Source organism: Lampetra fluviatilis, chromosome 33 (assembly GCF_964198595.1).
Source record: "Lampetra fluviatilis chromosome 33, kcLamFluv1.1, whole genome shotgun sequence".
NCBI classification, from domain to species: Eukaryota; Metazoa; Chordata; class Hyperoartia; order Petromyzontiformes; family Petromyzontidae; genus Lampetra; species Lampetra fluviatilis.
The window spans coordinates 497,932-625,388 of record NC_136307.1 but is presented as its reverse complement, the minus strand read 5'-3'; the positions used below and the strand labels follow the sequence as shown (position 1 = coordinate 625,388).

The 127,457-nt window shown below is 50.8% G+C and overlaps 6 protein-coding genes and 1 long non-coding RNA gene across 18 annotated transcripts; 3 read left to right on the top strand and 4 right to left on the bottom strand.

Annotated features, from left to right (window-relative positions):
• Positions 1 to 7,018: 7,018 nt before the first annotated feature.
• LOC144943916 (uncharacterized) lies at positions 7,019 to 12,725 on the top strand. The gene is made up of 5 exons (XR_013639548.1): positions 7,019 to 7,150; positions 8,522 to 8,620; positions 9,510 to 9,608; positions 10,414 to 10,602; positions 11,032 to 12,725. It is a non-coding gene; the product is annotated as an uncharacterized LOC144943916 (long non-coding RNA).
• An 8,212-nt stretch (positions 12,726 to 20,937) lies between these two features.
• Positions 20,938 to 43,128, bottom strand: COG2 (component of oligomeric golgi complex 2). Of its 3 annotated transcripts, none has more exons than XM_078871760.1 (19): positions 43,014 to 43,128; positions 39,338 to 39,655; positions 38,519 to 38,680; positions 36,988 to 37,053; positions 35,191 to 35,271; positions 34,769 to 34,875; positions 34,519 to 34,627; positions 33,489 to 33,668; positions 32,899 to 33,023; positions 32,069 to 32,198; positions 31,370 to 31,509; positions 29,565 to 29,626; positions 29,084 to 29,235; positions 28,228 to 28,530; positions 26,882 to 26,957; positions 26,110 to 26,252; positions 23,647 to 23,786; positions 22,870 to 23,062; positions 20,938 to 22,098 (listed from the first exon to the last, which is right to left on the bottom strand). In XM_078871760.1, exons 1-19 carry the CDS (start codon positions 43,071 to 43,073, stop codon positions 21,994 to 21,996), a joined length of 2,652 nt encoding a protein of 883 aa, XP_078727886.1. In that variant the 5' UTR covers positions 43,074 to 43,128; the 3' UTR covers positions 20,938 to 21,993. The 3 variants fall into 3 exon arrangements, with proteins under 3 accessions (XP_078727886.1, XP_078727888.1, XP_078727887.1); XM_078871762.1 differs by lacking the exon at positions 43,014 to 43,128 and adding an exon at positions 40,094 to 40,241 and having other exon boundaries at positions 39,338 to 39,495; XM_078871761.1 differs by lacking the exon at positions 43,014 to 43,128 and adding an exon at positions 40,094 to 40,110.
• Positions 43,085 to 66,716, top strand: PGBD5 (piggyBac transposable element derived 5). 5 transcript variants are annotated; one of them, XR_013639546.1, is made up of 10 exons: positions 43,085 to 43,532; positions 50,480 to 50,662; positions 51,362 to 51,630; positions 52,512 to 52,667; positions 54,000 to 54,186; positions 55,056 to 55,253; positions 56,984 to 57,098; positions 57,315 to 61,481; positions 65,651 to 65,706; positions 66,673 to 66,716. XR_013639546.1 is itself a non-coding variant. In XM_078871771.1 (8 exons), the coding sequence occupies exons 1-8, from the start codon at positions 43,085 to 43,087 to the stop codon at positions 57,556 to 57,558; spliced, it is 1,779 nt and encodes a 592-aa protein (XP_078727897.1). In that variant the 3' UTR covers positions 57,559 to 64,296. The 5 variants fall into 5 exon arrangements, 2 of the variants coding, with proteins under 2 accessions (XP_078727897.1, XP_078727896.1); XR_013639547.1 differs by lacking the exons at positions 65,651 to 65,706; positions 66,673 to 66,716 and adding an exon at positions 65,167 to 65,372; XR_013639545.1 differs by lacking the exons at positions 65,651 to 65,706; positions 66,673 to 66,716 and having other exon boundaries at positions 57,315 to 59,846; positions 60,183 to 64,296.
• Positions 66,717 to 66,905: 189 nt separating this feature from the next.
• On the bottom strand, positions 66,906 to 77,659 carry TRIM14 (tripartite motif containing 14). Of its 3 annotated transcripts, none has more exons than XM_078871766.1 (8): positions 77,385 to 77,659; positions 75,244 to 75,881; positions 73,808 to 73,903; positions 72,591 to 72,830; positions 71,889 to 72,057; positions 71,123 to 71,161; positions 70,817 to 70,981; positions 66,906 to 67,925 (listed from the first exon to the last, which is right to left on the bottom strand). In XM_078871766.1, the coding sequence occupies exons 2-8, from the start codon at positions 75,868 to 75,870 to the stop codon at positions 67,390 to 67,392; spliced, it is 1,872 nt and encodes a 623-aa protein (XP_078727892.1). In that variant the 5' UTR covers positions 75,871 to 75,881; positions 77,385 to 77,659; the 3' UTR covers positions 66,906 to 67,389. The 3 variants fall into 3 exon arrangements, with proteins under 3 accessions (XP_078727892.1, XP_078727895.1, XP_078727893.1); XM_078871769.1 differs by lacking the exon at positions 77,385 to 77,659 and adding an exon at positions 76,940 to 77,369; XM_078871767.1 differs by lacking the exon at positions 77,385 to 77,659 and adding an exon at positions 76,845 to 76,867.
• An 8,377-nt stretch (positions 77,660 to 86,036) lies between these two features.
• On the top strand, positions 86,037 to 93,971 carry VPS18 (VPS18 core subunit of CORVET and HOPS complexes). The gene is made up of 6 exons (XM_078871759.1): positions 86,037 to 86,198; positions 87,774 to 87,894; positions 88,788 to 88,929; positions 89,740 to 89,831; positions 90,164 to 92,028; positions 92,656 to 93,971. The coding sequence occupies exons 2-6, from the start codon at positions 87,801 to 87,803 to the stop codon at positions 93,376 to 93,378; spliced, it is 2,916 nt and encodes a 971-aa protein (XP_078727885.1). The 5' UTR covers positions 86,037 to 86,198; positions 87,774 to 87,800; the 3' UTR covers positions 93,379 to 93,971.
• A 947-nt stretch (positions 93,972 to 94,918) lies between these two features.
• ERMARD (ER membrane associated RNA degradation) lies at positions 94,919 to 107,441 on the bottom strand. Of its 4 annotated transcripts, none has more exons than XM_078871763.1 (18): positions 107,129 to 107,441; positions 106,195 to 106,376; positions 104,464 to 104,603; positions 103,433 to 103,534; positions 103,210 to 103,299; positions 102,992 to 103,089; positions 102,521 to 102,660; positions 101,862 to 101,976; positions 101,564 to 101,666; positions 100,626 to 100,655; positions 100,371 to 100,436; positions 99,860 to 100,027; positions 99,176 to 99,259; positions 98,888 to 98,967; positions 98,344 to 98,697; positions 97,202 to 97,393; positions 96,365 to 96,478; positions 94,919 to 95,549 (listed from the first exon to the last, which is right to left on the bottom strand). In XM_078871763.1, exons 2-18 carry the CDS (start codon positions 106,358 to 106,360, stop codon positions 95,375 to 95,377), a joined length of 2,217 nt encoding a protein of 738 aa, XP_078727889.1. In that variant the 5' UTR covers positions 106,361 to 106,376; positions 107,129 to 107,441; the 3' UTR covers positions 94,919 to 95,374. The 4 variants fall into 4 exon arrangements, 3 of the variants coding, with proteins under 3 accessions (XP_078727889.1, XP_078727890.1, XP_078727891.1); XR_013639544.1 differs by having other exon boundaries at positions 95,529 to 95,549; positions 97,202 to 97,368; XM_078871764.1 differs by lacking the exon at positions 100,371 to 100,436 and having other exon boundaries at positions 99,860 to 99,997.
• A 10,043-nt stretch (positions 107,442 to 117,484) lies between these two features.
• Positions 117,485 to 121,883, bottom strand: LOC144944101 (delta-like protein 1). The gene is made up of 10 exons (XM_078872176.1): positions 121,633 to 121,883; positions 121,003 to 121,290; positions 120,786 to 120,843; positions 120,390 to 120,647; positions 119,864 to 119,924; positions 119,589 to 119,719; positions 119,061 to 119,230; positions 118,732 to 118,948; positions 117,673 to 118,520; positions 117,485 to 117,554 (listed from the first exon to the last, which is right to left on the bottom strand). Exons 1-10 carry the CDS (start codon positions 121,687 to 121,689, stop codon positions 117,549 to 117,551), a joined length of 2,094 nt encoding a protein of 697 aa, XP_078728302.1. The 5' UTR covers positions 121,690 to 121,883; the 3' UTR covers positions 117,485 to 117,548.
• Between the last annotated feature and the right edge of the window lie 5,574 nt (positions 121,884 to 127,457).

Here is a 127,457-nt window from a genome sequence, read left to right as displayed (position 1 = left end):
CACGTGGAGTCTCTCCGCACGTGGAGAGGCTCCGCACGTGGAGTCTCTGCGCACGTGGAGTATCTCCGCACGTGGAGAGGCTCCGCACGTGGAGAGGCTCCGCACGTGGAGTCTCTCCGCACGTGGAGAGACTCCGCACGTGGAGTCTCTCCGCACGTGGAGTCTCTCCGCACGTGGAGAGGCTCCGCACGTGGAGTCTCTCCGCACGTGGAGTCTCTCCGCACGTGGAGAGACTCCGCACGTGGGTCTCTCCGCACGTGGAGTCTCCGCACGTGGAGTCTCTCCGCACGTGGAGAGACTCCGCACGTGGAGTCTCTCCGCACGTGGAGAGGCTCCGCACGTGGAGAGACTCCGCACGTGGAGTCTCTCCGCACGTGGAGAGGCTCCGCACGTGGAGAGGCTCCGCACGTGGAGTCTCTCCGCACGTGGAGAGACTCCGCACGTGGAGAGACTCCGCACGTGGAGAGACGCGCGCATGATAACTGGCATTGACGTGAAGCGTGACACTCTTTAAGTACAGTGCTCTATTTGAACGCAAACATTGCCGACACTTTCCACACGCGGGAAACTGGTGTTGACGAGCTGTGTTGTGAGTTTGTCGCAGCGCTCGCCTTCGGGATGTTATTGTTTCAGTAAAAACACAACGAGCAGAAGTGTTCACAATAAGCGAGCCAGTCACCCGGTCAGCAGCGCAACAATTCCACGAGGCCGTCAGCGCCACCGCCCCCGCCGCGGCGGCAGCAGCGTCACGAACTCGCTGATGGCCACCCTGGCGGCGTCGGACCTGGCGGTGGCACCGCGAACGGCCCCGAGCTGCCGTGGGCCACTTCGCGTGGCACCGCCGCCTGCTGCGCGGCGACACGGAGCGCGCGCCCGCGCCGGGCTGGGCTTCGTGCGCACGGCGGCGCTCTGCGTCTCCACCCACGCGCTGCTCGCCATTGCCGTGCACACACAAACACACACACCGTGCACACACAAACACACACACCGTGCACACACACACACCGTGCACACACACTGCGTGCACACACACACACACACTGCGTGCACACACACTGCGTGCACACACACACACACCGTGCACACACACACATACTGCGTGCACACACACACACCGTGCACACACACACACTGTGCACACACACACACACCGTGCACACACACACAAAGCGTGCACACACGCACTGTGCACACACACACACCGTATACACACACAGCGTGCACACACACGGCGCTACACGCCTCCAGCATCGCTCCTCACCATCGTCATCATATCGCTCCTAATCATCACATCCCTCCTCATCATTATCACATCGCTCATCATCATATCGCTCCTCGTGACATCGTTCATCACACAGCCGGGGAGGGCACGCGCTTGCCCACAGCATGGATCCCATCATGTTATACGTCATAGCGCTCATCGCACTCCACATCACACGCATCCCCACATCTATCATCGCACACCACTCGTCATTGCGTACAGCGCGCAACACACACAACAACAACCGCCATTCGCCACTAAGTGGCGGTGACGTCACCACGACGCTTGTGCCAGGCCATTTGCACCCTGAGGCCACGTGAAGTGTCGAACGCCCGCTGGCAGGAGGTCACGGGGCAGACCCAGCAGGTGCCACGGGTCGACTGACCGAGATGACCGAGATGACTGGCTGATGCACCACCTGTGCCCCCTACTGTGCCAACTTGCTGTGCTTTAGCCACCCGGCGCTCCGCTCGTTGTTGTGAGCGTCGCTCCTCCGCCCTCCGTTGTTGTTGGAGGGCGACTGCCTCCAACTGCCCAGTAGCGTCCTTCACGAGCCTCCTCCACTGAGGCCGATCTTGACACCGCTGGTACCAGTCATCGGCAAGTCCACTCAGCTCCACGTCATCCTGTACCACATCACTCCATCTCTTCTCTAGCCCGTGCCGCGCCCGTTTAGCCCCCTCGATCCGGCCGAACAAAAGCTGTTTAGGCATGCGGTGGCTGGGCATGCGGGCTACATGACCCAGCCAACGCAGCCTTGCCTGCCGGAGGAGCTCACTGATGGGACTTTGCCCAGATCTTTCAAGGACTTGTGAGCTCCTCACACAATCCAGCCTGGTTAAACCCAGGATGGATCGTAGGCAGGCCAGCCTAAATGTTTCCAACCGGCGAAGATGCTCCACTAGGGGGGTCCACGTTTCGCAAGCGTAGAGAAGGGAGGGAATGACCGTGGCCGAGAAGACCTGAAGCTTCGTGCGGAGCGACAGACCAGGTAGCTTCCACACAGCGTTACGCAACCGATGAAAAGATATTGCCGCTCGACTGATTCGGAGTGAGACCTCTGCTGATAAACTGGAGCCGGTCATGAGCACACTGCCCAGGTATGGGAAACTCTCTACTCTCTCCACAACTGCCCCATCACCGATTGGGAGTTGTGGGGGCGGAGTGCCCGATGGTACAAAATACCCAGGCAGGTGCTTAGTTTTGGTGGGGCTGATGGTAAGGCCCCACCTCTTAGTGGCACACTCCAGTCTCAGCAGCAGCGTCTCCAACTCCTCTTCTGAATGAGCAGCTATTACCAAATCATCGGCATACATAACGTGGTTGACCAATAGGGAGCCATCCCTTGATCGCACCCGGGCGTCGATCAGCCTCCCATTATATCTGTACCAAATGGTAATTCCCCCGGTACAGCTATTGAAGGCTTCACGAACTACGCAGTCGAAATAGATGTTAAATAATGTGGGAGCCAGAGGACATCCCTGTCGCACCCCAAGGTGTACAGGGAAAGGCTCCGACTCCCGGCCACGTAGTTTTACCCGGGCCCGCTCACCATCATGAAGGTCCTTAATGATCGTGAGCAGAGGGTCAGGGACTCCGAAAGCACGAAGAACAACCCAGAGCCCAGTCCTACTGATGGTATCATAGGCCTTGACCAGGTCAATAAAGCAGAGATGTAGGTCTTTTTGGAATTCCCTACACCTCTGCTGTAGCAGACGGACAGAAAATATGGCATCTGTGCAGGACCGCCCTTTCCTGAAACCACATTGGGGCTCCGCAAGCCTCTCCTCAGCATGCCTAGCAAGGCGATGTTGAATAATCCTTGCCAGGACCTTACCCGGCACACTGAGGAGTGAGATGCCCCTGTAGTTGTTACAGTCGGTACGGTACCCCTTCTTAAAGAGGGGGACCACCAGGGCATCCTTCCAGTCCTGCGGAACCCGTCCAGTGGTCCAGACTGTTGTTATGATGTCATATAGGGCAGTCTGTGCACAAACGCCACCCTCCCTCAGCATTTCGCCTGGGAGATCATCTCTGCCCGGTGCCTTCCCTGGTCTCAGACTCCGGATCGCCCTCAGTACTTCCTCAACAGCTGGTACCTCAGCCAGCCACTCACAGGGGGTGACCTCTTCCAATATTTGAGGCACCGCAGCCTCAGCAGGGTTATCCCCACTTTGTGCCATGATGTTTTCCTGGCTGAGAGATTTTCCCTCCCCCAGGACCTCACAGAAATGCTCAGCAAATCTGCAAACCTGTTCCTGGGGGTTGGAGATTGGATCACCGTTTTTTCCTCTAATGATGGTAATAGGTGTGGCGCTGCAGGTTACTTTTTTGATGGAGTTAAATAGTGATTTGTGATCGCGGGCTACTGAGGCAGACTCCATCTCCTCAGCAACCCGCGACCACCACCCATCCTTACAGCGCCTCACGGCTCTCCGAACCTCCGAGCGAAGACTGCGGTAAACCTCCTCATTCTCTGACGTGGGATGCTGTAGGCGATGAGAGTGGGCCTGTCGCTTTTTCTCAATTAACCTGAACACCTCCTCCGTCAGCCAGGGTTCCCGGGGAGGTCTGGACCGCGTACCCAAAGCAGCCATTGCAGCTGCATGAGTCACAGTCTTAAACCTCGCCCATTTACCCTCGACATCAGGTGGAGTGGGGGACGATGCCAACCCCAGCTGCAAGCGATGATGAAATTCTCGCTTGCAACTTTCATCAGCTAACTTAGACCAGGCCACTTTTGGTTGGAATGGGATCCTGGGTGTACACCCACCACCGGAGTGGAAGAATGGCAGGCGCATCTTACAGATGACTAGTCGATGGTCAGAGGGCAGATCAGCTCCACGGTAGGTCCTGGTGTCAAGGACATGGGCTCGCATCCGCTGGTCCGTCACTACGTAGTCCAGCAGATGTTCTTGCTTGGACCCGGCATGCATCCATGATGTTGTGTGGATGTGCCGATGCCGGAAGAGCGTGTTGGTAATTACAAGCCCATGGGCTGCACAAAAATCTAGCAGCCTCCTACCGTTATTATTGAGCTGATCTGGCCCATGCCTTCCAATCACTCCAGACCAGGTGCCAGCATCATGACCAACTCGGGCATTGAAGTCACCCAACAAGATGACTCTGTCCCGAGTGGCCACTTTAGCCAGCACCTGTGACAGGAGGTCATAGAAAGCGTCCGACTCATCGGCTTTGCCTGCATCCCTCCACGGATGTTCATCTTCGGTGGGGGCATAAGTAACCACGACCACCACTCCTCGCCTCTGGTTGATGGGAAGGCGAGCCCAAAGTATCATGGGGCTTACAGCTTCCCACACCTCACCGCCACGCTCCCACGCCCCCTTCATTCTTTTGTTCAGAAGAAGAGCCACACCCTGTTGTTTGGCAGTCTCCTGCCCCGAGTAGAGGACTGTCCACCCCTCATGGTGGCAGGAGCCAGAACCGGTCCACCGGACCTCCTGAATGCCACAGAGATCCAGGCGGTACCGGTCCAGCTCCCGACAGAGGAGTGGCAGCCTCTCCTCCGCAGTGAGCGTTCGAACATTCCACGTGGCCATCCGCAATGGTTTTTCGTTGTTTCTGGAGGAGCCCCGAGGGTTAAAATTCAATCTCCTGGCTCCGCCAAGTGGGGTTTGGCCAGGAGACGTCATAAAAGCCTGACCCCCCGGGGCCTCCGGCACAAGCTTATTAATTACAGGTTTATGTTTAATTCGTAGTTTAGTGGTGGTTAATTGAAGGTGGAGGGGTTACCAGCCCCTCGCACCCGTCCAGAGCCCCCGTTTAGCCACTGTGGTGGTCACAGACGCCATGAGGGGAGAGGCCAATGGGCATTGGCCCTCCCCCCACAGCACTGCCCACGACAGTGTTGCCCGTCCGGCACCGCGAGGAGGTAGGAGGTTGTTTTGCCGGACAACACACACACACATCCCATCACACACACCGCGCATCAGACATCACAGCACACAACACACAGCTCACATCACACCAACAATTACACTCCACGGATGTATGTTGAACTTATTTCGCACCGTATGTGGCCACGTATGATGTACGGTAGCTACGACGGTGCGAAATAAGTTCAACATACGACCGTGCTAATCGTCTGGGCGGGGGAACGACAACAACATTGCATGACAGCACACATCACACACCACACAGAGTACACATGACACACACGCACTTCACACGTCACATCATACACGCCACGCATGACACACACCCTTCTGCCGTGTCTCGCCCTGCCCTCTCCGCCCGACTGTGGCGCAAGACGCCGCCAGCCCAACAGACGGACGAAGCTCAGCGCCGGCTGCGATCGCGGCTGCGATCACGGCTCGCTCTTTCGGGCGTGCTGGCCGCCTCCGTGGCCTGCTGGGCCCCCTGCCACGTGCTGCGGGACCTCCACCCGGCGCTGCTGCTCCGCCAGAGGCATTCGCTGAGCATCCACTACCTGGCGGAGTGCGTGGCGATGAGCAACAGCGCCATCAACGCCGTGTTCGTAAAGAGGCTGGCGCGGAGACGCGAGCTGTCCGGCCGGGAGACGAACAGCTCCAACGTTTCAACTTCGACACGAGGACATTGAAGACACCTTCACCTGTTCGAGCTGACAGTTACTTGGGCGGTCGATTGTTCCAGCGAATAGCGGTTGGGTTACTCGACCAATCGGAGAACACCAAAATAGTGGGGGGTGGACGGGGGGATCGTCTCACATCTGATCGCACGTGTGCCGCAGGACGGGAGGTGATAAGGCGGAGCTTGGTGACTCCATCGGCATCATCAGCAGTGTCGCAGCTGTGCGTGGCTTGTAGGGGGTTTCCCGCCTTCAGGAGGCAGCACCAGTTGTATCGGGGCCCGAATAATCGACGTCCCAGTTGAGTAGATGAATCAACTTCATTCACGAACCAGGCCAGCTCTATGTGGAGATGAGAGGGGAGAGGTAGGAGGGTGCGTGGAGGGGAGTAGAGTGGGGAGGGACTGGAAAGGGCGATTATATGGAGAATCGTGAAGATCTTAAAATGTGTCCGGGATGAGACGAGGAGCCAGTGGAGATATTGGCGGATGGGAGGTGATGTGGTCTCCATTACCGGAGCGAGTGAGATGCCGAGTTTCAAATCATGCGGTGTCTCGGGTACTTCATAAACCACTGTTTGTTGAGTTGTGTGCTGGCTAATGTGAGTGCACAGAGAGGTTGACGTCACACATCGTCACAAATATCTGACCATAACCCCACCACCTTGGTGCGTGACGTCATTTATGGACGGCCCCTAACCACATATACTTATACTTGTTTCAAAGACAACGCATACACTATCAGAGCATGTTTATTTAATGTTCACCACAAGTATATGTGGTTAATGTAGACGTGACTCCTTGCAAAAGGTTTCAGTTTGGTGTTTGAACGTCTTAACACAGCTGTTTTATTGCCAGAAAGGGTAAACCCCCCCCAGAATTATTATTGTTATTTGTATTTCACGATATCTGCGGCACGCGAGCTGTGCTGGCACCACGTGCGCGGCGCTGGGCTTTAACCGTGACGTCACGCCCACGGCGCGCCAGCCAATCCGCGCGCGGGACGCGGCCGCCTCCCAGCATCTCTGCCGCCACCGGAAGACGCCTTCCGTCCGTTTTATTTTCTCTGCCGGAAGGGGAAGATCGAGATGGCTCTACCGCCACCGGAAGAGGCGCGCGAGGCGGGCGTTGGCACCGCGTGAAGATCGCTCCGGGGAGCGATAAAACGCGGAGGTCTCTTCCGGAAGACGGCGACGTCACTCGGGGAACTTCCCCGTTCGTGTTTACGTGCGATGGAGTCGGGGTGACGTTCACGGGCATCACGGCGACGTTCACGGCGCCGTTGAGGGGCGAGCGAGGCGAGCGAGGCGAGGCAAGCAGGTAATGGTCACGGGTCTAGGTAACGCGTGACTTATTCGTGACACGGGTGGCTGTCGCGCAGTTTAAAGGGCTGGGGCGTGCGTTCAATGTTGACATGCAGCACTGAACATAGTTGAGTGTGTACACACACACACTGTGTACACTCACGTGTACACACACACTGTGTACACTCACGTGTACACACACACACACTGTACACACTCATCTGCACACACACACTGCGTACACACTCACGTGTACACACACACACTGTACACACTCACGTGTACACACACACACACACTGTACACACGTGCACACACACACTGTATACACTCACGTGTACACACACACACTGTGTACACTCACGTGTACACACACACACTGTGTACACTCACGTGTACACACACACACTGTATACACTCACGTGTACACACACACACTGTGTACACTCACGTGTACACACACACTGTACACACTCACGTACACACACACCCTGCGTACAGGTGCGTGCTGGGATCCTAACACACGTGTAACATGCAGACTAGTCTGACGCTCACATGCGTGTGGAGTTGGTGAGGGGAGTCGTGGCGCTCTGGTTAGCGCAGTGCGCTACGATTACTGACCACGGCTAACGTGAGTGGCGCGTGGCATCTGAACAGATCCGAGCCCTTTGCGAACCCTCCCTTGAGTGCACACTCCGCAGTGTGGTGATGAGTTGCAGAGGTGTGGACTCGAGTCATGTGACTTGGACTCGAGTCAGACTCGAGTCATGAATTTGATGACTTGCGACTCGACTTGGACTTGCATAACAATGACTTTGTCCCACCTATGATGAGTTGTCAGATAGCCCCCTTACCCCGGTGCAGTGCAGGTGCCACCTATTTAAGTGCAAAACATTTCACGGTGTGAACTTGCAAGTGGTGGGCGTGTTCCGCTTTTCCACAGAAATGCATCGGCAATATTAAAATTAACCCTGACAGAGATACCAACCAAAACTCTTCGTAACGTTACGAAGATATTTGGTCGCCGTGCGTAGCTTGTGTTTGTATCTCTCAAATCGAGTAGTGAACACTTTATTGAGACGTGTTGGAGAATAAATGTCACGTGGTACGTCTGCAATGTTTCGAGACAACCAATTGGCGGAAGCTCTAAAACTCTGTCGAGATGAGACAGAGTTTTCGAGAAATGGCAAGTTGTTCCAGTTGCCATCAGAAAAACGCAATGTGTTTTGTATTCCCGGTCTATCATTCCATAGAAAACACTGCATGGGACGGCTCTTATCCAGCAGTGGATTGTGCAATGCATGGTGCACACCAGTTGAAACCTATTTTGGACATAGAATGGCGTGAGGTCTATATTTAACTGAAGCATGTGTTCCCTTTTCTACAGAAAGTTCCCAATGAATGCAGAAGAAAGATTACAATGGAATCTGGAAGAGATATAAACGATAACATTCAGCTGCAAGGAGAACTTTTGGGTTTTACGAAGGTACATCTGGAGGAGGTGCACAGATTGTTTGTACCTGTGTAATCGAGTAGTGAAAGCTCTATTGAGATGTGTTGGAGAATTAAATATCATGTTTTTACAGCTGCAATATTTTAATTCAGCTGATGAAAATCTTCAGAAGTTCCAAAAATCTGTATACAAACATCAGATTCTGAATGCTAAAGCTTTCCAGTTGCACAGCATCATCAAAAAAACGAAAACAGTCTCTAGTGATGCTCATACATCCCAGGGCGCCACGGTGACGAGATGTTAACTACCTCGCCTGGTATACTGAAGGTTGTGGGTTCAATCCAGACCCTGACGCCTGTATATTTGGAGTTTCCACGTTCTCCCCGTGGACGCGTGGATTTTTCTCCTGGTCCTCCGGTTTTTCCCTCCACATTTAGAAACATGCACTGAGAGTATTTGGCTGCGATAAATGTCGACACGATAAGCCACTTTGTTGAGCTCATCATTTGTGGCCAGGCGCTTCTGAAAAAGAGCTGTAAAGCAGCTCAATTCGCCTTACCCAGTTAAGTAAAAACAAATTAGTAGAAGCTAACCAGGGTTGAGCATGGATAGAGTGTTGAACGGTTGTTATAGACTGCAGCAGGGACTGTACGTGGTGGATAGCAGTGTGACAAAATCCATTGGTGTAGTGTATATCTCTCTGCTCCCGCATCTATGCTCCATGCTTTCACTTGACCAGTGCGGTGGGGAATTGTAGAACAGCACCCACGACCTGCACGGTGTGGGGTGGCCCTCATCCACCAGTGGATTGGCAAACGGGGCTGCTCATGTACAATGCTGGGTGTGCACGAAAGACTTGCAACACCCTTTCGGAGATGAATGATGCCATATATCACTGGAGCATGTGTTCCCCTTTCTTCAGAAAAGACCGGATAAAGGCAGCAGAAACTTTCAAATGAAATCTGGAAGAGATGTGAACGATAACATTCAGCTGCAAGAAGAACATTTGGATTTTATGAAGGTATTTGGTGGACGTGTTCGAGAATACAATGTCAAGTGGTACAGCTGCAATGTTTTTATACAACCAATTAAAATGTTCAGGATCTCCAATCATGAATACACATTAGAAAACCTTTCAGATACTGAATATTAAGGCTTTTAATATGCACAGCATCATCAGAATAAACATAGTTTGTACGATGCCTTCATTAATGAATAAATAAGGATGCTCATGATGCAATACCATAATTAAGGATGGATGTTAAAATCCTATGTATGTTGTTTGTGATGGTTCACGTGATGGTTCACGTGACCCCTCGTGCCACGAGAGGCTGCGATATTCACGGTGTTTTAAAAAATCGATTCTCGAATTGTGACCCTTAGTCGAGATGATTTTCTGAATCTCGAGAAAGGGAGAATCGTGCCGCCCCTATGCTCCGAGCTGGGGTCAAGCTCAACATGAGCACCGCACCCCTGTCTGCACATCTCCTTCGACCTGCCCCATCAGATACAGATGCGGTTCAACCACTTTTGTGTGTGATCCGTTGATGTCTGAATCCTGATAACTCCTTACGGCATTGTGGGATGCTGTGGGCATGAACGACGCTGTATAAAATACAGCGTCGTTCATTATTATGAACTCTACACCATGATCTGTCTACTGCTGATGAAAGTCTAAGTCATTAGTGTCGCTCACAGTTGTACAATGCGACAATGGAGCTCTTACACGAACTGATCTCGTCACTCCATCTGTACGGTGGACGTACTCTCAGCGGTGTCGGCCACCAGTTTTTAATTAAAAGTTTTTTTCGTATTTTTTACTGCAGGTGTTGCCCGAGGAGTTGATCCTGAAGATATTGGTGTGCTTGGATCCACAGAGCATTTGCCAGTCTATGCAAGTGTGCCTTTCCTGGAAGGACTTCATCAGTGAGGCTGAGCCTCTGTGGAGAAGCGTCCTGTGTACACATTACATGAAGGAGAAGAGGGCAGTGACGGGAGCTCCAGGGACCTACAGGGTATGCGAGACCTGATCTAACCAAAATCACGGCCTTGAAAGTTGCTGCGCTGTGACATTGATATTGACCTTCAGTTTTTCCTGTAATTTTACTTTATCGGGCAAAGAATAGTGATGTCATCATTCATTTAATACAAATGTGGGCGAGCTGGCATACAGTGATTGCCGCATACAGATAATTGCGAGGCAAGATTGCAGAATAATTTTTTAAAGGTGAATATTTTAAAATATATTGTTAACGGTACACGGCGATGCATACCTTTGTTGAAATGTGCTGATTTATTGACTGAAACGGGGTTTTTATTGTCTTCGTGCACCTCTGTTTCCAAAGCGCGCGGATACATTTACTGGTTATCATCATACACGTATCTTGCTCTTTCCACCGCTAACCATTCCACGCCGGTATGGTTTGTGCTTTCCTCTGCTTTAGGATCTTGTGAAAAAGTACGGACGTTGGTTCAATGGACACAACAGCCACTTGTGCTCAGCTGAAGAGGCCCAAAATATCATGTGTCCCATGGGTGTAAATGAGTGGGGAATGATTTTTGAGAGAGAACTTGGGAGAATTACTGCAAACATCCCTTTCTAATTGCTACTTTTATGAGACAACAGCTTTGAAATATGCAATTGTCATACAATACACTTCAGATTTATGCAGCCTCTACAATCTCCCACAGCTCAATATGCATTATGAAATGCAATATGTGCACATCGACTTAATTATATATTTGTTTTATGATCCTTTAGGATGAAGGGAGTGAGGTGTGTAATGCTACAGAGCAGAGGGGAAAGAGAGCAGATTATGGTAGAGGTTTGATTGAACATATTCCAGAGACATTCAGGTCTATACTTGCATGTACAAAGTAATTTATGGTGTCAATGCTCGCAAGACGATGCAGTGTAATGCACAATGGGATGATCGAGTGCGTGATTTACCTTGCACAGGTATTTTCAAGTCTCTTCAAATGGCAACATAAAAAAGTCTAATTGGTTTTCTGATCAGTCACTGGGCATTAGTCATCTCTTCTTTACAGCCCTGAGATGATGGTGTAAATTCCCCATTCCAACCACTCTTGCTTCTCACAGTGACACTAAGCACAGCATAACCCAGCAGAATTAAAAGTGTATTTTTTTTATAAAGAGCATTACACAAGTAGACTTAGTTGTGCGTGATGGTATCGGCGCTTTGGAGGCGAGGATTGGTAGGGCAGATGGGTTGTGAAATGGCCAAGCCTGCTGGGCTGACCTCCCGTGTAGTGCCTGGCTGTTCTACAGGGTTGCTTCTACGTCAAACAAATTGGTCAAACATGCCGAATCGCGGTCGTTCTGAATAGATACCTGCTTATACAACCATTTTAATGATGAAGGTGGTTGACATTTTACCAACACTTTTTTAAAATCAACTTTGCACTTACTGTTTGGGTCATAATATATGTTTAACTTTTATTTTTGTATTTATTACAGCAACACTTTTGAGACTCCCTGCAATGCTGTTATCAGAGTCCTTGTCATGTGCTACTTATGTTGTGTGTATGTATATTGAACTTCTTTCACATCACACTGAGTAGAAGGATGCACTTATTGTATCTCTTCATGTTCTAGACACGGTGAGGGAAGTATCTATTTCAATAGGCATTGGTAACTATTTTGTTGTTTTTTTTTACATACGACGATATGCAAAACTCTCCTAAATTCACCAATGGCTTATACAAAATAACTTTAATTGGCTGGTTAATTTGATCGAGGGCTTGTGATTTAAAAGGGATTGTGTCAATTGATGCCACTCAATTGTACTTGGCAGCCAACCGTGGGATGAACGCAAGTAGAAACGTCCCGTAGGTGCATTCACAAGTCCTGCAGCTCCTACAGCAATCCACACAAGGACACCATTTCAACGGGTTAATTTACTTGCTCCACATGATTACAACCAAACACAAGCACTTGTATGTGATTAAACATGTAGTACATTGATAACTTTATTCTGTTTTGTAAGAAGATCTGGAATAAAAATGTCCATGCTGTGTGTAATTATGTAAAGCTTCTCATGCATATCGAGAATGCACTGTCCACTCGTGCTCATGGTTGGATATATATTTTTAAATAAATTATATTTTATTGGTCAAACTCTGGAGCATCCAGGGTTTGTTAAGGTCTGTTTAAAGTTCAAAACTGATTTTCGAGATTTTGGTGTGGACAAACATAAACACTGAAAAGGAACCCTGAAGCTATAATCTATTATATGAGGGAGCACTTGCTATCTTGGCACTGCGACCAAGATACAGACCGCAATTTGGGAGGCCATCGTATTTACAATTTGCTCCATTATTGGTTGCAGCCGTGGTGTGATGATAGTGGAACGTGTTCAGTTGAGAATCGAATCGCATTCAAAGAGGAGTGTTGAGAGAAATGCGCAGGTTTGGGTCGGGCGCATGTTTGACGAATACACATTGCTTATCAAATTAATTAATTGATCCATTAATACTCGATTTCTGAACGGCTCTTTATATTAAACTTACCGGCCGATGCCCTCTATGGCTCCATCATGTGCTGCAAAAGCAGTGTGACTGCTGTGGCGATGAACACGTTGAAGGCACGGAATAGCGCGGGGCTCCGGTTTGTATCTGCGGGGAGACATGAGGCAGACACTCGGGCACTGATGGATGTTTGACTTGAGCTGCGAAAAACCCGACGAGCCATGAAGATCAATCTGACAGCTGTCCAGCCCGAGCTGGCGTGGTGGAACATCGGAGAGGAAGAAGTTAAGTAAGTGGTCAGATAAAACACACGTCTTCAGAACCCAAACGTGGTACTCTGGTAAGTCGCGTGGCGTTTTTACCCAAAAGAGCTCTGCTAAGACCTTTTCGAGATCAATTTCACACATTGCCTGTTTGCATTAAATACTTAAAGTTTTGCTTTCAAAGTGGATATAATTTTCAGTTACGTGCAACCGTGTTGCCATCGTTTATATTCTATATTCTATGCCATCGTGTACTTCATGCACATTTCACATGGATCGTTTATGGAAGTGTACGCAATGTTTTTGCGCTGAGTGCATTTCGTATCGGGGCCGTGGTAACTCTGCACGTGGCTGGAATGCGGCGCCGTGGAGGCAGCGGCGGTTTGTGGATCACAACAAATGTCGTGGAACTTCCTTCCCGTGGACATTGCGGTGCCGTGCCCTGGCTTGCCAGGAGATGGCAGAACAGCAAAAATGTGGATTCTACCTGCTCCGTCTGCAGTGGAAAGAGTCCATAATAGAGGTTTTCTTTGGGTTAGATCGCGTAAAAATATAAATGTGTCGTTAAAACCCGCCACCACCAGACACAGCCAACTAGTAAGGGTTGTCACGTAAACAGAACGTGCCAATTCGTCACTAGTACAGCACAGCGGTGTGGTGGAGAGCCAAGCCACAACATTTACAATCTCAGTACGACGTTCGTCAGTAATTACAATTAGCTTCATCAGGCGACAGCCAGATTTGTGGAGAAGTCTAACTGTTGCGTTCCTTATATAGAGGCGTAGATGTGGTGACCACGCTTCTGCGCTCTTTCCTTAAGTTGTGTAATACAAGATTCCTCATGCGATGTTCACACCACTCCATTTCGATGTTTGTTAAACTGCAAGTGGGAAGACATCGATGTGCAGAGAGAACATCCACACCGATGAGAGGAGGTAGAGGTTTCAGAGAAGAACGCGCGATTACAAGGGGGCACAGCAAGTGGCATGAGACGCGCTTTGCTGAGGAAAAGATGCACGCATGGCAAATGTACCGCTCCATCGCCAGGCCGAGAACAACCCCGCGAATGAGAGGCGGGGAGCTCTCAAATGCTTGAGACAATCTCTAACTGATCGCAGTGGTGCTCCTTCTTAAGCTGGGGTGCACGCTGTACCCCCTGGGGTGCGAGACGTGCCAGATTTGTTTTAGAAGGTAAATCATCGAAACACAAATTAAGCACGGGCACATAAGTACAACTACTCTGTTTCATCAAACATATGTATTTATTCACATTATACACTTTTACCGATTGAGACCCAAAGCAGTGCAAGGCTGCAGTAAAGTTGTTGTGCTCATGGTCGACAGGACCGTCAATCTTGTTGTTAGAGTGGTGGTGGTGGTGCTAGATGGTGGTGGTAGCGGTTGTTGTACCTGGATGCACTGTGACGGTGATGGTCGCCGTGCCGAAGCCCACCGAGTTGCCGGCCCGGCAGGAGAAGCGGCCACTATCAGCCGCGGTTAGCGGTGGCCCCACGTGGAGAACTTGCCCCTTCTGGGCATCGAGCATTGCATCATTCCTGAAGCAAACGAGGGGTCTTTTAGACGAACGCGTCGGCACAACCGCAGTCAATCGAATCGAAAGTCAGGTCTCGGGCGTTAGATTGAGAGGAAGCCTTACTTGCTCCACGCGTATTCTGTAACCGCTGGGTTGGCATCAGCTGCACAGGTCAGGGTTCCTTCTTTGCCCACAAACCAATCATCCTGGTAGCCAGTGATCGTCACCTTTGGTTGATCTACGGAGAAAGCGACACATTCACGACGTTGTCAATCAACTGAAACGTTGTGGATTCGAATCTTCGGTTTTAATCTGCGACCCCGGGCCGCCCGGTGAACATGGAGACCGGCAGCAGTGGTTTTCTCAAGGAGACCAAGCTCACAGTCTCGTGCAGTATTATCTGCTGCTCGGGTTGAACATTTACGGTGAGGATTACTGTGACAACAAATTATAATTTTACATTTTAAAGTTCAATTCCAATCACGACCATAATAACATTTTTAAAAGTATAGGTGGCATCGCTGGGGCACGTTTACGGTGGTGAGGATGCAGCAGCACAAGGTGTGTGAACACGAGGTCGAAGGTTAGGCTGTGTGCCATCGGTAGGTTCGTTTGTCAAGCGATGTTTACGGCTTAATTTTGCACCTTGGTAGAATTTTGCAGCCTTTAGTCAATCCACTGCTGGATGATGGCCTCGCCACGACATGTCCCGATAGCCATAGTTGCTGCGAAAGTCGTTGTTGGTTTGCTGACAGGTCAGATGGAACGCTGTTTCGGGGGAATTATATCGGCACACCACATCTATCTCGCCAATGGTGCAGTGGTCATCACATTGTTGGAAATTAGGGTGCAAGGATACTTATTGTACTCTATGCTAATAACCTTTACTTCAAGCCAGCCTAGCAGCGTTCCGGAAAATAACGGAGAAAACTAAACCCCCCAGGACATCACTCACAATTGTCAGCCGTGGCTGGGAATCAAAACTTGGTCCCCCGTGTTCGCTGCGGGGTGCACTGACCCCTGCAGAACCACCGTTTTACCTCCCTTACTACGCCGCTGTGCACTTGTTGAGATGAGACTGACAAGCGATGTTTTGGAAAGGCTTCCCATTGGCTTACAGTGAATGTTAAGGGTGATGGTCATCTCCACGTTGGCTGTCATGGCAGGGTGCCGCACCCTGCAGGTGAGGTTCCTCCCGTGATTCTCGTATGTGGGCACCATCCAGTACTCGCTCTTTAGGGTCTCTGTGTTGTTGGGGTTGACCTCAAAGAGCTGGGAGACGCGCCCTACGTTCGGGTGCTCTGACCAAGTGACGAGGCCTGCGGGTTTCCCGCTCCAGGCCACGCACGTGGCCACCGCCATCTCCGCTGCACCGCCATCCACCAGGTCAGTGCTGCTCATCTCGAGGGTGGCTTTCGGTGAAACTGAGAAACACAGAGGGGGAAGGGGGTGAAGGTGATACCGTGGATGTCAGCGCCACGTCAAGTACAGGAGCGATATTTATTTACTTATCCAGGAAAGCCTCACTGAGTCTCAAAACTCGTTTCAAGAGGGTGCTGCTGCATTGGGGGGATATTTGCCCAATTCCATGTCAGGAGTGCTTGGAATGTGGAAGAAAACCGAAGCGCCCGGAGAAAACCCTCGAATGTGCAGGGAATGACATCAAATGTCCATACGGACCGGTTCGCAAACCCACTTGCTGTACTGTAATCATCTGCCCACTTTTGAGTATGCAAATCTCCCCACACCGCCAGAACGTACAAAGCACAATTCCGTTGGCTCTGAGAAGTTGAGCACGGAGCAAGGAGCAGGGGGCAGGGGGCACGGTCAGCAGGGGGCAGGGAGCAGGGAGCAGGGGGCAGGGGGCACCGCGACGCGTGACCGTGGCGGGCGCAGCGGCCTGGCGCTGAGATCTGTGCAGTCGCCGCTGTGTAGAAGAACTCCACGTTGCATTTATCACTTTTAGATTTAAAATGAAAAGCAATGAATGAAATCCCGTACTGTACTTGGACTCGACACTTGCAAGAGCATGCTGCACAATCACCTGGCCGCTGAGCATCCCGCAGAGATGGAAGCGTCTCGCTCTATTCTACATCCTTCAGCAGAATGGACATAATTGCACCTCCTGCCTCTCACATTACTCCAAGACACTGGTGGAACCAACAACTTCGTCAGAACATCAGCAGGCCGATGCAGACGTATGTGGACAGTTAAAGACACAAGCCACAGTCGTGTGATTGTGGCCATGCATCCCAAACTCTGGACCGTATAGCTAAACCCATAGAGACACCTTGAGAGACCGTGCATGGAGACTCATAGAGATACATGGAGACTCATAGAGATACATGGAAACTAATCGGGATACATGGAGACTCATCGGGATACATGCAAGGCAACACAGTGGTGCATGCGCCTGTGGCCATGCAGCTCCAAACTAAGGACCGCAGAGTAAGCCCACTGTAGTCCTTCAACGGAGAAGGAACATCAACCCGACACGATCTCTCTCTCTCTCCTGAAGCCCTCTCCGTCGTGGCCAGCAGCTGACCTCGACATTGGCATCGAGCTCATACGCGTCTTCATGCTGATGCTGCTGCTGCAGCTGCATTCGCGCGCGAGAAAAGCGAAGGGTGGAGGCCGTCAACCCGCGCTGGGAGGGGAAGTTCCCACGGCTCGCGTCGAGGTGCGTGCCACCCACTGTAGAGTTCGAGGGTGAAGGATATTTCCCGAGCGTCCAGGGCGCTGATGAAGCAGAAGAAGTCTCCGTCATCCTGCAGTTCCAGGTTTTTTATGGCGATGGAGGCGTCTTTAAGTTCGGGGTCCATGTTGGTGAACTCCAGACGCCGGGAGTAGCTGCCGTGGAAGTCGGTGGAGTTGAGTCCGCGTCTGTTCCTGTAGGCAATCTGCACTCGGTCCGCGTACTCTGATTTGAACCAGATGATGCTGTCTGGCGACTCGGAGCCTGGGTAGAGGCAGCGCAGGGTGACGGATCCGCCCAGGTGCCCTTTCACGTTGACCTGCCCGGCCTCGGCCACAGACAGGAGGAGGATTCCTGAGCGTGGCAAGGCGGAGGAGGGTGGCACACAGAGGGAGGGAGATGACAAAGGACACGGGAGAGAGAAGTAGCGAAGGGAAAGGCACGGAGAGAATTGAGACGTCATAATCGGCATCGGCCATGGTCAATCTACTGCTGGATGAAGGCCCCGTGAATCCGTCTCTACCATCGCGATGACTGTTCTGACACGCTACTCTCTACCGAGCACCTGGAGACGAGCTGTTTTAATCGTGAAGTGTTTTCCAAAAAAACAATATTGGAGAAATAAACGCAGACCGTAATTATAAACGTATAACATGTTGACCGTTTCAGATTTGTCAATGGTGAAGTAATGATAACTAAAGGAAATACATTACAGGGAATTGTAATGTTGGGTGTGAACAGCGAATGCAATGCATTCAAACTCCAAGTTCCCCTATTGACTAAACAACGTGAATTCAGAATGTGTCCAGACGTGAACATTCTTACCGTGAATGAAGAGTAGCAGCAGTGGCCCACCACTCGTACCCAGACGCATCATCTTCACCTCGGCCAAAATGTCTCCTTCGCGAACACCCTTCTCGCGTGTAAACGACCAGATTATTGCCCTTGGACTTGAAACTTTATATGTGTCAGTCAATCACGCAATTGAAGAAATGAGAATTTGCCTCGAGCTCAAAAGGGCGAATTCCTTGCGGGTGATTCACAAGGGAGGGGGAGGGAGGGGAGGGGGATGGAGGAGAGGGGCCCCAATCGGCCCGCGGGGTCCACGGAGGCAGGGACCCGAGTCGGGCCCCTGTCGATCAGAAGGCGACACTTGACGGTGATGATGCAGGATTTACAAATCTGCCATTGACGCAAAAAAAATTCTGCGCAAACTTGAGTGCAGACCGGAACACAGATCCACAACACTCACAGATGTACAGCATTGCATGTACAAACCGCCCCCCCCCCCCGCCAGCCTTATCCAGACCACCAACTCGAAAGAACTGAATGTATAGCCATTTTGCTTCCAGAGGAAAATGGTAGACGCGAACCTTGATGTCTGTATTGGACCGATGAGTCCTAACGAGGACGGGACTGCTGCCTGTTGTAGGGACGGCCACACTTTCTCAACTGTATCAGTCGGTGGTCCACTTGAAAAAATGTCCACACGTTCAGTTGCCTCGAGCTGGTGGTCTGAATAAGGCTCAGAGCTTTTGTTCACGCAATGCTGTAACCCCCTCGTGTGTGTTGTGAAATCTATATGGGATCGAGTGCAGCGATGTAGGGGTTATATGATGATGTTAATGCGATATCCATGCTCTTACCAATATAACACACTTTGGACTCCGCTATACGGTAAAGATGGAACTTTATTGAAATGGGAGCGTGGGCTCTAAACACTCACACCCCTCCCCCGCATCTGTCCACACAGCAGTGTGCAATGATACACCGACCCTGACGCCTGCCGTATATTTAGAGATTGCGTGGATTTCTCTCTCTCTCCGTGGTCGAGTGGATTTTTCTCTGGGCCCTTTTGATTTTTCCTTCCACATTTAGAATCATGCGTTTAGATCATTTGGTTGCGATACATTTCCTCGTGATAAACCACTTCGTTGAGCTGTCTGTTGTGGACACGCCGCTTCTGAAAAAGAGCTACATGGCTCATTGAGATGTTCCTGCTAAAATAAGTGTTGGTAGTGTGGTGGGGCAAAGGGTGTGTACTGCTCTTCCAAGATGCCTGACCAGCGTGGATGAGTAGGCCAAATACCCACGAGAAGGGCTCTCGAGAACTCCTTCTTGCGCAGGCCAATCAAGCAGCAGTGGTGTAAGGGAGTAATTGCAGAGCTGCGCATTTCCATTTTATAGGAAGCCATTGGAGCGATGCACTTTTAAATCTAAATTGAAAACAAATGTCTTAATAACCGATTTTTTGTATTTATTTTGTCCTTCCCCCGCACATCCGACTAGCACGGTTGGCTCCGTATGGTGCGAATGAAGTTCAACATACGGTACATGCATATTGCATACATATAAATTGCTCTAATGGGTACCCCGGGACATTATTAAGACACGCGGTCTCGCCTTAACTCGCGTGCCTTGTGGTGGCTCAAGGAATTCAAGCCCATGGAAATGACCATCGTCTCATTGGTGACATTGTATGGCAGCGACACGTTGTGGGCCAGCAGACCTCGACATTGGCATGGAGCCCTTGAACACGTCACTGCCATGCACAATAATGTGTTGCTGTGTTAACTTCACCTGTACAGGTTGCAGTCTCTAAAATAATACACGTCCATTGAACTTCCATAAGGGAACCAGCCTCACTATCTTTGAAATGCCTCCACAATTCTGACTCAAACGTACGGGTTACTGCAGTGGGACCGATCTCCTCCCCACACAGCCCAACACCACACCCATCGCTGATCATTGCCGATTAACGGAGTCGGCCGCAATCCCCACGCTTTCTCCTCAGCATCAGGCAATTTGGCAGAAACACTGAGATCTTTATTTCATCTCCATGCTGGCACAATGGTATATTTTATTTACCCTACATCATTATGCAAATTGAGAGCAATGGAAACTCTACGTTCCAAAAGGAGCCAGAATATTTGCGTTGTGCGTGTTTCTCAGTTTGTCGTGTCTAACACAAGACCTCACCTTCAACGTCAAACATCGGATGTCCCAAATTGGTGACATAAGCTTAAAAAACTATAATAAACATCTTCGTAGTCGGATTTTTTTTACTTTTGCAAAGTCAAATGTGCTCATAGTATCTGCCCCCCCTCTCCCTGATGGGTCGTGTCTATTCAACTCAATAGCGGAGGTGTGAAATTACGGAACGTGCCAACTACGATCGTTGTTTGTAGTAGAAATATCACAACTGTGAAATAACTGGAAATGTCTAAACTTTACAAGATTTTCCCCTGTTCGAACGGCAAGCTTGTTAACACACCCTGGATTGCATTCTTATTTTCTTCCAAGTCAGTATCTACACGAAAAACTTAAAATGTTTGAGCGTGTAAAGCGATTTATTGTCACAAGAGCATTTTCAAAAAAAGATGCATAATAAAGGCCAAACTGTTTCGTTTCCACTTTGTAGTGCATAGGAAGGATGTGTAGTCGAACACATTTGTATAACACCATGCATATGCTTAATTCCCATACCCATTCTACTATTTCTACAAACACAACTATCTTTTGTTTGAAAAAAGAATTACTCTAAATCATATATCCATTATTTAGAAACCAAATTATAGATCACTCCAGCCATGATTAGCCAACATCGTATATTGTTCAACACAGTTATTTAAAAGAGTAAGTTAAAAGCAACGTTAACCAGCACGAATTTATAAGTGCTGCGTACAGGTGAGGGTCGCGAACGCGAGTGTACAAATAGCAATTAGGAATCGGATACGCAGCGCGCTGTTTTATCACCAAAATAAACATCACGGAGCACAATGAGCAGCATGAGGTCGCTTGCGCAGAGCCTGCGTGTGCCGGTTATAAGGGCACTCAGAGTTTGAGTGAAAGAGACATTAAATATTGCCACCAACAGCACTGCAAGTGAAATGATCACGGGGCGCGCAGCCTGTGGTGTGGTGGGTAGCATTCAGCGAATGAATAAACCCGCACTTACATCAAAACCACTCACGAAATAATATTTAACAGCAAATAATAAACACATTTGCCGTAAGTTGATACATGTGTTTGTGATCTTAGATTTTTTGTTGTATGATTGCATCAAGTTCAAAATAAATGTAAATTATGCTTGTCACAACTCTCAGCATATTCCCTTCTCTGCCACGAAGCTTCAACTCGCACAGCACAAAGTGCACACGCACTTCGGTTAAAACCCAGAAAGTGGAGAATTTAATTCAGAATCCATAAGAACAATCACCAATACTAACTATACAGTATTACACAATTTTTTAATTTACAATTATTTTACACCTGTAAAAAGCACCATACCCCCCCCCCCATGGTGGTACAATGCCCCATTTTTTGACAAAAATCCACACTATATCCGTAACTTGTACCGTCTTTATTTCAGTAACTTATAAACAGAGAATTATTCTCCAGTGCCTCTTAAGAACAAAACATAAGGTCATGATATACTTTCTGTAGTGACGAGCGCTTTGGCTGTTTGTACAGTATCTATGAGTGATTGGAGTGTTGGAATTTCCGATGCTTCGACACCAAGCTTCTCAATCTGCCATGAAAAAAACACACGCCGTGTGGGCAAAGGGAAGGAGAGAAAACATCATCAATATTTACTTTCTACAACACTTTTTGTACATATTAACATTTTATAAATCCCGTTACCATACTTCTAACACAACTGCGTTCAGCATGAACGTTCAACACAAAATCTGTTTGTCATTGTGAAATAGAATCTTTACCGACGCGAACACTTTCTCCGAGTGCTGGATAAAATATTTCAGGTATGCGCAGGCAAACCCACGTCAACCAACACAACGGAGACACAGCTGTGGCTCCCGCACAATAGACCTGCCCCCCTCACGCCCCCCACTCCCCTGCAGAGAGAGGCGAGACTTGGACCGTGCTCTACGACCAAAGCCACCTTGTGATCTACAAATCTTAATTCTCTACAAGCCTAAGTGGAATAGCTTGATTGCCCTGCACACACGTGTTCTGGTTCAATGGGATTATTCTATAATGGACAAAATGCTCTCCATCACGCTGTTATGCCAAGGGCAGCTCTACACATACATGTAGAGCACCACAACAGTAGATGTGCGTGCATCAAGTGCCCTTCACAATAAAAAATGCCTGCGATGGCTCTGTCCACAGTTTCAACTTGTTTTAATTTCACAAGTCACACACAATTTCCACATTCACTGAGTTAAAAACAAGGCCCGCTGTTTGTCTGCGCTGTCTTAAGACGCGGTCACACTCACACGCTGTACAAATCCACACTGCACAAGCGCTGACGAGACTTTCTCTGCCCTTCCGCCGTTACCTGGTGGCGGAAGGCCTGCGTATCCAGGTAGAGCTGTAATCGGATTTTGTCATCGTCCGTCAGCCCTGTGCCGCTTGCTGCTGCTGCCGCCGCTGTCGCCCCTGACCCCGTTTTTCTCGCCTGCTTCAGCCTCTTCAGGCTCTCTTCCATCTTGCGCACGGACGTGAGTACGTCGGAGACCGTCTCGTGGTACCTGCGCGCATTGCGGCAAAGGAAACACACCGATGCATTCTAACGCGTGAGGTGGTAACGATGGCGTTGTGTGGCTGCACCACTGGCGTTGGGTGGCTTCTGAAACCGGTCCCCTCCCGTTCCCAGGGAGGGTGCGCGCCTCCAAGGCCATGATGAAGCTGTGCTCCCATGCAACCAGAGTTGATTGCAACCCCATTGGTGGTCAAGATGAGATAATTCGAGGATAAATCGAATGTAAAACTGTAACAATGGTAACTATCCTATCTCCACCTACACACATATTTTATCACCCACTAGTCCAGACGAGTCTGTTTTCTCTTTACTCTGGAATGTGTGACCCAAATTAAAACATGCGTGTATCTAGCCTACAAAACAGTATCTAGTTCCATTGAACAATTATATATTCCACACAATGACGGCTTACTTCATTGTTCCAGTCCAGGCTCAAGACCTTACTCTTTTTCTCTGCATATGACCAACTGGCGATAAAATAAAAAATTTCAACCGTTTCCGTACGGCGTCTTGGAACTCCCGTCGCGTCTAGACGCTCGGTGAGTCCGCGCTGCGTTGGTCTCGATGCGTCACCTCTCCGTGCTTTTCCGCAACGAGTCGAGGATCCAGGCGTGCAGGCGAGCGTGCTCCACGGCGCCCGTGTGCTCGCTCAGCATCTGCTCCAAGGGTCGGAGCGCATTCTCCACGTAGGGCGAGGGCCTGCTAGGGGCATCCTGCAAAGAGACAGACGCAGATCCCCAGTATAGCCTTAACAGACTGTTGGGGCAAGATAGTGAGCACCTATGAAGGCCGGCACGGCACACGAGGTGGCAGGCCAGCACCATGCCCGACCGTCTTTGTCTCCCTAGTGGCGATGTTTTACACACCACACCAGGTACTCATTTGAGGCTGAGTCGACCTAGGGGAGGCCCAGGGCCAGTTGAAATAATCGGCACTGGTGTTGGCACATGAACGGGAATCGAACTCGGGTTGCCGGATTCGTAGCCCAGCGTGCTAACCGCGACGCCGCCACTCCCCAAACCGTACACACACAAGCTTATCAAGAGCACGTGCATTTGCGGTGTACACACAAACAGTTCTGTAAAGGTGCACCAATACAATTGTTTTCTCCAGAGCCTCTCCCTCTCTCGAGGGTAACTTGGTTGGCTCGCCCACACAGAGTACCCACCACGACTCCACCGGACACAACCTGCTCATCAACTGTGGTGCAGCCCTTTACACTGCTGCGTGGGCACAGGCGGGCAGGGTACTGAAGAAACCTGTCCTTCGTTTCAACTGCTGCGCCGGGAGATTGAACCTGCGAACTTCAGTGCTCGCCCCGAGCTATGAACGCTATGATACATGTGGCATTGCCTTTGTACTGTCCACCTTTTGGTGTTCTCTGGTCTCACAATGGCGAGACTATGGCATCAAGAAGGCGGTCTCTGGTGGAGGCCAATCAGTTTAGAAGACAATGCATATTTTATCAGAGAACTTTCGTTTGCATGTTCACCACAAGTACGTTTTGTTAATGCAGACATGACTCCTTGCAAAAGCTATCTACTTGGTGTTTGAACATCTTAACACCTCCTGGTTTATTGCCAGAAAGGGTAAAAACCTATTCTTATTTTTCATAACTTCAGTGTGCTCATCATTGCAACATCCGCCCCGATATAGGAACTTATGGTAATTCATGCGTGAATAGGGTTTCTATAAACACACAGCCTTAATTGTCTTTTGCTTCCTCGCAGAGCACAGTTAAGGTCATTTAAATGTGTATCAGATAGTTCCATAGGGGCATCAGAAAGGTTTTGTTCAATATTGTGCAATCTATATTGGAAGACACAATCCTAAACCTAAAGTCGCTTTGCTCTTGTAAATACCAAAACAGTGACTGTCTAACGTACATTTCAAGTTTTGTTGCCGTTAAAAACAGACTGAAAAGTGATGGCCCAGTAGAAGGCTGTAGAGAGATTGTAGCTGTAAGGGAGGGTACCGTGACATCACGAAGGTGATAAAAACAAACAACTAACCATGAATGTAAGGTTTAGGGCTAATAAAGAGACCCATGTGTGTGGGGTGGCCCATGGATATTTTGTTTGTTTTGGGTGGGGTTCTCCTTTGGGGAGCGGTGGTTCAGCAGTTAGCGTGCAATGCTAAAAACCCGGCAACCCGAGTTCGATTCCTGCTCACAATCAACGCCAGTGACAATTATCCGAACCAGTCCTGAGCCTCCCCTATGTAGACTTAGCCTCAAATGCGATGTGTAAACATCGTCACTCACCCCCTCATGTGCCGTGCCGACCTTCATAGGTGCTCGCTAACAGCGCTTGCCCAAAGAGTCTTACAGCTACACGAGGGATCTTTGCCCTTCTCCATGACGATCGTACTACGACTTACGTCGCTTCCCAGCCCTCTGGTGAAGGGCGGAGGGCTCAGATATTATTTAAAGCCGATGTTAGCTGTAACCAATAATCCCAGGTCGCCAGGATCACAGCAGTGCTGTAACCTCGACATGGCCACCTCCTCCTTGATTAAATGTTGCACATTGAACAACCATGACACTGCCACGTTAGGGACTAAAATCAAACAAAGTCCTCCTTCACAGCCATGACCAGGCCACTGCTGGAAGCATGCTCCCACAAGCCATCTCCGCCTATCGCAGTCGTCCTTCCTAGCGGCCTGCATCTCACCCTCAAAGTTGCGCTACCTTGCTGACCAACTGCCTGTTTCGCCATGCTGAGAAACTCCTCTGGCACTCATTACCAACCTGTTCTCCACTAAATTACAGTTTGCAGCCAAGTCGAAAGTCACCACTTGCCATTCTTATTCTGGATTACTTATGGTGATGAGGTTCACAGTAGGCATTGACATATCGTCAAAATCATCCAGTCTCACAATCAGTGATCCATGTGTATGTTGAACTTCTTTAGCACCGTGCATAGACAATCGTGCTAATCGGAGGTATAATTACGATGCTCGTGCGGGGCGTCGTGGTGCGTGCGGGGCATCGTGGTGCGTGCGGGGCGTCGTGGTGCGTGGGGCGCGCCTGCTCGCCTTGTTGGTGCGGCGGTAGAGCCGCGGCACCTCCTGGGCACCACGCAGGCAGCCCGAGCACAGCTCGGCGAGCTCCCCCGTGATGCGCGTGCCGCACGCCGGTACGGCCCCCTCCAGGGCCGCTCGCGACTCCGCCAGCGCGCCTACAGCAGAGGAAAGCACACCGCCTGCACGTGACGCTGCAGTGCGGGGGCACCTCGCGCGTGCCACTGCAACGTGACGGGAGCCGAGGGGGTCATGTTCTGGGGCGCATTCCACGAGACGATCACGACTACGGTAACTTTCACAAATGTTGCAAACTATTTCATTCCTATGTTTAAAACAATGTTTTCAATGAATACTGATTTTCTTTCTGTTTAACCGAAAGAAAATAATTTTTGCAGAACAAGCTGCGGTGATTGTATTTTTAATGCACCATTTACAACTGTGTAGGTTTTCGCAGTTTTGCTGGAGGGCTCTCCGGGATCACTCGCCATCGACGTTAGCCGTGCCTGCCAATCAAACCGAGGTCACCGGGTTCATAGTGCAGGGCGCGCCAACCACTGTGCAAACACGCAGCCCTGCCCGAGTGGTGATTGTGGTTACGTGGTAGACGAGGCAAATAAAGTCACATGTTGGAGTACACAGCATCAGTACTTTCATGAGCGCTAGCATGGCGGCACCTAGAAATGTGTAGACATGGACCACCACTACGTCTCTAATCCGCAGCACCCTCCGCCCACGCGAGGTCCTGTGAGTGCGGTATTGAGCGTGCCGGAGCGATGGAGCCTACCGGAGAGGCTGTCGTAGTCTTTGAACCCCAAGAGGTCCAACCGGGGCTTGATCACAGTCTGCAAAAAGTCTTCAAGCTGAAAAAGAACAAGGCATTTGGGCCCATACAATGTAGCACGACATAATAATTGCATTACACATCATCACTTTATAAAACAAAGCTATTCTGCTCAAACTAAACATTTTTAATCCCATTAGGTTTCGGTGTTGTCAACGTCAATATTTTACATTGGTAACCATGACAAACAACAGATTTCCCATTGTATGTTCATAGTACTCACTAGCAGACCATTACTAGGCTGCACACTTGCCATGGCGTATGAATGGATGTTATAAATGATAACAGCCAACGTGAATACGGTTGATTCCCACTTTAAAAGTATGATGCATCACTGGTTGGGTGTATGATCAATATGCTACTGTCTTGGCAGGCAAGTTACATCACAACGTAGCGTTGTTCAATACGATGTAATACTACACAGTCATACACTATTCTCAGTGTAAGATATCACTTTCAGGAGATTAGCATTGTGATGACGCACCCAAATTAACTGCACTCATTCGAGGCTATTCATAGTTTCAAAGTTTTTGTGGAGGTAAAACTATTCTAGAGACCCTACATCGACACACGTATTCCCTGCCATATTATGTGCATCCAATTTCAATTGCTTACGATATTAGCTTACAATTCAAACATTTTTAAGTTTCAATCATTGTGGCGGTTGGGTGTGTCCACTTAGCCATAGCAGAGGTCTAGCAAATGTAAATGTGTGATGGTGGGGTGTGGGAACATCAGAATTGCCCGTGATGACGTCTTGACCTTTGTATACAAAAAACCTCTGTTTTAGTTTACAGCCCTTTTGTCCAGCCATATCACGTGGGCCGAGTGGGTGTTTGATCATTGTGGGTGCATGAGTGGGTGTGTGATCACTGTGGGGTGTAAATGGGTGTGTAACCACTATGGGTGTGTAACCGCTGTGGGTGTGATCATTCTTTGACCATTCTGGCACAAGCGTCAGGTGACGTCACCGCCACTTAGTGGCGAATGGCGGTTGATGTTGTTGTTGTGACCATTCTACACAACGCTGCTCGGTGTGCGCGCTGGTGAAGGGCGAGGTGTGGAACTGGTTCAGATATCACTCGCCACCGACGTCAGCCGTGGCTGGGAAACAAACTAATCAGAGCGCAGTGCACAAACCACTCACTGCGCCACGCACAAAACCTACCAAACGTAAATTTTGATTTAGCTTTAAAATATATAAACAAACCCTGTACAATACAAAATATAGCTACACACAAAGTATGGACTAATTTTTTTTTACGAAAATATATCAACAACTGACGTACCTTTTTCTGTATCCTGTCACTATCGCCAACGACTGATGCCAGCTGGCCACATGACGGGGCTTTGGAGCTCGACACATCAGAGGCGGTCCTGCCCGTGTGATTCTCCTCGCCACCCAGGGACTGCACCGAGGGCGACCGCTTCACCCCCGCGCCACCGTAGGCGTTGACCGCACCGTGCAGTTCGTGCTGATGTTGATGCTGCTGAAGCATGGAGCCAAACCCGGGGGTGGACTGCGACGGCTTGAGCCCTCCACCCTCCCGTCGTGGATGGTCGTGCGGGTCGGGGGCCGGAGGCTCCAGCAGCTGCATGAAAGTCACAGCGAGTAATGCAGAGGGGCAATCAAGTATCGCACCACCTGAGTGTCCGTCAGAACACTGAGCCTGTACCACAAAAATACTCGGTTTGAAACCAGGGCAGCCCCTCAATCATCAAACCAGGATGCCAATGCCGACACAAACTAAGCGATAGGTTTAGTTATTCACTCAATTAAGATGAGATTAAACATGTAACCAGACATGAGATGAATAACCTTTGTGTTTGTGCACCACTTCCCCTCGGCAGTATCACCAATAATTATTGGTAATATATCTATAATTAGCATTGCAATACATGACAGCACATTACAGATCGCCACCTAGTGTTGGCTCAGACTCGAGCAGTATTGCTGTGGCCTGATGTGAGAGACGCTCTGATGCTACTGGAATCCAAAGGTAAGATAGACAAAACTAATTAATCCAATCAAACAAGATGAAAAACACAATTTAAGTCAACAATGCCACTTCTAAGTGAAATTGCCAGGTTTGGTTGATTTCTGCTCTGCACTCTGAGGACCCACACGTGGTCTCACATTCTGACCTCTTGCATCCAGATGGCATAACGAGCCAGCATCTGCAGCGTGACCTTCCAAAAGCGATGAGCCAGGGGCGGCAGGTACACGGGGTCGGCCCAGCACCTCTGCAGACACATCCACAGCCCGTGGGTAGCGTGGAGCCGGAACTCACTGTCAGCTGCACAGGGGACACGGCAGGGAGCCGCATATTACATGCAACAACATTGTTGCGTGCAAATAGACATTACATTTAAATGCTGTAAGTCATTCATATTTTCAATGCATAAAAAGGCAAGCATGCAGCTTTTTTCATACATAATTCTGTAGAAATATTTAAATAGAAAATAAAGCACAGCATATACCACCCAGCATGAGCTCTACAATGTATGAAGCTTGAGAAATACAGCATCAAAAGGCATGACCCTCGCGATACAGAGGGCCAAGCCGGATGCACCGTAAAACCTTTGCGGTGTTGTGTGTGGGTAATGTCAGGTGGAGACGACTGACCTGGTGCCGGCTGGAGCCCCGAATGCAGCGCACTCTCCAGGTTTTCAACCAATTCCTTGAACCTGTATAGCCGAGACAAAAATCCAATCCCTAAGGTTGTGTCAGCATCACTAACAGTCCAATCCCCATCATCAAGCATCGCCGCAAGTGGGCTTGGGCAGGACATGATGCTAGAAGGGATGAGGGCCGATGGTCAACAATAATCATGGGTAAGCAGCTTGGGGAAAAAAGTGTCAGAGAGAGCATCCACCAAAGAGGAGCGGGGAATCAGCTCGTGTGCGGGTGCTGGGTGGATTTTACGTATATCTATTGAACTTCTTTCGTACCGTACGTAGCCAACCGTGCTAATCGGAGGTGCAGGGGAAGGAAAAGAAACTAAACACAAAAAACAGAACTGTGAGGGATGGAGGTGGCTTGGGGGCCTTCATCTAACAGTGGATCGATCGTGGCAAACATTAAATTACTCTCATTTGATCACAACATTAACGATGTAGTTTCCTTCATTACAGTTAAAGTTTGTACATAGGGGCATGTGTCAGAGGGAAATGTAGGTGGGAGTAAGTCATATTTATACATGACTTAATCTGATAATTGCATCTTTAAATATAATCCACCTACAAAAAGCGATTACATACACATTCTGTAAAACAGGCAAGACCAAGCGTGTATATGTGTAAGCTATGGAAAAAGTCTGTACATGATAGCTACATTCGTCAGCCGAACACAAGACACTACAGGCCATAGACAGCACGTGCAATCGTGGTGCATGAAACCCACACACAATGGGGCTGCTCTGGTCGGTAATGTTGCTGAATGATGGGATGTTATTCATGCTTGCATTATCCCTTCACGGCAAGCAGAAAGGAAAATGAGCCTCCTCTGGTTAATTTGTTAATTTCAGTGATTTCCCCCTAGTGATACTCCTGCAGTGGAGCCATGCAGTGTACAAAGTCTTATGGAAGATCTTGCAGCCACCACAAGATCACGTCGTACAAGGAAGTGGACCCAGAAGATGGGCAAAATAAGCAACCACACTTTGAATATTTTAAACAAAATTATTTTATTTTCATTAATTTTGATGTTTTACCTACGTGACTTTACCGAAAAAACCTAAGAATATGATTCCTTGCAGTCACGAAAGCTTCAAATCTAGAAATATACATGAGGTGTAATTTTGAAGGTAATTACCTATAATTTTGGAAAATATGGCTTTATAGGGATAGCCTTCACGTGGGAATAGCTTTAAAGGGATAGCCTTTAGACATTCCATGGGCAAGGTAAGATAGCACTGAAGACAGCTCAGCAACCCACATGGACCTTGTCCTGATTATGGTTAACAAAGTTAAACAAAACGTTGCACCTAATCGCTTAATTTGGTTGTGAGAATTGTTCTGAAACTCACCGGTGAGCGACCTGAAACAATAAACATTTGTGCGTTTCACATTTGTATTTGTGGCTATTAATTTGCTTTGTCATGTCGGGTGGTAAAGTGTTCTTAGCACAGACTTGGTGAGATCATTACACGGGCCTTGGTCAAAAATCAATTACGAATATTTGAATAATTAGAATCCCAAACTTAAGATTGATGAAAAATCAATCCACATGATCAATTGTTTTGCATAACATGCATGGGATTTACAAATTTGTGTTAATCTTGGGGTAATGTGATTTGCTATCAGGGACTGTGGTGTACACATATTGGACCAGCATAACGACAAACGATCATGCCAATGCACCATATAAAAAGTCAAAGTAATTTTCTCCTCAATTAAGCACTGAGGCAGAATCCTGCGGGGTCCACTTACCGTATCTGAAAGAACACGGACAGGCTCCACTTGTTTGAGAAGCTCTCGTAGGCCGCGTGTGCACGCAGCCGGCGCACACTGGCCTGGGATGCGCACTGCCTCTCAAAGGCAGACACAAACTCCATGCTCACGTTGTATTTCTGGTTTCAGCAAGGGCATTGTGGTCAGGAATAAAAACAAAACAAAAATTCCATTGTCATCATCAGCCAAGATCTATCAAATGCTGGACAAAGACCTCCCACATAATGTCCCCATCCTTCACGGTCTCACAATGCCCTAAAGATATTTTTACTCAGGATCTCTGAGTTCCACATCAATACAATCACACTGAGTAAGATGTGGTAAAGATGCAACTCTGCAATTGCGTACTCACAACCACTGCTGGTGGAAGGGCCTCGCCACGAGAGGGAGATCTAGAGGGCTCCCCTCGAGGGTATTTTGCCTACTCTTTCACACTGGCGAGTCCCCACATTTACCACACCACACAGGACCTGCCGATCGACTGTGCTTGGACCCATTTAAACTGCTGGGTCTGCAAAGGAACAGGGATTTATGCAACTTGCACCAAAGTTTCGACTGCAGTGACGGGAGATCGAACATCCAACCTCTGGATTGCAAGTCTAGTGCGTCAACCATTCCACCACGGCAGCGTCCTGTCAGTGTAACTCTGAGATGCGAATGAAGGGTGAATAGGCCCACCTCGTGGAAGACATCGGGATTCCCCGCATTGAAGATGGAAGAGAGACGTTGCTCCAAACACCGCACCATCTCGGGCCACACGGAGTTCACAGGGAAGTCGTAGCCATGCACAACCTCCGTTCTCTCCCCGCTGCACACAACAGTCTCACGTCAGTTTATATCCACGCAACCGCTTAACCAGTGTCGAGACTAGGCATGATGAACGAGGTATTGCACTCTTCATCATTTCACTGCCACCTCTTTGCGAGTTTAATAACAAAGTTCATTTTAATACAAAACATGTGCAATTGCTGATACAATATAGTATTCAAGTAACCTCACACCCGACTCCAAACACATGTACAGACATTATTGACTGTTCATCCTATGATGGACAGCAAATGAGCAGTACAACTGCTCTATAATCTGATTAGACAACTCCTCATAGGTGATGCCCAACTGATAAGTTCTTGCAATTGAACAGCAAAACCGTTCACCATGCTGGACTAAATAACATTGAACTAAAGCTACCGGTACTCAAAAATGAGTCAAAGGGATCTCATGCTCAAATGAGCATTGAGGCAGTGGTGCCCGATCTCCTGTTGACAAGACTGAGCCAGTGGTGGAAGTTCCATGTCTCTAGCACAGAAGTCAGTATATCCGTAGGACTACCTCACTGTTCACTTCCCCATTGGTACTCGCTTTATCGACCCTAGAGGAATGATGGGCTGAGTCAACCCCCAACCAAGACATGAAATTGAAACTTCCTGATTGCGGGCCGCTTGCTCTACCGCTGAGCCACCTAGCCAGGGAGTACCGAATTAAACATAACGTCTATATAGTAGGTGTACCTGACAAGTGTTCCCATAGTGACTTCCTTGAGCAGACGGCAGTGGTGTGGTACAAACTCTAGCAGCTTGCTGTACATGCCCTTGAGACCCTGGGGGTGGCTCTGTACGTACTGCTCCGAGACGACCTGTAAGAACAGCAGCGACGGCAGCAGCAGCAGCACATGACACCGCATTAGTTTTAAGATGTACCGCCAAAGTCATCGTTACACAGTCATAACATGGGACATCATAAATGCAGAAATTCTGGTATAAAAGTTATCACTCACCCAAACAAAAATTTTGCTGTGTTTTCCAATTAAGTAATTTCCAAGTTATTTTTTAAATTTTGCAAATTGGACCACGACTCCTATACACAATGCCCTATTATTCAAATTCCGTCACATCGTCTTTAGTATCCACTGTGAAGCATAAAATGCACATCAATGGTATGAATTAGTTTTAACCAGGCCCGCCTCCTGCTATTGTGCTACTGCTGGGCCATATCACTGCTCCATGATGATCATGATTTAAATTGTGCTCGTCCACCTTAACCGTTCCTAATGTACCACCCATCTGACTCTCCGACACGGTGGTGGCTGTGCGCGGTCTACCTCCTCAACAAACGGCCTGACGAGGATCTGCGAGACGAGAGCCTCTGCGTCGCGTGTCTTGTCGATGGTGGCGTACGTGCGCAGGCACTGCCGCACTACGCCACCGTCGCCCGCCTGCAGCCCCTCCAGCAGCAGCCCCTCCAGCGAGTGCTGCAGCGTGGCCGTGATGCCCGCGATGCGCTGCAAAGATAAAGATCTCCCGTATAGCCTAAACATACTATGAAAGCCGGCATGGCACAAAAGGGAGTGGGTGGCCAAGACCACGCCCGGCCTCCTTTGCCTCCCAAGTGGAAATGTTTTTACACAGTGCCAGGTACTCATTTGAGGCTGAGTCGACCTAGAGAAGGCCCAGGACCGGTTCAGATAATCGTCACTGGTGTTGGCGGTGAGCGGGAATCGAACTTGGGTCACCGGATTAGTTAAGCAGCGCACTGGCCGCTATTCTACACACACACAATATAAATAACGGACCGAATTCAACACTAGTTTCCCGACATGATATTTACTGCCACATATCCATGCAAAGAAGTTTCCAGCAAAATGTCGATTGAGGTTCAACATGTTTGGACACCATGTATCACACTAATATGAAGACATACAGAACACATGTGGGCAGTTCCATGATGTCAGAGATACAAGTCAGATACTTTAAAGATTTAGGTCATCATTAGTATAATCACAAAGTCGTGTTTTACTGCGGCATAGTATGTGTCCACCTTTCTTGATTAAGGGGAAATGATCACAAAATATCATGGCATTGGACTTACACGGACAAACTGTTTCATCTGTGCTGCGATGATGACATATTTGAGATATATTTTCTAAAACTACAGATAATGATGTTAACAATGGCAACCCGTATGTATTATTAGGACAATTTAGAAACATGTTCTGGGTTTCCCCAATGAATGGAACTGCCCATACAGTTGACCATATGTTCAAACATTTTAAAGAGGATTAACGGCTCTCTACCAACTCTGACGCCGCTCTTGATTGTCGAGGACCTTGTCAGTTGTGCACTCATTCTTACCGGGCGGATATTGTCCAGTAGGGGCATGCCTTTGCTCTGAACAGCGTAAAACTGCAGCTGGTTAAACTCGGTGGCGATTCTTTCCAGGGTCTGCCCAGCCAGTGGAACGCTATTGGAAACAAGGATACAAAAAACACAGACACCTAATATTGAGTCCATTTTAAGCTCAACATTTTACACCATATTAGAAAAAAGGTTCGCTGCCTGGCTGGCGTTTGGGCAAGTGTGTGGTGATATCACCATTGGTTACCTGTTGGTCTCAGAAGCAGATAGGCCGTCCCTGGAGCCTTGCGTTTGAAGGATTTTCTCTATTTTTTCCACTGAGCGGATCACGTGCATTAACCTCTGCAGGCAAGCCTGGGAAATGAAGACAATGCACACTTAGCAGTGATTTGAAGTCATGAAGAATGTGAAAGGTCCTTTAGTGAAAGACGTGAATAATTAGGTGTGCAATGATTAATACACAACCAAACTTGTCCCTGGCGTCATGAAATGTATATAAATCTGGATGCACACACACCGACTGGATTATAAGGCACACTCACACATTTCGCTTTATATGCAGGGGGAAAATATGCACCTTTTAATCCAGAGAATACAGAAATAACAATATTCTAACATATATACAACCGTATTTAGGGTAGAATTTTGGTTGGTTTGTCAACACCTCACCTTTTTCTTACGAATATCTGTCCTCTTGGCCAGCCTGTCATCGAAGGCTTGAATGACTTCGTTTAGTGCAGACCTCACACACTACAGCAAAGAAAACATGGTTTACCTTATGTACCAATACATGCTTAATGAAACATTATTTCTTAACAATGAGTGGAAAAAAACACAAATCGACTCTCAGCCTTTCAGCAACCTACGAGAGAACCGATGTTAATTTGTCCGCAACCGAACTAAATTTGCCACGTGTGCTTTACAAGCTTAAGATCCTGCAAAGTGGAAGTTAATCTTGTGGTGTTGATCCATGTATTCCTCTTTCAGGTCTCTCAATGTGATTCCCATAATGCATCTCTCTTTCCTTCCTATAGCCACTGTTCTCACATTGCTATGGGGCTGGCTGCCCAGTCTCCCCCCTCCCACTTGTCTGTGGACGGCTTCCCTTGTCACCCAGCCACTTTCATTTCCCTATTCACGTTATCATTGCACCTTCTTCTCCTTCCTGCATGACGTTTCCTTTCTCACTCCTTACCTCATGGACATACCATCTCAGTCTTGCTTCCCTTGCTTTGTCAACATTAACCAGCATTGCATCTCTGCTTGTATACTAAAAGTGAATTTAACAGACTGCTTCTTAAACAATGCCTTTTGAATCAAGAGGACCTGCTAATGTGAAACCCTTTTTAACCAAAATCAATTATGCATGCCTTAACTATTGCTTTCTTGAAAGCTACTGGCAACCTAGGGTGTAACTTTGATAATTTAATGTTCCGAGAGACTGTTCATTTTGTACTTTAACATTCAAAGGCCTTTTTAAACCAATGGTTACCTTTTTGATAACGCCACCTGTCATATTTTGCAGCTTTCTTTTATTTGGAAAATTGTCTAGGATTTCCTGTGGTTAATTTCCATTTGTTATTATAACCATGTTATGAATATGATCTTGATTTGTTTATTTATTTCTCCAACCTAATTTTCAAATTGTATCTTCTAATTCAACTTTTAGTAGCCTTCGACAGAGGGTATCTCCTGACTGCTCTTTCATAATGTGTATTTTATTCCATTCAATTTCATAAAACCAGGAAAAAAATGATACAACAGTGCAATCATAAATCCAAACCTTCATAAATAAAAATGCAGAAATTTGCTAAAGAATTACGACTATAATGAGCCAAGAATGTCTGTTGGTGTGTAACGCGCGTGACGTCACTCCACATGCCGCACCCCCCCACCCCCGTCATTAATATTCATGAGTGGGTGGATTTTTACACTCGTGCAGAAGGTCGAGCAAATTCGCTTTAAGTTTGACGTTTCCTTATTGAAAGCTAATCTAATAAAGAATCCTGTGCTGCAACAAAGTGGATTTGAGCAAAGATTTTCCTCTTTTTCTGGCAATAAAACAGGTGTTAAGATGTTAAAACACCAAACTGAAACCTTTTACAAGGAATCATGTCTGTGTTAACCACAATACTTGTGGTCAGAATGCAAAAAAAACATACTCTGATAATATATGCATTGTCTTTGAAACTGATTGGTCTCTGGTGTGGACCAATCACTGCCATTAATACACTGCTACAGTGAAATGCAGTGAAGTGTTTGATGACATACATTTGTGCAAGATTCACTGCCATTAAATTTACACAAGATACAATTATACTCTGCTCAATTGTTTCATAAATATTACAGCTTCCATCCTAGAAGGGGTAAACAAGCTAGTTTACGGGCAAACAAGCTAATATACATATCTCAAATCATTAAACAACTTAATGTGCATTATCTTTGGAGGGAGGCAAAACATATTACCAGGACTTCCTCTCTCAGCTGCCCCAGGGGTACTCGAAGCTGATTTAATGATTTGTCCATTCCAACCTGATAGAAAAACGTAATTACACATGAAAGCGTTACAGATAAACACAGTAAAAACATGGAAACTGCAGTAACATGACAACGAAATTGTGTTATACTTTATACTTATATCCCATAACCACAAGTCACTGCTGCAATTTTCACTTCAATTTCACAAATGCATCTTTGCATTTTCTTCTTATAAGTGTATCAATTTTGTTGAAATATAACTGCATACATTAAATATTAAGTCATGTTCCCCCATGTACTTTCCATTACAGGTTATGTTTCACGTAGGTTAACCTACGTGACTTTGCCGATATATTTTTACCGAAAAATCCAAAGAGTATGGATCCTTGCAGTCACGAAAGCTTCTAGAATTAAAGTTTAAAATAATCTCATACATTTACAGAGTGCCTTATATCCAAGGCACTCTACAAGAGTTGTAAATGGTACAATCAGGTTAGCTAAAGGTGATATGGTGGCATGTGAGAGGAGGGGAAAGAGAGAAGTATAGGGATAGGTATGAGGAGGGCGGTTAGTGGGAACGGGAATTACAGGGGTACCGAGGGATGGAGGGAAGGATGGGCTAGGGAGATGAGGTGGGGGTCTTGAGGGAGGAGCGGAAACTAGACAGGGAGGGTACTTCTTGCTTCATGTGCAGGGGAAGTGTGTTCCGGTGCAAGGGGGCGAGTAGGGGAAAGGTGCGGAAACGGGATTGTGCACAAGAAGGGGGAAACGGTGAGGAGTAGGAGAGATCGAGAGGGGGGCGGGCGGGAGGGGGCATTGCATATTATCTGCAATGACGTCTGTATAGAAAACATGGACACTCAATGGGGAATTGAACAAAAGGTGAAAAGTACTCAAGAATCGTGCAGAAATGCATGCTGGGAATTGCACCGACAGAAAATGAAACACGTCGATCAGAGAACCTGTTATTCCAAATTAAAGACATAATAACTCGTAATAAATATGCGATGGGGTAGCACTCAACTCTTTGTGATGATTGCAAACAGAAGTGAATGGTGAGAGATTGGCAGCCAAAAGAGTTGATAGGGCTAAAAAGACCACTTCAAACGGAGTGATTAAATTATGTGATGCGCAAGAGATGGATTATGTATTCACATAATCCATCTCATTCAGCCATCGATAGATGGCTATGGTAATTCTGAATTGTAATTAGACACACGGCTTACATGCAGCATTCAATAGCATACCCATACGGGCTTTCGAGGGCATGGGTGAGGTAAGTCGTGGAAGGCAAAATGATGTGCGTGGCTTGCGAAGTGGGGGGTGGCAGGGTCATTGCCATCTGTTTGCTGTGCCACCATATCCTGTTTGCTCTGAAATATCATTGACCAAACAAAACCGGCGATGTAGTAAAAAAAAACCGAACACCATGGCCACCCTGCCAGCCAAGACAATGAAGTGTAAGTCGACTCGACTGATGGAGGCGAGCAGGAAGTAACCATGTGACGGGCCCGCGCACCAAGTTGGATGAGAGGTTGACGAAGTCCGCGTAATCTTTGTTGATGAGCTCCACCATGGAGCTCTTGAGAAGTTTGTAATACACCTCCAAGTCCTCGCGCAGCACCTCCAGCTGCACGTGCTTCTTGCATTCTGCCACGAAGCTGTCCACGTCAAATCCGTCCTGTGGAATGTTTCACGAATCGTTTTAACGTCATACGTTCTGCTAAATGCAAATAACACAAACCACAGGGCAGGCTTGATATCTGCCTGCATTGCAGCTGATACGGAAGTGACGTGTCAAGAAAGCAATTCACGTCGTACACTTAAAGACAACCCACACGATTCTTCAGTGCCCCCCTTGTCTGAGCCTGCGGTGCTAGGGACAGAGTGGCGCATGTAGAACGGATTTTACGGGCAGATCTGCACCAGATCTGCGTGTCAGTCGCTCGTCCCCCCACGGGACGTTTCCCGGCTGAGAGCCCAGCCCAACGACCGCGGACATCGCAAAGTTCTCAGCTTGACACGTAGGCGAGGTGTATTAGATATACACGACACCAATACGTCTACATATTGCAACAGGGCAACTCTAATCTACCGCCTGCGGCACCACACACAGCTGCCTCGGCAGCGTGCTCCACGAGCCTCGGTCTTCTCGCCCGTCTCTCCCGTGTGTGTTCTCGCCTCTCGGGCCTGCTGCCAGGCCACGACCTCGGCCTTGCTTAGTTTCACTACGGGCAACGAGGCGAGATCTCGGGGGAAGTGTTGGGCAGAACCTGCCCCCCCCCCCCGACTTCTTCCCCGAGCCTGCGTCAGAAACAAATGTGACATGCACGCTCACTTTCATGAACTGCTCCCTGTCGAAGCACAGGCTGCTGCCGCCGCCGCCGCCCGGCAGCAAGCCGCCCCTGGGCTCCGCGGCCATGTCGCTCGAGGCGCCGAGGGGTCGAGAGTCGCTGTCGCTACCGCGGAACGCGCGGCGCCATCGCGGCGCGGCGCCTGCAACGTAGACAGCCGTGACGTCACCGTCACGTGGGGCACTCGCGGCACGCGACGGAGCGACGTCATCGCGGCACACAAAGCTGGGCCGTGACGTCATCGCGGCACACAGATGGGCCGTGACGTCATCGCGACGAGGGAAGCGGCGTGACGTCGGCGCCTAGAAAGGACGACAATTAATGGACGAGGCAAATGAATCTCAGGAGAGGAAGAGAGTCGGTCAGTGTGAAAGGAAAGATGAGCCTGGACTTGAAACGGTGGCAGGGAGTTGCGGCGCGAGCGGCAGGGGCGGGGCGGATGTTCCAGACCGTGAGGGCATCAGAAGCCAGTGAGCGACCTCCCCGCTGGGTGAAGGTTGACCACTCAAAGCTTTGGTTGCTGGAGCAGCTATTTATTATTTTATTTTATTTCCATTATTACTTTTATTAACTTTTAATTTTATTTTTTACCTACGTGACTTTACCGAAAAAACCTAAGAGTATGTAACTATTAAAGCGCCTATCTCACAAGTCCCGCAAATCACACGCAGTGTCGCCGTGTTAAACATGAAAAATGCTGTACATGGACCGTAAAACATACCGCAGGTTTTTTTTTTTACCTTCAAATGCATCAATTGGATTGGAGGCAATCACACAATCAGCATTGATAATGGGAACTACGTCGGCGCATGAGCCCATGGGGGAGGGGTGGCAGCATCTGTCACGGCAGGCTTGCGCGTGACGTCACGGCGTTGCTGGGCAACCTCGCATCCCCCCTCCCACCCGCCTCTGATGCGTGGGGGGGGACCAACCTGGAGGGCGGGGGGGTTCTAGATGGGGGCGGGGCTGTGGGTGTTGGGGGCTCTGCAGGGGGGGGGGGAGTTTGACGGGATGGGGGGGGGCTCAAGGGGAGGGGGGCTCGCTGGCGGTGTGGGCTGCTCTGGGGGAGAGACACGGGGGGGGGGTAGGGGGGGTGCTGTGGGTGGGGGTGTGGGAGCTTATGGGGGGGGGGGCGATGAATGAGCTCGAGCGAAATGAAGGGGCGGGGGGGGGGGCTAGAGATGTGGGTGGGGGGTTGTCGGTGTGGATGTGAATGCTCTGGGGGGGAGCGGTGGTGCAGCGGTTAGCGCGCTGCGATACAAACCCCTTGGCCCGCGTTCGAGTCCCGCTCACGGCCAACATCAGTGACGATTATCCAAACCGGTTATGGGCCTCCCTTAGGTCGATTCGGCCTCAAATGAGTACCTGGTGCGGTGTGTAAACATCGCCACTGGGGAGACAAAGGCGGCCGGGCGTGGTGCTGGCCACCCACCCCCTTGTGTATCGTGCCGGCCTTCATAGGTGCTACTCGCGAACAGCACTTGCTCCAAGTCTGTTCACAGGCTACACGGGGGACCTTTGTCTTTGCTCCAGGCGTGGTTGAGCGAGACACCGTGAGTCGAGGGGGTGACTCACGGTGGATGTTTGGTGGAGGGAGGCTGCGTGGGGCTTATCCCGGCAGTCGGCCCTCCTCTCCCAGTGGGGCAGAACCCCTCCACTCGTTCAAGTTGCCCCGTGCGTGTGCGTCAACAGGATGGATTGGCTTGGTGGACATCCAACGCCGTGGGGGGGAGACAAAGGTGGGCGGCTGGCCACACTACCCCGTGTCGTCCTCATGTTGTAGTTGTTGTTGTCGTGGCCTCGATCGGCGGCGACATGGCCGAGCGGGAGGGCGTTCGTCGCTTGTTGCAGAGGGTTGCGATTCAATCCGGAAGGCCGCCCGGTTAATACTGCGGGCGTTTCAAAATGCTCCACAGTGGGCGTCAAAGATCCCGTGACACCATTCGAAGACGAGTAGGCCATTGTATGCCGGGGTCGTGGTCCATATTTACCAACTTTGAAAAAGAACCTCACAGGGAAACGGCAATTGTCGCCCCCTACAGCGAACCCTTAGAAGGTCCCTGTGATTACCCTCGGGCATTTAAAAAAAAAGACATTTGAGATGGCAAGCCACATATTGACGAGTACATATTTTGCTCAAACAAATGCTGCTAGATGACACTGCTTTACCGAGCCTTTCGCCCGATGGACCTCGAGTATATTTCACATTTAATGGTGAGACAGACCCTTGGCTCTATGTGATGGATTGCCCACAATCCACTCAGATGAGTAATCATAAATTCTGTCCCATCAGCAACGCACAGCCCACACCGCACAATCCATACACCGCTCCGCTCCTCCCACACACTCGTGCATCGTGCATCCCAATCACACCACCTACAACACACACTCTAGTGCATCCCAATCACACCACCTACAACACACACTCGTGCATCCCAATCACACCACCTACAACACACACTCGTGCATCCCAATCCCACCACCTACAACACACACTCGTGCATCCCAATCCCACCACCTACAACACACACTCGTGCATCCCAATCACACCACCTACACACACTCTAGTGCATCCCAATCACACCACCTACAACACACACTCTAGTGCATCCCAATCACACCATCTACAACACACACTCTAGTGCATCCCAATCACACCACCTACAACACACACTCTAGTGCATCCCAATCACACCACCTACAACACACACTCTAGTGCATCCCAATCACACCACCTACAACACACACTCTAGTGCATCCCAATCACACCACCTACAACACACACTCTAGTGCATCCCAATCACACCACCTACAACACACACTCTAGTGCATCCCAATCACACCACCTACAACACACACTCTAGTGCATCGCACGCACGCATCACTATTACTCATTACACTCTCATTACACTCTCCAACACGCATCACAGAGTCGTGCATCGCCATCACTAGCGGATCACACACACTCCCCAATCACACCCACCCCAATCACTCACACACCCCAATCACTCACACACCCCAATCACACACACCCAATCACTCACACACCCCAATCACTCACACACCCCAATCACTCACACACCCCAATCACTCACACACCCCAATCACACACCCACCCCAATCACACACACCCACTCCAATCACACACCCACCCCAATCACACACACCCCAATCACACACACCCCAATCACACACACCCCCCAATCACACACACACCCCAATCACACACACACCTCAATCACACACACACCTCAATCACACACACACCTCAATCACACACACACCTCAATCACACACACACCTCAATCACACACACCTCAATCACACACACCTCAATCACACACACCCCAATCACACACACCCCAATCACACACACCCCAATCACACACACCCCAATCACACACACCCCAATCCCTTCACGCAGACCCCAATCCCTTCACGCAGACGCACACATCTCACACGCACGCCCTGCCGCGAACAGGCGGAGCGATTCGAGCAGTGCTTCATCACACCGACACACGGACACACAGGCGCACACACACACAGACACACACACAGGCGCTCACACCACACACACAGGCGCTCACACACACAGGCACACAGCTCTACTGCACTCTCACTACAGCCCGCGCTGCGCGTGCACCATCACACACCACGCACCGCCCTTGCTCGCTCCGCGCACATCTCCACCATCATATCCAGCATCATCGTCTCCATCATCTCGCATCGCCATGGCTGCCGCCGCCGCCGCTGCCCTTGCTCCGTGCGCCGGCGAGGAGCGCCGCTCGGTGCTGTCGCTGCTGCGCCAGGCGCAGTGCCGCTACGAGAGCCTCAACATATCGGACGACGTGTTCGGCGAGTCGGGGGACGACGCCACGGACGGGGGCGACAGCAGCGCGGGGAACCCCTTCTACAGCTCCTCCGACAGCTCCTCGGATCACGGCGGAGGCGGCGGCGCCACCGTCGTGGCGGCCGCGGTGACGGCTGGGGGAGCCGAGGAGGGCGAGGCGGGCGAGGCAGCGGAGGACGCGGGGCTGTTCTTCAGAAACCCGCTGGCCGAGGAGAGCGAGGAGAGGGGGGGAGATGCCGGCGAGAGGGAGGCGGAGGAGTACGGCGAGGACGGGTGGAGCAGCTGCCTGCGAGACGCGGCGCCCTTCCCCGACTTCACGGGGAGCTGCGGTGCGTAAGCGCGCGGGGAACGCACGCGGTACCTGCGGGGCACCTGCCGCCGGCACCTGCGCGGAGCGAGCGGGGGACGGAGGCGAGAGCCGCGCGCGCGCAGTGGCAATCGCCACGGATATCCGTGGCCTCGAGGACCGATGTTGAGTTAATGTCGCTATAGTTTATTATTCCAGCAGCAGGGCCATGCCCAGGCACGGCGGCATTCGAGTGACTCGGCTAAACCGGAAAGCCGAGAGGCCACGCCCTGCTGATGAGACCCAGTGAAGTGGAAGCCGGTCCCGGCAGCGCTTGCTTGGTTGTTTAAACATTCGAGGTACACGTAACAGTCCGATTCTTAATCCACTGCTGGATGACGGCTTCCTCTCCACGCCGCCTGTGCGGGTCGTGAGGGTTGTTTGTCCATACTTCACCACGCTGGTCAGTGCGAGTTGGTGAAGGAGCGGAGCATATGCGTGGATTGTAGCACAGGATGTAAGTACCGTACAACATTTGCTTTTTCGGCTCTGCCCTCTGCTATCCGCAACACAGTCCCGCAGCAGCCTATAGCACCTGTGTTTATGCACGCTGTTTTTTTTAAATGAATGGTGGTCCCTCATTCAAGCGCCGTGCAGGCTTAACCCTGCTGGTCTTGTTGTGTTGGTCGCATTCCGAGTGATCTGGCCATAGACGACGAGTGCTGCTCAAACATTGATCCACGCGGCCATACAGCGAATGATGGATAAAGAAGCTATTTTATTTTTACGAGGTTAAACAGACCTGTTCATGATCATTATCTCTGTGTTGCCAACAATGCACTTGGACAATGCAATAATACTTGTACAATAATATTACAACGATAATCATGATGCCATTTGTCGAGGAAAGTCTCAATGAGCCTCAAGACTCGTTTTCAGGAGGTCCCTGCATTGGATGTTTGATCAATTAATTTGGAAGTAGCAGTTTGCTTGTGCGCGGAAGCCGGAGTGCCCGGAGTAAACCCACACGCGGGGGAGGGGGGATACCACCACTCAAATGCCCCCACGGGTTCACGAAGCCTCTGGCTCGCTGTGGGGTCACCTCCCACAAGCCAGGGGGTCCTGCGCCGAGGTTTGGGCTGCGCTCACAGGTGATGTGATGGCAGGCGATGTGATGTCGATACAGCAGGTGAATTGGCTACATGTATTGTACGGCAGATGTGTGTACAGCCGATGGTGTGGTTCCTGTGAACAATACGACTTGCAGGTGATGGGATGGCGATGCTGCAGGTGTTGTGATTTATAATATACAGCAGATGATGCCTGCACTGTATGTGATGTTCATACCGCAGGTGAGGTCTCGATAGTAGGTAATGTGATATAATAAAGAATACACGTGGGATTAACGGCGTCTAAATGCAGCAGGGATCTCAAGACGCAACAGAAAGTAGGACGTGTGCATTGCAGATCATTGCCGGAAACAGGAAACTGCAGATGTTCAGAATATTATATTGAAATTATCTTATAATTATAAACCAAAAAAAGTAATTATGACTATAAAAATAAATACTTGAAACTTTGTAGTAGAACGAAGCATTTAAAACATTCACATTCATTCCACAGAATGAAAAGCCCTGGTAGAATCATTAGAATCAAAATGTTTAATAACAATCATTGAAAACAATTACAAAATGTATGCTTCTCCATTCTCCCATGGAGAAGCAAAATGCTCCTTCATGGAATAAATAAAAGGTGACCTTAGTAAATTTTAATAATCAAATAGTTAATAATGAAAATGTATAAAAATTAGTGTTAAAACAATTATATTGTTTATATTTATTTACAGTTGCGCATTTTGATGTGACGTCACATTACTCAAACCCCCCCTCCCCCCCCTCGTCACACATGGTCACAAATGTCTGACTCCCCCTCACCCCCCCTAGGTGTGACGTAATTTATGGACGGCCCCCAACTCAAAGGTGTTGCACTCGTTTTGCCAACGTGCTGTTGAAGTTTGCGAGGTGCCAGGGGCGGTTTCTTCATTAGGGCGATTGGGCGACGCACCACCAATGTCATTCAACCACAGAGTCACGCTAGCCGTCACTGTGCCTCTGGATATAGTCCAATCAGCGTCATGTCACGTTCTGTGGAGTACCGCCTCTTTTTGGGCGATTTCACTCCGGCTGAGAATCGCCCAGAGTGTTCCCATAGACTTACATTCAAAGATGTTTTTTTCGAACGGGGGGCGCTGCAATGCATTCTCTATGGCTTCCGGGAGAGCTCGCACTAACGTGCTTACGTCATCATACGTAAGCACGTTTCAGTCAACAATTTTATTTGTCGCCACCTAGTGGAATCTTTAATAAAATAAACTTGAGTGGATTGTTTCTAGATTTGAAGCTTTCGTGACTGCAATGATTCATATTCTCAGGTTTTTTCGGTAAAGTCACGTAGGTAAAAACATTAAAATTAATGAAAGTAAAATAAAACAAAACAAAATAAAATTCACGACGTTTCGGAGGCAACACAAGTCTCCGTCATCAGGTGGGACCGTCACAGCCGAATTAGCTGCATCAAGTGAAGCAATGATTCAAGATGTAATCCCTTATAAAGGTTTGTACACGAAGCCATACAAATATACAAACACAGACATAATTTCAACCGTGATGATGGGTACAAACTCAGTAATCACTGGAAAGATGTTATTAACCACGCAAAAAAGACTTAATTACACTTTTTGGACCATCTTATCTGACAGGCACTATTTTAATTTACTTCACCGAGTGTTAACATCCACAGTGTTTAACAGTAATCTCTTCATTGTTCTTTGATCACCGCTCGCCACGTTTCCATTCATTGTGTTGAGCACTACGTGATGTCTTTGATCACCGCTCGCCCTCCGTCCCGGCGCGTCTCCATTCATTGTGTTGAGCACTGCGTGCAGTCTTTGATCGCCGCTCGCCCTCCGTCCCGACACGTCTCCATTCATTGTGTTGAGCACTGCGTGCAGTCTTTGATCACCGCTCCTCCTCCCTCCCGATACGTTTCCATTCATTGGCTACCACAGCCTGATAAGCTCCCCCCCCTCTCCACCTCCCTTCAACTTGCTTATAAGGGATTACATCTTGAATCATTGCTTCACTTGATGCAGCTAATTCGGCTGTGACGGTCCCACCTGATGACGGAGACTTGTGTTGCCTCCGAAACGTCGTGAATTTTATTTTGTTTTGTTTTATTTTACTTTCATTAATTTTAATGTTTTTACCTACGTGACTTTACCGAAAAAACCTGAGAATTTGAGTGGATTGTATTAATAGTGAGTATAGAAACAAACAAGATGTATTGTTAGAGTCACTTTATTTTTCATTAATATTAAAGAAGTGAAGTTGCCTTTACATGCTTAAGCTGTTAATTTATCCTTTGCATGGGTGGACCTTATCCTTATAAATCATCCAGACATTTGCCCCCCCTGAGAGATTTTGCAGGAGCCGCCACTGCGAGGTGCATGTTCGAACTGGAGTTTATATTACTGATGAGGTGGATTTCAATTTTGGCAAGATGTCACCGCGTCCCGGTGAGATGCGAGAGTGAGCAGCGGGGTTGGGTTTGTCTAGTCGATGGTAATGTAGCTCTTGGGTGTCACCAGCATAAGTGGTGGGGCTCGGTGTTGCTGATGGAGATGATTTTGCCAAGAGGACTGAGTTGGATGGAGAACAGCAGGGAGCCCTGTGGCACAGCTCGGCACCTGAATTCTATAGATGGAGACGGTGCTTAAGTGGCAGTATCAAGAGGGCGGCTTGGGAGACGAGACCGGACTCCGGAGGGAAGTGTTCTGAGACGTCTACACCGTGTTGGAGGCTCTCTGAGAAAGGATCGGCTCGTGTTGTCAAACGCAGCAGTGAGGTCTAGAGGTGAGAAGAGTGATGGAGACCCATTACCAAGAGGCAGGGTCGTTGACTGCAATTAGGAGAGCCGCCTCTGCTGAACGACCGTGGAGGATGCCAGATCGCATTGGGTCATGGCGACTCTGGGTGATGTGGTGTTTATCCCTCCAGCAGGTAATGTGATGTACAGTACTGTCCTGTACAGCAGGTGATGAGATGTGTTATCTGGCAGCTGATTTCTCATGTTTCTGACATTTGCCTTTTGTTAGAAAGTAACCTTTGGTTGGTGCAGATATTAATTGTGCACTGTGGCGAAATGCGGGAAGTGGTTATCAGGTACTGTACACGAATGGCCGGGATGTGATGATGCATGGGTGAAACATGGACCCTGATGAAGAACACGTCCAAAGCTTAACGTGCAAAAAACAAATACATGCACTACGCGTTATAGCCATGCACACCGAGCCCAAAGCAAAATGTTTCCAATTGGTTTACATCGCCTGCTATGACATATGAATCGGAATCGTCGACATTAACAAAAAACGGTACGAAACCCGAAAAGTGCACAAACAAGTCCAGAGAGATGCACTCTGAGATAAGGGAAGAGGAACGGATGGATCAGAGAACACACGCAGGTCAGATATGTCACCTTGACGGGGTCAACGTGGCCATTTGTGTCGATGCAGGAGGAGACGCGTGTTGATGGATAGCCCAAGTTCCCCGGGTGGTAGACGAGGTGTGTGCCATTCCCTGAAGCTATCCCAGATTATCGCATGGCGCTTATGACGACGTAACGTTCAATTACCCCATTCGGAAGGACGTAACGAGCACGCGAACAAAATATGGAATAATTATGACCCTGATATGAAATGTAATTAGGCAGTTAGTATCGAGCAGTGGGGCAATTAACCGCACGGCTGAGTTGTGTCCGCTGTGCTGTAAACTCACCGGTGCTCCCTGCTGACCACGAGGAAGCAGCCCTTTCAGGAGAGTACCCGTCAATTTACCATCGCAGTCTCATCTACCTCGTGATGTCTCGGCAGCATCACGCCACTGAACCATAGCGGCACTCCCCTCTGTCACCACGACGGTGATGATGATTGTGCGAGTTCACATTATAATGTATGAATACCAATTATTTCTTATTGATTCGGGTCCTCTTCAGCTGTCGGCCCAAGGTCAGTGCCTGGCTCAAGTTCCCTCTATCCCACCTGATCCCAGACTCGTTCACCTCCCAGCACCGCATCAAGCAAGGATGCTGAAGCAACGCATCAAGCAAGGACGGTTGAGGCGTTTGTTTCATTTCTTTAGACCTACTTTTTGTGTTTTTGGTTTGCCGTCCCTGCTCCCACGCCTACGATTGGCACGGCTGGCTATGTACGGTGCGAAAGAAGTTCGACGTACGTACTTAAGACCCCATTTGTTTTCATGCGTCTGGGGATGCGGTTGAATTTGGACGCTGCTTTTATGAATGTAAATCGTAGCGTGTTGTGTACGGAGCTCTACTCCATAGCAATAACCGTACAGACATTTAAGAAAAAGCCACTGTTGTTTCTTTGATAAAAACATTCTTGCAAGGTGCAACTCTATGACAAGATGCTGCATTCTTATTTAAATAGTAAACCAACCTTTAATGTGCCTATTTAGATGATTTTATTATATTCCATGATTATATGAAGCTATGGATTTCAGGCTAAATTTAGACCAGATGTACAGGTACAGTGATTCGTGAATGTTGTAGAGTGTAGCTTTTGACATTACGGTATTCAAGAGTAGCTTTAACACAATGCCTGTCGTACAGTGATCTAATCCTGTGGCCAGAATAGATTTTGTATCAGTGTAAGATAATACTGGCTCACAAATAAATGGGATTTCAGCTTGGTGATCTATGAAATCACACATTGTATATTCTGAAGAGCAGTGACAGACCAACAATACGTGGGAATATCATAAGTGAATGCTTACAGTATTCAGAAAATCTTATGTAATTAACTCCTAGGTTGTTGCCGCATCCGCAGAAGAGGAATAAGAGAACAGAGTAGGCCTCGTCAATCGATTTAAAATGACTCGGTGAGGTGGATATTCCTGACTACACAATTACTTAAACTTCTGTATAAAATACTATAACGTTATTACAGTAATTGGATTAGTAATAGTGTCATGGATAATTCTGAAACTGGATGATATTGTTTACGCAAGCCAATATCTACAACAAGCTGGTGCTTTATTGACACCACACAACTGCCGTACTCGATCGTAACGTAGAAAGTTCACGCGACAAGCGGTGATGCCGTTTATCCGGTCACCTGGACAGTGCGCCGCGCGAGTTTGTCACGACCAGCGTGAGATGTGCCCCGTGCTTTCATTGTTTGTGCATTTATGATAGCACACTGGATCGTGTTAAGCGCAGCTTTAACCTTGCGTGTCTGTAATATCGTTGAGGACTCTTGGACGCCGGGGTTGAGGCACACGTATTTATTCCGCAACAGTTGTCACAACCGCGGACATACAACACTGGAGGGGGTATCGGCACCCTCACCCGGCTAGCTGGGAATACACTGCTAGCTATCTCTGACCTACCTCCTAGTCCTCCACTAACGGGCTAGGGGAGGCTGTCTGGCCCGACACTGGTAAGTCGGGCTACGGTACCCGGAGTCCCAGAGCACTAGCTCTGGTTCTCGGGACCACGCCGCTGGCTCGGTCCTGCGCGGCCCTGACAAGGGCGGCGACCCAGGGGAGTCCAGGGCTCTAGCTAGACGATCTTCGGTCTTCACTGGTTTAGCTTTAACATTGTCCCCCGAGCTCTCCGGCTCATCCCCTTTAATACCAAAACCCCCCGCTGAGGGGTGGGGCCAGCCCCCCCAGGCTGCCCTGTGCGGACGTCGTTGAGAGCACCTCCCCGTGCACTCACGAAGCCCCGCCCACTGTGTTTGTTTCCCGTGTGATCCTATGTATACAGCCCCTCCGTAACACCCCTACATGTCCAACGTCTGCCAGGCTTATCGACAGCCCAACGCGGCGTGCGAGTCGGAGGCCTGCGATCGCGGATCTCGGCGCCGCTGTCACGCGATGACACTCAGAGCAGCGGCCGTCGTTGTCTCTGCAGGCCCCACGCTGCAGATGCCCGCGTCGGCCACTCCGGCGGACTTCTTCCAGCTGTTCGTGCCCGACGGCCTCCTCAAGATCATGGTTTCCCAGACGAACGCCTACGCTCGCAAGTTCCAGGAGCGCTTTGGGCAGGATCCTGCCTGGCACGAGGTGGACGTCGCTGAGATGCGAGCCTTCCTTGGTGAGAGAGCGCCGTGCAGAGCAGATGACCGCGCCCCCTCCTCGCAGCGCATTGATGGGGAATTCACTGCCACTGGTGTCAGGAGGACGCAAGGGGATTGAGAACCGGAGATGAGTGGCGTGTTAAGGGACGGTCAAAGTAAGGAGAGGAAGTGTGAAAATGACGAGCTGTGTTTTATCCTGGAGTGTCTGGTCACATCAGGTGTGATGTCATCTGCTCTTCATGTTGCCTACATAGAAGAGCACACCCACACACAAAGGTCCCCCGTGTAGCCTTGACAGACTTTTTGCACAAGTGCTGCTATCACCAGGCCCAGGACCAGTTCAGATAATCGTCACTAGTGTTGGCCCTGACATATCTTCAGTTGTTTAGCACGCTTTTTGCACATGGCTTAGAGAATGTACCCCAGTTAGACATCACACTGACCCTAAAGAAGGGTGGGGTTTGGGCAGGACGCGTCACGAGAAGGGACGATGGCCAGGGGTCGAGACGAATAATAATAATAGTGGCAGCCAGGAGAGGGAACGCGGCAAAGAGGACGCCCACCGTGCAGCGTGTGCGCATGAGCTCGATGTATTGATGCGTCACGTGACAATGAGAGATTGAAATGGCTTGGGGAGGTCTTCATCCAGCGGCGATGAATAGACCAAGGCGCTGCTGACGGCGATGACGAGTTTGCGTGTGCCTGTGCGTAACGAGATCTGGCGCGCGTCGTGGCAGGCGTGGTGGCCTCCACGGCGACACACCACTGCGAGTCGGTGCTCAGCATCTGGGGCGGTGGTTTCTACGGCAACCGCAGCGTGGCGGTGGCCATGACGCGCGTTCGCTTCGAGAAGCTGCTCAAGTACTTTCACGTGGTGGCGTTCCGCTCCGCCCGCGAGGACCTGCCGGGCCTCTACAAGGTGCAGCCCTTCCTCGACTCGCTCAAGTCATCCTTCGAAGCGTCCTTCATGCCCTCCCAGACGCAGGTGCGGTGGGTTTATCGCTCCCCTCGCCGAGGTGACCGCCCCACCGCGCAGATCCGAGTCTCTGGCATCGCTACTTCGCCCGCAGATTCTGTCCAATTGTAAACCAGAGCTTCATCCACAGATCTTCCTTGGTTTCATGGGTTGAATTACTCGTTGATGCTGCTTATCAAGTTTCCGTATGGGGTAGGGGTTTACGGTTATGGGTTTAGATGTAAGATTGGTGTATATGGTTAAGGGGATAGGGCTTGTTATTGGTCAGGGTCTCTGGGTGGCTTCTCTTGCCACACGTCACCCACGGGAGAGGCACTTGAGCTTCTAATGTAGCAGCGGAATTCAATATTACGGGTCGACTGCATTTCGCACGGCCTGTTTGCGGTCAGCAGAGACATTCCAGTGATATCAACTCGTAAACCACGTTTTTGCTGTGCACGTGCAATATTTGTCACAGAGGATTGACCTTGGCAAGTTGCGGTTTACAGACACGGTGTATGCGCGCGCAACTCGACTACTTGCCGCTCTCTCTCCGGAGGGTTGGCGGCACAAAGCGCGTCCCTGCGCGGCATTCACACACTTTATGTTGCCGTATTCTCCGGCTTACAAGGTGCCCCGGAAAGCAAGATGCACTCTAAAACGTCTACCCAATGTCGATAAACAAACACATCTGGAACATGTACACAACATGTACACACACACTCAACATGTACACACATTCAAAATAAACACTCAACACCGCGGAGGGGGGGGGAAATGCGTCCTATAATCCGTAGAATCCGGTCGGACCAGGCGAGCGTCCTGCAGTCGGAGTGCTCCAAGCAGCACGAGTTGGGGGGTTCATGAGCCCCACCCCGCCCCCGCTGCCCCCCCCCCCCGCTGCCCCCCAGGTGCTGCACGAGCCGCTGATTGAGGAGGACCCCACCTTCCTGGCGGCGTGCACCAGCGGCGGCTGCGCGTCCGAGGGGGGCGAGCGGCGGCGCAGGAAGAAGCGCAAGTTCGGTCTCTGGGTGCGGCAGTGCTCGCAGACGGGGTTCATCTGCCAGGTGCGGCCTCGCCAATGCAGAGGGCACTCGTGGAAACGCACACACGCACGTGTATGTGAAGTAAACGACTCGCCGTGCGCTGTCGTGTTGAGCGTGCAGCATTAACGGGTGCAGCAGGAAGCAAGCAGGTGTGTCTCCCTGTGTGAGGACAGTCTGGGCCGTCGCCTTCTAGAAGGTTGACAACTTCCAAGAAGGCCCAAACCACATTCCCCTGCAAACGGGGGCAGAGAGACGGGCAGCCACCAATGCCACGAGACAGAATCCAACCAATCCCCCTCCAGAATTCAGACAAATACAGGTGTGCTGCCAAATGTTCAAGGTGAATGCCCTCTGGCTACAATGCTTCCTGTGTTTTTCCCAGGTTCATGGTTCGATTTTCCATCTCGTGTTATTTACACTTTATTTTCGGGAAATATTTGCTTTTGTGACATCACCTCGGTGGATATTGATCTATATTTCTGGTAAAATTGAAGACAATCATGGGAAGCTATTTTAATCAAAATTACTTCCCTTATTAATATTTCATAATATATGATCAGCGTTGTGTGTGACACTGATTCTATATTACTCATGTCACAATTAATTGATTCGTAGTCTAAAATCAATGTTTACGCTCAAGATACACGGATCGAATTGTGCGTGTAGCAGTCGGATAGCGCTGATCAACGCTAACGAAATCGTGCGATATGCTGATGTTACATTTCGGCTAATGAAACAAACCAAACCAAACAAGTAATCCAGAATAAAAATTTAAATAAAACACAAATGAGTCTAATAATGAGATTTTTTTTACAATTAATTATTGAATCGAATCACGACCCCAAATTGTTACAATTTCTTGAATGGATACGTGGCCATTGTAGCCTCCGCGGCTTTGCCACTTGGCTGTCGCTGTTGGCAGTAGATGAGATGCTCTTTGTCTGATCTGCTCTACCCTGCTCAATTTTCAACTGTGACAAACATGGATTTGGAATGTGTTCCCAATTTTTGTATTAATTTAAAAAATCCAAAAATGTCACCTCGATATGAAATATTTATAAAATCAGAAAAAAAACTTTCTTTTGGATTTATCCGCATGTATGACTTCTGAAAAACTAGGACTACTTTGTTTCGGCGATTCTGCCAAACGTGGCATCACATGCTATCGGGAGACATCGCTTTTCTTCGCACAAAGACTTGTTCAATTATTACATAATGTAGATAATACCAAAACTTCTAAGTATTATTTCAGAATGTTTATAATCCGAATCGCGTCCCTAGTACGAGCTGTAAAGTAGTCCGTCTAACGTCGTGAAGTTCAATGCGGTTCGCAACTTTGCTCGCCCCTGGCAGATCCACGTGCACCTCAAGGAGAGCAGCGGCAGCGGCTCTGACTGCCTCGACGCCTTCCGCAGCAAGTCCCAGCTGCACGGCCTGGTGGCCAGGAGGCTGTGCCACAGCCTCCCCCCGAGCGGCTACGTGATCTTCTGTGGGCCCAGCATCACCAGCCTGCCACTCTTCCAAGAGTTCCAGGAGAAGGGTGCGTCACCCCTCGTCGGGTTTTTCTTCCGATTCCGTAACGATTCTAATTACGTACGTTTACGTCATCGGGGCGGAATGAAATTGATTCCAAATGGAATTGGAAGTAAAAGGCCATGTGGGAGGGCATGTGGCAGTTTGGCGCCAGCTATCATAGATTGGTCGGTTCGCTACAGTTCTCCGAGGTGAGTACAATACAATATCTTTAAAACGGAAGTGAGACGCCTGTTTAAATAAAATTAACACTAACCGCTTGCGCGTTCCGAGATTCAGTGGTGAACAGGACCCACCCTGAAACTTAGACGTCTCGAAATGGGAAAGGGTTAAAGATCACTCTTACAAAAGTGTGCGGAGGCTACCACTCTGCACCGCTCTGCGTACAGGACGTGCAATCCCAAGGTTTCCGGTTCTATCTCCTGGCGCGGCAGTTAAATCCCCACACCCCTGTCTACCCAGCGGTGTAACTGGGTACGCCAGTCGATCGGCAGGTCACGTGTGGAGGGGTTAAGTGTGGGTTGTCCCCCACCTCTTCTAAGACGTCTGGCCAGCGTAGAAAATAAGGCCAAATACCCTCTAGACGGGCTCTCTAGAACTACCTCTGGTGGAGGTGAGACTACTGACAATTTACCCCACCACACGTGACGTACTAATCGACTAACTGTAGTGTATTCATTACCCTGCTGTGTGAACCGGGATGGGTGATTTAAAAAAAACTTGCCACCATTGTTTCAAACGCCATGCCGGTGACCTCTGGCTTGTGGTTCCAGTGTGCAAAAAAGTCGCACCACCGTGGCAGCCATCCTCCAGATAGTCGCGTGCTAAAAGTAAGTGGGAGCCATGAGCGTGATGCGGGCTGTTGGCAATGTGCAGGCATCCACTGCTGCGGCCTGCTGAGCCCACGGAAGAGTGACTGCACGGGATTGCCCCGCATGGCCCTGACGGGGCCGAAGCATCCGCTGGCTCGTGGGCAGCACAGCGCCCTCATCAAGGGCGGCACCTCCTTGCTCTGCTGGTCCAACAAGAGCCTCTTCAGATTCCTAACCAACGCCTACTCGCCGCTCAAGCAAGGTGATTCACCAACCAGGGCAGGACGCACACTAAGGCTTGGCAGCCACCGGGATTGCTGGACCGTGATTCTGGATTCGAGTGGGGGCAGTGCGAACTCCGTTTGTGGTCCGTGTGGAATGGGTGATGGGCACGCGCGTGTGGTACCGGGTATCGTAACGACAGGCGATGGGGAGAGCTGGGGATGTCCTTCCTCGGTGACTGCACCACTGACGTCACTTTTCACGGCGGGTGATGTCAGCGGTAAACATGGTTTGGATCCCTACGGCACTTGGATGCGACCATTCAAAAACAGAATGTGACGACGCTGCTGCCGTGCCGGGACGGTGTTGTCCAGGCACGCCGGATGGCGTCGCCTCTGGCCAGCAGGTTCGCGCGCTGGAGGAAGTGTCCATCGCTCGCGCTGCCCCTCGGCCGCCCGCTCCCTGTTGGCGCGTCCAAGCGATTCACCCAAAGTGCGGGGCACAATGTGAAGCGTGGAGCACGTGGACTGGGCTAGTGACCACTGTTTATTTCGACGGTGTTCGCAACAGCTGCGGGTCGTCCCAGATTGAGTCGCCGCCTAGGCACTGCAGCTGAGCGTGTTGAGCAAGCACCAGTCGGTGTCCTCTGCCACCGCCGTGCATTCTCCTCCATAATCGAGGGGTTTTTGGTGAGATTGCGTCACCTCTATTATGGATGATATTTGTCGCGAAAGCCTACGTGTTACACCGTGCATTCTCCTCTGGGGTTGCAAAGCTGACGATAGCTGTCAATATAGACAGACACCGGCTGACTCTGGAATGGAATGCTGTTGTGGTTTTCGTGCTGTGGACCAGTTTTTCTGGCTGGCTGTCTGGCTTGTGAGCACAGCATGTTGGCGTATCTTATTTTGGTAAAATATTCATCACTCTTATGCATTTTATTAGATTAATTGCTGCATAGCCTGCAAAGATTGAGACGTCTCAAGAAGAGGCGTGTGGCAGTTGTAGTCAACGTAGCGGTGTACTTTCTCATTTTATAACTTGACATGCGTGTTCAATCCACCACTGTGCACGGTCGTAAAGGTCAGGACCACCGTCGGCACCGAATGATGTTTAAACTGATCCTGAGCCACTCCTCGCCACCGAGAGCGGATGGTAAGGGAGTGTTACCTCCTCCCACGCGTGAGTTTTCTCCAAGTGCTGCGGTTTCCTCCCACGCGTATAAACGCTCGTCGTTAATTGACTGAAAATATCTTTACTGTATATTTGCGCTCTCTGTGTGTGTGTGGATCGTGCAACGTGGCGAGATGCTGCTTGCAGGAATGACGCAGCGACATACAAACGGTCGTTTTTATAAACACCCCCACCCCCCCCCCATTACCAATACGACGTGGGGAGGCCTTCGTCCAGCGGTGGTTTAATCAGCAGAGCATGTAGATTAATATCTTGTAGATATGATTCATAAGTTGTTAATGTGTTTGAGGTTCACGAGGGGGAGTGGTGAGGTCCGATCAGTCGTCGGCATGGCCCCACCCAGCAGCAGCCGCGTGGCTCCACCCCAGCGCTTGGGGCCAGGACAGCGTCTCGATGCAACTGCGTCTCGAGATGCTTTGCAAAGCAGAAGACAATCTACACACACAGTGTGTCAACAAGAGCTTTACACGTTTTGGGTTGTGTGCTCCCCTAAACCGATTTACCCAACCATACCACTGAACATGTGCAGGGCCTTGGGATCCAACAGCAGACCCCTGTGTGTGTCTCCTCTGCCAGGAGCCATCATCAAGCGCAAGGGTGGACACCTGATGGAGGTGGCTTGCCCACAGGCTGTGGAAGCCTTCGCCGCTCACCTGGGCTACATCTGTAAATACGACGACAAATACAGCCGGTAGGAGCGTGACCCCACATTCTGACACGCGCACAGACTCGCATCGTCGTCATCTCAAACCCATCACGGTAGCACCCTCTGGAGGGCTTCTAAAGGGCCCCCTTTAGCCGAGGCCTCTCCGCGAGCAAGCAACTGGGGGGCCGCACTTTCACCCTTTGCGTTCTCTCGGCGCGGCGATGCTCACCACGCGTCGTTCGTCTGTCTGTACGCACAAAGGTACTTCATATCGCACAAGCCCAACAAGACGTGGCAGCAGGTGTTCTGGCTGGCGCTCAGCATCGCCATCAACAACGCCTACATCCTCTACAAGCTGTCCCCCGCCTACCAGGCGCAGCGCTACAGCCGTGCGCAGTTCGGCGAGCGGCTCGTGCAGCAACTCCTGCGCCTCCCGGAGGCCAACGGCCCTGCCACGGCCTCCCCGGGCACGGACGACGCTCCGGGGAGTACGGCCGCTCCGTAGACCAGCGGCTCTCTCCGAGGGATGCAAGGTCCTATGGACTATTTTCGGTTTACCAGTGCTTACTTGTCTTATTCTCCTGGGATTAAAAGCGAACGTAAATGTCCGCGCCGCCACTTGGGTGGCACGTGCGGCGCTGTGCGGAGCGCGGAGTCTTCGTCGCTCTGCCGCGTCTGGGATGCAACACTTAACGGGCAGAGAAGCTATCGCCAGGTTTACAATGATCCCATGCCACGTGCGACTGACAGGGAGCTCGTTCTCTCGAGTAGTCGCCTGTTCTCTCGTGTTGTCTTGCATATCCAACTCTTTATCGCGTGCTCTACGTTGCTCTGAATTCCCATTCTGGGTCCCAAAGACAGTTCGGCTCTGGGTGGAACCAGCGGCCGTGTGTTTGTGTAGTGCTTGAAAACTCGTCTGAGAGGTTTTTAGTAGAGGCTGGATATATGCACACCCCTCGGGTGGCAAGGCCACGTGTGCTTATATCCAACATAGTGTGCTTGTATCAGAAGCCGTTCCCCACCTGCACCTCATCAGTGTAACGTAAGGATGTCTTTATTTATTTACACTTGTGAATATTATGGTCCATGTTACCCAGGAAAGCCTCGCTGAGTCTCAAGACTCCAGGAGGGTCCTGCCAAGTTTGCACAGTAGGGAGGCGATGTTGTTGCTGTGTGTGATCCCAATTGAGTAATGTGCATGTAATTATTCAGCATTGGGATGTTTGGCCAATACCGGTGGCATTGTGTGGTTTCTTTTCGGCGATTGAAGGAAACCGGAGAACCCAGAGAGGGGATACCCAATGTAGAAACGAGGGAGAAAATACAAACTCCACGCAGAAAGCTACCAGGGTCAGAAATGTAACCCAGGCCCTCCTTGCTGTGAGGCACGAACGTTACCACTATGCCACTATGCTGCCCTTATACAGTAGCAGAATTGTGTTTTATATCAACCGTCTACTGGATTGATAAATAATGTTTTTGTTATTAGTTCTATTTTTTTATAATTACAAATAACTCTGACATTTGAACATCCTTTGCTGGATGAGGCCCTCACTATGCCGTTTCGGTGACGAGGTTTGTTTGACCATACTTTACCACGCCGGTTGGCGCAGTGCATTGAAGTCGCCAGGTGTTTGCGCGGTGCGCGAACCGCTGCTCCCCACGCGATTACATTTCTTTAGGCATTTGACGCAAAATCTCAAGTTGAGGAAGTACGTTGGTTCTGTGAGCGCGGCAGGAGCGTAAGACGTCACGGCGGCCGGCAAACTCGATGATCACCTTTGCATGCCGAGTCTACGGCGCATGGCACGGATAGACGCAATACGCACACGATGCGCCACACGTGGTACGGTCTGGTGGTGATCGTGGACGACTGCACAAGAGGGCTGCTGGCGAGTGGATGCGCGTGCGTGCGCGTGTAGGGATTGTATTCCTGTGGGGCTGGGCTCTCCCATTTTTTTAAAGTAATCGATGACTGAATTATTGGTCCGATTATAAATCAGATAAAATTCTAAATATTGGGTTTCCACTTTTCTTCTATTCTAAGTGGAAAATGCCCCCTTAACTCGTCTACAGTAACGTCAAAAGCACCACTCTTCCATGTCAGAAAACGCCTTGCCTTGAGATTCTAGTGTGTGTGTGACTAGTGAGCGTGTGAGATTCTAGTGTGTGTGTTGTACACAAAGATACTCGCTAGCAGCACTTGCCCTAACAGCCTGTTACAGGCTATGCGGGGGATCTTTGTCATCTGGACCTTGGTCTCCACCGCGCGCTGTGGCTCTGCCTCGTGATGTCACCGCGGGCCTCTCCCTGAGTGAGAGGCCGGGCAGCGCAGTCATCCGGGGCGGGAGGAGGGGGGGGCGACTCTGCCCCCCCCCCCCCCATGCCACCACGCGGTGTCTGCAGGGCGCTCCGAAGCGAGTCGGCCGTGCCACGATCACTGTGGCTCTGCGGCTCACAGCTGATGTCATTGTCCCTGCAAGTCCGAAATTTGAACATTAACCTCAAAATGAAATTGTCAACATGAATAACTGCCACTAAAGAACTCTACATAATTACGTGTAAGCTTGCAAACATGGTCGTTAATTTCTAAACGGGCTCTTCTCACCTCGTTAACTCTGAGACCATTCATCACCAAGGCTGTCCTGAGGTGTCGCTCCTCTCACGGTCTCGGGAGGCAGCAGCAGCAGTCCGTGCAGTGCCTGCGCCTCAGCCGGCCTCATCATCATCATCATCTCCCCATGGCGGATGATGAATCCAGACTCACCGATACTCAGCGCTCCCCTTCTGTATGTACGTTGAACTTCTTTCGCACCGTACGTAGCCAACCGTGATAGTCAGAGATGCGGGGGAAGCACAACAAACGAAACACAAAAAGCAGTTTTAAAACGAATTTCTTTATATCTAGATTTAAAAGTGCTGCTAATTTCACGGATTTGTTTACGCATCTTTAAGTATGTTGTTTTAATTCCTACAAGTGCCCAGTGCCATGGTTTTCAATTCGAAGATAAAACATTTAGATTTTTTTATGAAAAAATGTGTATCCTATACCGCGTGATTTCAAAAAAGAAAATCTCTGTTGTAAATTGTCCTCGAGTGTGACCGTGCTCGTAACGTCCTCTGTGGAAGGGGGTGGCGCGGCTCGTGCTGGAGTGCCACCCTCGCTCGCTCCGCGTGGACGCAGACGCACTGGAAGCCGCGCCTGGCCCCCTCGCGGCAGAAGCAACGACGTCCCCTGCCTGGCGCGCCACGGCACAGCCAGACAGAGACGGCCGCTCCACACGTGACCGCCACATTACAAATGACAAAACTCGCCACATTCATCATTACGCACCGCACGACGAACCCACTGGCCTGGGTAGGAGCCCCTGCCGCTGCTCCCACAGGTGGCGAGTCATCGCTCGCACCCCCTTCACCAATCCACGTTGACCAGCATGGTGAAGTATGGTCAGTCACCCCCTACCCCTCAATTACACAAAGTGGGGAGGTCTTAATCCAGCAGTGGATTGACAAAAGGCTGTGAACTTATTTTCATCATCATGATAAAATAATGATGATATCCTCAAGTGTTGGGTAGTTGCTTTTATTTGGTGTAGAACAGCAGGGACATTGCCCCAAGCAGTTACTGATGTATATCGCGAAATGTAATATGTTCACGACTGCCAGTGCAGTTCCCTTAAGGATGTTTTGGTTTAATGTAGAGCATTTCAATATCGGGGCACGAGCTGAGAAAGTGTGGAGATAAGATGATGAGTATCCACGAGACCCCAAGCAGGCTCCGCAGGCGAGGGGACATTCGTCTGTGTGCGCGTGTCTCAGCGAGTCGATAGTTGTCCTGCCGACGACGGATATGCGCTCGTCGGCGAGGCTCGGTGTGGGAATCCGAGATGGGCACCGCGCGTTGTCCTGGCGCCAACCCCGAGGGAGGTGGCTCCGTCGTGCGCCCACGACGCCTCGAGAGACGCTCGCAGCAGCGGCGGCGGCCCGTGTCGCCGCAATCCCGGAGCTTGGTTCGTCGTCCACACTCGGTGTGTGTGTGTGTGTTGCCGTGCGTCGCCGCACACTTTGTTAGTGAACCGCACATGTATTTTGCACTTGATGTTACGCACGTGTAACATGTTACAACGTCCGTTGGCTCGCGCTCTTCCAATGTTATAGCCATGGCTACCAAAGTAAGCTCAATGTCGGTGTTTGTCACGGAAAGAGCACATGAATCATTGCTGCCGGGGTTTGCTTCAATTGCGAGCATCTCCCAGTGCGGTTGTGGCCTTGGAAATGCAACCCGAGTGCTGATTGTGCTGATCCAAACACAAATCTCTCCATTGGTAACAGCAGGGAGAGAGAGATCACCTGGCGGGGAATTGTCCACCACGACGCTGGCAGTGACCCACGAGCGAGTCGGTCAGCCTCAAGTCGTGAAAGTGAATGGTGAATGCGGTGCGTCGCATTAGATCGTCGTCGTTATTATCCACAAGCAGTTGGAGTCAATTCTGTTCGGTTTTGTGACTTTTACATCTGCAACGTTCACCTATTTAATAATGATCACTCCAAACTTAGTTTTTACCCAACATGCACTTTACTATTTTAACAAAATGTTGCATCAATTTACACATTAATTTGTTGTGTGTGTATTGCCTTGCTCACTACGGATATATTCTTTGGGTTTTTCGGTAAAGTCACGTAGATAGGTTGAAAGAAAATAACAAAAAACTACGACGTTTCCATCACAACACAAGCGGTCATCAGGAGGAAAGACGATCGCTTGTGGTGATCGCAACGTAGTTTTGTTAATTTTGTTTATTATTTTTTTATTAATTTGTACCTATCTACGTGACTTAACTGAAAGGCCCAAAGAGTATACGGAGATATCGTTAGTTTTGCCATCTTGTTCAAGAGATGCAAACAGGAATTAAATGTGGCTCTAGTTTTATTCTGCTGTTCCACTCTTAAGGAAAACTCGCCTTCAGCCCGTCCAAGGACGGCTGCATTGCAGTAAATGTGAAAGTTGCAAGCGAAAATCAGACCGCGACGTGATATATTCATTGCATCCATTCGTGTGCAATTTGTAAGGGCGCGGTGACACAGACTTATTTCATTTTAAGGTTATAATCCCTTGTTCATCACGACGTCCTTTTTACTTTGATGTCTCAGTAGCGTTACGGAGATCGCGTGACGTGAGGGTTCTGCCTTTGTGGTGAGGGTTGTGAGTGACGCCGAGGAGGGGGCGCCTCGGCCCCCCATGTGGAGTGACGTCACCCGCTAATTATTATGAATGGATCGCGTGTCCATTTGGAAGACGTCACCTCTTCATGATTATTAATGATGGGGGAGGGGGGGTTCTCCATGCGGAGTGACGTCACTCGCTCATGATTAATAATGAGGGGCGGGTCCATGTGGAGGACGTAACCTGTTCATGATTATTAATGAGGGGGGCTGGTGGAGTGACGTCAGGCGCGTTACACACTGACGCTCTTGGGTAAATATCGTAGTGAAGTAAGGACTCCTCGGCACTGGCGCACTTTTACGAGACCAGACACGGACACGTCGCTGTTGGTCCACCAGACCGCAGAGACGCAGCACAACGCGCGGCTTCCTGCCCAGTCAGTGGCTTCGACTCTGGCGGCCTTGGCCCAGAGTGCAGCTTGCAGAGGGGCCAGTGAACGTCTTTGCTTTCGCTGGTGCCTGCCACGTCCCTGTACCGCGCCAAGTCACCGATTGATGTCTGTTGCCACAGGGCGCGGTGTCTGTCAGACCGCGCTCGCCGCAGTCTCTTCTGCCAGTGGCGCTCTTTGACTTCCCCCTTCACAAGAGCGCGACGCAGGCGTCTACCCACGGGGGGGGTGTTCAGTTCGTCTGTGGATTGAACGCAGCGCTCGCCGGAGACTGCGGGTGAGAGTAAAACCAGACATTGGCAGTCGACTCAAATGCGGAGCAACGTTGCCCCCCCCTGTGGCCGCGCTCGACCAACTCGTAGCGCGCTCTCCGTGCGCAGTCCTCGGGACCTCGACCCCGCGCCAGTCGGTTCCTGCTCCCCCCCACTCCAGAATCGGGGAACAGAGTGCGGTTTGAAGATCTCCCCACGCCCACCCCTCGCTGCGACGGTGGCCAAGCGCGTCGCTTGTTCCACCGCCGCCGCGTATCCGCCATGACCAGTTAACCGCCCACACCCATGGCACAACCGCAGTTGTTCTCTACAGATGTTCACATATCCGCCGATACCTCAGACCGCAGCGGGGCGGACCCGCGACGTTGTGCGGTGTTGGTACAGGCGAGCGCGGCGCTGCACGTGAATAATGATGATGACCATGATGATGATGATCAATCCCTGCCGCGTGATTCGAGTGGGAACCGTCGCTGGCACGAGAAGCGCCACGGCTCTCTCCACGTCACTCTCCACGTGCAGCAAGTCCAGCTCGCACCGACGTCGATTGCCGTGCGTGGATCTCGCTGGTGCGACTTGGTTCTTCGCGGTCGCGGCAACTGGTCGTTACGCGTGGTCGGGACATGCCGGAAAGCGTGAAACGCTCTCGTTGTGTGCCTGGACACGCTGCGCAGAATCAAAGGCTCACGACATTATGCATCGGCTATGCAATTGGTTAAAAAGACAAGCGCACGAGTGTGGCTATGGGGGAGGGGGGCTATAGAAACAGACGCACGCCTGGAGCAACCCCGACAGGTTCCCAACGTGGCGATCGCCTGATCCGTTATCTCCACGAACTGCGTCACCTTCGCGAATCAGTCTTTGTACAGCACCGTAGCGGGTAGTGATCGGTTGTGAAGCATTCCATGTGTAGGGGTCGGTGTAGAGTCGCGTCCTGCCCATCGGTGACTTGGTGGCTGGTGCTGACCGCTGTCGCTGTGAGTGTGCCTGTGTTTGCATGCTTTGTGTAAATGTTGTCGTTTGTTAAAAGGCAGCGAGTTTCCGCAACCACTGCAAAGACGTCACGGTGCAGCTCCCTGAGATTGCGAACGTGGGATTTGCATTGCTTGCTGCCGATCGTGAAATCTCGGCTGATGTGGGAATCTATCCCATGAGAACCTCTATCCCATTCCAATGGTCCGGCTGCAGCCATGAAAGAGAAACCACGGTCTTGTGTGCGGAGTGGGAGCGGGGCCCTCCGTGCGGTCTCCAACGCCACACGCGCAGGGAACGAGCGACCGCTGCCCGTGTCGAACCGCGCGGCGACGCTCGCTCGGACCGCCGGGGGAGAGCCGTGACGGTGACCGCGTGAGGGTGGGGGTGGGGGCGGGGACGAGAGGTCGATGTTGCCAAGCCACGCGACCCACCACTCCACGGGTCTTGCATGCAGCCGTCGTCGTCTTGTGCAATAATGGCTCTGTCGGTGTGGCAGGGCTGCCGGGGCAGTGATCAAGCCATATACTCAATCCATGTATCGTGGCACACACTTGGTGGTCACCACAACCACGTTGGGACTGGAGCAGTGCTTCTCGGTTTCATCTCCACCACCACCACCACAATGTCAGTCCAGCTTCGCAAGTCAAACAATTAAGCGGCCCGTTCGATATTTACTGCCCAGTTCACGTTGATGACTGATATACGTGTGGGTCATGTTCGATGATGTGAAACGTTTGTGAAGGATGGCGAGGACTCGGGTCATAACTGTTACTTTAAGAGATGGGAAGGTTTTAGTCTCTCTGTGGACTAAAACACAACATGTTGGTATAAGTCAATCAACAGAGATATGTCATTCATTATCATTCTTTACAAGTAAACGGACAATGTTGTTAGAACATTTTGGTTATTTGCAGCTTGTGAGAGCTGTCGTTGGCCAGTCCTATTTTAAGATAAAGCTCCTCGTACACAGTAGTTACCAGGCTCCACGTTTATGGAGCACGGCGATCTCGTAAACGCAGGCAGGCATGATTAAGAAAATTATTATTGCAATATGAACTGCGCATTTTCAATTACCCGAGTCACTTATGAAGCAGATGTTCACAATGACATAAACTAGCAATGTCTGGTTTGGCAATATCTGCACTCGCCATAACAGAGTTCGCTACACATGGCGCAGTAAACTCTGAGTGTTTTTGCAAGCGAAGCGTTTTTTCAGACTCCTCACGTTTCTGACCCTTCTGTCTTCACACGTGCCAGGGACTCGTGCCATGTAGCTGCGGGCACCCGTGCACGCGTGCGTCTCCCACTCGGTCAACGTACTGATGTCCGCCGGCGTGGTGTAGGTGTGAACAATTGCTGTGTTCTCCAGCCCTTGTGCAAGTATGTGCCACTGTAATTACATGGAGCTGTCCAGTGCTGTAACTGCTGAAATGTGAAATCATGCCTCCGATGAATAAAATGTAATTTGGATGTTGAGGTGTTGGTGACGGGTTCTAATTTGCGGTTTGAGAGATTGAGCCTGAAACTGTGTCCCTGATCACAAACGTTTTCCCGTGTAATAGAAAAACATGGGCTGAAATCACATAATAGGATTGATCGCATGATCGTGGGATTGAATCCCATAATCGTGGGAGTAATCCGATAAAACTGTTCACAGGCTGCTATCCTCCCAAATTTCATTGATTCTATGGCAGTATTGTAAAATTCCATCGTCTCTGTGCTCTGAATGGCCATTGATTAGGACATCAGCTGATTGCGAATTATTCCATGAGAAGGCAGTATGGATGATTACACTGGGTAAGTATTTTCACATTTATATAATTGAAAAATGTTTGCAACAAAACCAAGGCACGCAATTATTTTGATATGACAAAACCGTAGCTAGACTCACTGCTAACATTACTACACTCTGCTACGATGTACGCACTGTGCTGTAGTCAATATTTACGCAGTTATTTGCTAATTATTCAATCACGTTAAACTCAAACGTGTTTTCGAGCTCAAAGAAGCAATGGTAACCAATTTCTGTCCATACGCTGGTCTCACTCACGATATCTACTTATCAAAATATTGTACAAGCCAGCACATTTATATATACTGTACATACTGAAAGTGTCACAGTAGTTCAGGCATATTTCATAGATGACACATCGTAAATATATATTTCCAATAAAACCAGTACATGGACACATCAGCATTACTACATGCATTGCTTGGTGCTAAAATTGCACGAATTTTACATCAATCATAGCAGATGCTTGTGTTTGTTTTGCAACATTAACCCTTTGGTTAACAGACAAGCCAGTTAATCCTGTTCATTTAATTCGGGACAAAGCTTGATTAAAACCTCTTCACACTACTGCTAGCATATCACGCAACCTTCAACTCACAAAATGAACATTCAACTCGCCCAGTTTTGTAACCGGTCCATTCTTAGGCACTGAGATGCCATCAAGGGCTATTGAACAGCTCGTCTTTCAAGAAACCTTGTGCCCGTACCAATCCGCTTTTAATGGAGGAGTCCCTTGTTCAGGAGGATGAGTAGAGTACCGTATCAACCGATGACATTTCTGGCGCGTGTCAGGGCTCCTCCACCCTTCCTCCCATTTAGGGTACCCCTACCTCGGGGGTTCTAAACTGGGGCCCACGGACCCCCACAACCGTAAAATAGCGGTGGTTCCAGCATCAAGAGATGCCACCATGGCCACGACCATTGATGCCACCTCCATCTCCTTGCTACCAATGAATTCTCTCCTCCGCCAGATCCCGCAGCTTGCTGCACAGGGGACATGCATCGAACCTCCAAGATCTGCCCTGGCAGCCGGACACCATCTGGAGGTGCAGGAGGGCAGCAGCAGTGTCTGCAGTCTGGGGTCCACAGTCAGTAGGCTGCAGTGACGGCACCGGACTCCAACGCGCTTCTGGGAGCGTCGCTCGGGCAAGTTACACGGGGAGCGAGTTACACGGGGAGTCAGTCACACGGGGAGCGAGTCACACGGGGAGCGAGTCGCACGGGGAGCGAGTCACACGGGGAGCGAGTCACACGAGGAGCGAGTCACACGAGGAGCGAGTCACACGGGAGCCACAGGGATCAGGCCCCTGAGCAATACTTTTTCCCTTTCAGCTTGGCATTGGTATAAATTGAAAACAAAGGGGAAAGAAGTGCCATTGCCCTAATGCGGCACTGAAAAGGGGTCATCTGTATGAACAAGAACACGGTTCTACCGCTGGTCAATTAGCGCTATGGTCGTGCTGCTGCAGATACGATGACTTGAGAGGAGTGGGTCGAGACTGACGGCAGAGCGGCAACCAAAGGAGGAAGCGTGCCCCAGAAGAGCATCCACCACGGAGACGGAGCGATGGGATCATCTCACGCGCAGGAGCTCGGTCGCATCGCAAGGCCGTGAGAGGTGGCGATGGCTTGGGAAGGCCTTCGTCCGGCAGTGGATGGAACCCGGCTGATGATTAGAATGGTGATTGTTAGAGACTCACAGGAAGCTTAATGGACCCCTCCCATAGCCTGAAGGCAGGATAGACAACATCTGTGAACTTGGTTTTAAAAGAATAGAGGGGAATCATCTGAGGAAAAACAATGTGGAAGGACAGAATCCCCTCTTCAAAGTCCAGGAAGACTCCGACCCTCTGCGGCTCCTCGTCGATGACGAGGGGCACCCTCTGGTTGTCGTGGAAGCACCAGTACTCCACGTCGAAGCGCTTGAGGCACCAGGACATCTTGTTGCGGCCCAGGCTGCAGGCGTCGTCGCTGCCCTTGCGGCTCATGGAGCCGTACGCGGCCCCCACCCACCAGCCCCGGCCGGCGCCGCGCACGTCCACCTCCCAGTAGTGGCGCCCCGAGAAGAAGCCCTGGGCGCACAGCACCTGCATGACGCTCTCGAAGCGCTCGGCGCCGCGGTCGCAGAACCAGCGGAAGCGGCCGCACGACGCCATCTTGTTGTCGGGGGTGACCGTCAGGTTGGGGTGGGCAGTCCGCGGGTTCAGCTTCACCTCCGTGATGACTGCAGGAGGGGGGGGGGCGTGGAATATCGATAGTCATTACATCACAACAGTGTTCTTCACCACCTTCGGCGACAACATATCATCGGTGTAACGGCCACCACACATTTGAAAGCATTGGGTTTGACAGTACAATAACGAGGGTGTTCTCACATTTGTGTATTGTCGAGGGCCGCACTAAAAGCTACCAGGGGCCGCCAGTGGCCCGTGGGCTTTGCGATGAACAACACTGCTCTACGGAGATTGTGTCGCACCCCAAAACGTAATCAGTTATCACAAACGCAATGCAGCAGAAGCTGCATATTAGCACCGTAGACCAACTGTGCTCATTGGGAGGTTGCTCTTTTTCCTGTGCTGATCCTGGCGTCTGGAATTCTATTTCCTCAGCCATTCCCTGCTCTCGACTTCCTGCCCCTGTTCAATTCCAGGATTGAGACCATCCCCTTCTCGTCTGCTTCAGACTGACTCATATAATACAATATGTATACGCCTATATTTGCCTGTCACTGTATAGCTTTTTGACATGCAGTCCTATACCAACGTAAACATGTGATGGGTGACAAGCATAAAGGAAGATGAGACCAACAGCTCGAGCATCGTTCGGCTCCGCACTGAGGCCGCGTGTCCTGCGCTGGCGCGAGGTTGAGGCTTCGTACGCAACGTGAGGAACCAGACTGACGGGCACGGCCTGGCAGCCATCGCCGTGGTGATGCCGTAACTCAACAACGACAGCGATGGCGCCGCCAACTCACTCCGGCGCGGCTCGCAGCCACCGCGACGTCTGCCTCGGCTCATGCACGAAACCTCAAACTGGCGGCGCGTCGGGCAGCCCGCAGGTGTGCTACGACACGCTGTTCGGTACACGCTACGACACGTTGTTCGGTACACGCTACGACGCAGCAGCAGCAGCAACACGCGCGGCCCTCCTTTACATCCACTCTGGGATGAGGCCCTCCCCAAGCTGTGCGGGTCGCGCCGGTTCTTTGACCTTTTACCTTACCACAATACAATCACTCTACCCTTACCTGTTACCCTTTAGCAAGGTAAAAGGTAAAAGTTAAAAAGCAACGAGCCTACCCTTACCCCATACAAATTACCCGATTACAGGGTAATTACCGGGGTACTACACATGAAAAAGGTTTATAACGGTAAATGCGAGGTAGAGCGCTTTATTCGTATAGAATACTCTCGAATCGGGTGTTGAGGCTGTCGACGACACCGTCCTCCATAACCTCCTCGTCCCAGTGGTCTTGGTCGATGACGATCTCATCAACAACCTGATGAAGTTCGTCATTGCCGTCGTCCTCGGACGAACAATAGGCGATAAGATTCTGCGCTGCTCCGGCCTGGTTAGACGGGACCTTCAGGCAGCCGGCCGCGGTCCACGAGCGCAAGCACATGGATTGGATGAAGAGCGTCGATGACAGCGACTGGCGAACGCACGTGAACTCCCACCCGGCTCCGCTATTCGTGCTGGCGAGCTTGGCGATCTCGGCCTCGTGGCGGTACGACTGCCGGACGACCTTGCTGCGCCTGATATTGACGAGCGCCTCGCGCAGTTCGGCGTTGGGCGACTTGATCAGTTTGAGAACTTGGACGACGCCGATCTGGACCGAATGATCCACGCAGCGAATGTGGTGGCAATCCCGCAACTGCTCATATCCGGCGTCCGCGTTGACCAGGGCGAACAACGTCTTGACAGCACCGATCGCATCGGAGCCATTGTCGCTGGTGACAGCGAGCAGCTTGGTCGAGACATTGTGCCCGAGGCTTTGGAGGTGCTCAAACAGAGCGGTGCCAATGCGCTTGCCGACACCCCTTCCGGACTGCGCATCGAGGATCGTCAGCAGCATGGATTTCGACCCACCAGATTTGGTGTCGATCCAGTGCACCGTGACCATCCGAAATCCCTTCAGGTTGCAGTTCGACCGCCTGACGATGGGCAACATGATGGCGTGATGCTCGACAATCCTGCGAATGATGGTGCGGGTCGACAGGTCCTCGTATCCCTGCGTCAATGTGTGGACCAAGGTCTTGAACTTGTCGCTGCCGGCGGCTCGCAAAGAGATTGCACCTCGGACAACAAAATCAACCACCGCGTTCTCAAACTTTACCAGGAGGCGATCCGGGATTGCTGGCCATCTGAGCGTTTGCCGCATTAGGCGGCTTGCCGATGCCGATGTCCTGACCTCGCTGCCTGGGGCGAGCACGTTGTGCTTCTTGAGGTGGGCTTTCCACCCCGACGCGTTCGTGTGGGAGGAAAACCACTTGTGGCAGTGCGTGCTGCACACGGGGATCACCCTCCATCCAATCGTGCGTGTGCTCCCACGGGAACGCATGCCGCTGCCTCTTTCGATTGCTGTTCGCAGCGATCCCGGAAATGCCGTTGCTGGCATCCTCGACCTCGTCCTCTACCTCAAGAACGTGGTCCTTCTCCATCTGGTCCGACATCAATGATTCCAATTTAAAATGGAGGCCACGGACTGCGCAACGGAGCTATTAGCGAGCGGTAAACAGGGTATTTATCAGGTAATACTTCGCGCTACCTTTACCCTGCCTTTTGGCATGGTCGACACCTTTACCTTTACCTTTTTACCCCGTTAAAATGGTAAGTTACCTTACCTTGCCGAGGCCTACTTTGACCATACTTCACGACGTTGGTGAGCGCAGATTGATAAAGGGTTGGGGGTGGGGTGGAGGGGACCCAGGGCCGTTTCACGATTGGGGAAGACGTGGGGGGAGCATCGAGCTTGTTTGGGAGTAGAGGAGACGAGTACTATACAACGACGATTGTTATTCTTGCACTGCCCTCTGCTGCCCACAATGGGGCCCTGCGCCATTCACGTCCGTAACTCTACGAGGGAGCGGCAGGGGCATCAATGGGGTCTCTCACACTGCAGGTATCTCTGGCGGTTGGTGGTGGGGGCGGCGGCGGCGGCAGCGGCGGCGGGCGGCTCGCAGTCGCCGGTCGAATGAGCTCTCCCCACCGCCACCCTGCTCGGACGCGCCCCATGGCCGGGCCTCGTCGTCCGTGCCGGTTTACACGAGGACGCTTGAGCTGTCAAGAAACAATGGACGGTTGTAAGGTGTCACCTTCCCGCCGCTGCGTCCGCTCAATGCTTGTGCGTATGAAAAGGCTTCTTAATGTCCACTGTGCGCTTCGTGACGGTGCAGGAGATGCAGGGGTAGTAGCGCTTACCGAACTGGGGCACCTGCTGCGCCGAACTTGCTTGCGGCTCTACACAACACAATGCAGAGCATTCACGTCACGCAATTCCTGGTTGGCCACACAAACATTGCTGGAGATAATATTCAACTTGGGGTGTGGGTTAGGTGTCCAAGCTAACTCAGCCATGTTCAGTCTGGTTCGAATCGCAGCTGGTTTAAATCACACTAAGTATACTCTGATCGCACACATACTCCGGCTTTGCTCTGTTAATTTCTGTCGCAGTAAAAATACTTTGTAAAGTATTTTCAAAACCAGCCTCTTTAAGTAATGCCACTCAGGCAATACTGCGAGTGAAAAATGTCCTGGTTTCCTGGGAACACCAACCATGTGTGCGTGAACTACAAATGTGCCTCTTATCCGTCATCTGCAAATCCTGTTGTCCATGGGGCTATGATTTAGCAATCCTTGCCATCAGCCACCTGAACACTGGCTCCAGATAAGCTGCGCACTGGGCGTTTATGTTAAATAATAATTATTTATGGTATTATAATTTAATTTATCTCAGCAGAGTTACAGCGGTCAGAACAAACTTCTGGATTGGCCCTCATTACCAAAGGGACCAATAATCCCCGTGAATTTCATCCCGTTTAAGGATTTTACATTTATTTGAAAATAAAGGCTAAACTCTCACATCTGCGTTTCCTGATCACAATGGCAAGGTAAATAATTCAATGGAATCGTTTAACATATTTAATTTTAAAAAACTAGCGATTTCAGCATCTGCACTGCCGCAGACCTCTGCTGGGTGGGTGTCTCTGTCCGTGGCTGGGGTGGCTGACGTGGTGCCCACAAAACGCCTCCAAGTGATCCACCGCCTCCAGAATCTTCTGCAGCTTCACACTCTCCAGGGAGAAACGCTGCACCTCCAGATCCTCGGCTTCCGGGGGCATCGCGTCGCCAAAGTCCTGCACGGTGACACGAATCGTTTCACATTCGGTTCTATTTTCCTCATCATTGTCCATGTTAATAATACAAATAACAAAAACCACGAACATTATGAACCCAGTGAACAGAGGTCAATTTCTGGCCATGGTTCGGCTCAGTGGCATGTGATTTCTGTACGGGCCCTGAAACGTCCCCTTCATGAATCCGCACTGACTGGCATGGTCAAGTATTGGTTGGTCAATCACCCCGTAAACGACATGGCAAAGGAATGACTTCATCCAGCAGTGGATTGTCACATGGCTGAACATTATTTTTTATTCAAGTCGATACTACATTCAGCTCAAGCAGACATGGGAAACAAAGGGGTAATTGAGCTTCCATATTGAGGTTGTTAATTTTATAGATTTTTTAAAATTTATACTTGGTGAATTTGAATAATTCGTTTTGTGTTTATTTACAAGGTTAATTCATGTTTGTTTTACTAAAGTGTTGGACATTCATGACCACACAGGTAAAAGTTGCTGTGAAGTTCAAGTTGTTAACTTTGACGCACCTCGATGCTGGCCAGATTCCAAATGTTGATGTTGGCCAGCGCATCCAACATCTTCTTCCTTAGTTCGGATATCTCTGCATTTTGTGCCGTCAGTTTCTTGAGCTCCTTGTCAACTCTTAGTTGGGTTATTTGCTTCTCCATGTCAACAGCTTTCGTGGTGCATCTCTCATAGTCCTCCAGTACCTTCTGCAGGCCTTGAAACTGCACTGACAGCTTACCGTGGAAGCCTTCACACGACACCTACAGATAAAGACACACACACACACACACAACCACGATTATAGTTTCAGGGCAGCAGAGTGGTGCCGTGCTGATACTCGCGGCTCACAGCAAGAAGCTCCTGGGTTGGATCTCCGACTCGGGCGCCTCTCTGTGTGGTGGCTGAGTTCTCTGCCTGCTCTGAGGGCCAAGCTCAGGGCGTGCTTCTAATCCCCTGACGCTCCGCTTCTCAACCCTGCTCATTCCACGGCGGGGGAGTAGAGAGGGCCGGGGGTAGGGGCTGATGGCTGTCTGCTGCTGCTGCTGCCGGACAGCACACGCGCCACCAACAGAGAGGGGAGGGTGGGAGGTGCCGGAGTGGGGGCCGGATCGACCACTGAACGGCACGGAGGAGACTTCGTCTGGACTACGGCACACCAGTGACTTTGCCGCAGCACACCCGCCTCCTGCGGCACGCCGGTCTACCGCTGCGCACCAGTTGGGAAGCGCTGCTCTCACTCTCCGCTGTGCGAGACCTCCAAGTGGACGCCTTGTCTCACGACGCGACGGCGATGACACAACGAGAATTTACTCGGGAGGACAACGTAGTTGTATATATAAAGAAAAATCAGCTGAGCATGTTACCGCATTTGTTTTAAACGTGATAGAATTCAGCAATATATATATTGTTGGTTATATTTGCAATATACTAACCCTACGGAAGTACAGTATATAGCTAGCGCATGTGGAAACACATATCTCTACGGAATGCACTCTAATTTCCAGAATTAAGCCAAAGCATAATCACAACAATGGGAGACTTATGGTTTCTCTTAAACAAGAGGAAACGAGGTTGCGTAATTTGCTGTTACCATCTAAAGGTCACAAGCAACTCGATTTAAATTGGGGGAAAGACTTCATAACATGGCCACAGGCCTGTATGCACACGTGATTTATGTTTTATCTTGCACATACGACAGCAGAAATCGACACTCCTGTAACAGGGGGTGCACTCTTACGTTAATTCCAGTTGTGATCTCCTTCAATTGAGCAATGCTCTCCTCTTTCCTGTTGGAAGTCTCATCCAGAAACGTCAATTTGGCTTGCAGCGATTGCTAGAATGGAGACACAAACGCAGCAACGGTCACGTGTTGAATGCAGCAACTTGTTAATTAACTACGGCGCCCTCATAGCTGGGCCGGCGGCTCAAACGTTACAGCACTGATTTGGCACCGCCGAGGTCCTGGCTAGTATCAGAGCGGCAGCCTCCTGTGAATAAAACCACATTCTCGAGTGTAGTGACGAGGAGATGGCCTCCGCCCGGTCCTCAATGATTGCACGGTTGTTGTTTTTTGTAACACATTTAATTTGGTTCTGCACTTTATTTCGTTAAAGTCAAGTTCTAAGAAGTTGAAAGTATCGGTTTGACCGCCATGCAATGAACACGACTCTCTGAGATATTTCTCCTCTTGGTTCTTTCGGTAAAGGCACGTAGATGGGAAATAATAAAATAATAAAAATAAAACATCATAAAATACAATTCTCACGACGTTTCGGCCACAACACAAGCAGCCGTCCTCAGGTGTATTTCCGACAGCCCTGTTCTTCACCTGAGGACGGCTGCTTGCGTTGTGGCCGAAACGTCGTGAGAATTGTATTTTATTATCTTTAATTTTTATTATTTTATTATTTCCCTTCTACGTGACTTTACCGAAATAACCAAGAAGATGAATCCCTGCAGTCACGATAGAAGCTTTACATCGAAATCTCTGAGGTATTGCCGTCCCCTACTGTTTGGACCAGAGGCCGCTTGATGGGATCTCTGAGACGTGACGACGGGAGCTCCACGGGGACATGATTTGGGGTGAAGGACAAAACAAACCTTGGAGCCACGGCACAGGACGGGGAAGATGTGAGCCAGGTGTGGTGGCGCACACCTGCGATCGAGCGCTCTGGAGGCAAGGGTTGATGGGTCACAGAGAAATGTGTGTAATACACTGGGCAGAGATGAAAGTCGAGCAAGTGGATTTGCGAGCTCCGTGTTGACCTCCCTTGCAAGTGATGATGACATTCGATGAAAAAGAGAGTGAGGAATTCCTGGATAAATCAATTTTCCTTTTGTCAAACTGCTGCTGAATCAAGCTATCGCTGATCTGTGTGCTTGTTTGGCCACACTTAAGCACACTGCTAAATGCAGGTTGGTACAGGTTGGTGCAGAACTGAAGCCCAGAATACATTTAAATATCACTTGCCACCAATGTATGTATGTTGAACTTCTTTCGCACCATACGTAGACAACCGTGCTAATCGGAGGTGTGGGGAAGGTCAAGAAAACCCAAGCCCAGACCTTGTAGCGCACCGGCCAGGTGCAACGGCACCTCCCAAACTCGTCGGCCGCTCCGCTGAAGGCGCTGGAAGTGAAGGCTTATGCCGACCGCGTCCTGGAACCTCTCACCTTCTTGTCGAGCAGCTCCTGCTCGACCGTGACGACGCGGTGCTGCTTGTGCCGCCCCAGGAGAGGGCACAGGCCGCACACCGAGACGCCGTCGTCTCGGCAGAAGAGCTCCAGCGCCTTGCCGTGCTCGGGGCAGCGGATGGCGCTGATGTCGCGCACGGGCTCCGTCAGGTTGTGTCCCCGGAACGGCGGGCTGCGCAAGTGGGGACGCACGTGCATCTCGCAGTACGAGGCCAGGCACGTGAGGCACGTCTTGGCGGCCGGCAGCTTACTCACGAGGCAGAAGTCGCAGGACGGGAGGGAGCCGGCGTCCGGCGCAGGGCACCCCGCGGCGTCGTGGCCCGAGCCGCCCGGGCGATCGTCCACGCCGGCGGCGACGACAGCGGCGACCCCCTCCTCGGGGACGACCCCCTCCTCCGGGGCGACGCGCCGGGGGGCCCTCGCTTCGCCCTGGCACAGAGGGCACGAGCTGCTGCTGCTGCTGCTGCCCGCGCCGGCCGCGTCGGTAGTGCAAATGCCTTTGGTGCATTGGGAGCAGAAGTTGTGGTTGCAGTCCAATCGGATCGCGTTCGTGGAGACGTTTTCGCAGATGGAACAAGGCGAGCCACGTTCTGGAGAGTGCTCCATTCTCGTCACGCCTGTCAACAGAGACACTCCCGAGTGAAACTCGGCCAATGTGCGATGCTCGATTAAGCATCGGGCATCAGATTCAGAAGCGAGACAAAAGCAGTGGGTTGATGGAGGTCTCATCCACCAAACACTGTTGGTCATGGGGGTTGTGTAACCATACTTCACCACGCTGGTCAGCGTGAGTTGGCTGAAGTTGAGTGGGTGGTGGAAGCGGTAATCACAACCGGTTCACACATCGCTCGTCTATGCACCTCGAGCACCGTACAGTGACGGTGTCTGGAGACACGGAGGAACGAAGCCGAGGGCGAGTGGCCGCGTGTGTAGCTCGGGCACGACGGCGGCCCGCGAGACGTCGTGGACAAAGACAAAGATCCCCCGTATAGCTTTAACAGACTGTTGGGGCAAGTGCTGTTAGCGAGCACCTATGAAGGCGGCACGGCCCACGAAGGGGTGGGTGGCCAGCGCAACGCACCAGGTAGTCGTTTGAGGCTGTGTCGATCTAGGGAAGGCCCAGGACCAGCTCAGATAATCGTGGACGGGAATCGAACTCGGGTGGCCGGGTCCCTGTCGCGGTACGCTGACCGCTACGCCACCGCTCCCCATGAACAAAGACACGCACCGCGGGCTGAGAGCGGAGACGTCTTCTGTTCCTTTTAACATTTTTATTTCGTGAAAAATGGTCCAGTTAAACCACAGCTATCGTGGTTATTTATCACTTCGCTTGTTTACCCAGGCAAGTCTCGCCGAGTCTCAAGACCCCTCCCCAGGAGGGTCCTGTCAAGTTTTTCGCAGCACGGGCGGAGATGATGTTGCCATGTTTAATGGCAATCGAGTGATTTCTAGGTAATCTTTCAGCAGTGTTTGTTTAGCCAATGCTGTTTACAGTGTGGGGTTTTCTTGTACTGTAGGAGGAAACCGGATGACACGGCCCGGAGCGAACCCAAGCAAAACAGGCAGAGAACATTACTCACTCCGCACGAAAAATAAAGGCACCCGAGTTGTAAATGAAACCCAGACGCTTCTTGCTGCGAGCATCACGAGTGCTGACCACTGCGCCACCACTCACGAAGCCCAACACTGTCAGCCCTTCCTGGGAGTCGAGCTGCGGGAGCTGCTCGTGCAACGGCACGGCAGCACGATGGTGGTCAGTCAACCCCGACAGCCACAACTCCACCACTTCCATGCCACTGCCAGGGCCCAGACCGCTTGATACGGCGGCTGCTGCTGCTGCGCAGAGCCAGAGCGAGCAGCAGCAGCAGCACAGACAGCACGGACAGCACAGACAGCACAGACAGCACGGACAGCACAGACAGCACGGACAGCACGGACGACTCCACGTCTCCGTCTCTCGGCAAAGAAAACGCCCCGCGGGGCAAAACGTCCACGCGTACTTCGTCACCGTCCGGCGACGTCAATCAGGTGACAAGTTTCACCGAAGGAGCCTCTCCCATCATCCCACTCACCCGGCTCACAAGCGGCCACGCTCACCGCGACCGGAGCTCGCCTCTCACCTGCTGCTTCGTGCGGACAAACCTCGCCCCGCTCGCCCCGCTCAGCCTCCGACGCTCTCACGCGCGCGACACGGAACTCCCCTCCCGCTCTCACGCGCGCGACACCCGCGGGACCCCCCCCCCCTCTTCCTCCTCCCTCTCCCGCTCAGCTCCGACGCCCTCACGTCGCTCGGGGCGATTCGCTCGCTCGGTTGGGGAAACCAGAGGGGCCTCCTCGGGGAGGATGTCCCGTGCCATCACGCGCGTCTCGATCATGGGCTACGCGATATCGCCGCCGCTGGATACATGTCAATGATTTACATTCGTAAGGCGCATTTCCATCCGTAGATCCCGCGCTGTCAGTCATGACGGCTGCTTGCCCACACCTGGCCACCCTGCTGAGTGCAGGCAAGTGAAGGGGGCGATCGGGGGGTGGGGGGAGCCAGGCCAGCGAGATACCATTTATCACTCACGTTGTAGCCGTGCCGGCATTGAACTTGGGCCTTAGACTAAAGTCCAGCGTGCCGCCCGCGTCTTTAAACAATCCCCGGATTGCACTGCATATCGCGGTGGCCAATGCCTCTGTGTACAGCGTGATCCCTGAACCACAGCGATGGAAACAACGCATTTGCCTTGCTCTCGAACTCCAACCGGTGATGATAACCCCCACTGGCGATCTCCAAGAAACACGCGGAGCACAGGATCGGGGAACACATGCAAACTTGAAACATCGCTTTTTGAAGTTTAAGATAAATAAGTTGTCCTGGGCAGGACACATCCTAGCTAGAGGGGATGACCCCGTCTGAGAGGATGAGCGACGAGATCGGATCAGCTGTGGACGTTGGACGACTTCTGTGGCGTTGCACGACTCTGAAGGATGGAGACGTGCACGGTCTAATGATGGAACTGATCTCGAGGAAATGTATAATTGAGTCAGTGCCTTCGTTATCTGTGAATGTGGGGGGGGGGGGTGTGATCGTGCCCGAGTGCTCCCAGTGGTTGGACGACATCGCCCTGTGGAGCGACATCGCCCTGTGGAGCGGCAGTGACCTCTCCGTTCGAGACGCCCACAGTTCAGGACTCTGCGCTTGTGTCCAGGATACTGGCAGGAGGCAGTTCCAACGTATCTACAGTTATTGGCTATTGGCCAAAGTAGATCAATGTGTAATAATCTAGTTTTCTGCAAATGTATTATTAAAACGGTTTTTTTAAGTACTGTATTGACATACCGAAAGAACCAAAGAGTATGGATCCTTGCAGTCACGACAACTTCAAATCTACTGTATTGACTTCAAGATCCGGCATGGGTGTGCTGCTCCATGCTGCTGCCTCACGCTTCTTCACCTCTGCTTCCCTTGTGCTTCAGCAAGCAACGTCGCATCTCAAATCCTCCCGATGATCCCACCCCACCTGCTGCTCCCGTGAGCCGGCACTCCCCGCCCATCACAGCGATCATGACCCGATCCTCTCGTTCAGGCACATACTAAAGACCCGCTTAATTCGCCCGATGACTCTATTTGACTCTTGCACACGTGAGGCTCATGTAAAGTTGTTTATTGACCAAGTAGTTGATGACCGCGTGAGTGCTTGCCTGAGCATGTGCTAGCCGAGAAGGGAGCTCAAGGCTCAGCCGCAGCACTTGGGCAGAAGTCCCCGCGCCTCGGATGTGAACGAGGCCCCGTTTCCTCGGCCCCTTCTGCGAGATTCCCCAACCCCCTCCCTCCCCGCACGACCAAATCTTCTCTCTGCCCTACGCGTGCCCCTTGGCACCCAATGCAGGTGTACGGCGTGTAGGTGTGTGCGTGCCTTCGTTGGACAGAAATCTAGGATTGGGGGATATAGTTCCGGAGCAATCTTATACAAAACCCTCGTTCCAAACAAACACTTGAGTAGAACACGTCACTTTGATGTAAGGGGTTGCTGTAGAACATGGCCAGGCGAGTGATGTCGTGGGGCACGTGTCTCGTCGCTCGCGTGACCCCATGTCGCCGTGTGGCTGACTCGTCCGGGGGTCATCTCAGGTGAAAGGGGGCAGCACTTTAGTACGATTGCGAACAGCGATGATTTGTCAAAATGGGTCTCCCTGGAGACAGACCCTGCCAGGGGCTGTCAAGACTCACGCGGTGTGCGAGACTCACGCGGTCCACCGCACTCGCACGGACGCGCACACGCAACCCTCCACATATCAACAACAAACGTCATGCGCCACGAACTTTCACACACATCCATGCCATCGTCACACTCACACACGCACTCATCGCCACCGCCACCCCTTCACCGCAACGTAGATGGAAGATTGTACCAGCCAGTGCTGCTGGAGGCAAGAGATAGCCTCGCGAATTTCCATTCTTGAAACCTAAAGGCCCCAAACTCCACGTGCTCCAGCCCCAGTCTGGCTGCAGCAGCCTCACAGTGACCACGCAAACAAGGCGTCTCTGCTCTTGTCTGTGTGTACGTACCACGCTGCACATTATCTACAACACACTCCCACATTGCCCTGAGCCTTGTCACCCCCCAGCCTCTCCTCCTGTGATCTCTCCCCTGTAGTTGCAGCCACATTATCAATGACATTCACGCGGAACCAATTGAATGAGTATTGTAGGCTATAACCAGGAGTGTCCCTGCTGGAAATGATTGGTACATTTCCGTGGAGTATTTCTGAACATGAATATAAATCAAAGTTTGTTCTGGGAGAAAGCCTACGAGAAAATCAAATAAAATAAACTTAAACATCTACGTAGATGTAATTATTCATAAAGCCGCCTTGCTGCTGCTGATGCTCCTGTGGGTGTGCATCTCATGCACATGGTCTCAGTGCAATCCACTTCCCTGTCTCCACTCCACTGACTTACAGGTGTGCACCACCACACCCAGGCAGCTACAAACACACGTAGTATTGCACCAAACACTTCGCTATTCTTATTTTCAAAAGTGTCCCGTCGACGGACGCAGGCTGTTTACAGCCCTGAGTCAGTGCTCAGCTCTCATGAGCACGGTTGGCTACGTACGGTGCGAAAGACGTTCAACGTACACACACACTGCCCTGAGCCAGGGTGGACATTCCTAACTCCTATGGCAGGAACGGATTCACCCATAGGACAACCGCTGTTGGCTACCTGCACAGCGCTTATCATGTTATTGACTCGGGGGGGATGACGGGTTGTATCGACAACTCCGATTATGGTTTTACTCGCTTCTGCCATATGAATGTGGACACTCTACCACTCGGCCAGGGCCGACAAAGCAGTTGAGCACCAATTTTGACCTTTACTCGTGATCATTTTGGGACGATGCGTGTGCAAGACTTGGAACACGACAATAATGCCATTCGCACGCATCAACAACTGGCACGTGCTGAAAATGCGTGGAAAGCCCCCAAAACCACAGTGTTCAGAAAGCGAGTTTTCGTTGAGAATTGGCAGATTACGTGGATGGGAAAGTTGATTGTTACGTGTTTTATTTGCCTATCTGTGTGATGAGAATATGCAATGAAAGCCATACGAATGTGGATTGTGAAGTATCACAATGAAGCGAGCACCATGGGTTATCCTGATGCTGTGTACATGGGTTTACGTGTTTTACAAGACATCCCTTTGCATTCACATCTTCATAATCGAATGGGGCGAACATATTCTGTTCTTATCAATTTTTTGTGGGTTTTTTTGTGTTAAAAATAAATGCTTTAGTTCAACACAACCATCGCATACCTCTCATATCTGTGGACAAGGCTTGCAGAGCGAGTTCAGAGGGGCACATTCCAGTCCACGCTCGCTCAGGTGAGCCTCGCAGTGCACACTCACAACCGACTTCTGCAGTGCAACTTGGCAAACAAACATCTGGATTGCCAGTGCTGGGTTCTGTAGCGCAGGCTTGTCATTGAAGTTGTCGTGTAGTGCCCGGGCAGCTATGACTTGTGTACCCACGTGTGGTGCCTGGGCAGCTATGACTTGTGTACCCGCGGCTTACGGCTTCCGCTGTTCATTGGGGGCTGCCACAACTCGCCACGCTTGTGCTCACACTGTACCACCGCCCACGCAGCTGTACGCCAACTTGGCCACACAAATGATGAATGATACAATTGGCAATGACATTTATATCTCTCTCAATATCCACATGCGTCTTGTGTGTACCCAGCGCATTGGCTATGATGACGGTGATGGATGAAGGTAACAGTCGCTGTCTTCCCTGACGCCATCGATGAATCATGATTGTATGTGTGTATGTTGAACTTCTTCCGCACCGTACGTAGCCAACCGCTCTAATCGAAGGTGCCGGGGAAGGGCACCTACGATTGATGAGAGTGAAATGGTGGTGGTGTTTACCATCACAGATTCAACTATTGAATAGCAGAGACCCACATCGAAAACTATTTTTGCAGTACGTGTTATATTTTATATTGCTCGAGCCGCATTAGGGCTCTGTTATCACCGCTAAGAAATAAACACAGTCTCTACGCTCGGCCGCGAGTAGGGTCGTACTCACCTGCACTGACGAATTCACATTCCCATGGCGGGGCCAAGTCTATCCGCGCAAACCACTGTCGCCTTTTGTAAAATGAGCGCAGAGGGCAAACACAGCGTGCTTGTAAGCGCCCACAAACTCTGCGATTTGCCCTTCTCAGACCTTAGAGGTGACCAGGACTCCGGAGTCACGGATCAATACCCGCCCTTCGTGCTGGGCGCCAGAGGGCAGCGCAGCAGCAGCGAGTCTCGACTTTCTATGCCTCACGAAATGTGCTTTTATTTTACTTGCAGACAGAATGTTATCACCCACATTCTCTCACAGGCAGCAGTTTACAGAGATCAATCCGAATATCCGTGTCCCGCATATCCGCCAGCCGAACGGAGAGACGAGCGACACGGACAGAGACGTCAGCGGTGCACCGAGCAGCGGATAGAGCACGGCTAATTGTAACACAAAACAAACAATAACATCGACCCATATCTAACAGATACTGTACGTGCCGGCAAACATCTGGCAGTTCGCCAGCGTTTGTTTGAAGCGAGTCTACCTGGCGACAGGTCACGTCAAAGTCCGTGTTGGATGTTTGCTTCTCCTGGCCCCACGGTGACGACGGACGTCCCAGCAGGGCCGGCACTGGGTGCCGTGGCACGGACACAGACGCACTTCCAGGTAGGCCTCGGCAAGGTAAGGTCATTTACACTTTTTACCGGGTAAAAGGGTCAAGGGGTAAGGAAAAGGGTAGGGTAAAGGTAGCGCGAACTATTACCCGGTAAATACGGTACCTTGATTACCCCCACAGTCTGTGGCCTCCATTTAATAAGTAATATATTTTTTAAAAACTTTTTTTTAAACACGATTTTATTAAATGTACTAGTAATGGCAGAACTCCACGAATCCAGGAAGTGTCCCCGAAACTTGCCATAACGTAAGGGGCCGTGGCCAATTACAGCCAACGTCAGTTGGCCGTGGACAATTAGACCCAAGCCGAAACATTACATATTAAAAATCATGTTAAAAACAGATGTTTTTTTTATGATAGAGTATAGTGTTGTCATTAGTATGACATAAGTATACCAAGTTTGCAGTCGATACCACATTGGGAAGTGGGTTAAAATGTAGTTATAAGATTTGAGGATACAACAACGACAACAACAACAGAGTGAGTTCAAAGAAAGCGTGTAAAATTGGAATCGAGAGTATTCTATATGAATAAAGCGCTCTACCTATAGCATTTACCGTTATAAACCTTTTTCATGTGTAGTAGTACCCTAGTAATTACCCTGTAATCGGGTAATTTGTATGGGGTAAGGGTAAAAGGTAGGGTAAATGTAGGCTCGTTGCTTTTTACCTTTTACCTTACCTGCTAAAGGGTAAAAGGTAGGGTAGAGTGATTGTATTGTGGTAAGGTAAAAGGTAGGCTTGTTTTTATAAACATTTTAACTTTTACCTTACCTTGCCGAGGCCCACTTCCAGTCACAGGTTTTCGAATGCGAAAGTCCTTTTTTCAGTAACTTCCCGTGACAGTGACTTCCCACTTCTCAAAAAAAGATATAAAACGCACGGTTCAAGGGAGCCAACAAGACACTTGTTATCTCTAACACACGAGCATAGCTTGTGTCTGAGAGGCGGGCTTCATTCCGAGATATTCTGGTCCAGTCTGCAATCGGGCGAGAAGCTGTAAAGTACAGAATGAGTCCGTGATGGATGTGTAGTGTCATAGCGCCGGCTGGTGGACAGCAGCGGCAGCTGTGGTGGACAGACAGCACACACGCAGGTGAGGGCGTGCACGGCGTGTGGGCAGAGCGGAGGAACTGGGACAAGGGTCACGGAGGACCCCGTCTGGAGGCCCCTGGAACCTGCTGGCGGGTTCGAGAAGGGGGCGTGGTCAGGGCGGAGCCAGGCCGCGCTGGGAGCATAAAAGGAGCCGGGAGTGGGGGGCTCGAGGCTGCCGGTGCTGGGAGTGGACTCGTCTCGTCGTCGCTGTCGTCTCGTCGCCATCGTCGCTGAACGTCTCCGCTAGACATCGCGCTACGTAGGAGAGTAGTTGGCTATCTCAGTCAGTGCCGTCCGTGTTAGACGGCCGGTGTTGTGTGCAGGCTGGGCTGAGCTACTGTGGAGAGTGTGCAGACGAGACCGTGGAAGTTGTTAATAAAGAAAGTGCCTCCTAGAAACTCTGTCTCCGAATCGTTGACACTACAGATGTAAGGATACGTTATAAAGTAGGTTCTCTATGCCCAAATAAGGTTATCCTGGGCGTATGCTTGGCCATTGGCGTTTGGAACAGCAGTCTATAAATAGAAACAGTACTCAGATTGTAAATGTTGTGGCTTGGCTCTCCAACACACCGGCGTGCTGTACTAGACTAGTAACGAATTGGCACGTTCTGTTTGTGACAACCCTTACTAGTTGGCTGTGTCGGGTGGTGGCGGGTATAACGACACATTTATATATTTCCGCGATCTAACCCTAAATAACCTGTATTATGGATGATGTTGATCAGGAAAGCCTGCTGCGTGTTACACCAGAAATAGCGACCCCATGCTCGACCCCATGCTCGACCCCATGCTCGACCCCATGCTCGACCCCATGCTCGACCCCAGGTCATTGCGTGGCATCGCTTCCCAGTGGCTCGATGTTGCTCGGGCTTATGCACACGGACTCTATTGCGCCACGGCGCCTTTAACTAAATACAGCTTCAGTTGCATTCATCCTCATCAAAATCAGCATGAGCCAAATAAACAACGAGACATCATCTCCTCCACCCCCATATCTGTCCCTCCACATACACAAATTAACGCATTTTATTTGTCCACATCCCATCAGCCCACACGTTCCTTCTCGGAGTGCGTCACCTCAGCAGGCAATTGGTTCAATGCGGGCGTGTGTGTGGTGACCCCACACCAGTGACCATTGTCTGAACCGGTCCTGGGCATCCCCTAGGTCGACTCAGCCTCAAATGAGTACCTAGTGCGGTGTGTAAACAAAATCGCGACTGGGGAGACAAAGGCGGCCAGATGTGGTGCTGGCCACCCTACCCCCTCGTGTGCCGTGCCGGCCTTTCATCGGTGCTGGCTAACAGCACTTGCCCCAACAGTCTGGTTACGTCTTGACATAAAGCTTTCGTGACTGCAGGAATTCATATTCTTTGGGTATTTCGGTAAAGTCACGAGAAAAAATAATAATAAAAAATGAAAAGAAAGTGAATTAAAATTAATAAAAACATCAGGAGATGATGACGATTGCTTGTGTTGCGATCGAAACGTCGTGATATTTTTATTAGTTTTTATTCACTTCATTCTATTATTATTTTAATGTTATTATTTTTTCTGCTATCTACGTGACTTTACCGAAAGACCCAAATAATAGTCTGGTTAAGGCTACACGGGGGATCTTTGTCCAAGTGTAACACACAGTCTCAATCTTTCATCCGTTAGCCCACACGAACAACGCCGCTCAACTCCCCCCACTCAATCCCACCCCTCCTGGACAACCCACGAAAGAGCTTCACAGCTCCTCGGATTCTTCCTGCGGGCTTCAGTGAAGATTTTCTGTCTACACTCGTTTTTTGTCGGTCTTAGGTTCTGCTCTGTCTGTGTGTCTCCGTGCCTCTTGTTTTTATCTTTTGTCTTTCTTTGGAATTTTCACACTTAAATTCTAACTTAGCAATCTTTGAAATACGTAATCGGCCAGGCTATGCGTTAATTGTGTGTTGACCGACTCTCTGTGTCGTTTTACATAACATTTCGATACTTTGCTAGGTTATTTAAATTTAGTGTGTTTCTTTCTCCCTCTAAGCCTGCGTACTTCTCTACGCGTCTCCTCGTACTCATTGACATGTAAATGTTGTCTCTAACCCCTCCCTCTCGCTGCCTCCGCCCCCCTCTGTCTATTTAAGGCCACCCCACAGAGACGATCACCCCTCTCTGTACCTGTGTTGCTCGCTCTATGTATCTTGGTGATATCTGTCTGCTTATATGTCTGTCTATAGTTTTCTGGTTAGATTTTATGTCGCTATTTCATTATACCTGATGATGATTGCTTGTGTTGCGATCGAAACGTCGTATGCTATTATTTAATTTATTATTTTATCTTTATACGTGACTTTACCGAAAGAATTGAAGATTCTCTCCCAACGATTCCAAATCATCATTCGCAAGGAATCGATTCCGCGGCCCACCTTGATTCTCCCGGGAGTCGCGGAATCGATCCGCGGCGGTCACGTGCACGCGCCGTCACGTGACCGGGGGACGCCATCTCTCCGCGTCTCCCGCTCCGCTCTGCGACCTCCCGCCGGGGGCTACGGCTGGGGGACAGAACCACGCCCGGCCGCCTTTGTCTCCCCACTGCTGATGTTTATAACGCCACGACCAGGTACTCAATCAATGCTGAGTCGACGGAGGGAGGGAGAGGGCCCAGGCTTGGATTCATTTATCGCTTCGCCTGCTCGCCACTGATGTTGGCCGTGAGCGGGAGTGTCGCTCGCCTCGCCCTCCCTCGTGTGCCGTGCCGCCCTTCATAGCTGCTCGTCGCTAACAACGCTTGCCTCAAAAGTATGTCGAGGCTATACGGGGTATCTTTGTACAGATACGTATGTCAGTGTGGGTGGTGCTGCAGTTAAGGCCTTAACGTGCACGTAGCCTGGCACATGCGCCGTGGGGACGTCACCGACACTTAGTGGCGAATGGCGGTGGTTGTTGGTGCTGCAGTTCATCCTCAAATGTGCACGTAGCCTGGTACAAGTGCCGTGGTGACGTCACCTGCATTGGCGGGTATTGTCAGTACAGCAAGGGCCCTTCTGTGCTTCCCCGTGCGCCGTGTTTGTGTCTCTCTGCTCGTCGCTCTTCCCGCTGCCACTCTGTGCCCCCCCGTGTTTCTCCCATTGTGGTTTGCGCAGCCCGCGCTGCCCATTGCTGCCCTCATCAACACGCTGCCCTCAACACTCTGCCGCACTCTCTCTCCCTGTGCTGCCCGCCACTCTCTCTCCCTGTGCTGCCCGCCACTCTGCCGCACTCTCTCTCCCTGTGCTGCCCGAGTGCCCCATGCTGACCGTGCTGACTGCACGCACCAACAGCTGACCGGGGTCCTCTGCAGACACGGGGAGAGACGGAAACCTGGAGAGAGACGTGTATATCTAGAGGACCGCAGAACTTGGGGAAATAATTGGCGCCGGCTCATTGCGCAGCTGCTGCCTTTCAGCTTGTCTGTGGTTCCTCCTCGCACCTGAGTTTCTCAAACTAGACACAGATGTGCATTAATAAAGATTGACACATGCAGATATTGACATCTACGGAGGGACTCGGTTACAGACGTGGAGAAAGAGGAATACGTATGGAGGAATACAAACAAAAATTAATAGAGATCCTGCAAGAGACACATTCATATAGAGGCATTGAGGAAAGAACACATTGAGAGATACAAATAAGTAGAGGGACAACGCTGGAAAGGAGAGACACAAACATGGATATATTAAACTTAAAGAAGGAAAACTCAAAGACATGCAGAGAGACGTGGAGAGAATGCTACAGTGCTAAGACAAACACAAGTGATAGTAAGACAGCCACAGGAGGGAGACGAGTGTGTGGCCCCTGACAAAGTGGGGGACCTGTGCACGTGAATAGTTTATGCAGCACACGGCACCCCCACACACGTCTCCCAGTGCCTCGCGAATCCTCCAACAGCAGACCGCAAACTTCCACATTCCGCCCTCGCACCTCGGTCACCCGCTCTGCGCTGCCTGTCGCTGAACGTGCCACGCCTCCACTCCCACCCCCGTGCTGCTCCTGCTGCTGTCCCATGCTTCCTGAATTGCAGGGACAGCCCTGTGCCTTTCCAGAAAGGCTTCCAACTTAAGTATTACATTTGGCATTTGTTTAATGGTAGCTTTTAAAAATAGTTCGAGTAATAATGAATGTGCGTTCTACGTGCCGCGTGTGTGTTTCCTGACAGTGCTCCGGCGCTGCGCGAGGCGCTGTCATGGCTTCGCTGTTTGACCAATACGAGGATGCGCAGTCACGGCCTGGGTACCAGCAGCAGCAGCAGCGGGCGAGCGAGCCCTTCTTGCAGTCTGGTAAGTGCAAAATGCAAGGAACATAAAGCACTTTCATTATTGGCTGATGATCCATTTGGAGTTCATAATCGCCAATTTTACATGAAACAGGTGGATATGAAATTTAGCTTTTCTGGGCCGGTCAGATATTAAATCCTTGAAACTCACCAGAGTGTGCATAATTGGTGGCAGTGAACTTGTTGCTCCAAGGGGCTATTTTGAATACTCAGTGCGTAGTCAGTATTGCCCTGGCCTGGTTTAAATTTGGGATGACCATTCGAAGGAAGGAAACTGAATCAGTTGTGTTTGGCCGTGTTAACAAGATGATTCGATCAGGCTGCAAATCACTACACAAAAGTAACTCTTAAAATAAATATGTATTTGCTCATAATTTTGTTGAACTTTTGCAAATTATGTTTGAAACACAAAATAAACAACTTGTGAAAAACTGAAGAGTTGAGTTTGAAAATTATAATCTCATAAACCCTTGAATGTTGGTGGAGCGATAATATCAGCTTGCATGCAGGGCATAGATAGAAAGTGTGCAGTCATACATATATCTAAGAGCAACCCATATAAGCTTAGCAAGTCACAATTGGTTTATTAATGGTCACACAAATATTTTGTCATTGTATTGCTATCCAAATACGCGTGCTGCGCTGCTACGTGTGGCTTACACCTGGCACTCAATTTTTTTCTTCAACTTGTAAAATTATTCAACACTGAATATTAATAAATATGATAGTCACAGTGTTGTATTATAATTTCTACATTTAACTTTTGTTTTGTCTGTAATTGTGTTACAACACTACATTTTTTTGCACGATTTAGTTTATTTCTTACATAGTTTGAACAAGACATGAATCTTGGAGTGTTCATTGTTAAATTGTGATGTTTTGTTTGTGCTTGTTTAGGTATTGTCAGTGCACGGCTTGAGGATGAAACGCCCATTTTCAGCAAAAAGAAGATCAATTTCACACCCACCCAGCCCATCACCTACCTGGTCATTTCCAACAACCAACTGTGTCTGGCGATGGGGAAGAATATGCTGTTGAGGTGAATAATATATATTTTTATCATTGTATAGCTTTTTAGTCTCAATAGGACAACTTTATCTACTTGTATTTTATCATCTCAGATGGAAGATGAGCTGGGTGGAAATGTTTTCTCGGGGCAACAGTGTAATATGTATTAAATTGTAAATTTTGTTACCTGTTAATAAGCCTTTTATAAAATATTAACTTTGTGTCTGGAGGTTGCCAGGCAGCCCCCCTCAGGGAGCTGTCCTGAGCTGACACTGCTGGGAACCTGGGTTTGACTTCAGGTCTCATCCACCCGTGGTTCTCAGGTAGAGCGAGTTTATAGTCTCTGCCTGTCACTAATGATGGGACTAAATATTCAGTTTATTTCAGCTCGTGATGGATATTCTGGCTGCCAGAATAAATATTTTGTCGTGATTGCCATGTGACGGAACACTTTCGCAGGGAATATATCACGTGGTATCCCTTGTGCTGATGGACAGATCTGCCAAGGGGACTTAAAACGTAGCTCTGTGGTGTAATCTTCAGGACTGATCATTCACATAAAGTGGTGTAGTGCTAGCTATTAGCGTGCTGAATTTCTGTTTGTTCTTCTCATGATGTGGCTTCGATAACAAGTGGAATATAATTTGGAGAAAAGAGGAAAAAACTATTATCGCTTCTGACCGATCACCATGCATTTTTATCCTAGATCTGCCTTGAAAAAACTCAGCTACAATGACTGCCGTGATTTTAAATGAAGGTTTAAATGTAGATGCTTATTCCAAAAATGTGAAACTTGCACTTAAGGCAATGAACATTAACGGTGATTTTGTTGTTGTTTCAGAATTGATTTGGATAACCCTGACAAGATTGATGAATTGGAGGTCCTCAGGGCCCAGGATGATAAGATACATAAACTCTTCTTGGATCCCACAGGTATTGTCTGATGCTGAGATTTGACCAATTTAATTAAAATAAAATTGGTGAAGATTTTAGAGGTACTGCCAAATCCATTTCCCCCAGTAGTGCAGCAAACCTCATGTCTCCCCAATGCAGCATTAACAAGAGGCCCATCAACTAATTTGCTGCACTGTATGCCACACATGTACATTTGTGGGTGTTTTTAATGAGAAGAAAATATCTTACAATATTTTATGTGGTTATCAATTACCTTTTATTAGTCATGATTGTTAAAAAAATATAATATGCTTGCTGTTCATATATTTTCACTGTGATACAGCCATCGAAACTGATGTTTATTGTTGCAGGTTCTCATCTCCTAATTGCGTTAGAATCACAGGAGTGCCTGTACCTCAGTCGGAACTCCCGCAAAGCCAAGAACCTCTCCAAATGGAGAAGCCACCTGATTGAGTGTGTCGGCTGGAACAAGCTGGCAGGAAACGAAGTCTCTACGGGTCCCATTCTGGTGGGCACGCGCACCGGCACCATCTGGGAGTCTGAGATCAGCTCCGCCGATCAGGGCCTCTTTGGAAGCAACCCAGATCAGTACTTCAAGCATCTGTATACCCTGGGGGAGGTTGACAGTCCCAGCCCAGTGTGCTGCATTGAAGTGGAGAGGGTCGTTGAGGGAAAGTGCTTCATCATCGCTACCACAAATAAACGCCTCTACCAATTCTTTGCGGTTATGCCCGAAGGAGGCGAGAACCCAGTGTATCAGTCGGTCTTCAACAACTACATGGAGGAGCCACCTGGATTCCTTGAGTTTCCCGCTGAGGCCGGGTACTCGGATCTGGCGCTGTACACCCAGAAGCTGCGCTCATCCCCTCGCGCCTTTGCTTGGATGACCGGCTCCGGTGTCTACTTTGGATCTCTCGATTACAACCGGCAGGGCTCGATGCTGGCCGATGCACAGCAGTGGCCCTACCCTACCTCTAACGATGGCGATACGAAGCAGCCAAATTCCATCGTCCTCACTCAGTTTCACTTCCTGCTCATGTTCCCTGACCGCATGTCTGCAATATGCACACTGAATGGGCAGCTAACCTACGAGGATATTGCCCCCGTTAAATTTGGCCGCCTGCTGAGAATGATCAAAGACCCAACAAAGGGCACAGTTTGGAGTTATACGGAGAATGCCGTTTTCCGGTATTACATTGCTCGCGAGTCGAGAGATGTTTGGCAGATGTATCTCGGCATGGGAAAGTTTGACCTCGCGAAGGAATACTGCAAGGACAGACCAGAATGCCTGGACAAGGTTCAGACAAAACAGGCCGAACATTACTTCAAAACTGGAAAGTACATCGAGAGTGCCATGTACTATGCACTGACCCACAGCTACTTTGAAGAAATCGCTCTTAAATTCATCGAAGCCAAGCAAGAGGAGGCACTGAAAGTGTTTCTCACGAAGAAGCTCACGAACCTGAAGACGGAAGACAAGACACAGATGACCATGCTGGTGACCTGGATCATAGAGCTCTATCTAAACAAGCTTGGACAGCTGAAAGACGACAGAGACTCGAGTTTCCCTGCTACGCAGGAAGAATTTCACAAGTTCCTGATGCAAAGCAAGCTAAAGGAATGCCTTCAAAACAACCGTACAGCAATCTATGAATTGATTGCCAGTCATGGGAATGTGGAGGACCTGGTCTTTTTTGCAGTCCTGATACAAGATTACGAGCGTGTCCTCTCGCACCATATCCAGCATGAGGATTACACGTTGGCTTTGGAGGTACTGGCCAGGCATGGGGACAGGGATCTTGTGTACCGTTTCTCCCCCGTGCTGATGCAGCACGTGCCTCGAGAGCTCGTGAAGACTTGGATAGAGATGGGCCGACGTCTGGAGCCCAGGCGGCTCATTCCAGCACTGGTTAGCCATCATCAGGCTCAGGGGAATGAACAAGTGAACCAGGCCATTTGCTATCTAGAGTTTTGCGTGAACCAGCTGCACGTGGAAGACCAGGCCATCCACAACTACCTCCTGTCTCTCTACGCTCGGCACGCACCACACCAGTTGATTACGTACCTGGAAAGCCAGGGGCAGAATGCTCAGAACGTCGGGTATGACCTCAAGTACGCCCTGCGGTTGTGTGCCGAGCACAACCTGCATCGTGCTTGTGTGCACATTTACACAACTATGGAGTTGTACGAGGAGGCTGTCGACTTGGCACTGAAGGTTCGTGAGCTGTGTATTATGTTGCTGATGCATCACTTAACGTTTGATTTGACTGTTAATTCATGCTTACCGAATTGTATTCTGGTGTGAAATAATGAAAATCGACCTTGGGGAGTTGACAGAGTAGAAGGCCAAGGAGTAACGGAATGGAGTGTCAGATGCAGGTTTTGTGAGGGCTAAGAGATTAGCTGGGACGTCAGAACTGTTGGCAGTTTTCACTTGATGCTGAACTCTGGGCATGAAGGTGCATTTTCCAAACGCTAGGCTTATGGCATTGGTGAGAGACGAGGCTCTTCCACTTTATTCGCAGGTATGGGTGTAGGAAGTGAGAATACTGCAGTACATCATTGATATACTTTTAAATGTAATGTTTCGAAAAACTAATTTAATCCATGTAAAATGTTTATCAAATAACGTTCCCCATGCCAAGAATTATGCGCATGGTTGAATTGGGGTTGACAGCTGCTCTGCTGATAAGAGGATAATGAATCGGAAGTCGCTTTGGATTTGGCTTTATGAATAAACCCACTTCATCGCAAACACGTATAAGTGGAGCAGACGTCTGATTACAGTGATGCTGTGTCCAGCTTCAGGCAGCGGCAATGGACACGTGTTTTTGTTTTGTAGGAGGATGTCGAACTGGCCAAGCTGAACGCGGATCGCCCGGAGGATGACGAGGACCTGCGCAAGAAGCTGTGGCTGAAGATTGCACGCCACGTGGTGGAGGAGGAGAAGGATGTCAGGAAGGCAATGGCATGTCTGCCTAACTGTGATCTGCTTAAGATCGAAGATATTCTCCCCTTCTTTCCAGACTTCGTCACCATTGACCACTTCAAAGAAGCAATCTGCAGCTCGCTGGAAGAATACAACAAGCACATTGAGGAACTAAAGGAGGAGATGGAGGAGGCGACGGAGAGCGCTCGACGCATCCGTCAGGACATCCACGAGATGAGGAACAAGTACGGTGTGGTGAATGCTCAAGAGAAGTGCGCTTCTTGCCTCTTCCCACTGCTCAATCGGGGCTTTTACCTCTTCCCCTGCGGACACATGTTCCACGGAGACTGCCTGGTGCGGGAGGTGTACCCACATCTCTCGAGCAGCAAGAAAGCCACGCTGGACGACATTCAGCGCAAGCTGGGGGAGACGTCGCGAGACGCCCCGGGACGCTCCCACAAGCAGAAGGAGGCGGCGGCGGCGGCGAGCGCCAGCAATGCCCAGCAGTCGCGAGAGACGCTGACGCAAGATCTGGATGACATCGTCGCAGTCGAGTGCGTCTACTGTGGGGAGATAATGCTCAAGTCCATTGACAAACCTCTCACGGATGAGTCCGATGCAAAGGAGTGGCTGTAAATCGTTATGAAGCTGTTCCTGAACGATAAAATAAAAATAAGTGCAGGAAAAAGAGTAATTGTAATCTTTGTGGCAGCAGCAGCAAATACATGCTGCTTATGTATGACTGAGATGGTGTATTCACAGCTTGCACGCTTTGAAAATTTAAAATGATTTGAGCGGATGATTCTCAAAAAAAATCCTTTAACAGGCAATTGGTGAACTCGCTTTTGTTCGTGTAGTTGTAATTGTTTAAATATTTTGGGTGGAATTTGTTATTTTATTTGCAGAGCTTGTACATGTTTTAGAAACCACGTACGTCAGGGTTTGAAAAATTCAATGGATTGTCCGTCCATCGGGTAGCACCGGGGTTTATCTGCTGTCTTGCTGCTCCAGTCATCTATTAGACAAATAGAATAGAAACCTTGCAAATAAGTAGCTTACTCAATACCAGGATGTATATATTACACTTGTTTTGTCAAATAAATGCAGTTAGTATGCATTATTTGGGAAGTATGTTAACTGAATGTATTCACACATTTGGAAACCCATTGTGTTGTGGAAGTTATGATGCCTGTTATATTTTTGGTGGGTTGCCAAAGTATGACGTCTCTGGGAAAGCGGACATTAAACACTGATATTTTTTCAAGAATCTCCCTGTGTAAATTCCCAATACACAAACTATAAAATGACATGCACAATGAGTGACCTGTCAATGAAGGGCAGCTGAATGACCACAGAAACAAGGATCTGCTGCAAAAGAGGTGATCCCCAATCGGACCCCAAATTGTTGCATTATAGAGAATACTTTCACCTCATTTCTTTCAAGTGGGAACGATGTTTAGCGTGAAATCTAAAATTCAACGTGATCACACATTTTCTTCAAACTTGTGTCATCAGCAGAGCCACATGTTGGTGCACACTTTGGATTAAATGGCGTATCATGTTTGTGAAGTGTCTCAATCAACTGGGCCAGCAAGGTGACCAGAAATTGGCTTGCAGCAACGGGTTCATGAATCCGTCTGTGGCACCTTTGAATGTTAACCCGTTGTATGCGTTGGTTTCTCTGGACCACCCCGGTTTTCTTTTGCACTTCTGGGGGCATTGACGCCCTAAACAAAAATCGTGTGATTCCAACCCCTCCGCTTCTCCAAAAAAGTGTTCTTGGAGAGGGAGTCTGTCCCCTAATGGCTTTGCTGCTACCTGTTTCTGGTTTTGCTCAAGTCGTGAGGGCACGATGTGGAGCAGCTTGTCTCGGGGAGAGGAAGTGGTGGGGGCCCCGTGCTGTGCACCCCACCCCAGAAACTGCACATTCGCGGATGTTCAGATGCCGAGTGGGTGGCGACACCGACCATCAAAAAAACAGTTTTAACAAAGGTGCAAAATGTAATGATACAAAACTAATACAAAAACAAGGAGCAAACTAAAAACAAAATATCCACAAATCCTTAAATTATACACAATACTAGTTAAGCATTTTACCGTGCAAGATATTAACACATCTGTAATATAAAGACGAAATGAAAGCCAATCAAACTTTACGTAAAAAATATACTCGCATCAAATCCCGTTTATTGTAGAACACCAACTGAGAAGACATTGCTAAATGTAGAAGAGCTTATTCCAGGTTTGTGAAGTATCATGGATGAAAGAGCATCTCGTGTTGATTCTTGGCATATAATTTGAGATTTGTGTAGGATGTATTTGGTTATGAAGATTTAAATCTGGTACAAACAATGAGATGAGCATGATGACATTTTCTGAGTAAATACATTAAATATTATCTTAGACAAAGGTCCCTCCATACTGTGGAATGCATCCGGTTTTCAGATAGAGGTCACAACGGAACCAACAAGACTACAAAATTAGACAATAGATTCTTGATTAAGATCACAACCACAAATAACAGTTAATTAAAACTCATAGGATCAGGACATTGGGTTACTTCATGCCTACGAACGACGATGTGTACAACCATTTCCATGGGCGGATGAAGAACCACCAAGTGACGCCCCCCTCACTGCGGAGCGCCGACACCGCCGGCTCCGTGCTGGCTTGGGAGGTGATGCAGCGACAGGTGCACGGCAGTGTACAGCTTGTCGAGAAGTTCTGCGGTTTCTGCCCACTTGTTCTTGCTGGGGCTGGTGTAGATCACCAGGTTCTCCATGCATTGAAGAACTCCTTTTAATAACCTAGAATGTAAAGGAGCAATATCACATGTTAGCAAATTCCGTAATTGAGAGGGTGTCCTGGAAACACTTGATATCCCACATGTAATTTACGATAACCCAGGCCTGCTTTATTGGACCACTTCTAAATCCGTTATTGTCATCTTTCTCAGACTGGCTGCACAATGAGCTTCACAAGTTTTTGAATCCATGTGATCGGCCTTTCAAAAAAAGTGTCCTTGCTGGACGATGAGATGTCCTGGGCCCTCAAGTATTTCCCAGAGCAACCCGTCATTGTGTTCACTCACTGGGCCTCGGTTGCTCCCAGCAGCACCCGGGCCCATAGCAGGTGGGCTCGGGTGCTGCTGGACGCCAGTATTTACATCTCTTCATGGCCTTGCCCCACCTCATCTTGCCTCCCTCATCTGCTTCTAGATCCCCCCTCTCGTCCTTTTATTTCCCAACCTTCTCTGTCTCTCCTCACCGTGCCCAATCCCGTTTTTGGTCATTCTCCCTCCTTGCACCCCTCCACTGGAATAAACTTCCCTTGGGCATAAAGCATCCCCCTCCTTAATCTCCTTCCGTTTCTCTATTAAAGCCTCACCTCTTCCCTCCCCTCGACACTCCACTCCTTCCCGTCCCTACCCTTTTGTGATCCCCAAGTAGCCCGCCACCGCTACCACATTCTTCAGCCCTTGCATATTCCACCGGTCAACTGCATCATTCCATTCTGCGTCACCATTTGGTAAGCTATGTCAAGCGCGTTGAGTGAAGGCGCTCTGTAAATATAAATAAGACTATAGATTTCATGGTCCGTATCTTGCGAGCATTCACGGTACCTGATGTGCTTCTGTGAGGTTCGTGGGTGGCAGGTGGACAGGCGAGGCAGGCGGTGAAGCTGCCACGCCACAGTGGCGGTTACCGCCCACAGGGCACGCGACAGGCTGGGGACACTGGGGGAGTCATCGCGAAGCGTGCGTTAATTCACGCTCACAAGCCAAGTGAACACTTTGAGGGTAGGCCGTCGTAACAAGATATGCCTGGAACTTTGCGAGGTAAGTACGTGGCGACATCCAAGCATTCCAATTGGTGTCAGATGACGTAACAAAGCATGAAGAATCGTCACTGTAGTTCAACAACATACATTTTGCCAATGCTGTACGATATGGGCAATGTTATGGTTGCTAAATGGATTATTTGTCAGCACGAAATGCGACAACTGCAGAGCTAGATTTAGCCACAGTACAAATGTACAAGTCCATAGCATGGCAGTGCTGGTTTCAGGCAATATTTCTGCAAATATTTTCCACAAATGCAGATATTTTTCCAAACAGGTTTTTGTTTCTAGTAGGTGAGAAAATGACGATTTGCTCCACCTCATGAATTGCCCCCCAGATCAGCAATTTAGGAAGTACTGCACTGTCTTTGCTTGCGGTATGAATCACAGTTACATTGGCACGCATCAAGCCTGGCTGATGCCGACAATTTTATCACAAACCGCAAGGTAACCTCAATCACCCCAAATAATGTATCGGTTTAGAGGGAACGTGAAGGGCTGGGGCCCACAATGAGGTCCCAAGCCAACCATTCACAGTCACAAATTACAACGTTTTGTAACGTCACCCGAGAATGGAGGCACACCCCATGTTGATGTCAGAGCACGTGTCATCCGTCACCTCTTCAGCATGCGCAGGTAGTTGGTTCTCTGCCGGGAGCGCAGCTCTTTCCTGAGCCACTGGTCGTGCCGCGAGGCGGCTCCGTCCACCGTGTGTGCAGAGACCGCGAGGCAGTGGCGCGCCACGCTCCGCAGCAACGCCACCGCTTCCAGCGCCACTCGCGGCTGCTGCCGAGTCGGCGGGACAGGGAAGCTGCACGTCAAAGGCAAAGGGTCAAACCACGGAGCGCAACTGTTCCAGGTTTACACAACCACATATACGAGATAGTCATATGGTGAGTTCTCGTTTAAGGCGGTAGATGCATGCCTGAAAAGTGCCTCGTTAAGCAAAAACTATTTCCCCATAAATAAAGTTTCAATAAAGTTTGGGGAGGTACGCTGTACGCACACACAATAAGATGGCGGGACAAATAACTGAGAGTACGCCGCAGCTCAAGAAAGTTAATCGTCAACCGCTCAGAAACTGTTATAACGGTGTGCGTCCCGTGTTATATAACGGTGTGCGTCCCGTGTTGTGCCAAGTGTTCCCGATTGGAAGAACAGCGTTATAGCTAAATCGCGTCGTGTGAGCACGCGTGAAGCGAGGACTTACGTATGTAACTTTTGGCCCAATAAGTATGGATTGGGATGATGATGATGACATTATAAAACATTGGGGAGCGGTGACGCACCGCTAAGTGCACTGCGCTATGAACGGTTGACCCAAATTCAATTTCCAGCCATGGCTCTCACATGAGCGGTATCCGCAGGCAATCCCCGATTTAAGTACTAACCCAACTTATCTTTCACATCATTATAAAAAAAAAATCGGCGATTTAAATGCATTGCTAATTACACTCATCAGTAATTTACCATTTTTATAATACGTTTTAGTCCTTTGTCAATCAACTGCTGATGAATTCAAAGCATATTCTGATAATATATTACTTTTCATACCAGTACAAAGTGTACAAATAATGTTGGTTTTGAAATAAAAATGCCGAGTATCCGAAATGCCAAACAATCAGCAACTCTTTTATTAAATCTGTGCCAATCCTGTTACCTTCCTCAGTAATGCTTCCTGCCCAAAACAAACACGTTATCGTGTATATATATAGATGTATATTCCATGTTCTAATACAACTCATAACCACGGCACAAGACCTGAGGAGCTGAGCGTGCTGCTGCTGCACGCTGGCGAAGAGACGGTGGCCTTCCTCTGGCTGGATAAGCCACTGCGCTTGGCCGACGAAGAAGCGTCTTTGAGCGGGGGGACGCTGCTGCTGCTCTGGAGCAGCGGGGCAGTCCACCGCTCCGTGCTCCTTTGAGCCGCCCTGTCCCTGATGGGTGGCAGCGCCACGTCGCTCATCTTCTGAACTCGTCCGCTCGCCATCGCCGCCGTCACGTAGCCAGGAGCCGCTCGCCTCCCTCGTTACCAAGCAGGGCACAGGCTCCTGAGCTGATGTTAACATATTCATCACACAACCCCGCGTGGAATCTGCTCCCTCAGGGCAATTGCTAAGGGAAAAACAAACCCAAATGACATTGCAAAGCATTATTTAGGCAAGAGAGACAATGAAAAATCTTAAATCATAATTTCGAAAATCAACAAGTTTGTCAATAACACTGCATGTTCTGAAAAAGGGCGTTTGCCCAAAACGTCACCCCCCATGTGTAACTAGCGGGTCACGTATAACGTGCTTCCTACCTCCACTCTGAATCCAAATCTTCCTCGCTCGGTCCATGAATGTCTTTCCACATTCTCAACGAAGACACACACTCGGATATCTATAAATAAAGTGCACAAGGTTACCAAGCAAATTAATAAACATGTAAACATATTATTGCACGCGTGAAACTCCGAAGGTTTCTCTCCAACGCGGTGAAGCGTCTCCCACGGAGTCGCGGCGCTGGGAGAAGCAACCGGCGCTGCACCCCGCACCGCGCTGCGTCATCAGCGCCACAGCTACGCTCCTCACCTGCACAGGCAGCTCACCTGTAGTGTGAGTCTCCCAACAGGATGGAACACAGAACGGTATGTGTCCGTAACGCTCAGGAGCGCTTTGACATATCCATTGTCCTGAAACAAGACGAAAGCAACCATTACACACAATATATACACAATTCATACACAATATATACTATACAAACAAAATACACAACATACACAATATACACAAACAATACACACACAGAATACACAAACACAAGAGACAAAGACAATACACACAACACATACACAATATATACATACACAATACACACACACATGTTTATTAAATAATGAGACAACACCACCCCCTTCTCTCCTGTCGGTGGATTTCTCCTCGCGTTCACAACAAACGCGTCGAGTGCCAACGGACAATCGCCTTGACGAACCTGCTTCTGTTGCTCCCTGAATGCAACTCCCATCTCTACTCCCTCGGCCGTGCTACTGCGACTCTCTACCCTCACGCCCCCAGCCTTGACCAGGCCTTCCCCGACCCCTCCTTCACGTCTCCTGCCTGTTCTCCCGTCACCATAACTACACCACCAGTTTTAATAACCCCACCCTTTATCTCCACCACGACCATCTCATGTACAACTGTATAATTGTAAAGTGCCTCGGAATATGGCGCTATTTAAAAACTAAATATGTATATAAGATAAGACAATGTTTGCAGGTGCCAGGGGGACGCACCTGCGGCGTGCCGTGGCCTCGTGTACAGCCCAGCAGCAGCAGCAGAGCGACCGACAGGACGTGAGCAGCCACAGGCCCGGGGACCGCGGGCACGGGAACCTCCCCATGGCTGAGGTGGTCACGGAGCCGGGGGCCTTCCTGGTAACTCAGCAGATCCAAGAGAATGTCCTGCACACACACAGTTTGGAATTTAAACAAATGATTGGGTGTTACTGTGTTGGCAGTGGTGCACATTTGGATATTAGCTCCGTTTAAAATCCCGCAGAGGAGCATTGTGTTTTCGCTATAGCGTGCATACAGGAGTATTCCATCTGCAACATGACCCTCACGGCATCTCACATGCAGCAGTTGTGAGCCGGCCTGCCTCAGGTAGCTTCAAGGATGAGTACTTTATGTGCATCGTGCGTGAATTGTGGGACTCGTTCTAGCTTTTAAAGAAACACAAATCAAGTATAATAATACAGAAAATGAACAGCACATTATTTGAGAGCACACATTCATACAAGTTTACCATGAGTGGATTGCCTAGCTCTTCTGGTAAAAGGTTGTTGCCCCCGTTAAACGTATCCTCCAGTATCTAAACACACAATCATACAACAAGCATTATTACAAGCATCACGACTCACGTAATATCAAATTCATTCTCCACACATGGAACGGGGATTAAAGTGCATCGTAATGACGCATTGCAAATCGTTTCCTTAAAATATCCGACCCAAAAAGAAAGTGATTTGTTCAGATTTATCAAAAACCGTGTTGCACTCACCTCGTCAAACGTTGTGTACAACACCGTGCTCTGGAAGAGAGAGAGTACATCTCTTCCACTGTAGTCATCTTATACATCACAATGACCCCAAGTGTCTCCCCCTTAACGCATCTCCCACACAGGCCTTCAACCTTGCATCGCGCGTGACGTGACGTTGCTGCGGCAGCGCTCACCCCTCGCCGTCTCAAAGTTGTGGCATCAAACCCGAATCGGGAGTGGACCCGTCCCATTATCTCTCCAGGGCCTATAACATGGGTACCACTTTGTGAGTCGTCAACAATAGTCATTTAATACTTAGCTGACACCATTGGAGTGTGTAGATTTCTAGCAAGTAATTAGTAATACAGTGGAAATGCTCTGTACTTCATGCAAAGATGGCCAAAGGAGTAATTTCTATACGGTCATTGAAGTGTCTCAAACCACCACAGGTGAGCTCGCCTGTGAGCACGCGTACCACACGCTGGGCAAGCTCTGAGCATCAGGCCAATTGATGCACCGAACCCTTTAAACACACAACCTTCCTTCACCCGGCACGTGTTAAGCCTTCTGTCAACCCACTGCTGATGACGGCCTCCCTACACTGTGCAGGTCATGGGGGTTATGTGACAATACCTTACCACGCTGGTCAGTGCTGGGTTGGTGAATGCAGGGAGACTACAAGTGCAGTACAACAATGGCCTTTTCTACACAACCCCCTGGTGCCCACCAATTAGCCGGACAACGTATAACAGCCTGCTGTGTAGGGTGGTCGCCCATCCAAGCACCATACAGGCTCAAGCCCCGGTTAAATTCTGACATCTGACGAGATCGGGCGCATCCCCGGTGACTTGGACATAGGCTCCTCCACCCTCCCGGTTGAAGTGAAATGTTGAGCGCCATGTGATTGGAGGCCATGTTGAGTTCATCGACAGCAGCGCGTGGGTTTAAACAAGCCTCACCTCTGCTGTGAGAAGCCTCTCGGGGCAGGAATTCACACGCGCGAATGTTGCCCTCAGCCCCATCTCTAGCTGAGGCAGCAGCAGCACCACGCAGTCAAAAAACCTGGCACGCGAGCATCGAGTAGAACAACATTCTTAGCATCATTCAATTAAACGGCACTTCAAGTCAGAAGTGACAGTAAAACGCCTTCCTCCACTCCGAAAGAAGTGATGTGTCGCTACACATCAGAAGGATTTAAGGTAAAATTATTGTTTGTTACAAAGAGCATTTACTATTTTACGGGCCAAAGTGGAGTACCTGTGATGCCTGTAGGCCTGAACAGCTGCCCTCCACTGAGGTTCCATCGGCTCGGGTACGAATGTGGAGCTGCCGATGAGCTTCTCCATCACACACAACTCCTCCTCGCCAATGTCTGAAATGGACACAGCAGAAACAATGAAAATGAGTGTTAGTTAGGACTGTAGGCTGCTCGTATTTAAAGCTGCTTCATATTATATTGTATGTAGTTCTCAAACACAGACTAATGTAGAGCTTGACACCATATGCTGATTTTAATGCTGCGTTGGGTAGCCTGTGTGGACGTAATTCCCCAGGAGCCAACACTGTGAATAATCTTTCGATGGCCACAGGATTCGTTATTTGTGGCAGTGGCTTTGATTGCTTCGACACCAACGGAACTGCAATCCCAATGTGGACCAAGGCTTGTGAAGCCGGCTGTGCAGGAAATCTCGCAGGATTCTTCGTGTTGCGTGCAGGGGCTGTGCGTTCTTGTTTGCCGATGTAAAACAGCAATCAGGGTTGTAGTCTCTCCGCCACCTGTCGGATCGAAAAGCAGCTGACTGCGTCGGTTGGAGGAGAAGGTATCTTTGGTAGACGAAGACCCTAACCCGAACATGGATGCAAGTGTCAATAAAGCTGTTTGATTTTACGTCCAGAAGATTCTGAAGGAGCATCACCTGGGAAAACAAGCATCTCGCTCAGTTCTGGCAGCGTGAAGGAAGGCCGGTGATTCAGCGTCAAGGCCCTCTGCCGGCTAAGAAACTCCCCCAGGCAAAATCCCAGACTCGCTGCAATCAAGAGGAGAGCCGACCCGTACCTACAGCGTAACGCAAAACGCACGACGCATACGCATTGCCAAAACAACAGGGCGACTCAATCACTCTAACACCATACACACAGTGTTCCAGAGAGGCATGTCAGTTGTAGATAACAGAAAGTCAATTCTAAAATGACTAAAATTATGTAAGGCCCACCCACGCCATGCAACGGAGGGTGCTTGAGCATACTTTACCATGGCCGTGTAATGCACTTTATTGAATGATGGTTATTTTGGTGTGTGGTAATGCAGTCTAGCGTAGTAAATGATGGTTATATTGCAAGTGCCTCACGTTCATGACAACACCGCATGGCCGTGCATTCTCACTCACATAGGGCCCACTTCTCCTGGGGCAGCAAATCCATGCCACAGGACATTCCGGATGTTCAGGCTTTGTGGAGAGCCCAGCAGCACTCGCAAAACGTCCATCTAACAGCAGATGCAGTGCAGCACTACATCAGCACGTTTAAAAGTAGAACATTAATTCATGACTTGTGCATGATGCAATTATTACAAAATGGTCTATTGGTTATGCAAAGCATTACTCACTTTGTTCTTGCCAAAGATGGAAGCCAGTTCGCTTGAGGCCAGCAAGTCACGAAGCAAGAAAGGGCACTCTTTGCCGACCAACAGGTAGGCCTGTGCATTGCATTGTGGATATTAGTATCGTTCTTCAAAACACAAATGCACAAGACTCAGAAGAGTACTCGGAACGTGCAATGAGACCGAATTGCAAGGCTCCATGAGGCAAAGGAGGAAACTGAGAACTCACATCTCCCAGTGCTCTCTCCAAGAAAGCAGTCACCTTCAACAGACATAAATTAGTTCCCGTGGGCTCCACACCATCCAGGAGTTGAAAGCAATTCACAAATTCCTATAAAGAAACAACGAGCAGTTAAATGCCTTGCATTTCATATTTTAGTTTTAATTTGCAAAAAAATTCAATTTAAGCTCATAAAAAAGTTAAAATTGAGGGGAAATGTTTCATCCTTTAACAAAGATAGAGTGATATTGCAGTAATGTCTTGCAAGAAATCTGGACACAACATAATGCACATTCTAACATAACAGGAAAGTGTAAGAAGAAACTGATGGTACATAAATATGATGTAATCTGGATAAACACAAGTTAAGCAATGAATATGGAAAAATATGGAAAAATAAACAATTAATATCACCACAATGTATATTCTGTATCATTTACGAAAAATATAAAATAAATAAAATGTCCCTCAATTGTGATTCCAAGATTCAATTGTCACTCAATAAACACGTGAGCTGTGAGGAAAAGCGTGAAGCTAGTGAAAAATGCATATCAACAAAGGAATGTTTTTTTGTCACATATTAAGCCAAGTCTGTAACTAACAATATATGGTATAGAGGTGAACACACGGGCTGGGGGAATGTGAACTAAAAACAAAGGCTGCACAGCCTCAAAACATATATGTATATATATGAAATATCAAACATTTATTAACGGCATTCTTTGTTTCCTTCGGTAAAGTCACCTGGAATAGAAAATAATTAAATAATAATAATAATAAAAATGAAAAAAAACCTCACGACGTTTCGATCACAAAACAAGTGGTCGTCATCTCCATCTTGTGTTGAGATCGAAACGTCTTGAGTTTTTGGGTTTTATTATTTATTTTATTACTTTCTATCTATGTGACTTTACCGAAAGAACCAAAGAATATGAATTCCTGCCTGTCACGAAAGTTTTAAGTCAAAATTAATTAACAGTATTTGGAACGTCTATTAAACCAAGTTACCTCGTGCAGAGTTCACATCAGCAGCAGCTAACCTGTGGGCAGTTGGTCCATCGGAGCCATTCGTGGTAGACGCTGGCACACTGGTCCCGCGTGAGAGCCGTCAGGTAGCGGTGCACTGCACGCCACACAGGGCCCAGACCCCTGACGCTTGCCACAAAGTCCACATCTTCACCTGGAATAGTGAACGTGCAAAAATAAACATTACACACTGGTTACTCAAAATGATGTTTCATGTGATCTCATAGACAAGCTAGATGTGATTGATACCGATTTGGCGGCCTCAGATTTACTTGATTGCACTGATAACACATTCCTGCGGAGGGAGCTGGTAGGAACGTTGGGTTGCTCGGTCAATGGCCAGGGTCAACGGCGGCGTGGTGTATTCCGCAAATATGGCCGACTGTGAGGGCGGGCACAAGCCGGCGTGAGTAGGTTAAACGTTGAGTTTTATAAGGGCACCACGGGGTGACCAGCCCCTCCCCACCCAGCCCCACCCCTCCCACCCAGCCCCACCCCTCCCACCCAGCCCCTCCCCTCCCCTCCCACCCAGCCCCTCCCCTCCCACCCAGCCCCTCCCCTCCCCCACCCAGCCCCAGCTTCCCCACCCAGCCCCTCCCCACCCTCTCCTCCCCACCCATCCCGACCCCTCCCACCGCCCACCCAGCCCCTCCCCACCCTCCCCACCCAGCCCCTCCCCACCCCCCCACCCAGCCCCTCCCCACCCAGCCCCACCCTCCCTCCCCACCCAGCCCCACCCTCCCCACCCAGCCCTTCCCCTCCCCACCCAGCCCCTCCCTCCCCGCCCAGCCCCTCCCTGCACGACGGACACAATAATCCCCTGTGGGCTGGTGTAACCAGGAGGTTCCTACCAGTATAGTTTGTAACAGCTACACATCCTCCATCGGGGTTGAGAAAGCACTGCGCTACGATGTCCTTACAGGGCAGCAGCGCTCACGAGTGTCGTTGCTCCCTGTTCTACTAATGGCAGTACCAGACATGTATTGTATTGTCTGCTGCTCGGTAGGTAATTCCACACAGAGATTAAAGATTCATTTGTCCTCATTTCTACGAAGGAGACTTTGCAAGAGTGCAAAATATTTGTGAGAATTGTTTTCAACGTTCTGTCAAAACAATGGAATATCTTGCCAGTGCACTGCATATTTAAACCTTAGAATTTATCAAACGTAGTTACTGCATTGAAGCTCATTTGCATTCATTATTTTTTCCCAGTATCACTTTTAAAACGATAGAACAAATTACGTAAACAAGTGTATCACATTACACTTCTGTATTCAGCGCCTGTATATTTGTGTGAGCATTCATTTCACATTAGTAGCTGCAGTTTGACAACTGCAGCTACTAAAATACAAAGTGCAAGACACAATGACACAATAACCTGGGATGCCCATGAAATTCTACTTTTAAAGTGCAGTGCTTGGATATATGAGTATTAAATTTCGATTTAAAGCTTTCGTGACTGCAGGGATTCATATTCTTGATTATTTCGGTAAAGTCACGTAGAAGGGAAATAATAAAATAATAAAATTAAAACATTATACAAATTCTCACGACGTTTCGACTGCAACACAATCAATCATCATCAGGTGTGAAAACTACAGAAAGAAAAAAAATGTTCTTAAGTTTTTTCTCTTGTTTTATTTTTATTCTTGTATTATTTCCCTTCTACGTGACTTTACCGAACGAACCAAGAAGATCTGCGTATTATCTCAATTTGGTAAAAGGCTTGCGAGCGGATGTTGTACCGGCTGGATCGTATTTGACACGAGAGTGAAGAGCATCCCAGTCGACCAGTCCACGCGAGGTGATGACATCTTCAGTGGTGAACCTCCGCACGTCCTCAAATCCCAGCTCACACACCATGCGTCGCACAGACGGAGACAGAAAGCTCCGATGTTTAGTCTCAGCCATGTCCAGGGTGCATCGTCTGATACACAGCAGATACAACAAAGAAAATCGATCGTTAATATTCGAAAATAATTCAACACGTGCATTCGCTAAAACAGAAAAAAACACTCATGGTATCCCGAGTAAAGTGTACAAGTATTTCACGACTGCAGGTGAAGTTAGTTTTGTGAACATGTCACAGGTCTGGGGGATACTAGTGGAGGATGCATGACCCAGCCAGCAAGGAATGCCGCGTCTAACTACACCGTGCATTCTGATGTCGAGACATGAGATCGAAGCGATTCGATCTCGCTAGGATCTAGAGCTACTCGTCAGCACTTGTTATAACTTCAACATACTGTACAAGCTGTTCGTCGCGTAAATGCTCGATTCATCTTCTTTATATTACAATTAAAAATTGAAAAATTTACCCAATTTAATATCCAATTGGAATTCGTGCTGAATAGTGCATCAGACTGTAGCTCACTGTGACTGTAGCTGTGTAGGACCGTAGCACAGTGCAGAGTGCGCGTGTAGTTGAGTGAGAGTGTAGTTGAGTGAGAGTGTAGTTGAGTGAGAGTGTAGTTGAGTGAGAGTGTAGTTGAGTGAGAGTGTAGTTGAGTGAGAGTGTAGTTGAGTGAGAGTGTAGTTGAGTGAGAGTGTAGTTGAGTGAGAGTGTAGTTGAGTGAGAGTGTAGTTGAGTGAGAGTGTAGTTGAGTGAGAGTGTAGTTGAGTGAGAGTGTAGTTGAGTGCCGTGGCACAGTAGGGGAGCGGGAGTGTTGCGCTACGAACCTGGCGATCCGAGTTCGATTCCCGCTCACGGCCAACACCGGAGACGATTGTCTGAACCGCTCTTCGGCCTCCCCTTGGTCGACTCAGCCTCAAATGAGTACCTGGCGCGCTGTGTAAACATCGCCACTAGGAAGACAAAGACGGCCGGGCGTGGTGCTGGCCACCCACCCCCTCGTGTGCCACAGTGTCGGCCTTCACAGGCGGTGCTGCTCGCTAACAGCCCTTGCCCCAGCAGTCTGCGAAGGCTACACGGGGAACTTCGTCTTTGTTGTGCGACTCGGTACAGTCGCGGGGTCTCTCCGCGGGGCGAGGGACCGCGGCAAACCGCACCCCGCTCGGAGACCGGTTCGGGGACACACAGCAAGAGGGACCGCGGCAAACCGCACCCCGCTCGGAGACCGATTAGGGCACACACAGAAGGAAAAACCGGTAACCGTTTTCAGAATTCATTACCGGTTTTGTCAAAAAAATTCAGGAACCTATAACCGTTTCCAGTGGAACGTCTCGTGATGAATGCACCGATTGGTGAGCGGCAACAGCTGTGATTGTGTGATTGTGTGAGTGTGTGAGTGTGTGATTGTGTGATTGTGTGAGTGTGTGATTGTGTGAGTGTGTGATTGTGTGATTGTGTGAGTGTGTGATTGTGTGAGTGTGTGATTGTGTGAGTGTGTGATTGTGTGAGTGTGTGAGTGTGTGAGTGTGTGAGTGTGTGATTGTGTGAGTGTGTGAGTGTGTGATTGTGTGATTGTGTGTGTGATTGTGTGAGTGTGTGAGTGTGTGAGTGTGTGATTGTGTGAGTGTGTGAGTGTGTGATTGTGTGAGTGTGTGAGTGTGTGTGTGATTGTGTGAGTGTGTGAGTGTGTGATTGTGTGAGTGTGTGAGTGTGTGATTGTGTGATTGTGTGAGTGTGTGAGTGTGTGATTGTGTGAGTGTGTGAGTGTGTGATTGCTCGTTGAGGAGGTGAATGTGTCAGGTGGTGAATTCACGTGGAGTGGAGTAGTGAATCATCATCATCATCACCGTGATGGGGATGCCTCCTCTTCATCCTCCTCTTCCTCCTCGTCCGTGTTGGTGGATCGATCGTGGAGTCGTCACAAGCTCCATGGTGTGCGAGGACTCGACTTTAAAGACACACAAGAAGTTTAAATCTGGAGGGCATTCTTACAGGCGGACCGGGGTGACACAATGTGGAGTAACAGAGGTGACAGCAGAATGGGGTGATTTTGACAATGTGTTTAATAATCGGAAACAACATCAGGTGAGAGATTTCAGTCATTGCACAGACGTCACTGCCGCGACACATGGATCGGATACTTGGACCATGAGAAAGAACAACATCTTGTAAAAGCTGAAGTATGCGCAGCAGCATGCTGGGAACGACACTGAGAGACAGAGAGTGGAGCAGATGAATCAGAGAACAGATGCCAAGAAGAGACAACGCCATTGATTGTTTATCAACGTTGACTTGGGCAGGACACAGCGAGAAGGGGAGATGGCAGATGGACAAGACGGGGGAATGGAATGGCAGCCAACGTAGTGAGATGCCTGAGGGAACGACCGCAGCAGAGATGGAGTGATGAAATCAGCCCATGTGCAGGAGCAAGACGGATTGTATCGTCTCAGAACCGTGGAAGATGGTGAACAAAAAGAGCCTGCGTTCATCCAGGAGTGCATAGAACATGGGTGATGATCATTTTAAAGGATGACATTTTCTATTCAGTAGTGTCTTTGTCTAAAAATGTTCGTTGAAAATATTTTTTAAGGTGCTCTATGTATCTTGCATATCATTCTTAATTGAAGGTCAACATGTGTTATATGTAATGACAAAAAACACCTGTAACATTGACTCAGTATGTGTACAGTACATCTCAAGTACCCCTTTTAAACGTAAGATAAAGCGACAACACAAAACTCGCCATCTGGACACGCATCATTTTTATACATCACCACCATCATCATCATCACCATCTTCATCACCACCACCATCTTCATCACCATCTTCATCACCACCATCATCTTCATCACCATCTTCATCACCATCTTCACCACCATCATCATCTTCATCACCATCATCTTCATCACCATCTTCATCACCACCATCATCACCACCATCTTCATCACCATTTTCATCACCATCTTCATCACCATCTTCATCTTCTTCATCATCACCACCATCATCATCACCATCATCGTCTGCGACGCGGCCAGCCAATGGAGGCGAGGCCACGCGATCAGAGCACTCCCCCAACCCCGCGAGCCCTCGAGACGAGCGGCCACAGATGTCAACACAGGGACACTATTGGCACTTGCCTGTGCGTCTCGCAGCAGATGGGAGTTGTGCAGGGATGGGGTGGTGCACCAGATACACGTGTGAGGGTGCAGAGGGTTTAGACACACTCGAGTGTGCGTCGTTGTACGTGTTTATATAATTTAATTGTGGTCTCGGGATCGAAGAGAAATTGGCCACGGCATTAATAAGCAAGAGGCCTCGTACTGCGTGAATTCCATCAATGGATACGGCCATGCCAGACAAAGCCAGCCCCACACCTGCTGCCCTGGCTACAGCATTTCTTTGCCTTGCTGTCGCAAGCCATTGTCGCACGCGTAGCCATGTGGCGTTATAGCTGTGTGCGATTCATCCACTATCGATCTCACCACTCGTGAGTTCGCAAAATCGTTACATTGCTTAATCAGGAATTATCTGATGTGCTTTATACAGAACATCTGAAACAAAACTCGCCCTTGTGTGGCACCATATGTCGAGTGCGATTTGTGCTGCTTTGTAAAATACTCGTTTGCTTTGTAAAATGTTCCCTGTGCCATCAGTTGTAACAAAAAACAAAAACTATCGCGCAAAATACAAAACTTCGCCCTTGACAGACTGCACGTTTTTTCTACGTGGTTTGAGGATTTAAAAATATAAATATTCAGGTTCTCTTTACGATTATTTATTATCTACTCACAAATTATTATTATTTTGCATACATAGTACAAACGCGAAGTTTATCATGAAACTCGTCAAACTTCAGCCGTAATTGAAACACTATAACGGAGCCGCCGTTGGTTTGCACTGATTTTTTTTGCTCCATTTGCAGATATCTGAATCTGATTGTTGAGAGCTTAAACAGATGGAATTGTTTAAGTTAACCCAAGAATGAGAAACAGACGTTTACAATCAACACAAAGGAGAGAATGCCTGTATACATTATCCTGACGTTGCCCAGCTTTTCCGATTTCTGCAGCAAAGCGTGTCAGTGTGCACAAAGGCGCTGCTCTGTCAAGGGACAACCCCCTCGGCTTTGTATCCTAATTCGTGTGCCCAGTTTTGTGTTCCTGTAATCGGGCAGAAAGCCTCTGCGAAACTCCTGCGCTCTATCTCAAGTGATCTTCACCGCTTGATAGATTCATTTCGAGTAACTTTAGGAAGATGTTGCCCGTGTAGCCGACGACGATGACGATGCACCCACGGTGGAAAGGGCTACACGTGGCAGTGAGAGAGTGGCAGTGTGTGGGTTTGTGTCGCCCGGGGTAGAGGGACTCGCTCGCGGGCGTGTGGAGCGCGATTCGTCTCGGCCTCCCAATGGAGCGCTCCTCCCCAGACGCGCTCCTTTCTTCCGCGGCCATCTGTTCCCCCACGGCGCCCGTGATTTGCATGGCAGGCTACTTGACCCGGTGGGTTGAACACTCCAGCAAAGGAGGAGAAGAAGAAGAGGCTCAAATGCCCCCCCCTCCCCCCCACCATACAAAAAAGTACGAGCCGATATGTTCGATAAGATAAGAGTGTGAGCACCCTGGCAGCACAGGAGACGCTCCGACGAGAAGTCTGCAGCCAGCACCGGTTGAGGTCGACTCGACGCCACAATGCACCACCACGCACCACCACAAAGACAGAGATCACCCCTCATTGCCGGAATGCACTGCCGGGGCAAGTAGTGTTAGCGAGCACCTATTGAGGCCGGAACGACAGGGGGTTGGTGGTCAGAACCTCGCCCGGACGCCTTTGTCTCCCTCACACCGCACCAGGTACTCGTTTTAGGCCGAGTAGCTAGAAGGATCTGTATTGACAACTAAACACGTGTTGGAATACCAGTGATAGGTCAATCAGAATCAACATCGCTATTTGGACCGGAGGAATCCGATGAGCTAAGAAGCTCTGATGAGCCGTGGTAAGGAAGCCGGCAGTGGGGATGTGGCTCGTGACTGCGACAAGGTCACGTGGCTGCAGGAGTCGATGGAGGTCCACGTGGCGAGCAGCTCGAGACACGATCCCAGCGGGGGAGGAGATGAACCATCACCACCAGCCGAGAGCGAGAGGGGGGACATCAGGGACGGTTGTTTTTACGTTCTGCAGGTTTTTGTAACTTGGCCTATTACTCCATGGACCGCACGCGTAAGAAGAATTTAAAATCGATCGACTGATTTATTTTCTACGCTTTCAGTCTGGGCGTATAGTCGCGTGTTAAATATTAATCAACCAACTGACTGGGAACTCATTAACCCACCTCTTGTGTCAAGGAGACACTGGGGCAGGATGAATAAAAGAATCGCTGAGGCCAGAGTAAGCCACTCATACAGAAGGTGTGAAAGTAAATTAAAAATGGTTTAACAATTAGAGTCATAGGCAGAGAATAAGTGTAATACGTCACAGCTCAGTGCTAGTGCAGTATCATCGGGGTGTTCACTTTACAGTGAGTGGAGTGGTAGTGCAATGGTTATCGCACTGCAATTATGCACTCCGGCAGCCTGAGTTCAATTCCCGGCCACAGCTAACATCAGTGCCACGGTGACATTTGAACCAATCCTGGCCACCCCTTCCTCAACCCACACAAACCAGCGTGGTGAAGTATGGTCAAACAGTCATGTGCAACAGGAGTCAGGAGGCCTTCATTCAGCAGTGGATTAATAAAGGGTTATTGTGAAGCTTGCCTAGCTCCGAGTTTCATATCTCTGACTTTAAACACAAATTACAATTAAACGGACTCCACTGCGAATGCTGTGCAAGCAAAATGAGGTCACAGCACACACAGAGAGAGGGGTTGGGCACGCCCCAGATGTGAAGAGACGTGAACTCTGGGTCCCACCCACAACTTGGCGTCAATGCCAGCAACCCAGTGACGTAGTAACGACAACGTCATCAGTGACGTAGTAACGACGACGTCACAGCGGCGTAATAAAGACGACGTCATCAGTGACGTAGTAACGACGACGTCATCAGTGACGTGTAACGACGACGTCATCAGTGGCGTTGTAACGACGACGTCATCAGCGGCGTACTAACGACGACGTCATCAGCAGCGTAGTAACGACGACGTTATCAGTGGCGTAGTAACGACGACGTCATCAGTGGGGTAGTAACGACGACGTCATCAGTGGCGTAGTTAACGACGACGTCATCAGCGGTGTAGTAACGACGACGTCATCAGTGACGTAGTAACTGTCGACGTCGTCAGTGGCGTAGTAACGACGACGTCGTCAGTGACGTGGTGACGACGACGTCATCAGTGGCGTAGTAACTGTCGACGTCGTCAGTGACGTAGTAACGACGACGTCGTCAGTGACGTGTGACGACGACGTCATCAGTGGCGTAGTAACGACGACGTCATCAGCTCAGGGGTGCGGCAGTCGGCCAGGAGGGACCTCGACATTTGAGTGGTCTCGCACGGCCGCACCGAGGCGATTGTGTTCATCGCGGCTCCTCTTGCCTCATCACGTCGTGACACAAGGCGACTTTCCTCTCACGCCGCTGTTGAAAACAAACCTCACGCCGCGGTTGTCAGGGGGGCCCCAACTCGTAGCCTTGGCCACCAGGGGGGGCCAAGGCGCCCTCTGCCTGCCCCGCGCCCGTGACTCCTGCCGGGACCCCAAGGGCGGCTCGCCGGGGGGGTCTCTGCAGACACGCGCCGTCCCCCACGCCCCACGTGGGCTCCACTCAGGACACCGCTTCACGCGAGGGCTCTGGTTCTGTGTCAAGCTTCACAAAGGAGGGGGGTGTGGGGGCAGAGGTGGGTGGTGGGTGGGCGGGCAGGCTGCGTTACGTTACTGTTCTAGTGGTTGTTTGTTTTGGCGGGGGGCACGGCGAGATGCATTCACAGACTCGCAGCACCTGCGGGGCCCGCGCGAACGGGCGATTACGCGAGATGAGCCCCGGCTCCCTGATGCCGTCCGACCGGTCACGCCGCACCTGCTGCTGCTGCGACGGAGAGCGGCGCGCCGGCCAGCTGCTGCTGCTGCTGTAGGCACAGCTGCTGCTGCTGCTGTAGGCACAGCTGCTGCTGCTGCTGTAGGCACAGCTGCTGCTGCTGCTGCTGTAGGCACAGCTGCTGCTGCTGCTGCTGTAGGCACAGCTGCTGCTGCTGCTGCTGTAGGCACAGCTGCTGCTGCTGCTGCTGCTGTAGGCACAGCTGCTGCTGCTGTTGCTGCTGTAGGCACAGCTGCTGCTGCTGCTGCAGCAGCAGCTGTGCCTACAGCTCCACCACAGCCTGCCCTATAGCTATTCACTACCTACAGCTACACTACGAATGACTGACTTTGTCATCAGCAATCTAAGACGGTTCCTTTGTGGGTTTGTTTCTATTGATGTCTATGTATTTATTATTTATTTATCCAATTCACGATTCCGTAAAACTGCTAGCGTCGCCGTTATTAAATTTGGCTGAAAACTTTCGGGGAATGGTCTCGTTCCGGCTGCTCGTGCACTCTCGTTGTCGCTAGTTTGTGAATCTCTGCACGTGTTCTTCAGGTCTCGCTTTGCGAGGGTATGGAACACCTGCAGCAGTTTCCACCGAGTGAAATGGCGTTTCACACGATGGGATATGCCGCTTCGTACACGTGGTAAGGACGTTGCAGTATTGTGATCACGCAAGTGCCTGGCATGCGCTCAGTGGCGAGTGATATCCGGACTCTTCCTGGGCCCCCACTTCGCGAGTGCAGTGACCAGCGTGGTGCAGTATGGTCATGGCCGACACAACATGGGGAGGACTTTCTAAAGTAGCGTATCAACAAAGGGCTGTACATTTTCACATTATTGCTTCATATACAACAAATTGAGGCTCTTAGTCTCGGCACAACAATATGGAGTGGCGTCAATGATGTACCCAACCAGTTCTAGACGAACCATCGACCCCGGCTGACGAGAAGAATTTCGCACCGAACTCGACTTGGCCGACTCCAACGAATGATCGAATGATCACGAACACGCCGTCAGCTGCCGTGATCCACCTTCACCTGCCCTGCCGCGCCTGCCGCGGGCGATGAAGGCGGCGGGGGGGGCGGGGGGGGGCGCCACGCGCGGCGCGTGCGCCCGGGAGTCATTGGGCGCGCGCGCGCATGCGCGTTGTAAACAGGCGCGTGCGTGCGCGTGCGTGCGCGCACCCCCCACTGCTGAGCGTGCTTGTAGTGAGCCAGGTGAAGAATGTCCAAGCCGGTGTTTGTTTTGCCGGATCAATCTCTGCCCTGCACCTGCGGGAGAGAAACTCCTCCTGCGTGTCAACAAGCGTGGCCACGACACGCACCCCCTTCATCATCCTCCATAATCGAGGGGGGGGGGGGTTTGGGGGGTTAGATCGCGTAACTATAAATGTGTCGTTAAACCCGCCACCACCCGACACAGCTAACTAGTAAGGTTTGTCACGTAATCAGACCGTGCCAATTCGTTACACGTACAGCACACCGGTGTGTTGGAGAGCAAATCCACAACGGATAGCCAGATGTGTCCGCCTGATGAAGCTAGTTGTAATTACTGGCGAAACGTCGTACTCAGATTGTAAATATTGTGATTTCCTCTCCAACACACCGGTGTGATGGACTCGTAGCGAATTGGCATGTTCAGTTTACGTGACAACCCTTACTAATTAGCTGTGTCGGGTGGTGGCGGGTTAACAACACATTTATAGTTAAGATATCTAACCCAAAACAACCTCTATTATGATTTATATTGGTCGCGAAAGGCTAAGTGTTAAAATCACCATCCTCGTTCACAAAGTCAAAGACCTCGCTGGTAAGAGGTGCAATATTCCGTTCTCTGCAGTGTTACTGTTTCGTTTTGGTTGCTGCTGTGTTCACGCACCACGGCTCTCCCGTGTAAAGCAGCCGGGTAACTGACTCAACGGGACCATCCGTGCAACAAATCAAACAAACTCAAACTCAACCCCCAAACGATCTTGACTTGAAGCTTTCGTGACTGCAGGAATCCGTACTCTTTGGTTCTTTCGGTAAAGTGACGTAGGTAGAAAAAACAATAGATCACGACGTTTCGATCGCACCTGAAGATGGTCGCTTGTTGTTGCGATCGAAACGTCGTGATCTATTGTTTTTTCTACCCACGTGACTTTACCGTAGAAACCGAAGAGTATCAGCCCAGACGCTTCCTCACACACAGGAGTCTCCGCTCGTCAATCATGGCGGCGGCGGCGGCTACCTCCCTGACCTGTGATCCAGTCCTGTGGAGGAAGCGATGGGATTCGTGTTTGTGTCACAACTGCACGGGAGTGGAGGCTGCCAGTCGACGTCAGAACGGATTGATGGTTCTTCAGTACGGAGTGAGATGCTCCCTGCTCATTGAGGGCCGAGCCAAGCGCAGCGGAGTCGTGGATCGTATTGTCAAGTGTGGAGGGAATTGTAAACATCTAAAGACCGCAACATCGAACACGGTTCGTTTTTCACCGGCGTGCTCACAACCACGGTATTTGGGCACTTGTTTGGACCAAATTAGACGAAACACTGACGCAGCATGTGGAGTCGTGTAGACTGACGCGATTAATGATGTTTATGGCTCGACTGATCAGAGGAGCATTCGTCGTTATACGCACGACAACATCAAATACCAACAACGCTCTGGTCGATTTCCATGAGACGCATACGCCACACGATTAACTGGAGCCATAAAACGCAGTGACATTTGATCCGGTCGTGTTTACACGGGGGGACCCTGCACCTGCGTGGACAGACCGCTCACTGCAATTACCTTGCCAGGGTTTGATCACCGCCTGCGCTTACCACATCAATTCCCTCGTGCCCGGATGTACAAGTGGCCCAGCTGAAATTGTGGCCGCCAATCGCATTTTTTCGAGTCTCAGTGGAAATGGGGGGAGGTGTTCAACGGTGGCGAGCCTGTCCCGAGGCCTGCCGCAACGAGGCTGTGCTGGGGCTGGACTAAAACAGCACGCGTGGTCACGTCTCCCCACTGCCGAAGTTGATACAATGCGTCATCACCGGGTGGATGTATGACAGGTTACAGACACCGGACACCTTGACTATTATTATTATTGGAAAGGAGTGTTGTGGCACACCGAGAAGAGACCCCATTTATGCGTTTGGGGCACGTGCTGTTATTGAGCACCCAGGAAGGAGGCCATAAAGAAACTGGGATCAACTAGAGGAGGCCAAGGCAGCTTCACATCCCACTGGTCGCTGCTACTGTCCTGGCTCACAAGGACCACACACCACAGACACACGTACACACACGTACCATACCACACACCACACACACTATACACATACACACCCCCTACACATACGCTACACACAAACTCCACACAGCCTACGTACACACACACGAATCACATACATTCGAGTAAAGCCACATAAATGTTTGTTTATTCATTTATTTATTCATAATTTAAATAGGCATTTAAACATCTAACACGTGCAGCTATAAAAGAAATATTTTAAAAACAGTTTCTTTTCAAAAATAGTCAAAAATAAATAACTTACATTTACATTTGTCATTTTTTATTTGTTTTTATAAAGCTTCAGTACTTTGCATTTACATAAATATTACAAATAAATATACATATATATTACAATTATTTCATTAAACTGACAAAATAGTTATACCCAAATATCCAATCGTCTTTAAGACATTTGTCTCTGCATTAATGACAGATCTCACAATTACATCGTCATCATCGATATCATCATCATCATAAATGTCATCATCATCAATGTCATCATCGTTGCTCGCTCATGGAGTAGCGGGTTGGCGTTTTGTCTTCATCTTCGCGTGGTTTGTACAAACAAAAACAACTCGGCAGGGCCAAGTCACATTGAGCAAAGGCGCAGGCAGGCAAGTGCCGTGAGCACTTCTCGCGTGAAAGTTTGGTGTCGGGTGAACAGCGGTGATGGGCAGCGTCTCCTGGCTTTGAGAGTAGTGATCCAGAGAAGCTGCAGTCTCTTCACGATAGTGCAAATGCACCAGGGGAACTGCCCACTCGTTCTGTATAAATATGTATTCAATTCCATAGTTAGAGAGGCGCGGGTGTGTGTGTGTGTGGGGTGAGCCATGCTTTCGTGTACAGCGCGCGCCGTGGCCGCGTCTGCGTTGGCACCGCGATGAGCTCATCCCGCATCGCGCGCCGCGCGTGGAGAGGGGCGCTCTGCGGCGTCACACGGAGGCAGGCGTCGCCCGGTCTCTCCGTCTTCTTCACACCTGCAACAGACACAACGAGCGCGTTAAGTCCACCTGCCCGCGGTAATGACGGTGGCTCGACGCGGCGGCGCATTGTGGGCAGGTGATGGTGCAGTGGGGGCCGTGGCCGCGATCTCACCTCCGTCGCGATGATGCACTCGTTCTGCGTGATCGAGCTGATGTACACGGACGTGTGGTTCGGCGCTGACGAGGAGGAGGAAGACGCCTCGGTGCAGCCCGACTCGAAGCTCGCCCGCTTGCTCTTCCCCGCCGCCTGGCTCTCCGCCGCCTCGGTCTGGCGGCTCGCGGCTTCCGAGACGCTGCTCTTGTAGTCGATGCCCTGGTATTTGATTTTGTAGTTTGATTTCCTGGCGCCGCAGTCTCCCTCGGCGCCCAGCTGCTTGTTGGTGTTCTTCAGCTCGGACGTGACGATCACGTTGATGGCCAGCTCCTTCTCCTTCTGGCAGTCGCTCAGGTTGTTCATGGTCTCCGTGTCCGGGGCGCGAGTCGTCGAAGAGATGCGAAGGCGCAGCTGTCGGAGCAGGAACGTGAGCACGGCGGCGATGAGCAGCAGGAAGACGAGCGCCAGCGCGGCGCACAGCACGAACACGGAGCCCGAGTCGGCCTCCTGCCTCTCGGCGTCGGGCATCTCGACGGCGAGCGGCGGCGACATGAGGCTCTCCTCGCACCGCGAGCCCAGGAAGCCCAGGGGACACTCGCAGGCCGCGCCTCCGCCTTGCTTGGGCAGGCACGTGCCCCCGTTGAAGCAGGGCGTGAGCGCGCACGGGCTCACGGCCACGGCGCACTCCCTGCCCGTGAAGCCCGGGGCGCAGCTGCACGCGAAGCTGTTGACGCGGTCGTGGCAGGTGCCGCCGTTGAGGCACGGCAGGCGCGCGCAGTCGTCCACGTTGCGCTCGCACCGGGAGCCCGCGAAGCCCGCCCGGCAGCGGCACAGGTACGAGCTGCCGCTCTCCTCGCACTGCCCACCTGCGGTGGCGAGGGCACGCCCGGTTGGTTAGTCGCCGCGCCAGAGCGACCCTTCGCGGTCACAATCATGCCCGTCGCGGCAGCAGCCACGGCGCGGTGCGCTCACCGCTGCGCCACCGCTCCGCCCTCAACACGGGCGATTCGTCGATCAAGCGCGACGCTGTGCGACGCGGTGTGCGGGGTGTGTGGGGAGGGGGGAGGCGGCGCTCACCGTTCGCGCAGGGGTTGTTGCTGCACTGGTCCACTTTCTTCTCGCAGTTGAAGCCCGTGTAGCCGGCGGGACACGCGCACGAGTAGCCGCCCTGGGGGCGGTCGCGGCAGCTGCCCGCGTTGAAGCAGGGGGCGTCCGCGCACGTCATGGCGCTCAGGTCGCAGTTCTTGCCGTAGAAGCCCGGCGGGCACGAGCAGGTGTAGTCGTTCTCCAGGTCCTGCACAGCAGAGGGGAGCCAGGGGGATGTAGCGGCCCGCTCGCGACAAAGGAGACAGCGAGAGGCGGCCGTGGTGCGTGAGGCTCGCGTGGTGAGCGCGGTGGCAACTTACCAGGCAGCTGCCCCCGTTGCGGCACGGGTTCCCCTCGCACTCGTTGGTATCGAGCTCGCAGTTGGTGCCAGTGAAGCCCGGCTTGCACGTGCAGCTGTAGCTGCCCTGGCCCACGTTGGTGCACGAGGCGCCGTTCTGGCACGGCTTATGGTGCGTGCAGTAGTTGAGATCTGCAGAGCGGTCACAAGGAAGAGCGCCGTGGTCACGCACACGCGAACTGTGGCGTGGCACGCGCGCACTGCTTGTGCTCGGGCAGGGAATCGTCGCTCAACGGGGATGACGGCCGGTGGTGATGGTTGAGAGAAACGACGGAGTGACAGCCATAGCAGGGAACACGGCCTAGAGGACGTGCGACGCAGGAGATGGAGTGAACAAATCAGCGCGTGTGCAGGGACGAGGTGGATTGTTGCGTCGCCTGGCTGTGCGAGATGGCGATAATTTGGGGGAGAACTTAAATGAATCGGTGGGTGGCTCGTGGCTGCTGCTGACGATGACGATGATGGAGCAGCTGTGGCGCGGCATGGTCACCTTGGTTGCAGAAGAGGCCGCCCCAGCCTTCCTTGCAGGTGCACTGCCACGGCTGCTGGCAGGTGCCGTGCACGCAGCCCGGGTAGCGGATGCACTCCTCGCAGTGGCGGCCCTGCCAGCCCACGCGACACCTGGGAGAGGCGACACACGGAGCAGGACCGTCAGTCTCAAGCGCTCCTCGCCCATCACGAAGACTCAAAAGTAAAGAAGGTCGCGATCAACCGAGTCTCGAGCGACGAAGAATCCACGAGTGTTTTGCGATGTCACACACTCACTTGCACTCTCCGGGCCTGTCGCAGTATCCGTGGGAGTCGCTGCATCCCGGCAGGCACACAGCTGGAACGAGAGAGGGAGGGAGACGTGGGTGAGTGAGCGAACGAGCGGGCAGGGAGGGAGGGAGGCGTGCGTGAGTGGGGAGGGAGGGAGCGAGGGAGGGAGGCAGGAGTGAGTGGGGAGCGCCATCGGGGCTCGCGTCGTCGCCACCGCCTCACAAAGCGAGGGGCATCTGCGAGACGAGTCCAGGGCCGAGAGCGCAACAGCTGCCGTGCCCCCCCCCCCCCCCCATTGTGTGGCGGTCGCTGTGACAGAGCCGCGGCTCGGAGCGCGTCCCGGCCAATCCGCGGCGCGTCCCGGCCACGCGCCGCGCTCTGATTACAGAGCCCCCATCCCTCGGAGCCATTATCACGCGCGCGGCGCTGCCCACTTTACGGCTCGTAATTAAACTGCGTGCGAGAGGAGGACAGAGGGAGGGGTGGGGGTTGTATGGGGTGGTGGGTGGGGGGTGGGGGTGGTGGTGGTCACCTTCTGAGCAGTAGGGTCCTCGCCAGCCCGGCATGCAGAGCTTCTGCCCGGCCTCGTCGCACGAGAAGTGACCGAAGGTGTCGTCCCTGGCGCGGCAGTAGGTGGAGCAGCCCTCGCCGTAGTAGTGCTCGGCGCACACGACGCGGTACGAGTAGCGCAGCTCGCTGTGCCGGCTCACGTGCGTGTCCTGGGACCAGTCCTCCCCCACGCTCAGGTGCCGCTGCGTGGCCAGGCGGCTAATGAGGCGCTCCGGGTGCTCTGCGGGGTCACAACACGCGGGGGTTTTGTCACCGCTCTGGGAAATCGATGGATCGATCGCAGGCGGCGGTGCAGCAGTGGATCGGTGCAGCGAGTAATGTGCGCGGCCCGCGACGAGACGCAAACACCCAGACTCACCGGTGGACATATCGGACGCCTCCGCGTGCCAGGCCTCGATGATCAGCGAGAAGGTTCCCTGTAACGGGAGCGGTGATGGGAGGGATCACGGTGAGACGCGGCGCACATCAGACCACCCCCAGAGTCACCACACGCGGTGCCATGCCCGCCCGTGCTCGAGAACACGCGAGAATATTTGGTGAGGGGAGACTGCGCGGACGGGGAGTCTGCTGCTTACCGGCCACGTGAAGCTGAAGGGAAAGGCGATCGGGTTGGCGAAGCCGCGCACGTCGTGGACGCGAAACGAGTTGGATCCCAGCACCGGGGTGAGGACGCTGCCGAAGGTGCACGGCGAGTCGGGCGTGATGTGCGTCTGGTAGTGCTTGAGGCACACTCGGAAGAAGGTCCGGCACTCGCAGAACGAGGACGGCGCAGAGCCAGCCTTGCAGCAGGCGCCGCTGGCGCGGAACGCGTTGCTGTTGATGATTTCTTGCAGTTTGAGTTCGAAAATCCCAGCGGAGAGTGCCTGTAAATCACAGCGCGCGCGTTAGTTCCAGGGGACGCGCAGAAGCGCAGCGCCGTGTCCTGGCGCGTTCCGCCACCGGTCCCGAGTGACAGGGATGCGTCTGCTGTGCTCCTGCGCGCGCGATGTGTAACGCGGCATCCACTGATCTTGTCTAACCCTCACAGTTTTGTGCATGAGCGTCTTGATTCTCTGTTTCTCATTGCCTTCCCAACTTGTGTCCGTGTTTTTAGCCAACGTTTTAACAACTTATTCTAAAATGTATTTTAGACGTGACAAAAAAACATGAACTGAATCTCAAACGCGCGTGTTCTACTTTAACCCCAAAGGAAGAGAGGAACTTACCAGCTGCACCAGGCAGAGAGAGACGACCAAAGTGAGGAAGAGGTGCGAGAGTGCCATCCTTAGATCCAGCGTCTCTTTTCCCAGGAAGAGTCGCAGTGTGGTATTTACATCAGTGCTGCGTCCTACTGATGTTCCTGTCCAGTGTTTAAAAATCGGGTGTTCTGTAAAAAGAAAACTGTTTTGATGCGACGATGGTTAAGCTAGCTCATGCGTTTCACTCAAGAGCTGTCTTCACTCGGAACGTGCGAAGCAATGTCCCAGTAGGATCCTGGAGGAGCTAGGCCGAGCGAGCGTCAGGGTCTCTGTGGTTCTGAGCACTCACCCCGCGCCCGCTTTATATGCGAGGGCCCCGAGGCCGCGAGCCAATGCAGCGTGGGCTGGTGGGCGGCGTGAGCAGCCAGGGCCCGCCTGCTCCCAACTGCCTTTCCGGGCCGTATTCACAAATGTGAATACATTAACTTGTAGTAATGACAGATGCTTGCGCTGCACAACAGATGGGAGGGGGGGGGGTGCGCGGGGGGGAGGGCTGGAAGGAGTGCGTGAGCTCTGGAAAGGAATGATTTTTGTTGTGTTCAGGCTTCCCAGATGAACACGCTCGCTGCCGTTACATCTGCGCAGCGCGATGAGTTTTCTCGCCTCTTCGTTCCAGAGCAGAAATCGGGTTTCTGTTCCGAGGGCGCCAGGTGGACCGTGCTGTCCTCTGCCATTCCTACACTCGGTCATTGTGGAACAGCGAGTGGCCTGCGACGCAATGCGAAAGCCTATTACGCGTAAAGTTACTGCAACTAATACCGGTGCACTGCCGAGGCCTGTGCAGTTATTTTACGCACACAGACAAGCGACAACTCGACATACATGCGTGCAACAAGTTGCTACAACAACAAAAGTGTGAATCCCAGTGCAGTCCCCCAGTTAGCGTGCCCCGAGAGCGCGTGCCCACCGTGCCCACCCTGCCCCCCGTGCCCACCGTGCCCACCCTGCCCACCGTGCCCACCCTGCCCACCCTGCCCACCCTGCCCACCGTGCCCCCCGTGCCCACCCTGCCCACCCTGCCCACCCTGCCCACCGTGCCCCCCGTGCCCACCCTGCCCACCCTGCCCACCCTGCCCACCGTGCCCCCCGTGCCCACCGTGCCCACCCTGCCCACCGTGCCCCCCGTGCCCACCCTGCCCACCCTGCCCACCCTGCCCACCGTGCCCACCCTGCCCACCGTGCCCCCCGTGCCCACCCTGCCCACCCTGCCCACCGTGCCCACCCTGCCCACCCTGCCCACCGTGCCCACCCTGCCCACCGTGCCCCCCGTGCCCACCCTGCCCACCCTGCCCACCGTGCCCCCCGTGCCCACCGTGCCCACCCTGCCCACCGCTCCGTGATTGTTCACTGCGCGCATCCCGCACGGAGCTCTTGAGGGATCCGCAGCACGCACGGCTCGGATTTTGTGACCCGCACCAAAGGTGCCACGCGCGGGCATCCAACCCCGCTCCGCTCTATCCCGAGCCGAGCTGAGCCGCTGTTTCATGAAACTCGGACATCCCAGACGATCTGCGTCGGTGAGTTGGTACAGTGCAATACAACATCACGCAGTGCAAGGTGATTGGAATATGTATATGCGTTGTTTTATCCATTTCTCCGGGATTTAAATAGTTGCAATTGTTTAAGTTAACCCAAGAATGAGAAACAGACGTTTACAATCAACACAAAGGAGAGAATGCCTGTATACATTATCCTGACGTTGCCCAGCTTTTCCGATTTCTGCAGCAAAGCGTGTCAGTGTGCACAAAGGCGCTGCTCTGTCAAGGGACAAACCCCTCGGCTTTGTATCCTAATTCGTGTGCCCAGTTTTGTGTTCCTGTAATCGGGCAGAAAGCCTCTGCGAAACTCCTGCGCGTGAGATTTCTTCCCCCCGTTTGGGGTTCCTCGGCCGATGGCGGTGGTGGCCGCTCGCGCCCCAGGTAGGTGCCGTGTCCACACCTGAGCCGCGTGCCACCTCGGGGGGGGGGGGGGGGTGCGGGCCCGGGTGAGGTGCGCGCAGCGCGGGCGTGTGGAGCGCGATTCGTCTCGGCCTCCCAATGGAGCGCTCCTCCCCAGACGCGCTCCTTTCTTCCGCGGCCATCTGTTCCCCCACGGCGCCCGTGATTTGCATGGCAGGCGACTTCACCCGGTGGGTTGAACACTCCAGCACAGGGACTCGCCACCCCCCACCCTACCCCACACACGCACGCACACAATAAGCATGAGCCGATGTGTTTGATAAGGATACGCCCCGCCCCGGTGCGGTGGTGGTGGTGGTTGTGGCAGAAGCGCCGAGTAAAAGTGTAAAATAAGAAACGATTCATCTCGGGTCGCGTCAACAAACGCGCCATCAGCGACCGAGTTTGTGTTCGCCACGCGCACGCGGCTCCCCACGCGCAGAACAGCGGGCAGAGTCGCTCGCAACAGGTGGGGAGCGACCCGGGACGACGGACACTCGCCACGCTGGGCGTGTGGTGACCACCCAGGGAATGGTGCGCTGCTTACGATGAGACCGCCTCGAGGTTCCACTCGGGCCGCGTGCCGCGGCGAGCCAAGCCGGGCCGTGGCCCCAGCGTGGCGGGCACGGCCTTCGCGTAGCTGCACGCGCGTCTGGGCCTGCGGATTGACGAGCTACTCCCATCCCGTCGTGATGCGTGTTCCATGTTGATGACGTGAGCGCGCCTTCACTCGGTCGATGAGGTTAATTGGGATGCTGCTGACTCGGTCGCCATCCACCGCTTCATTGCAAATGGAACTTGATCCGAGGGAGGTGCAAACACCGAAACCAAGCATTGGACCAGGCGTGCTCTCATCGCGCTGCGGTGACGTCACCGCATTGTTGAAGTTCTCAGGCGCAGCTCGTGACTGCCACATGGACCAGGCCTCCCCATCCTCTTCCATTCCTCTCCTTGTCGCCTCCTGCCCAGTAGTGGCCTCTGGAACTCTGTGCTTGCTGATTGCCGTCTCCACTGCGTTGTGATGTTGTTCGTGCCTCCTCGGTTGTTCTCACCACGTGGCCTGCATCGACGTCACATTCAATCGCATGACGTCACAATGACGTTTCTACAGTGGGTAGCACATTACCAAGTAGCGTCGTTGTGTCGCTAACAGAATCGATAACGCCTCCTCCCCATACTTCTCTTTCCACATACACGATACGTATTTTACACGATGCATCGACCGCACGGCCTTCTGCAAGTGCATCTTATCAGCTCCATTGGTTCAATACAATAACAATCTGGGCCGGTTTCGACGTTTGATCTCTCATCAGCAGAGAAAGGCTTGCTTAGACCAATGCTGGTGAACAGCCTGACGTGTATAGGCAGTGCAGGGACGCGCCTGTGCGTGGCTTCCACGTCTTTTAGTTATCTCACGACCAACGCTGCCGGCTCGCGTGGCACGACCCTGGCGCGACTCGCTGCCTGGGAGGGCCGCTGCGAGGCGCCTCTTGAAGCGACGCAGCCCGAGCTGGTGGGTCCGTGACCGTTTGTCGCAGTGAGTCGGTGCCATTGTCCCTGGGGGTGACCTTCAGCCGTGGCTTGGGAGTGTCACCTGCGTGCACATGAGCGCGTCTCGCGGCTGACGGCCACCGCGCTGTGTGGCCCGCGACCCCACCGAGCCGGCCCCGGCTCAGGGCGGGAGAGCCTCTCGCGGACCCGCGTGTCCGTGACGTCGCGCGCGTAGCGAGTGCGCAGGACGGCAGCGGTGCCCCCACGATGGGCGCGCGTCATCTCGCGTCCAATCGGACACTCATCGCTCAACGTGCCCGCTCACCTCTTTGATGGGGGTGAATAGTGGGGGGCTACAGCCGTCATGTACCCCACTCGGCTGGGAACCGTGCCCTCCTCGCCCCTTCAGCCAACCCGCACGGACCGTCGTGGTGAAGTATGGTTAAACAATCCCCTCCCCGCGTAAACAATACGGCGTGGGGGAGTCATTTAAGTCCGCGATGTCGTTGTTGTTTGTTGTTGTTTGTTGTTTGTTGTATAATTGTCGGGCGTGGGCACCGACTGAATCTGTGCTCACAGCCGCATTCATCCTAGCGGCACACTGAGCACGTGACCGCATTGGGAAGCGCTGCTGCCCCCCCCCCCGGCAGTCCACGCAGCGCGCCGCCTCTCGCGTCGAGCTCCCGTCGCGGCAAATCCCCCCCCCCCTCCCTCTCCCCCCGATGAAGGCCCCACGCGCACTGGGCCGCACATCATCACCGTCACACCCTTGTCGTCATCTCCACTGTCGTCATCTCCACGGTCGTTATCTCCACGGTCCGTCGGGTTGGGGAGAACTGCACGCGCTCTGTCCCCCAACCCACGTGGCTGGGGGTGGGGGGGGGGGCTGAGTACCCCCCCCCCCATTGCTAAATTCTTATTGTCGAATCAGAACTGTTGGTACAATATTTGAGCACCACCGTTTGCAGCTGTGGCGACGACCGAGTTGCACCCGGCATGATGGCTGCTCTCACACTCACTGAGCTGTTAATGCCGCGGCTATAATTTGATGCACTTCTACAAAAGATGCCACGGTGAGTCCAGCTCGGGTTGCGTGGCTGCATCATCTCTCATCCATTTATCACCCCCCCCCCCCCCCCCATGCAGCCTGGTCCTCGTGTGCGGGGGAGCTCAGGTGTCGCAGTGCGGGGGGGGGGGGGTGTAGGGGGGGGCAGGGGGGTTGCAGGTGTCGGGGGGGGGGGCTCAGCCGCACTGAGGAAGTTGGGGGGCTGCCCTACTCGCGAATTGTTCCCGGTGGCTGTTGGGTAAATTTCCGATGGGATTTTCGAAATTCGCCCCAGACGTCGTCGTCGCGTTAAAGAGGCGCTCTCTGCGCTCTCTCTCTGATCTCTCTGCGCTCTCTCTCTCTGCGCTCTCTCTCTGATCTCTCTGCGCTCTCTCTCTCTGCGCTCTCTCTCTGATCTCTCTGCGCTCTCTCTCTCTGCTCTCTCTCTCTGATCTCTCTGCTCTCTCTCTCTGATCTCTCTGCTCTCTCTCTCTGCGCTCTCTGCGCTCTCTCTCTGATCTCTCTGCGCTCTCTCTCTCTGATCTCTCTGCGCTCTTCGCGGAACCTTCGCAGCTCCCGGGTCGGTGCTGAGCCGAACGCGCGTGCGGTTGCTGTGCGCGCCGTTCCCTTGCGTGATAGCAGCAGCAGCAGCGCGGCCAGGAAGGGTTTCGATGTCAATGTCGAGGTCCGTGAACCAAGACGTGGGGGGCTTCAGGAGAGAGAAAGGTCGTGCAGTTTGGGTTGCATGGCCACAGCCACTGTAGCCTGTGACTTTAATGTCACATTTACGAAGCGAATGCAATTCAAGGTCCCGTCGTCAGCACCACCATCAGCATTTGTTTCATCTCGTCGAGAGGGAGAAAACCGCGGTCTCACAAACACCGCCCATGATTTATGTCCCAAGTGTTGCGTGCCCGTCTCTTGGCCGTATATAAGAGGCGTGTTGGGGGGGGCGGTATCCGGACACCCAAAGCGGCCTCGCCCCGTGCACTGCGCCCGGTCCCCTCCACGCTGGGACCCTGGGAGCAGGCGGCCCGCGCGTGGCCCGTGACTGATGCCCTCGGCCCGCCCACTGCAACTTTCCCAGCGTGAGCCGCTGGTTCCGACATTCAGCCGGGAACAAACGCACCTTCTCATCACTTCAACGCGCACGGCCCCGGCTCTTCTCCAACAAACGCTATAGAATCACCCCTGTAATTAATTAATTGTCACTCCGGGGTCTGAAAAAAAGGGGGTCTTCTTGGGAATGAATGGCTCTCGCCTTCATAATGAATTGATAGAAACGCGTATTTTCAGCAAGACTTGAATGGACTAGGGAG

Excerpts from the sequence above, each read along its gene's own strand:
- COG2 (XM_078871760.1), bottom strand. The coding sequence starts at position 43,073 with ATGATGGAGACGATGATGCTGGATATGATGGTGGAGATGTGCGCGGAG. Across the intron at positions 35,272-36,987 it reads AGCTGAGAGAGGAAGTCCTG|TGTGTGAGGTCTGCACTAAA; the intron begins GTAATATGTTTT and ends TCTTTGCTGTAG. Across the intron at positions 28,531-29,083 it reads ATGCCATCTGGATGCAAGAG|CTGCTGGAGCCTCCGGCCCC; the intron begins GTCAGAATGTGA and ends ACTTTCATGCAG.
- PGBD5 (XM_078871770.1), top strand. The coding sequence starts at position 43,085 with ATGGCTGCCGCCGCCGCCGCTGCCCTTGCTCCGTGCGCCGGCGAGGAG. Across the intron at positions 55,254-56,983 it reads CTACTCGCCGCTCAAGCAAG|GAGCCATCATCAAGCGCAAG; the intron begins GTGATTCACCAA and ends CTCCTCTGCCAG. Across the intron at positions 57,099-57,314 it reads TACGACGACAAATACAGCCG|GTACTTCATATCGCACAAGC; the intron begins GTAGGAGCGTGA and ends GTACGCACAAAG.
- TRIM14 (XM_078871766.1), bottom strand. The coding sequence starts at position 75,870 with ATGGAGCACTCTCCAGAACGTGGCTCGCCTTGTTCCATCTGCGAAAAC. Across the intron at positions 71,162-71,888 it reads GAGACACCCACCCAGCAGAG|AGCCGCAAGCAAGTTCGGCG; the intron begins GTCTGCGGCAGT and ends TGTGTTGTGTAG. Across the intron at positions 70,982-71,122 it reads GCAGCAGGTGCCCCAGTTCG|CTCAAGCGTCCTCGTGTAAA; the intron begins GTAAGCGCTACT and ends GTTTCTTGACAG.
- VPS18 (XM_078871759.1), top strand. The coding sequence starts at position 87,801 with ATGGCTTCGCTGTTTGACCAATACGAGGATGCGCAGTCACGGCCTGGG. Across the intron at positions 89,832-90,163 it reads ACTCTTCTTGGATCCCACAG|GTTCTCATCTCCTAATTGCG; the intron begins GTATTGTCTGAT and ends TTATTGTTGCAG. Across the intron at positions 92,029-92,655 it reads CTGTCGACTTGGCACTGAAG|GAGGATGTCGAACTGGCCAA; the intron begins GTTCGTGAGCTG and ends TTTGTTTTGTAG.
- ERMARD (XM_078871763.1), bottom strand. The coding sequence starts at position 106,360 with ATGGCTGAGACTAAACATCGGAGCTTTCTGTCTCCGTCTGTGCGACGC. Across the intron at positions 102,661-102,991 it reads CCAGGAGAAGTGGGCCCTAT|GTACGGGTCGGCTCTCCTCT; the intron begins GTGAGTGAGAAT and ends GTTACGCTGTAG. Across the intron at positions 101,667-101,861 it reads CAGGCCTACAGGCATCACAG|GTTTTTTGACTGCGTGGTGC; the intron begins GTACTCCACTTT and ends CTCGCGTGCCAG.
- LOC144944101 (XM_078872176.1), bottom strand. The coding sequence starts at position 121,689 with ATGGCACTCTCGCACCTCTTCCTCACTTTGGTCGTCTCTCTCTGCCTG. Across the intron at positions 119,925-120,389 it reads AGGACCCTACTGCTCAGAAG|CTGTGTGCCTGCCGGGATGC; the intron begins GTGACCACCACC and ends CTCTCGTTCCAG. Across the intron at positions 118,521-118,731 it reads CAACAACCCCTGCGCGAACG|GTGGGCAGTGCGAGGAGAGC; the intron begins GTGAGCGCCGCC and ends TCGCCACCGCAG.